Genomic DNA, 131075 nt, shown 5'->3' with positions numbered 1-131075 from the left:
CACCAATTAAAAGGTGAATGCTGTATCATAACTAAGATTTCTTAAGGAAGTACACTGCTCAGCATATTAGCCAAGCGCCTTTTACAGTTTTGATTGTTCAGTCACATCAACAATTAGAAAGCAATGCCTAATAAAACTCCATTAGGCCATCACATTCTGCTTTGTATAGGAGTACAACTGAACCATTGTTGTTCTTTCAGCAGTTTCACTTCGCATTTAGAGACCAATGTTCTTTGTTTCTGCTCTTTTAATTTTCATTAAAATAGTCATACCTCAATAAATAGATACTGTACCTATTTAACTATTTTTAAATAAAATCCACAGGTGTATTTTCACTTACATTACTACATTGAGATAAGCTTGGATTTTAACTAGATCTTGAAGATGAAAAATAACTCCTTTGTCTTTACTAAGATCTCAGCTGAGACATCTTACTGTTTACCTGCCCTGAGGTGAGAAAATATGACTTCACTCCAGTGAGAAAAGGTCTGAGTGCTCCCTCTGATTTCTGTGCCTTTGAAGTAGGCCTGCAATGAGTCAAGGTATATACTGCTCAGAAGAATGAGGAAAGGTATATATTACTCAGAAGGAAGAAAGTCCAGTGTGTGGATTCCTATCTGCAAAGAGGAGTGAAGAAGCAAGCAACCAGCAACTTGCTTCCCTCTCTTCCCTGATTTTGGCAAAGTCTTTTTAACGAAGTGGAAAGTAGCTGGTTTCCCACCTAATCTTAATGCTCTTACTCTGCTGCTTCTGTGCTGGAGAGTGCGGAAGGTGATGGCCCACATGTCGGTTGAATGAATAGGTTGTCTCTGAAGGACGTGCACGTGCTTATGTCAGAACCTACTGTTAGGCATCACCCTGTGCATCTTACTCCACGGTACATTCCCTACTCTCTTCTCTCAGGAGATTCTTCATTACCTATTATTCTGCTTAGTCATAGCTTTACCCTGGAGTCTTTTCAAAGTTTATTCCAACATAATACACCCAAGAGATTAAACATGACAGATTCTGGATACATTTGGTAGAAACTGGTGGGTGCCCGCCTTTTTATTGTATCGTAATACTGTACCCAGGGTTTTCCACAGTATGGGTCTAATATTCAACATGGAAATCCTACGTGGGAAACTTGCAGAATGGAACTGTCTTTCAGAGAAGATGAGGTTTTGTTCACCTGAGGAGAAGTTGCAATTGCTCACCTGTTTTGGAAATCAGGCTAGTATCATGGGATCCCATGCAAATATAAACACTTAAAAGTTTTGAAACTTGTGGATTTTAGACATTACGCTGTTTTATTTACTAGTTAGAAGAAATACTGATAAGCATGGACTAAAACCTCAGCATATCCTTTCTTCTCTCCATGCCAATCCAAAACCTGTGCAGTACATTTTAAGCCCCAGCAAAAAACAAATTATAAGCACTTCAGGCAAGTGTGACACAACACACTATCAGCGGAAGTGCTGGTGGCACATCTGTGCTGAAGCTTTCCATGCAAAATATCAGTTTGGTTTCCAAGGTGTGATACCAACACAAAGAGAGCAAGGAGAAGAAAACAAGATGAAAGTAAGTTAAGGTAAAAATCAGCACATGATTTATGTGGCTTAGCAAAATCTGGCTCCTATCAGAGGCTGACTGGCTACAGTCTAAAATAACTTATTTAAGAATCAGCAGCAATTTATAATTTCTTAAAAAAACAAGTGCTAAGTTATCAGGAGTACACCAAACTAGGTTTACCCAGGGCTTTAATTCTATGTCTGTCCTGTTAGCAGGAAATTGTCCTATTCATGCAGTAATGTGCCAATGATTTTAAAATGTTGCAGGGCAAAACACAGTAAAATTTTAAAATGCATGTGAAAGAATTAAAAAACCACACTAAGATAGAAATATATCTACCATCCTTTAGGTGTTTCGGTTAACCTATACAATACAGTCAGGACACCAGCCTGGTCTCTGTCCCCCCCTGGGTATGATCCTTGCCCTCAGAAGCTCTCAGCCTGGCCCTTCATGCTGCGGGGTGCTGAAGGGAAGATGGAGCAGGAGGAGAAAGAGAGCAGAGCAGCGCAAGGCACACAGCACAACCTTCACTCTGTCAGCGTGTCAAGCACAGGCTGTTAAGAAGAGGAAATGTTCTCTATCAGAATATAAGGGCCCAATTTCTCTGTACAACAAGCACATCTATGTCATATAGAGTCTCAGTTATGGTGCTGCCTATATGCAAGACTGATCTTATTATTCTGGGATCTCTCATTTGTCATCATTACAGTTGGGTTCCTGCAGCTCCTTAAGCAACATACTCATATTTCTGATTAACAAATGCTTTGACTTTCCTATTTAATCTATTATTTTGCCTATCTAACCTATCTAATTTCAAGCTTGTCTCTCTATCAGCATTATTTATATAGCATAAAATTAGCTGTGGTAGCTCACATTCCTTTGGCAGAAGGAAGTAGATCTGCCTGGAAAACTGCAAGGTTGCAGCTGGAGCTTGGCTGCTGCAATATATTTACAAGCATCAAAGTTCACCCCAGCCCTTTAACACGACGTCATACTTCCTTGACAGACGAGCTCCCGTCACACCTGCCCTATGCAGAACGTGAACTCCGATGCCAATAGTCATTGGAAATTCTTGTAACTAACAGTTCCGGTTTATATGGCAGCGGTGGAATCAATAACGCAGGATCAAGTATTGCCTTTTCTCAAGCCGTGCACTTTTTATTTCATCTCAGCAAATCCCATACGGCTGAGGCGTTTTTATAAGAATGTGAGCAATTTTGAGCTCTGTGGAAAATGCTGAGTGCTGTCGGATGCAGGCAAAGAAGTACAGAAGAGAAAAAATACATTCCTTTGAACACACTAATATAGAAGGCAATTAAGGAATACAACAATAATGAGCAATCATTCTCTCTCGTTATATATGTTGTGCTTTAAAGAGCAGGTGACGACTCCCTGAAAACAATAACAAGTAACATAATGAAGTGCTGTCTACACAGGAATGTTACTTGAAATACTTCAGATGAGTTGGCTTGAGTGCATTCACAGAGATTGTTTGAAAGTGGCTGGGCTTTCTTTTTGTATGAATGAAACACAGGCTCACCAGCCCACAGCCTTCAGCTATGAGCTGCATCAAGCTCGTGACAGGATTCTGTCCATTTTTGAATGATTTTGCCTTACTGTATAACGAGATAAGATTTATTTGCTGTCTGGCCCCTGAGTGCCCTCTTCTGTTACAAGATCATCTGGATTAGGTATGTTGCCACTCTTGCTGAATGCTGATGACTTCCTTTGCAATTCCAGTATGTGTCTCCATCCCAGATTTACACTTTTTTTTTAGAGCAACGCCTCTTTTTCTCCCCTGATTGTCTCATGCGTTGTTTGTAGCACATCCAGCCCCAACTCTATAACACTGCCTCAACTATTAAGGTTTGTGAGCGTTGGCCAAACTGAATGTAAGGGAGAGGCACTCCTGAGAAATGGACCAGTGCCACCGTAAAGCAAAACAATGCTGGCTGGTCTACAGGAGCACAAGGGATGTGAACAGGATCTCCAGGACTTTTAGCTGTCCAGAATACGATGAGCTGTGAAAGATTTATCCATGGGAAGTCACTGCTGAACCCCAGTGTTGTAGAGTACTCAGGTGATTTACCGCAGCTGTCAAATGATGTCACTTCAAGTAGGGAGTTGTGGGTAGAGCTAATATTTTTTCAAACCACTAAACTGAAATGCAAAGACTGAGGTTACAAAAATGCTGTTTGAAATCTAGCTGGATGGTCAGTTTAAAAATGCTGCAGAGGGAAATATTCCTAGCGTGCCCTGTATTATATTGTAGCTCTGCATCTCTAAACCAGGTAGTACCTGGATGCCATCACTGGCGGTGGAAATGAGCTGTATGAACCATGAGCCTCCTTCCATCCGTTCGGCACTGCCTTCCCTAGTGTGGTTATTGTGGTGTTCCACAAACAAGGACTCAATCTTATGACCCACCTCGCGCTGCTTGACTACGCATCTGGGCTCGCCGCTACTCTTCCTGCCACTCCAATAACGTGGCAGCACCGCATGAATTACAGGGAATACAGATTGCAGGGCAGGCATATTTATTGCAACAGCGGATGCAGAAAAAAAGCAATAGCAAATATACTTTGGCTCATAGTTTGTTCAGCACTCTTTAGCTCCTTTCACATTTTATGAGATGAATTACCAAAATTAAACATTTCAAAACGCTGAGATTATAAGACACTTACCATCAAATCTTTAGCAATATAAAGTTCTTGGATTCAGGCCAATTGCTCTAAAGTCTGTTCCCTTCTAGAGCACATGATGCTGGCCTGTTTGTGTTATAGGAGATCTTAAGGCAAAGACTGCGCTCCATTTACTATGCACAGAGCAAAGCAATGCAGCCTTCTTGGTTGCTTATCTGCATGGTGCCTCTCTCTCACTTCTGCAATGGAATATATTTCAGTACCTTTCTATGCAATGCTGCGTATCTTTCTGATTTATCCATTGCCTTTTTCGGTAAGACTTTTTCTCATCTCTTGGAAACACACTTCAGGGTAACATTGCTACAGAGGTGCACGTAGAACTGCAAGCCTGAATCGTGTTACTATTCACCTCTCTATTGCCCAGCATCTTCTTCCCTCCTTCCCATTCCAACACCAGCACAGGATTTCTACGGAAAGGATATGTAGAGTGGGAGGCATCTTATTTTATTACACACTACTGGGTTCCCTGGGAACATCCATTTTCTAGGGAAGCCCAGACAGGAAAAACAGATGGGAATGACATTACAAAATCGAGGAAAAAAAAAAAAAACCTGTTATCATTGGTGCTGAGTTCAGTGTAGAAATGACAAATATTTGCAATTTGACTCTGGCAACTGAGGCACCTTTATGATGAGGAACATGAGCCTTGCAAGCTGCTTGATGCATAAAAAATATCTCAAAAAAAGAAAAGGAGGATAGGAAGGAAAAGTCCAAGGATTCTGTGAATGGATTTCAACACAGGAGCTGGAAGGCAAATAAAAGAGCTGGAAAGATGCTTGAGACAATTTCTGTTAAGTTTCACACAATGTCTAAATTCAGAGGAGTTTGGGACAAGGAAAACAACATTCAGGAAGATTTGCTGTAAATTGTGCAGAAGGAAACAGACCTCTGAAGAATACTAGGACGTTATACTCATACCGCTACCTCAAGTGCACCCTGAGGTTAAAAAAAAAGTAGTGGTAGCTTCCTGGAGGTCCCTACTGCATCCTTTCCAGAAAACAGGAGTGATTTCTGCTTTCATTTGCAAAGATTGGTGCACTTAGCAGATAAGATGTGCTGTGCCGGAGTTATGCTGAGTAAGTAAAGATTGTCGTGAAAAAATTGGCTAAGGCATCCCACTAAAGTTCTCATTTTCCCTCAACAACACAAAAGCATTAACAGAGATGCATCTATTTCATATCTTTGGCTATAACACATTCATTTTTCACCACTGTATTCTGTCATTTAAGAAAGAGCAGGACAAATCCCTCATCCTCTTCCCCTGAGCAGCATGGACACCTCCTCCTTCTCTCATGGATTTCGAATAAGACATGGTCAACATCTGCCACTTGCAGCAAATATTGATCAGAGTGTTTGTAAGGCTCCTCCACCTGCCCTTGAATTTCCCAACAAAGCCCTTCATTATTATTCTACGGTTACTCAGAACAGTCAAACAGTTCCTTTCTCCAAGATATTTTCCCAGTAAAAGGAAGGCATCATTAGCCAGAGAAGCAGAAAGATGTCTGGATCTCCCACAGCGACAAAAGGAATGGACACATCATTAACATCCATTGCAGTCCGGGGAGGAATTCTGATTTTTATTGCAGTAAATAAGGCTGAATTTCTAAAAAACCTGTCATCAACCATTGTGTATCATTCTGCATTAAGATCTGTGAACTTCCCATAGTAAACAGAAGCTTGAAAAAATATTTTTTTTTTCTATTTATGAAGCCTGAATTTCAGTCTCAAATATAGGCAAGTCCAGCCTTTGCTTCCAGCAGAACTCAGAATTGTGAAGTCTCCAAATCTTGGAGTATTTTCTCAGTACCAGCGCACGGAAACACACACGTAATATATATTTCCAGCACACACTGGTAGACCAGCATCAATCCACTGAGCAGCAAGTCAGCTGGATTGCTGGCAAGCAGTGAGACACTAATGGTTATGTATGTGCACATGCAGAGGTGCTGCTGTATGGGGTTTTGTTGCTGAATATTTGGACTGCAGCCCATACAGATGCTTTGCAAACTTTACCATCCTGAAGTCCCAGCATGATTACTCTTCAACCGAGCCAGACATGGGAATTACTCAATTTCCACCTCCTCCTTTTCTGCCAGTGTCAGTACATCACCATTGTGTCTCTTTCTAATCCCTTCTCAGGACACTCAACTGTCGATCTCCGCTGTGCTTCCCTCATACAGTTTGGCAGCTGTTTGAAATGGCGGTGGCTAAACACTGGAGGAGTCCTGAAAATAGCTATGTTTCCCCCCAAACGGCAGAATCCCAGTAGGTTCCTGTATTTGTTCCACAAGACAGCGACTGTGGAGCATTGCCATGCAGAACACCTTCCCAGCACGTGGTGTGAATCAGCGCACAACGGTGCGTGTGCAACGAATCACAGGGAAATAAGGGATGAACCACAATAAATAAATCATATGGATACACATTTTCATGATGGCTAGTACATATTTGGTTATTTCCAAGAAAAAGTATTCTGAAAGCCTTGCCTTGTAGATATGGAAACAATTTCTTAGAAACAGTCCTGCTCAGTTATCCGACCTATTCAAAACAAATGAAAACCAAACATTTCCAAAAGCAAATAAGGTATAAAAATGTGGCTATGTAAAACTAATCTAATGAAAATGATTGCAATTACTTAAAAGCAAGAAAATAGTTAATTTAAGGACATCTTAAATCTTAACAATGGCATTGTGAATTTTTCTTAACAGATTAAAGCCGAGGTAAAAGCAGGGCTATGGGTAACCTTCGGTAACATCAGCCAAAGTAATCTTCAGCCATGCAGATTTTTTTCTACATTATTATTGGATGCTGCTGAAATTTGTGCAGGGCTCAGCAAAGGGATATGAACAGGCTCTTACTAAGGGAAAGACTCCTCAATACTAGATTAAAAGAAATCACAGAATTCACTCAATAAACAGCCTCAACTCTGACCAAGAATTGGAGCTTTTAGATATATTATTTTTAATCTTTTTCGCTGAGTCACACTACTTGTTTTTATTCAACAGGAAATGTTGCCAGGTATTAGGTGTGTCAACAATTATTTTACTTATATAAGTTACTTACATAATGGGTGGTTCTGGAACATAATGGTTTATATGAAAATGTGAAAAATATAAACTTTTTGAGAAATATATTTTTTAATATATATTCACCTAAATGATTAATATGGAGCTATATATATGAAGCATATGTTACTGTTGAAAATATATGCAGAGAAACGTGAAATGTCTCACATATATAGGTGTTTATTTTCCATTGTATGTTTCGTTTTCAAAAGAACATTGCATTTGTGTTCACATGTCAAGACTGCTACTGAAAACAGCATTTATTTTTATGCAGACCTGGGTCTTGCCTACAGCCAGAAGCAGTAAAGTTAATTCGTAGAGCTTTCCTGTTGTGGATATACTTATATCAATATAAAACACAAGCACAGGGTGATGTTAACTCGTTTCCAGAAGGAAAATAAGCTATGCCAACACAAGGCACTTTACTGTTAGTAGAACGGGCATATTGTATGAGGCTGGACTAGTATAACACTTCAGTCTAAGACACAAAATTGAAGGAAAACGTCATGCCATAAAACAAAATAGTTATGCCAGTTCATTCTGTGATGAACACCTCTCTTTCCTATCAATTGCTGAAATAAGTAAAATTCTCAGGTGGATATTGTCATGGCCAAAGTAGTAATGGCTTGTGCACTGGAGATAACTGGTATTTAAACACCCGTGATGAGGCTGCCTGAGCTAAGGATGCCGGTGCAGGAGAGCCAATGGAGAGCTGTAAAGGCGGTGAGTAAAAGTGCTCTTTTTGTCTGGTAGCTGAGATGATGAAGTCCTTTATGTGGCACGGGGATTACAGGAAAAAGGAGGGGAGTGTTATGCGTTCAGTTTTAACAGGCCCATGGCCCAGGGTGTCTGTGGTCGAAAGAGGAGAGACAAGCAATGTGGTTTTTGTGAGTTTCTGATAATAGAGAAACCAAAAACCTGAGTCTTTTTGGCAAGGGAGAGATTCTCTCCTTGAGAATTTGCAGGAAGTTGCTTCTGTCAAAATTACTTATAGCCCCTGTGCATGAAAGCAGAATTTACCTGGATTTTGTAAGTGAAAAGCGAAAACCAAGAAAACATCTTTTTCTGTGCCTTTGGCTTCTGTTCCAGATGGGGAACAGACCAGAAAAATCCTAAAATAATAATAACAAGAATATGAAAGGGGCAGCACCATGTGAGTGCCTGCTGCCACGGGAAAGCCGTGCCTGGGCACAGAGAGGCGGCGGGACGGGATCTTCAAAAATCGTGCCTGGTGGGACAGCAGCACCGAAGTGCAGAAACTGGGGGGCATGGGTCTCCAAATTTTGCAACTTCGGAAACAGTTGTCCTTGTTAGTGAAGCAAACTTGTCACACCGGGTCGTCGTGGTCAGTCTATGAGGATGGAAAAAACAAAACAAAACAAAACAAAAAAACCCACAAAAAAAAAAAAAAAAAAACAAAAGGAAAAGAATGCGGGGGGGGGAGGGGAAGGGTAAAAAGGGAAGTGGGGAGGTGGCGGGGGGTCCCATCCCGGAGGACGGGGCTGGCAGGCTGAGGCAGCGGCGGGAGCGGGGACCGGGGCAGCGCAGGGGCAGAGTCCCGCTCTCCCGGCGTGTGAAGGGAAACCTATGAGAAACCTGTGTGTTGAATTTAGTGGGAGCCGCGTCCAGTCCCGACCTGAACGGCGTGAGAGGCGCCCTGGCTGACAGCCGCTCTCCGGGAGGACATCCCCTCCCCGGGCGCTACAGCCCACAACCGGCAAAGCCCGGGAGGCAGGTAGACGGGGTCGCTTCGACCTGGCGGGGGAAAAAACCCCAAAGCAACATCAGTGAGGGAGGGGGAGGAATAAAATAAAAAGCAACCCGGTATTTTAAAAGCGCGCAGGTTTAATGGCCAGCAACAGGTGGCTGAAATCGCAGCGGGTTTACGTCTCCCAGGAGCGGGGCGCCGGGCGGCCCTGCCCGGGGAGAGGGGTGAGGGATCCCGGCGTTATGCAGGCAGCAGCGGTGGCGGACGGGGACAGGTACCGGCCCTCCCGGCTCGGGACTGCACAGCGGCCGCCTCCTCCCGCCCTGCCCGGGCCGGGCCGGCGGGCCCGCCGCCTACAAGTCCCGTCTTGCCCAGCGCCGTCGCGGCCGTTGCGTCGCGCCCCGCCCCTCCCCTCACTCCCGCCGTTGCTCCCCGCCTACTGTCGGCGGCGCAAGCGCAGGGGAGGCGGCGTCCAGGGCAAGTCTCCCTAATGTAAGATGGTGGCCGGGCTGGCAGCGGAGCGCCCCGAGCTCGGAGATTACCCGTCTCTCGCGTAAAGGTCGTCGGAGCAGCCGCCCAAGCGCCCGGCCGGCCGCCGCCGCAGGTCCCGCCTCAGGAGCGTCGCTGCGGTTTTCTCCCCCCCGCTTCTCTTCTCTTTCCTCGCCGCCTCTCTCCGTCCCTCCCCACCCTTCTCCTTCTCCCCTCGCCTCCTTCCCCGCAAGCTCGCTCACCCACCCACCCACCCGCCCGCCCCCGCCGGCACGGCCGCCGCGCCGGGCAGCGTGAGGGAGAGCCGCGCACACGCACCGCGGGCCGGGCAGGGAGGAGGAAGGCGGGTGAGTGCGAGCTGAAGGCCGGGCCGGGGAAGGAAGGAGGGAGGGAAGGAGAGGCGAGGAGGAGGCGGGGGGAGCCGGGCCGCTCTGACTACGAGAGCGCCGAGGCTTCGCTGGGACGGCGCAGGCCTCAGCCCACCCCCCGGTGCCAGCCCCGGCGGCGGGGGGGACGCGCCGGGCCGCTGCCGTGCGCGGAGGGCACCGGGCCGTGTGGGGAGGGCGAGGGGGGCGAGCGCACGGCTCCTCCCCGGGGGGCGCTGGGGAAGGGGGCTCCCTTCTTGCTGCTGCCCGGGGGAGGCTTTATTTATTTCCTCCTTGACGCCCCGGCGCGGCGCCGGGCAGCCTCTGGGCCGGGCCGGGCCGCCGGCCGGGGCCGCGGGGGGGGACGGTACCCCCGGAGCCTCTCGCCGCTGCCGGGGGAGGCCGGCGCGGGGATCGCGGCGTGATTCACTTAGGATTTGCGTGGAAATTTCCTCTCTCCCCTTCTTCCTCCTCCCCGGAGCCAGGCTCCATTTGTTCTTGTGATCTGCACTTTTTTTCCCTGAGAGAGAGGCAAACAGATGGTAAATGGCAGCCTCTTATTTTTTGTGTTATTTTGGCCGGTCCGTGTAACCTCCCGAGATTTGTCTGTCAGTAAAATAACCAGTACGTAACTTTCCGTCTCCTACTTGCAAAACACTAGAAGCTCTTTCTATTTTGTGCGTTAGCAGAAGCAGATGACAAGGCTGTGTACGGGCTCCCATCCTACTTCCAGTGACGGTCGTACAGCTCTACCTGCCAGTCTGAAAGTGAGCTGCCAGTGCCTTCGTCTGTACAGTAAAAGGGGAGGGAAAATACGCTAGATAATTATCTTAAAATGCTTCGTTACCATACCTGAAAGGAGTTAATTGTCCATGGCTTATATATTTGTGTCGGTATGGTAATATCAAGTACGTAGTTCATAGGAGAAGTAGTTTTCTCTAGAGCATGTGTTAATGTAAGCAAACCCCATCAGCTAGTTAAAGCTGTGAAAACTCTAGGCCTGCAGATGTTAGCTTGCTCCTGCCCAAAAGTTTTAGAAGTTAATGTTGGCCGATCGCATGTTTACTGAGCCTGTACAGATTTCTAACTTGATGTGTTTTAACTGTCTGTATTTTGTTTTAGTTTTAAAATGTCTTGACATGAGCATCCCTGTACTTTGACTTCATATTCCTCTAAATGTGATGACTGGCACTAACAGAAGAGAAACTCATACCAAAAGATGAATATATAGAATGAAATTCCTTCTAGCCCCTTTCTCTCTCTCTGCTTTAAAAAAAAAAAGAGAGAGAGAAAAAGAAAAAAAAAGATACAGGCTTATGAAGAGCAGAGAGTAAAATAGCTGTTTGGATTGAGAGGGTGAATTAGTTTCAGATGGCCTACAGATACTCAAATATACTTTTAGTTGCTTAGCATCTGTCTAGTAATGTAGTGAAGTAGTGCATGGTCTAGGATTCAGATGTATTGTACCTTAGGGTTTTGGGATTCTGTAATAGAGTTTCTTTTTCATAAACAAGACTAACACATGCAAGCATTTAGAAACGCTTGGTGGTTGAACTTGGCTGAATTGCGAAGAAAGTTCATTTTAGGAGAAAGGGTTGTTTTTGAAAGGGGGAATACAGTGATAAAATGATCTCTGCTTTTAACTTCTGTGTTTCTTGAGATGCCTCTTTATTAGCTCTATAAAATGATCCTAACAGCTTTGTCTTTACAGAGAAAGGTGGTGAGCCCCTGTCAGGAATAGGGCTCTATTAATTTCTTGGCACCTTTTCTTCAGAAAGTTTAAGAACAGCTGTACAGTGCCCACTAAGTGAAAGTCTTGGGTTAAAGAAGCTGGTGAAAGAATATACACATGTATGTGGCTTTTTTGTTTAATTAAAAATATTAATTATAAACAGATACGTGTCCTTCATGGCTGTTGTTCAGGGAAGTTAGGGTAGTCTTTGCTAGTGAAATGTTTTGAAATTACTCTGACCAAGATCTTAAGTACGAGCCCTGAAGGCTTAACTCTGGCAACTATTCCTCAAAATTTTGCCTAACTCTTTGGAATAAATGTGGTTATTTCTAGCAGGCAGTGTTTTGTAAGCACAGGTAACTGCTAAGTGGCTGATCATAGATTGCATCTTAGGCCTTGGACAACTAAATTTGTTGTTCTGCTAAGATGAGGCTGATCTATAGGCCTTACCACATGTTGGAAGGAAACTACTGGCTCAGCAAGACCGCTAGGATCAAGGGTTCTTAAACTTTCACATGGTGAATGGTGTCTTAGGTTGTACAAACCACCTTTTGTCCCACTTGCAGTTGTGTATTATTGCTGAGATAACTCAAGTAAGTGCATATGAGAGACTGCATAGCTTTACCTTGCTTTAATGTCCTGAATGTTTCAGCTCTTTAAAGATGTTGATGCTTCCTTTCCTTTACAGTGTGTATCCTTCTACTTGCTTTGCCACTTTATTGGATGGAAACAGCATGGGGAGTCGGAGCTCTATGAATAGATAGAACCCCCATCTCTGTGGGCCCCCTCTTCTAGTTCTTGGAGAATAGTCCAGGAATTTATTCCTTTCAGGAGACTGGTTAACATTTGTTAACATTTTAACAACTGTAAACACTTACTAGACTTGGAGAATGAAGTATAGCAGCAAATGGTTTGGCATGGCTTGAGATGCTGCTCAGACCTTCTGGTTCTTCCTGTAAGTTAATTGGGAGGGCAATATAAGTATCTAGCAGGAAATATGAATATAACCTCTGTAAGTAAAAGCATGTATGCAATTTTGCATTAAACTATTTGGGTAAGTTAGTCACATGTTTTCATCAAGCTGGGTTTTGTTAGGTCGTACTAGGAACTTTTATATCCTTGGTTTTTGTCAGATGGCATTTTTCTTGTGCAAGCTTGTAGGGAATCCTCATTGTTTCTTGCTTCAAAATTGTGTCAAAGATTGTGCTAATTTAGTGAAAATTCAGAATACATGTTCTTGACTAGCTGTTATTAGACTGGCTACACCAGCTTAAAGGAAAGAATGTTTAAACTAGTGATTTCCACATAGTACTATGATCAAGTAGGTTTTGCAGTATTGTGTGGGTTTTTTCTTTTCTTGCCTTCGCTTTGGCTGTTCTGGGAACATCACAACTCCAAGGTGTTTCTTGTAGGAATCTATCATTTAAATGGAGCTTCCAGGTGTTTTCTAAACATGTATGTACAAAATAATGAATTCATAAACTATCTTAATGCACATGCTTTAACAATTTGAGGAAGCCTGCATCCAGAACCACCAGGAGAGTACAGGCTGAGAGAATAACACTCCTTCTCATCCGTTTCCGTGCACCCTGAAGGTTACGTACTATGTTTTTATTCTGGAGGAGAATATGTTAGTGTTAGTTTCATAATGATCAAGCGATCATTTGTATATTTTTATTAGGTACTTCATCTGTTGGCTGGCTTTTAAACTGGGGAAAGGTGGGTTGGGGTCAGCACAAGGAGGCTTTTTTATCTTTTAGTCACAGAGTTAAAAATACAAGTGGGTGTAGAGATCAAGCAAACTTGCTACTGAACTTGGTGGAAAGGGAGCTTAGCTTTTGGCTGAGGCTTGTGCCCTGAGCAGTGCTGTCTGCTTTTGATCAGGTTGTTTTCTTGCAAGGGAAAAAGGGGAAACTTCATCTGTCTGTGAGTGGCTTTCTAACATACTGTGATCCCAGCATCAGTTTCTTCTATCTTGCTACTATCTTGAGAAGAATATATGCCTAATATGAAGTGGGTTCCAGTTGACTGCAATATCTAATATAAAGTAACTGTACTTCTATATGTCTTGGATGTGAGATGGAGGGTTCCCTGTTGTAGCGTGGATCCTTGGACTGTCCCCTTCTAGGCTTTGGGTGTTTTACTCGTTACAGCTTAGCAGTCCTTGATTGCTGGAAGGTAACATTGCAATATCTTCTATTTGATTGCAAGTATTAATTATTCAGCACTAGGAATTCAGGGTGGTGTTTTTGTTTCCTTTTGTTTTTCAAAAGAGATGAAGTGAACCGAGTGAGCAACTGTAAAAATGACAGTGTGCTTCCTTTTCTTGACTTTGCACGCTTTCTAGTGAATTCTTCAAATTCTGAACAGAATCACAGGCACTTTGTAGGAATAACCAAAAAAATGATAGAAGTAAGTGAGAGTGTACTATGGTTCAAGTAGCGCTTCATCTGTGGTTTTATGTTGGCATGTTTTTAGGCCGCCTTTGTGGTGGACTGCAACCTAATCTTATGTTTCGGACTACTGAGCTCTAATCTCTTCCTTGCTTAACAGAAGGGGCATTTACTTTTCCCAGTGTGGGTTCTTAAATTGTTTCTTCCATGTAAGACTTGATGCAGAAAAGCAGTAACTAAAAGGGTAGCAATCTTGCTCGTTGTAGGACAAAATACGCTGCATAGGAAGACTCGTTACCAGTTTCCCAGCTTAATGCAGTGGAAAAGTGAGAAGCTGGGCAATTTGTTTCAGGAACACTGAATTCAACAGATGAGATTTGTTTGAAAGTAGGCTGCATGTTGTGTTTTGATTTTTATAGTTTCTATCACCAGTGTAGATTTAAAGTGAATCCTGTTTGATTGATGTATATTAACTTTAAATTGCAAGATCCATGGGCTAAGACACTTAGGGTGTGAAATAATGTACTTGCAGGTGGAATATTTTTACTATTTCTAAACCCATCCCCTGTTACTATAACCTACTATTGAACCCCCCCCCCCCAAACGGCAACATAATTTAATAGGAGGAATGGGAGGAAGTAATTAAATTATATTTGTGTGCTTTGGAACTGCATATCTGAGGGAGCTTAAGTGAGAGAAGTATTGATGAAGGTAATGTCCCGGATACGTAAGCATGTAGCGGCTGTTGTTCAGAGTTTCTGTTTTGCAATACAGCCTAGAAATTTAGAAAAATGGGATGGGGAAAGAAGTACATAGCAGTAATCACTGGATGTATGAGAAAGTGTTCAGCAACTATTTTTTTTTTCCTTTCTCTACCTTCTCTCCAAATATAACGAATGCAGATAGGCAGATGTAACTATAGCTGTGCCTGTGAACTAAAAGCTTCTCTGTGACCTGTAGAAGTTACCTTGGGCTGTTGGACGTTGCAAAAATTGAAACTATTCCCTTTTTTGAATAGCTACTGCTTCATTACATGTGACTTCTTCCTGTTTTATTGAATGAAATCTAGAGTTAGTCTTCAATATCTCATTCATAAAAAGTGTCCTCTGAGAGCTCCTAAACTAGCATAAAATGAAAGGCCAAAACTTGCTAGGTCAGAATTAGTGTTTATAGGTCAACTTGCCTGATAGTTAATTTGAATGCATTTCCTCCAATCAGTGTGAACTGTAGGGGCCCCTAAACTGCTGGAGTTATGTTAAAAGCACTGGTCTGAATGAGAGAGGCCCAGCAGCATTAATCCAATTTGTCTAGTGACTTAATCTTACTGCCATTTATCATATAACTGCTGCTTCTCTGAAGGAGCCTGCTTGCATGTGCTTATGTTGGTTGTTTGGCAAGTCGAGTCCCTTTTCCTAAGAAGGTAAGCTTTCCTTTTATGAAACTTCATCCTAAGTTAAGGGTCAAGCAAGTTATAACTGAGGAACCACATTTGAGAAATTATAGCTTCTTCCCGTCTTTGAAAGCTTCTTTACTAATCCTTTCATTTAGTCAAGCATATATTTAACGTATTAATGTTGTGGTTTCACAGTTAGTGGCAGACTGGTTCTAGAACATCGGGTGGTAAGTCTGAAACTAGAGGATGATCACTGGTTTTCTTTCACATAACTGTTAGTGTACGTTGAATATATAGAAGAACAGCTGGAGAGTTTAAGGAAGTATGAGCTCCTATATTCATCAAGCTGTCTTCCGCACATGGATAGCGTCGTCTTCTGGCTGGATTACAGTTTTATTTTTGTCTTGAATAGTAGTTACAATTGTAAGCATGCTTCAAGATAGGTCCGTTCTCATGTTTTCACCAGTGTAGTGGCTTCCTGCTCTAATTGAGCCCTTTCAGAGCCATTAATTTCTTAAGTCTTTTGCTCATGGTCTCATTCCAATTTAACTTTGAGACTCGTGATTCTCTGGGGGTGGGACAGTGTCATACCTTGTATGAGAACTATTGCTCTGGTTACTCCTGTGTAAATACATAGCACAGTGAAACTTGGTAAGAACCAGCTGCGTTCTGTGGCCATATGACTCTGACAGTGTTAAGAAAACACCATACCTCGGGCAGAAAGTGCTTAGAATTGGTTCTGTAGACAGCGATATCTTTTTCCGGGAAGCCAGCTAACTGCTTTCAAGTTTGATGACTGAAAAGAGAACACCATACAGCCATCTTTATCAGGAAGCCTGCAGTGGCATCGCTTTTATATTTTGAGCTTAGTTATATAAAGTATAATTGAAGTGAAGTATCAGAAAACAGGCACTTAGAAATAAAATGCTTATTCTGTCCCTACTGATAATTAATACCAGTTACCATAAGTCTTTTTAAATTCTCTGCGCGTATATGTATAGATTTATCTCAAACTATTGAGTAGAGGTGAAACAATTTTTTTTTTTCAAACACATCTAATTTGGTAGGGCTAGGTGAGAGAGGCGTGTTCCTTTTAGCACCTGCAGTGCTGTAGTCATCCGTGCTTAATAAATGAGACACTTATTGGTTGAGAGGAGCAACCAGCTGCTGTTTCTGCTGTGTCCAGTGTGTGTCAACTCTGAAGGCGTGGTGAAGGTAACTTCCATAGAGGTGCAGTGCAGCATCTTTTGACAGTACCATTTTTTTCTGAGACTTATTACGCACTCTGGAAAGACCCTAGTATGTGGAAGTACAAGAAAGGTAATGGACTCAGTGTCACTCTCTGGTTTTTGTTTTGTGGGTTTTTTTTTTTTACTTAATATTAAGGCAGATATTAGAGAGCATCCCCTTAGACAGAGCTGACATCAGCATAAATGTTTCTGAGGCCTCCTTAATATTTTCTTCATTTTTTTTTTCTTCTGTATTTTTAAATAAACTTAAATCTAATAGCCAGTTCTTCATTCTCTTAAGGCAGTTATTTGAATTTCATATGGCTTCTGGTTAGTTTACATCTCACACAGGCTTAGGCTTCTCCAAAGGAACTGCATGCAGCTGCTCTTGATCAGTAAAAACTCAGAACCGACTCTGTTAGTATTAAAAAGTTACAGCATTTAAAGCATATGCTGGGCAAGTGCATTCACAGTCAACTTGAACTTCTGTGCTTTTTATAGCATGTATTTGTCATAGTCTGACAGATTATTTGCTCGGGATTTAATTCAGCGCTTTGTACATATCAAATGACTCCTTAACTTCACCTGCCTGAGTTAATGCAGCTCCATGTAGTTGAGGTAGCAGTAGAAGGAATTTCTCTAACACCAGTGCTACACATCCTACTTAATTTTGTGGAAGCTGATGCTCTGCTTTAGAGTTTTTTACTAGATTGCTTCTTTTTAGAATACTAAATTAGTTTTCCCTTTCTGCCCAGCCTTTTTAGAAAATGACCTGGAAAACGATTTCCCCAGGATACTTCTTAATGCTTTCCCTTTCCTTTTTTCTTTAAGACAATTGCTTTATATGTGACTGTCTCTAGAATTTCCTTACTACAGCGTATAGGTTATCTTCAAGCAGTTATATGTTCTGTTCCCCATTGAGATAAAGGTACTTCCCTGAATGCAGGTCCTGATCTTTCTCAACTTTGTTCTTTAGTAACAAAAACGTATTTCCCTGAAAAGTAGAAGCAGAAGATTGTAGCTTGTGTACCAGATACATGGGAATTGGGATTTACGATGTGAGTGAATATCGCACAGAACAACTACCTTTCTGGATTTCTACCAGGTCAGTGGAGTGATATAAACATTCTTCCATCCTCTGAAGATTTCCTGTGCTTCTAGGTTAAACGTTTGAACTCTGGTTTGCTTTTTGAAATAAAACTCAATTTTTTGCAGATACAAAATCAATGTCCGTAGTAGTGCAGCAACTTATTTTGATCAGTTTTTAGATTTGGATATGTGTAAGTGGTTATACCTTGTTGTTGTTAATTTGTGAATCCTTGAAACTTTCTAGTTTTTATTCCATTGGGGGACACAACCTTCACTTCATGGCGGTGATGCAAGATTCTTATCTGGAGTTTTAAACTCCTGTGTTTAGGTACAATAAATACTGACTTCTGAACAATTTAAGGTCATGCCTAATTTCTGCCCCGAGGGAATGAAGTTTAATTCCTTGTAATGTAATTTTTAGCCTTGAGACAGTCTTGTGACTGTAGTTTCCACCTTTATCTTCATTTGTGTAGATTTTAGAACTTCTTAGCCTTTTTTCTGTCTGATAAAAGTGAACCATAATCAATAATTTCTGAGAATTGTTGCCTAAAATACTTAGGCTTGTATACCTGAGTTCTGCTTTGTACTAAATTTTTTTTAATGATGGCAATCTTGTTGGCCAAAGAATGCTGAATTAAATGTAATCTTCCACCTTCTGAAAGGTATATTTTATAGAAAACTACAGTGTATGCTGAAGTAGCAGAATGGCTGATTCTGTGAATGGAGTGGCTACTTCTGAAGTGAATTTCACCTTGCAATTCCTAATATTTCACCTTCTTGTCCCAGCAGTGTCTTCAGGGTGTGTTAAGGTAGAAAAGAAGTGAGTGTGGGGCAGAAATTTGAGGTTGTTTTTTGTTGTTCTGTTTTCTAGTTCTACATCTGTGGAGTGGTGGATTTTTTTTAGTTGGGTATTTTTGTTCTTTTTCCCCACAAAGTAAAATTCTAAGTATTCTCTTTAGAAGCCAACAATAATCCCAAAGTGTGATTGAGTGTGACTGTGACATGGTAGACATTTGTACTGTTTTCTGTTGACTCGGATGTCAAGGAATCTTTTTGAAGCAGCAGCCTGCTCTTGTCTGTCCCAAGCAGACTATGTTCTAAGCACACTATTTTTATTTTCTGTATTTAAACGGAATTCCAAGTCAATGTTTTTCTTCAGCCAATAGAACCAGTAGATCATTTGGTTTATTTGATACTGCATTTTAATTTGATGTGCTTGGTGTTCTCTAAATTGCTCAAAGAGATACTTTGTCTTGATTTATGTGTGTTACAGAATTACAGATTTTTAGAGAAGCTTCACCCTTTTCCATGTTCAGCATAAAACAAGAAATAAGCCAGAGGCCCAATTTCCACCTACTTCCTGATAGTGCCACGGATTTGGACACAGGATGTGTGCTACGTTTGCAATCAGCTTTGCCTTCGAGATGTATTTATACATCAAGAAAGCTGAAATGCTTCACTTGTGTTTTTTCCATCAGGCGCAGTTACAAGCACAGGGGCTAATGCTTTAGTTGCCTGTGCACTCTTGAAAAATTCTAAGTACCACAGTGTAGATGTTATGTCTCTTTATAGTAGAAATGGACTTGTATATATTAAACTTCTATTGTAACTTTACAGTTCCACTGTACTACATAAATTTACATGCTAAGACTGTTATATTGTGCAATGGCAGTCTTTATGCTAGGGAATTATTTTAATAAATCTTAAAGTTTTTATCTAATATTGCAAATGTGTAGGCTTGGTGCTCTGGATCAAGCACATCCTGTAATTCACTAGAGTCCACAGATCTATTCCATTGGGTAAAGATTACTACTTAAATGTTTGTGGGATCAAGGCCTTAATTTCTAGTCTTTGTTTTTTTGCCTTGAGCACTGCCTAAATGCAATTAAGTTCTAATGCATTGCTTTGTTGCCTTATCTTTAAAAGGGAAAGTATAGGCAAGTTCATAGAATCATAGAATGGTTTGGGCTGGAAGGGACCTTAAAGCTCATCTAGTTCCAACCCCCCTGCCATGGGCAGGGACACCTCCCACTAGACCAGGTTGCTCAAAGCCCCATCCAACCTGGCCTTGAACACTGCCAGGGAGGGGGCAGCCACAGTGCCAGTGCCTCACCACCCTCACAGTGAAGAATTTGTTCCTAATCTAATCTAAATCTCCCCTCTTTCAGTTTGAAAAACAGTTACCCCTCCTTCTATCACTACACTCCCTGATAAAGAGTCTCTGCCCACCTTTCCTGCAGGCCCCCTTTAAGCACTGGAAGGCCTCTGTAAGGTCTCCCCGGCACCTTCTCTTCTCCAGGCTGAACAACCCCAGCTGTCTCAGCCTGGCTTCATAGGAGTGATGCTCCAGCCCCTGATCATCATGGCCCTCCTCTGGACCCGCTCAAGCAGGTCCATGTCTGTCTTATGCTGGGCACCCCAGTTATTTAGAGATGAGTATTAATTGAATAACTTAAGTGTTCATTCGCCTGTGGCTTAAACAGACTTGGCTGCTCCTGTGCGGTGGGAGGCACGCGTTGTCGCTTCTTACAAAGGTCAGATTTGCTTGCTTTCTCTGTCTTGTGGCTGTAAAGGTACTAAGAGTGTGAATGGCTGAGAATGAATCTGGGGGACAGCTACTGTGCTGTTTCCCAAGTTTTAGGATGAAGTTGAAGAGACAAACGAATCCTCCTCCTGCCATGTGGTTCTTGGTAGCTTCTCAAGGATTCTGAAGAATTATTTTAAGCAAGTGCAGGGATTTTTTTTTTTTTAAAGAGGCTGGATGAGGAGTACAGACCTTTCTCTGATATATTTGCTATGCTTCAGCTAGGCATGAAAGAAAGGACATGGGTTTTCCAGAGATCTATGGAGATCTGTAGAGAAGATTCCTTTTTTTCTGTTAAGGAAGCGTCACTGCTTCTTCCAGTATCTCTAGGCCACCCCCCCCCTGCCCCCCCGCTACCTTTTGAGAGGAAGGGGCTGGCACACCTCTTAATTACTGCTAGGAGGTCTGAAGTAAATTATTGGATACATTGGTTCTCCTTCACTCATTCCTCTTCTGTCTCTGGGATTAATTGACTGACTAGTCATGACATGGATTTTCCAGTAGTTAGCAATTCCTGATGTTACTTGCTTCACTGAAGAGTGTCTGTATCTGAAGAGCTGATACTGTCCTGAAATACCTTGCCATTAGCTTGATGGACTGGATGGAGGATTGGGAAAACTGTTACAGGAACTTTTGCTTATAGTTGTCAGTAGGGCAGTATACCTTGTCAGAAATTCTGCTTCAGATGGTGGAGTGCTTGTGGCTTCTTTGTTAATGTCTTTCACTTTTTTTACAACAACTTAATGGTTTAGACAGCAGCCCTAGTAATGTACTCTTCTTCCTGATATATTTCTGATCTACATAGCTTGAGTTTGGGTGGGTTTTTTTTTCCCCATTCAGTTCTGAGCATCATTGCTTCTTCCTATGTATCCGTGTGTGTGTGTGTGTGTATATGTCTGTAAAACTTCTGCTATACTCAGAACTGTCATTCTAAAAAACTGTGGGTTTTTTAGAGGTCCTTCCATAACTCTAGTTCTAGTTTAGAAATAGAGCTACAGGCTGAACAGGAGATGAAACAGCAGTGGAGGTATGTCCTAGACAGGAATTTTAGTGAGCCTAGAAAGGCAGTCTACAACTCTGAATCAAAACTTTACATTGTAATGGAAGACTTTAAGTCTAGCAGATGCGTGTGAGAAGTAAGAATTTGCTAAAATTCTGTCAGTTGTTAGGGAAATGAGTCTTCAGCCTGAACAAGAGAAGGCTTTGGGAAGCAGAGGAAACTAATAGTAACCTTCTGGTACCTATGGGCAGGCTATTGAGACTAGTGAGCCAGGCTGTTCATAGCAGTGTATGGAAGGCAGGCAAGAGATGGCAAGCATGCATTCAAATAACTGCATTTACGAAGAATGTGTTTCACCATGGAGCTGGACAGTCATTGGGACAGGTGAAGGAAGTTCTGCGGTGTCCATCCTTGGATATTTTGATACCCAACTGGATAAAGCCCTGAGTAATCTAGACTGATCTTGCTGACTGCGCTTTGAATGGGAGGTTGAGTAGAGAACCCTAGAGAGCCTTTCCAACCAGAATTATTCTATGATTTTATAGCAAAAAATGCAAAAATTATCAACTTCATGAATATAAAGCGTCCATGTTAGAGGTTGAAATTAAGGATCAGTAATGGACCTATATTAAAAGCCTTAATGTAGATAGTGTGGCCTTCAATGGAGATGCAAGAAGGCTTTTAAACTTAAAAGTGTTCCTTGATGTAAACACTGAAGCTTATGGATGTAATAAAGAAGATCACTGAATCTCTTGCACTGTCAAAGGGTGTGTGTTTGTTTTCTTAAAATTTGAGCTGGTGCCTTAAATATTTCGTGATGAAATTCTCAGAAGCGAAAGACCTTTTCCATACCCTGTCCATGGTACTGCAGGTGCAGGCGTTGCCCTGCCACAGGGGTAGTCAATCTCAGAATGTCTTGGAGTAAAAGTGGTGTAGTATTGAAGCTCGGGTAGGTTGTGTGTGTGGTAGGTTTTTTGTGGGCATTTTTCTTCCCCTCCCTCTCTCTCTCTCCTGTAAGGTTTTTATTTTCGCTTGTCCTTTGGGCTAGATACTTCTGTTCAAAGCCTCAGGAATAGTAACAGCGCTGTATGTTGCTAAATGCTTGCTCCTGTAGTTGTGTCTGCAAAAAGCAGGAGAAACAGATTTCGTTTCTGTTGGCTTAAAAACACAATTTTATAGTAGATCATCCAGAATAACTTCTGCAACCTGTAACTGCAAATATGCTATAATTTGTCTTACGGCAGAATTTAGTCTCAGTTTTTGCTTAAACTAAGACCTTTAGGTAGCTTTCTAGCTTATGAATAGAGTGCTGAATGAAAGATAAAATTAGGTGTTGAACATTGGTTCTTAGCTTCTGCAGTGTTCCCTGGGAGAATACAGGCAATGAAGGAAATGTGGTCCTAGGACCCAAAACGTATTTTCTTCATCTTTGCACTGTATCTATGGATAGTGTTCTTTACAGTTTTCTAGTTATTCTAGATTTTACAGGTATTCTTTCTCAAGCTTGGGAATTTTGTTTGGGTAACTAGAAAGGTTTTTAAACTAACCTTTTGTTGTATTTATATTGCTGTTAGATGAAAGCTGAAGGGCGCATAATTTTTCAATATCTTAGTACTTGTATTTCCTTTAAAAACAAAACACTGGAGAATAATTCTTGCTCTTTTAACTCTTACATACTAAGACTTGTGATGGTTTAATGGCACTTGCAAGCTAAAAATAATTAGGGATTGATGAACTAATATAGGTGTTTTTAAACTATCCAACACCTTTATAGAATGCTGTGAAGAGAGGTGTTTGAGAGAGCTTTTTGTGTGTCCAGTAATATTTGCCTGACAGAGAGCTGAAGAATAAGTTTAGCAGGAGTAATATAAATAATCATGAAAGTATACCTTAATTCTGGCCCAGAGGAATTCTTCAGATTGATATTTTTTTGTCTTCTCCCCACAACTGGTAACTTAGTGTGGTAAGAGCAAACCTGGGGTACTGTGGGTACTGGAGACCTGGACTCTAACCAACAGGTATAATAAGTAGTTTACACGTTGTGGTCACCACTAACCCTGAACTAGATTTAGGTGCCAGCTAAAAGGTCAGAGTTCTAAAATACTCAGTGACTATTGGAGTAGTAGTGCTCTGCAAACAACATAATTTTGGCATTCTGTTCTAAGAAAAGCAGAGGTGATCAAGGACAGTTTCTTCACCTAAATGTATGATTTTTTAATTTTTTTTTTTTCTTGGAAATGTTGAATGTAACAGTATATTTTCTGTTGTGGGCTGTTGCAGTTTGCCTCCTATATAATTTATCAGTGAATTACATTTATTACTTTGACTGTTGCTAGATATATCGAAAATAAAATGTAAATAATACTGCCTTTCTCCATCTAAAAAATTCAAGTGTAACGTTTATCTTGAGTAAAATTTTTTGAAGGGTGGAGGTATACTAATTATTTTATAAAAGGACTATGACGCAGAATTGCTTATATGCTGTAAGAGAACCATTCTGAAAGACAAAATGCTTTTTAAAGGTTAAAAAAAGTTGAGAAGCAGACCCTGTATATTTTGTGGAGAGCAGTAGACTCCTAAGCTTTTTTCAGTTTAAGCTTGTGTCAGTTAATACATTTTTTTTTTTCTGTGCAAAGTGTGTTGTGATGATAAATTCTAGCAGTACATGATTGCGGTTTCACCTAAAATACATATGTACTGGATTTTGCCACCTATATCCCAAATCTGTGTTGAACTGAGAAAAGACTAAATGCAAGGTTTGTGAACACAGTTAAATAGGAGGCAAATGTATTTGGGGTGTTCAGCAACCATAATGCTGTCTGTTACGGACACTGTGCCGTGACTGTATAATAGATACTTCAGGGATTTTTTTTGAGCCCTTTTAAACTGATGCAAGATGCTCATTTTACTACTTAGAGGTAGTATGCTGAAGGCTCTATTTTTCTCCTTCTATATTGTCCGGAAAGAGTTTGGTATAGTGGGTAACTTATGTGTTTTGTTCTAAGGTCTCTTCTACCACTCCCACCCCCCAAGAGTAGCTATTTGTTTCCTCTACTATGCCATAGTTGATTGTAATCAATTTACTTTCAAAATGACCACACTTCTCCTCTTGCTGTTCGCTGAGAATAGAAAGGTAAATGACTATTAATTTTAATTCTTATGTGCACCCTAAGAACAATTTTTAAAATAACTTCACAAACTCCTCTTTAATTCTGATGAAAATTTGGGACCTCAGAACTTGGGATCGAGTGCTGAACAGATTAAAGAGTCTATTTATAACTTAGTCAATAATTGATGAATTTTGGAAGTGTCAGATTTTGTCATCCTGTGCAAGGTGGGGGATGCAGAGGTAGTATCTTGTGTTAGACCAGTATACCGTAGTATCTTGTGTTAGACCAGTATACCAGTTCATTGTACATGTTGGTCTGATAGGATATAATCTCAGCCTACAAACCTTGTGGCTGCTTTGGAGTAGGATGAGTGCAGGAGTGTATGTAAGGCACAAGGATGTGGCTTTTCCATCTTTGGCAGCCTCAGGACTCTGCAGAGGTGTGCAGTGGTAGAAGAGGACAAGTTTTCTTTCCCTCCGTGCTTGCTCTTGGCTTCTCTTGTGGCCATCCTTGATTTGTGTCCTGCTGTTTAAGAAAAGCTGCTGTGGGCACGTGCTTTGTCTTTGGTACTGATGCCTGTGCGTTCAGGAATAATAAAGCAACTTGTGACTTCAGGTCGGAAACCTTAATTCTGTGTAGTGATATCATACTCTATTTTTTATACTGTCTATGATCTTAATCTAGAGAGAATATTCTGTGTGCTCTAGCATTCTTAGTCTTATGCATAGCCATGTATCCCAAGGAATTAAAAACCCCTGTAGCTATAAATGTCCCTTTAAAAGTGTTTAGAACAGTTTTAAGGTTTTCATGGAAAATATTTTCGTATGAAAGTTGGAAAAACTAAACTGGAGGTTTCATTGAAAGATAATTTCTGGGAAGTAGTACTTTACCCTGGGACTCCTTGCAAGGGAGAAATAATGTGAATTCTACATGTGGTCAGTTTGGAGTTCTTGCCTGCAGAGAAGGCAACTAACTTGCCAGCTGCTGTAATCTGTAACCTTAAGGAATAGGGCAGTGAGAAGCACGTCCCTGCCGCTGACGTTGCCAGGCTTTCTTCCTCCTGGGAGGGGATGTTACTTTTCTGTTACTCTCTGACTTGTGATTTCTTCTTCACTACCTGCTCCACCCAACAAGCATTTCCTTCCAGAGGGTCTGGGAATTGAGTTGCTGACGTAGCAGCAGCAGCAGAAATACTTCATCCCTTTCCAAAGGTTTGCTGTTTGTATGAGAGCTGGGAGTTTATCCGACTGACGTTCTTGTGTAAATTTGGGAACAATGATGTAGTTGAGACGTACGTACATAAGCGCATTTTAATAAATGGAATGGGGAAAAAAAAAGGGGGGGGACCCCCCTAAAACCAAAGGTGCCATTTATTCACCCTATCGTTAGCTAACTATTGGCATATTAATGCTTTATGTGCAATCCGAACTACCTGTCTTTCTATGTGCATTATGTTATCAACTAAACCGCTTGATAACATCTGATTTACCTATCTGTATGCACAATACTTACCACAAGCCTTTTCTGTTACCATAGCTAAGGGGAAAACACTAACCTGCTTTTCTTAAAAAGCAGATAAAATCTGTCTGTTATTTTGAGTCAGAGGAGCAAAGGTACTTACTGTATGTGGTGGTGTGGTCTGTGCAGATTTTTTTACACCCTCTTCATTACTATATGGATCTGACCCTTACGCAGATGGATGTTAAAAGAAATTGGAATGTGTAGCCTATTCCCTGTGAAGTGGCTACAGCACTTGTCAGGAAAGAGATAACCTTGGTGCCACATCCATAATATGATACCCCCCTCCCTCTCCAAAGGGAATCATCCATGGAAGATGCTTCTCTAATTATGATGTTTACTAGATAAACGTTGAGAAATATCTTTTTAAAACCCAGGGAGTAAGTCTTTGGTGTGGTGACTTAGCATTATTTTGAAAGTGAACATTTCTATTAGAGACGATAAAACCACTCTGCTCTGATGTAGGAACAGTAATAAGTGTTTTCTGGTTGCTCGTTAACACTTAATCTGCAAGGTGCTGAATAGTAATTAAGACTAAACCACACTGTAAAGTTGCTGTTATAGGTTTGTAATCATGCGCTAGCCGACACAAAAGCAGCAGTGCAATATGTCCCATTGTTTTATTTTCTTGTTTCTGCATGCAAATTTCAAATGGAGCCTCTGTCGTTTTAAGACTAACTTTGAAAGACTTTTTCTCATCAAATTAAGCTTTGTGTTTAACTGTTCTCTTAAAGCAGATATAGCATGTCAGATACCAGCTAGTGCTGTCTGTCCTGTAGTTAATACACACAGTAAGCATAAATGTAAAAAGCATACATTTGTATTTCATTCTGGTTCATTATTACTTCTGATGCCAAGACCCTAGAAATTCTGAACACTAAAACAATAGACTGAGTGGATTATTTTTCATGTTGAGTGCAACTGCTGAGCTGATTTAGGTTTATTTGCATATTAATATTTCAAATACCTTGATTAGTGGGGGTGTGTGGTTGTTTATAATAGCCATGGATGCTAGCTGTTTTCCCTTTTAAAATTGGATTTGCAAATGATTTTTTTTCTGGACTAGAAGTGTCAATTGTTTTTTTGAGACTCAGTTTTAGGATATGTGCGAGTAATGCTGTAGTTATGACCAAGACTCAAATATCATAAAGCTTACTAAGTGGAATGTTGTCATGAGAAGAGAATAACATTGTCAGAAGAGGAGTCATAAATGGTTGAGCTTTGAAAACTGAAGGACAAGAGTCAGTAGCAATGCATCTCAAATACATGATTGTAGCAAGGGAAAGGGGTGGTGTTCTGATGCTTGCTGGATTCTGTTCTCGGGTCTTGTATGTGAGTCTGGACGTGCTGAACAGCTCTGTCCTGCAGAGCTGCTGTAGTTGGCCTGGGCCGCTAAAAGAAGAAGGAAAAGTAAGGGTGCAGCTGCTTCTTGGTCTGTCTTGCCTGAATTCAGGAATGTGTGTGATAGAGTATATGGCTGCTCTTAGTGTGAGGCTTGTTTGGAATATATTGCTCATTCAGATTGCTGTTCAGTCTTAATGATTTTCAGAATAAAGCACCTGGTACTTTTTTTTTTTTTTAAGAAATCCCTGCTGCTTGTAACTTTATTTCTTGGTGGCCTGCTCTGGTACGTTTTTGTATGGGTTCAGCTTCTCTGGAAGGAATGCTAGAAGAGCCTCCCTGAGCCTACAGAGGCCTCTGTTCTGTGGCCAGCATCTTGAAAGAGAAAGGGGAGTTCTGCTTAAAGGCTTATGATGGTTTGCCATAGTGATCAAGAAACTAAGATGTTGTTCCTGCATTTAATCTTCCAGACCTATTACTTTGAGACTTCTCTTGAATCTCTGTTCCTGACTTTTTATCTAGAGACCACCATGATGCTTCTGGCACTGTCTCACACTGAGGACTTTGATTATCACTAAACTGGCCATGCAGAGTCTGGCACTGGAACAGATCACAATAAACAAAACTTTTTAGTTATCTCTGAGAGTGGAGAAACTTTGAGCCAGTATAAGGGTACAGTCTGAAAATTCCTTTCCTAATTTGAGACACTAACATCTCTGGCCCCAAACAAAAATCCCTCGCGCTGTTACTAGTGGAATACAGCTGTGTTTCTTCTTGTGCTTCTTCCTGTAGGCTGAAAAAGGGCAGTGATAATCAGTCCAAGGATTTCCAGAGGGAGCTATAGCTTTTTCAGAGAAGTCATGGTGGCATACTAGGTTTTTGGTTTGTGGGTGTGGTGTGTTTTGGGGGTGTTTGTTTTGTTTCTTTGTTTCCTTTTTCCTCCCTACTTGCTTTTTTGTGATTCTTCCACAATCTTTAATCATACTAGCTTGGATGGTGTGAAACATTAATGCAGTAAACTACCTTTTGCAAAGGCAATGATCTCAACTTCTAGGGAAGGCTACAAGGCAAACTCGTTCAGCTTAATTTGTAGAAAGGTAAGAAATATTTTACAAATGCATTTAAATTTTACTGAGATCTAAACATTCATCCTCCTAAGTCTATTTGCGTCAGTCTCTAATACAGTTAAGGAATGAATTTCAGATTTTCCAGCAATGGAGCGTATTTGCTTATATAGTCTGAAAATTGACTGTGAATATAAGGGTTGTGGCACCTGACATTGCTATGAGATTTCTGTTGTAGTTTCAAATACTAATTGCTTCAAGAGCAGCCTAGTCATTCAGTGACCATAGAGAATATGTTCTCCTTACAAGTAAATGTTTTTCCTCCCTTGCCTTTGAAATCTTGTGTAGCCCTGTCTCAGGGAAAACCCATGGTATTTTCTTGTGAGGTGGACTGTTATTATAGACCTCAGCTTTGCTGTTAGCACCAGCCCTCTGAATTCCCCTTCTGCAGGACAGGGTGTGTAGATGTATGTTTCGTTTACGTCTAGTGCAATGGTTGAGCACAGTGGACCTTGTTTAGAAGCGACTGATACTTCTGTAAAACAAACTGTGCAAACAGCCTGCACTCAGGGTAATAGCCTGACTTACAAGGTTTAATGTTGCTGTTTCACAGTATAGGTGCATTGTGGGAAGGCAAGGAAAAGACCAGAACTTGATGTAAGGTGCCATTTAGTTGGTGGGGCTAACTGCAGCCTCTTCAATGTTAAAACAATATTCTTGTATACTGACTTGAAGAAATTCTGTGATACTTCTCTACAGAATTTTCTTGTAAATGAGAAGGTTTGGAACACATTGAGTGAATACTTAGAGCTGTGGCTCTGGGCTGTGATTGATGATTTTTCTTCTGAAGGAACTGATTTAGGCTTTTCTCAAATTCTTGTGATATGACCAGATTTGTAAAGATAAGGTGCTTGTGTGCCAGCTGTATGAATGTCTTCCTAGAGACTTATGTCTAGTTCCTGGTTGTCATTGTATGTTTGATCATCACCAGAAAAAGTGAAGAATTTCTTCACACTTCTTTGTTGTGATACTGACCTCTGTGGGATGCTCGCCCTTGCTGAGATGATGTGGGCATTTTCTGAACCTGCTCAGGCTGCGTGTGGTGATTGTTTATACCTACTGATGCTGGCTGAGGGATGTACTCTATGCTTCTGCAATCCTTCCCGTTACAGCAGAACTCCGATGAAGTCTTTTCCATGGCTTTTTGGTCCATCATGGAGTCTTCCTTATGCCTTGGATCGTAAAGATTTGGATAGTCTATTTTAAACTGTAGGAGCCTGCTTCCTCTTATATACTTATGAGGGCAGAATACAATGAGGACAAGCTTACTCTGGCAGTTAACTGGAGGGATTGCTGGGATTCAGGCTTTTGTAACTTGGCTGTGATTTACTTTATTGTAAGTATAACATTACTGTGAAGCCCATCCCTAAATTATTGGCAGAAATGGGCTTGAACTCTTAATCTGAACAAATACGTGACTAACTGATTTTCTTCCCAGAAACCTTATCCAAGGCAAAGTGAAAATGTGTGGATTTGAACTCCTGATTATATTGTCTAGCTGAGAGGATACAAGCAGAAAATGTTTGAGGATGATCTTTCTCCACTAAGTTGGAGTCTTGATCTGATAAGGTTTGCTACTAGATGATAAACAGGGACCGCCCTGGAGGCTGCTCAGACTGGCCTTATGTAGCCTCTGTTGTTTCCCCTTCACGTTTCCCACACACCAGTACCTGTAATTCTTTGCAGCTCTGAGCTCTGTGTATGTTGATGCTACTCTTTTCCAGAATTGACGTCAGTCACTCTTTAGATTAAAACTGTACTCTCTGTTGTTGAAAGCCATTTGCAAATGAGAAGGGACAGCACCAGTGTGAAAAACATTAGAAGAGAGTCCATCCTAACCAGGCAATATGAGGCCATGAAATCTACTGATTGTAGATGTGTCGCTTCTTTTTTCTTCAGATGGTTAAGACTTCAGTTGTAGCTGTCACTACAGATTATGTATTAAGTTGTAGTACATTAGGAGGTCTGAGGTGCTTGGATGTGGTTATTTGCAATATTGCTGTGTCAAGAAACACAGTTTTGTTTATAAAAACAAGTAAACAAAACAAAACAGTATGGTTGCAAACAGCTTGTTCCAGGTGATATTAACAGGAGGCAAGTTGGTCTCTTCTGTGAATGCCGGAGCTGGGTTATAGCTTTTTTTTTTTTGTGTGTGTGTAGTGTTGTTCAAGTAATACTACAGAAACAGCTCTGTACTCCCCCTTTGAGTAGATTAATCCAGTCTTGATCTAGCTAATGTCTTCCTCAAATTTTTCTCAGTTGCAAGAGTCTAGAAAAGCCTGCTTATGCACAGTATCTCAGTGCTATGACTGTTTCTTCATCTTAATACCTGGTATCTCTGGACACAGAAATGCTTTTTGCCATAGATGTGCTCATGATGCCTTTTAAAGGCTTGTAACTGAAACAATCACTAGACAGCAGTGAGTTCTGGGAACTTCAGGTAGTACCTGTAGTGTGAAAATAAGTGGTTCAGCTGTGATTCTGCTCACATAGTATATGTGTAGTTACCTGGAAGATGCAAATATTTGTAACATTAAATTAGCTTCTTATAGGTTTTGTTGATTGAAATTGGGGAATATTTCTCAGCGGTTCAACATAATTTCCTGATGTACTTCTGCAAAGCGCTGTGAAATTTCACGATGTATGTATCTGTTGCCTGGCTAACTGCTGGTAACTGGCTTCAGGACTTGTAATGAAGGTATGGAGGGAGAACTTTTCTTGATTTAAGTTAAATATGGAAGTCTTTATAAATTGCAGTCTTTTCTGTATGGTGCATTTCTTCATGTTCTTGTGTGTAGCAGATGCAAAGTAAATAACTGCATATGCTCCTATTTGCTCTGTCAAGTTGTAGATGTTGTAACAGTGTGTTTATAAAAATGCTAAAGTCAGCTCTAGGGATAGGAAATAAAATGAAGATGTGGAAGGAATTCAGTGTCCAAAACCACTCAAACTCAGTGGTATGTATTAATGGTTGTTTTCCCCTTCCTCTTACGTTTCTAAAAGCGTGGAACTCTATAACAAATTATACCGTGTGCAAGAACTGCTGTGCTGGATCAGAATGAAATTATCTACCCCAGTATCTTGCTGTGGTTAGTGACTAGCAGCAGATGCTCTAGGGAAGACTGGAAGATCAGGGTGAACTTAGTGATGCTTCCTAGGGTGCTTTTTGGTAGCAGTCCTTAAGTCTATGGGCTTCCCCAGCCAAGGAAGTGTCTAATCCAGCCACTTCCTTGGCAGTGTATTTTCTGCTTAGTTGTATTTGAGCTCCTCCACACTGCATCTTCCACCCTGGTCAGCTTGTCTGATGATTTTAAACCATTTAAATTCTGTTGTCTGCAACCTTTGATAGCAAGGAGTTTCGTGGTTTAACCAGGCAGTGTGTTATATTTTTATATAACATATGTAAAAGTGAATACATACGTATTCCTTGTCTCTTCCATTCTACTTGTCTACCCACAGTACCCTTTTTCCAGTGGGTCAGTTCTGTTCCTTATACATTTGATGAGTCTTGTTATTCCTTCTGTACTGGCTAGTTCTTTCTGCATGTGGGGAGAGGAAAGCGGAGTTGTTCCGAGTACAGGACGCAGGTGCACTGTAGGCTTCTACAGTGATGCTGTTTGGTGTTTTTTTTCCTAATGATTCCTTATATTTAGTTTGGCTTTTGTGACTGATTACTGAGCTGATGTTATAGGAGATAGTTATGACAGCTCAGAGAGCTTGTTCCTTAAAATTACTAGGTAGATTGGTGCATCATTGTGCTCATTCAGAAGTCTTTTTTCCTGGGTTGCTTCATTTGGCATTTAGCAACAATGTATTTCATACTATTTTATCACTCTTGTCTTGTGAGACCCTTCAGATTTCTGTGCTGGTCTTAAATGGTAAGTCCTTTGGTGTAATAATGTTTGTCCACTTCCTTCTTGCTTTCTTTATCAGATTGCTAATTAACAGAATAACCTATGTCTGTGATGTCAGAGAAACGTGTGGAGCTCCTGTGGCTGACTTCTCTTGTTCCTTCTTTTGTTTCCAGGTTTTTAAAATCGATTCTTAATCCGTGAGAGGACAGACACTTCTGATGGCAGCTTAGTTTCTTTAGAGAGCTTAGCAGAACTCTATTGAAAGCCTTTTTGAAATTTAAGTAGAAAATAAAATTGTTCTGTTCCTCATGATCAGTGACTTTCCTCAAAAAATCATTTATGGGAGATGACTTCTCTATCCATGAACAGTTAGATATTTTTTTTTTCTTATTTTGACTGCCTACTAACTAGCTCTAACTAGCACGGTCATTGGACTTGATTACAGACGAAATCTTAAACTGCAGGCTTTGTGGTATTTGTTCACACCTGTGGAATCTGATGTGTTTCTATTTATGAATGGATGCTTCTTTGGATGGTTAATACCTGGCTGGAAGCTGAATTAATGTGCAGTACTGAAAGTATCAGTGTACCTATGATTATGTAAACTCAATGGGAGGAAAGGCGAAGAAATTCAATCTACTTATTTTCTCTGAAATATCTTAACACTTTTCTAAGGAGAACGTTTCCTTTCAGTAAAGGACAAGTATGCAGAGTCCCTTCTAAAACATTTTTACTACCAATTCTTGTTCTTAAGAATCTGCTACTGCAACTACCTGTTAAAAAGCATCTGTATAAACTCATTAGCTGAAGTGTTGAAGTACAGGCTCAGCAGGTAAGAACTGTGCTCCTCCCCAGCTGCCTGATCAACATATATGACTGACCAGACTCTGTGAAAGTAAACCTGCAAATAACTTCTAAACTAAGCTTGTAGAGACAAACCCAGCCAAACTCTTAAGCAAAGTGGCTTTAAAAATAAATATGGACTATAATTCATAACTCTTTTGCATAAAATATTTGTGAAGAGATTAATCCTTTACCCCACTGAAATTAAATTCAAAATTATCTGATCAAGCATTAATTACATTTGATTTTATAAATTTGCAGTCCTCATTTGTAGTAAGTAGAGCTTGTATTGAAAAATATTAGAATATTTAAATGACTATAAATATCAATTCACATGTCAGAGTTCTGTGAGTGGTTGCTGCTGTCTTTCCCAAACTGTGTGTTTTCCTTGAAAATGCAAAATGCAACTTCATTAACTTCAGCTCGATGCTTCTAAAGAGAAAATTCTAGCTTTGTTCTTCCTGTGCTGAGTCAGGAACACTTTGAACCAAGGAATCAGTTTAATTTTACACCCCGTCCCCCCCCCCCAGCCCCATTTAAAGAAATGAGTGGACAAAATGTAATGGATTATTTTCACATCAGACCTGAATTTGGAAGTGCCTGTTGTCAGGTATTGCAGTTGTCTGCATAATACCTGCTCTGAAGAAGTGAGATCTAGAACACAGCATATTCAACAAATGACATGCATGAAGACAAATTACTGCAGAGTTACCTGATTTTTTTTTTAAAAAAAAAGTTAAAAACCCCCATATTCATCTTGGTTTGACCATGTGTAACCAGAGTCATTAAAAGGTGAGGTACTTGATTCAGACTTGAAAATATTTTAAATGGTGTAATGCAAAAAAGCTGATAGAGTAAACCACAAACTCTGCCAGAAGCTGTTACTGCTCCAGCAGTTTTCCTTGCACTCTCTCCCATACAGAGGAATGGCAGCAGCTGTGCTGTTGCTCCTACACTGTGTCTTTGGGTCCAGAAATATGAAGTGATTTAACAGTTTTTAAATTTAACTTTTACTGTCTCTGTTCCATTCCTGACCTTTTTCAGGAATGGCTTGTGTGGTGATTAGCAGTCAGGTTTTGATCATATCATCACTTTCTTACTTTCTTGCTGTAATCTTCAGTTAAAGCCAAGAGGTCTGGTTAGTAGCCACCTGCTGAGGTTCCTGCTCATAGGACTGACCTCAGTGTGGAAACTTCTGCCTTGAAAAGAGACAGGTGAAGTGTGGTTCCTGCTACCTTTCCAGGGGAGCAGTTTCAGCTCTGGAGGAGAGGTATCTCTTGAGTTCTCGCCATCTTTTTCTGACTCTTTTTAAAGAATGTAGATTTTCTTGTATACACACTGGGCTGCTTTTCCCTTACTATTTTTTTTTTCTTTTGAGATCTATAGAAACTTTCAGGAGTGATGCATGCTTTCTGCTGGTACTGGATTTGTACCGTTCAGCCTATTCTGATATCGCAGTTCTTACTTAAGTCCTGTGAATGCTTCATTCCTCATGGCATCCAGTGGGACACTTTGAATTGTCAGGAATAAAGCTACAGCCTGGAGAATCAGAAGGTGATTTGAGATCTCTGTAAAGCATCCACATAATTCCAGAGTGAAATGAAGATCAAGAATTACTGTGGCTGCTTTTTTTTTTTTTTTTTGTAAGTTAATGTTAGGCTTAAAGTACAAGCTACTGGTAGAACTGATGGGATGCACTGATGTAAGTGCTTCACAGTTTCTGACCAGGAAAGCGATGAAGTAGTTTGCGTCTTACTTGTATAAGAAAAAGCAAGCATGTTCAATCTAGTGCCATATGGTGAAGGGTCTGAGAACAAGTCTTACGAGGAGCAGCTGAAGGAACTGGGATTGTTTAGTCTGGAGAAGAGGAGGCTGAGGGGAGACCTATCTCTTTCTATGACTACCTGAAAGGAGGTTGTAGTGAGGTGGGTGTTGGTCTCTTCTCCCAAGTAACAAGTGATAGGACAAGAGAAAATGTCCTCCAGTTGTGCCAGGGGAGGTTTAGATTGGACGTTAGGAAAAATTTCTTTACCGAAAGGGTGGCCAAGCGTTGGAACAGGCTGCCCAGGGAAGTGGTGGAGTCATGGTCCCTGGAGGCATTGAAAAAACATGTATATGTGGCACTTTGGGACATGGTTTAGTGGGCATGGTGGTATTAGGTCAACGGTTGGACTTGATGATCTCAGAGGTCTATTCCAACCTTAATGACTCTATGATTCTATATGTGGCTGTTGATTTGTTAATCAGTGTGTCATACAGCATACTTCATGCCAGTCCTCTAATCTTTGGCATCAGCTGCCAGTGAGTTTCAAGATAGAGTTGTGGGTGCTGATGGACTTTGACAAAGAGTTTTTATGCTTCTGAGCTCAATGCTTTGTGTTGTTGCTCGATTAGCAGAAGCACTCAAGCTGGAATCACTGCTCATCCAGAACCTATAGATGAGCTGTATAAGGCTTTCTCTGTTCAGAACTCTCAGTCTTAGACTTGTTTTGGTGATTCTCTTCCCTCCAACCCAACTGAAAAGTCTTTATTCTTTCACAGATTATGGAAAAACATAGGAGGCCTAATACTGTTGTTGCTAAGAAAGCAATAATTAGGCTGATATTATGTTCATGTTCGCTGTTTAAAATTACTTGAAAAGTGCATAATAGGTCTGTCACTCTGTAATACTTAAAGGTCAAGTTATCCTTTTGTTCTCTTTTGAAAATGTTGAACAACTGCAGGAGCTGAAGCCTAGAATAAATACATCTTGATTGAGAAGGTGGGGAGACAACAAATCAACATTAAGTAGTTTATCATCCATTTTCCAAAGGTTGTTTTAAACAAATAGTGAACACCTACGTAAAGAGCTTTCAGAATTACTTTAAATGTGTTCTCTCCCAGATTTTCTGGTGTCTTACTTTATCCTTACCTGATTTCAAGGATGCTATTGAAGGGAACTGTGCGGTTGTGGCTAACACTAGCTGGATCTCCCATTCCCTAGATCTGAAGTGTGTTCAGGTGCATTATTAAGCTTCAGAGTGAACAATTCTTAGTTTTATTCATGTCTTGGTAACATGGGAAAAAGTTACATAGTACATTCACTTATACTCTTTCTGTTCAAGAAAAGCATCTCAAACAGTCTGTGGAATTAAGAACAATGTTCAAGGGGGCTCTCTGCTAGAGGCAGGGCAGGTGGGATGCTCAATTCCCCCCACTTAGGCATAAACAAAATTTACTACTTGCCATGTATGTTGTGTGAGGGTTTTTAATAATACTAATGTGTGGCTGATACACTTCTCTAGTTTGTTATCGGTTAATATTGCTGTGACAACTCATGAATTCATAAGGGAGAGTTAAGGAATTTGGAAGGCTCCTGAGACTTAGACGGTAGAGACAAGAAACCATGGCCTGTGATTATCCAATCTTGCATTTTATACAAGTAATTTTGGGAATTCTTATGGGCTAAAGGAATATTTTTGTGTCTTTTATAGTGCATGGTGTTACAAATAGGAATGCATATCTCTTTTGGGTGATCAGCTTTTATCCTCCTTTCCTGTGCTTCCCCCCACCCCAGCAGCTCTAACTTTTAGTGTTATTCCCAGGATAATTTCAGAAGTGTGTGTGTGTGTTAAATACTGGATACTGTTCCCCCAAGAGTGAAAGACAGTGCTACATTTTTAACAAATAAAAAAACCTTGCGTTTTTATAAAAATGCAAAGAGAAAAATTTCATGTGTAGTGTGCCTTAGCTCCAATGGCATTTTCCTTAGTTATGCTTTCTGTGGAAGATAGGGTTTCTGCAACTGCTTCTTCAGGGGCAAATAACATGTAATCTTTTGCTATAGAGGAAGGTTTTTATTTAATAGATAATTTAAAAAAATCTCTGGAGATCTGTTCTGCAGGAAGTTTAACTGAATATTCTTTTTCCTTCATTTGGGTAACATGACTATCCAGGAATTAATAAGAAAACTGGTTACAAGGTTTTTGCACTGCATAGTGCAACTGTCATAATTGCTGAGTACAGCTGGACAGGCAGTCTAGGACTTCTAAAGATGCTGCAGCAGTCTTGTTCGTGCTGCACTATGAAAATGCAAATGAAAGGGTGTTTGATGTAGAAGCTGAGCTGTCCTTTAACACAAGTTTTAAAAAAAAATTGCATATGCTTCTTAGCATACTGCATTGATGGTGCTCGGTGCTAGATTGTACTTCAGTGATGGTATGACTCTGTTCTTCAGGCATCCTTTCAGATTAGACCAGTTGTATATTAAGTGTATGTGAACTAATGCAGCTGGAGCAGCAGGTCAAAAATAAGTCCTTCTGGTAAATTATCCAGAAGGTGATGGCTGCCAGCAGCATGTTGCAAACTGGGTTATGTTCAAATACAGCCTTGGAACCTCAAGTGGGGTGATTTTTTTTTTTTTTTTTTTCTTGCGTGTGTGGGAATTTCTGGGTCGTCTCTCTTTAAAGGCTGTGGAGCTCTTCAGAGCTGAGCTGTTCTTTATAATTGGATCTGGGAATATTGGCCATTATTATTAAGTATACAATCTGATACAAGCTAGCACAAGTTTTCATTACAGAATGGCATGTTCTTGCTTCTCTTCTTCAGTGAAGAAAGAAACAGACTGATAAAAACTCCAGTAGCCGTAAATGTGGAGCAAACAGTGGTTTTCTCATATTTTGGATGAAGGCATCCTAGGAAAATGTGAATAGGCTGAATGGTACTGGAGAGATGAATGAAAAGTAAGAAATGGTGAGAAGGCTGCCTAGGAGACAGGCAGAGAGCTGAGCTGTGTCACAGGAGAGGGAGGAGAACAGCCTCAGCTGCTGTGCAAAGGGAAAGGGTAGCACTGGTGTTGTGACTCAGACAGTGTGTTATGTTTTTTGGGTTGTGGGTTTTGGGTGGGTTTTTTTAAGTTTTAAATTGGTCTGTAGATAATGTCTCTTAAAATAAGTTTGTTAGCTCAACTCCCCTATCAAAATCAGTTTGACAAGTGTTATAATAAAGTCTTCTACTTAGTGGTCTTTGTGATTTAAGTTAGCATTTCCTGTAGTAGTCACCATATTCAATGTATCGGTGTGTATTGATTATACTAGTACTGAGTTCTAGCATTAATTATATTAGTAGAGTTCACTAGCTAAAGAGCTGAAATCTGTTTACCTGCTGTGCCAACTTTTCTTAAAGGCACGGTCAGGCCATGTCACTTTAATTTACTGGTTCAATGATGTGTTCACTTTCACTGGAGGAACAAATTCACTTAAGGTGAAAAAGCTTCTTTCTTTTTTTACGCTCAGGAAAGGAGAATGAGGATATGCTATACTAGTTCTGAAATCTTGAAGGATTTGGAGATATAACCTACCATTAACATTGCTACTTTTAGATAACTTAATTGGTTTCAAGTTTTGCGAACATACCGTCTTACATCACAAGCACATCTGAAAGTTCATATGACTTTTCTACACTTTGCTAGTTTAAAAATTCCATGTAGGTTTTTTTTTTTAAAGAAGTGCACCAGTGATACTGGATTAAGAGACAAACCCTCAAAAATCAGAGGAGCATATTATATACTGAAACAGCAACAGCTTGAGTGTGGGTAATGCAAATTTTCTGCTGAGTGAGTTTAAAAAAAAAAAAAGCTTTGTTCAGTTGTAGAACAACATATACAGTAGTTAACAATAGGAAAAATACTTGAAATCTAAAAATCCGTTTAAATCGAGGGGAGAGTAACTTTTAGTTTGTCTTAAAATCAGTAATTTTAAGTCATAGTGAGTAAAAGGCAGCAGAAGGATAAGAAATTCATAGGTGAGATGCTTCAGTTGCGCAGTTGTCATGGTTCAGGGGGTTGCAACATGGGATAAGTTGAAGCTTAAAGGTTTTCCAGCCAGTGTCCTCAGATTTACTGAGGATGGTACCAATGAAACATCTGTGTCTAGGGTTTTTAATCTGCAAAGGTAAAAGCGCTGGAAAAACTGGGTGTTGGAAACTTCTGCGAAACAGATGGAAGTATGGGTCAGTGCAGTTGAGCTGCCATGACTCACCTGGCCTCTGTGCCTTGCTGTAGGGAGTTTGAGTGGCTAAACAGTGTTAGCCCATTATGTTATCGTTAAAAAACCTCAAGTCTGCTGGAGTAACTTGCACAGGTGCTGAATATGCTTTATTATGTTAGTGACTACCTTTATAATTAAATATTGTGATATCACAAACAAATTGCTGCATGCATATGCATTAACAAAGCTTTTAATCTGTTGTCACCTGTCTTTTACAAAGCACTTTGTCTTTCCAAAGTACTGTTCCAACTCTGATCGTGCTTCTGTGCTAGAATGTGAGTCGTCTACAGTGAAATCAATATGCTAGTCCAAATACAGAGAAAACTGGTATACTAGGACGTGGAAAGAACAGTTTTCCAATGCTAGTAGTGCTTTACAGATTTACAAGGAGGACAAGTGTGTGTTTGAGTATGTATCACCTTACTAAGGACTAAATAGAACACAGCATTATGGAAAAATTGAACTATGGTGCGCTGGTGTGTAGGTTCCCTGACTGCAGAATGAGTGTTTTGTGCTAGGGTGCTGCGTGAACAGAATAAAGACTCTCCATTCCCCAAATAGCCTGTTTAATAGCTGCCTGTGGTTGCTGCATGACTGGCAAGCTGATCTATCCAGATTCTCTTTCTGACAGTGACTGGTAGCAGATGCTCTGAAGAAAAAGTACAAGAAATGAAGTAGCACCCTTTTTTTCCAGTAATGAGAGATTTGGGGAATTTGGGATAGTTCATATGGAACATAGTTCATGTTTAACATGAGCTGATGAATCTATTTTTTTTGACAGATTTTTGTTTTGCATGATGTGTTATGGTCTCTGCAACATTCTTTGACAACAACTTGTGATATGTAATTTGCTGTATACAAATGTATATAGTTATGGCTATTTTGTTTCACCTGTTGCTTGAGCACTTCCTGCTTTTGTCCTGAGGAGTCTGAAATAATCATGCTGGAATATGTATACCGATATTAGATGGTCATTGTCTATGACACAGGGTTTTAAAATATTTAAACTAATAATTGTATAGCCCACTTCTAATTCATTATGCAAATGCCTTTGGCATATCGTGTCTATATATAGTGGTGCTGTAGGTACAAAAAAGAAATGGGGATATGCAGAAAGAGAAAATAAGGAATACTAGCATTCAAGTTTTAATGTGAATGAATGTGGGAAATTTAGACAATTACAGAGCAATATTACGCTTTAAATTTCATTGAATGGGTTGACCTAGATGCTAGGATAGTGTCACTTTCTTGGATAATTGTGTCCAAAGCTTCAGGTGCTTATGGGTGAATTTGTCAGAATCTTATTTGGCCTATTTTTTTTTAAATAAAAATTAACACCTTTATTCTGTTCATGAATTGTAAGAAAGTAATTTATTTGAGTAAATAATCTGTTACTTGATATTCATGTGCCACTGATAGCATGTAGCCCTTTATGCAGAAAAGCTCTGAGTGCTGTAACAGTAAGCCTACAGTGACCAATTCTCAGTTCAATTTAAATGAGAGAAAATCATCTTTTTGTGATACATAACTTTTTTCTTTTTTTTGCCATGTAACTGTCTCGAAATAGTTTGTGTTCACACTGGGTTTATAAAGAATGATTAGTTCTGCTTTCGTTTAGCAGGTGGCATCTGACTCTTCTATTTTTGTTATTGGGGTGCCTTGAGGGCATTAGGATGAAACTTATCTAGTGAATTCATTGGCTGATTTTTGCACTGTTGCTGAACGTGCTGCTTGAGCAGTTGCTACCCCTAGGTGCTCGTTTCTATGTCTTCACCGTGCTGGTGCAAGCTTCTGCATGGGTGTCTGATGAACTAGGTGGAGGATTGATTTAGGTAAAATATGGCCCTGTAAAAATAGTTATGTTTTGGTCTTGTTGGTTCAAGTGACAGTACAGCTGCTTATGCTGGCAGAATTCAAAGTCTGAGACCACGAGAGTAAGCTCACTAAGCACCTGCAGGGAGGTTTAAAGCAGAGGAGTCTCTAGAGACTTCAGTTTTGACCTCTTCGAGCTAAATAACTTGGGGATAATCCTAGGTAGTATTGTTTAGAAATACTGAGGTGGCTACCTGATTCATAGTCATACTTTCTAAACATTCAGACTACCTCTTACTTTTCTAACACGTTGCTTGCACGGTGATCAAAATGTAGCTGCAGACCACAGACGGAGTAATAAACATTATTCCAGAGAGAAGACATGAACGAAAACGGACTGTGCAGTTACTGGGCATGATTTTGCAATTAGTGGTACAGCTTGCTTTGAATGCTCAGCATGGTCAGGGAAAAGAAGTAGGAAGTGAACTTTCCCTCTGTCTCAAATGAAAATTAACTTGGATGAATTGAAGAGCCTGCATGCTTGACACTGAGGTGTCTTTGTTCTCTGTCAGTAACAGTGCCGTAAAACTTAGACAAGTATAGCCCTTTTCAGCAGTCCTGCCATCTCCTATATCAGTGTTGCTAACCAGGTGATCGCAAAATATCACTATATTTTGATGTGACTGAAGAGCTGGAAGGAGAAGGGGATCGCTGTCTTTGTGTAATGTTACAAAAAACGTCAGGCAAGTAGAGGGTAGCGTGTCAGAGGTGGACTGGGGAAGTTCTCCAGATTTCTTCTGAATTGTGTGGATGACTTAAGACACAAGACTAGTCGTTTTAATGACTAGACCATCCTTCTATGATTTGGGACATGCATATATGAACTCTATCCCATATGGGTTCTCTGGGGGGCCCTGACTGACTAACTCGGTGGATCTCGCTCGGTTTTGTGAGCTTAAAGTAAAAATGGGCTTTTCTCTGCAGCCTGCCTATGAAAGTTTTTGATGTAAACCTTCCAGTGGTGACTGCAGTGCAATGAAGTGATCACCTTTCATACCCTCAGAGACCGAAGGAGACGAAGGTTGCTGTCCTTTCCGCAGAGTCGGTAGTGGGAGGAGATAGTCCAGGTGTGGGCCTTGGGCTGCTGTGCCCCCGTGCTGGCCTGGGGGAGAGTACTGTGCTAACAGAACTGCTGCTGCCCCCCTCCTTCAAGGAAGGGATAACCCAGTATAGCTGCTGCTTGTAGTCTGCTTGCCTTTCTGCCTCCAGCATGTCTGTGGGATCCCCACAGAGGCGAAGTGTGGAAAGGGAACTGTTCCTTCAGCAGCATGGGAATGGGCATCTCGGGGTGGGGGGGGGTGGGGGGGGTGGAATGTGCCTTCCCTGTGGTGTTATGCAGGCAGCATCCACGGCGTGTTTTTGAGACCTCTCGGGGCTGATGAGTTTCAAAAGATACAAGGCCACGAAAAAAGTATGAGTTTCTGTTTGTGTAAGTTTAATGAGCCCTTACTAAAGGTTCATGCATAGACTCCGACCTGTTTCACTTCAAGTGTCAGGTATGTTTGAACTTTAAGTGAAACATTAGCTAACACATGTCTGGATTTTTTCCTCCAAGAGGCCCTAAGTCTACAAATATTTTCTGGGATGCAAGTCCTTTACTCAGTTTTTTCATGACTAGATTTTGACAACTTTTGGCTGTGACACTTTTAGTGTCTCAAGTAAGTAGCCAGGCTGGATTCAGCCCATCGTGTGAGGGGGAAGGTGTCTGCATCCCCTGGAGCTCTAGCTGCCTTCCTGGGGGAGGACTTAAGCTTTAAGGGGCATGTTTACTGAAATGAATTGCTAGCAAGTGGAGATGTTCTGGTGTCTGCTATGGGGAGTTGAGGGGGAGTGTGTGTCAAGTCTCAAATCGGTGCACTTGAAGAAAGAGAATGGATTAACAAGATAGTTGTTTTTCCCCTGCCCCCTTTTTTTATGACCCCTTTTAAAATTAAATAGGGAAGATGAACTGCTGGAAGGTAAACTTGCTCAAGCAAAAAAGGGAAAGGCAGTGTCTGCATCCTAAATAGACTGAAATCACTAGCTATAGTAGAAGTAAAATTGCGTTTAGGTGAGTATCCTCAAATAGTAGGATCTCTTTTTCACAATTGCAAAATTTGGAGGATTTCATCAAGAGGGACAATTGTACAGTGAAGCTGATTAGACACAGCTGTCAAATCCACTAAGTAAGCACTTTTAAAAGTTAATGAAAGATTATCTTTTTTTCGTTTTGCATATGTGTGTGGAAAAGAAAGGAACTTCTTACTTGGTATGGTGGAAGGGATAAGACACACAACTGTGTATTTCTATATTTTGATTATTACCTATTACAAATTGACTAAATCTAGAAGATACTGCTGGCCATTGTCCACCTCTGCTCCATCCCTGTGTGCATGAATGTTTTGGCAGAGTCTCCTGTAAACAGGATGTGGAGCTGTCGGAGCCCTGTTTGACTGCAGTTGTCGGCGTTTTGGAAAGTGTGTGGACAAATTCTAGCTGCTTGTATTGCGTGTGTACACGTGTGCAACCTTCCTCCTTTTCTTCTGCTGAGATGCTATTATTTTAATCTCTTTGAACCTGATCCCAAAGACCAAATACTCTGGATTAAACGCAGCATGTAATACTGCCTTTTGTTTTTTTGCCGTTACTTTTCCTGTGACGTTAATCTTGAATTGTTTGAAACAGCCTTAGAGCTGAGTAGTTACTCTGTGTTTCTTGGTAGCGCTATATGAACAATGCGTTAATGATGCCTTACTATGCGTGTTATTCTGGTTTTGAAAAAAACAAGCATTGTTCTGATGCAGAGTTGAGAGGCAGATCCTGGTATATAAATACTCCTGAAATGGAGACACACTTCAGTGGAGGGTCTCTAAATGGGATGCTTGAATGGTCTTTTCCCAAGTAAATAAATATTGCCTCTTACTTAGTTTCAAGAAACATGGCACACAGCTGCTCTTTACTCCTTGTTGTAAAATAATGGGCCATTTGCTGACTGAAGCAAGCTATTGCCGTTATTGTTAGCAGCTGCTGAACTCTTAGTGTTAACTTAAAAAGCTCATAAATGTTAATCGTGTTGCAGTTTTGTTAGAGCTTGCTGCATATCCCAGAGGCACTAGCTAATATGTCACACTTTTTTTTTTTTTTTCTTGAACTGATTACATTTCTTAACGGAGATTCCAAATAGTAACTTCATCATTCAGTAGTTTTACTGTAGTTTACTGTGATGGCTGAAGTTTCTTCACAACTGCACTTTTAACTACAGCTTCAGTAGTACTAGTATAGCTTTATTTAGACATGTTTCAGTAGGCTCAAAGCTGCTGAGCATGCGGTGGAATGAGTACACAGTCAAAGGGAATATGCTCTCTGCTTACTGACCTGTTATTTGGAGTTTGGTGACAGTCAAACCCAATTCTAAACCAAACAAAATCTGTTCAGTTTATCCTGTGCTTCAGTTTAAAGTCACTTTCATAATGTGATGGTTTTGCTGCTATAGTAGTGTGAAAAGTTTACAGGAAATGTAAGGATTGCTACAGAAATGTGTGCTAACTGCATAATAAGCAATTAAATAACGTGTTGTGGGCTTTTAATTGTCCCTCTAACTCTTCAGCCAGTGGGAATGTGTTCTTAAAAACAAGACAAAGCTCCCAAACAAATAAATCTGTTCCTTCCTTCAGGTCAGATTCTGATAGTATTTTCTCTGTAGAAAACACTGGTAGGGTTCCAGAACCTGGTTTTGGGCCTGTCAAAATGATTGCTTTCATTAGTGCTATATTTACATACATAATGAAGTAAAAGCTGCTGTATTGTTGCAGGAGTTTAACTTTTTGACTTTAATCATTGTGAAGGTCAGAAAGAGGACAGTGTTGTAGCTAATGCATGCCATATAGAGAAACTATGCTTACCGCATCTAAAATCCATTCTTTCATCCTTACTTTCACGTGAGCATCCAGTGGAACTTCTCTCTAGGGCAGTGGTATGTGTTTACCAGAACTGTACTTTGTGCCTAGAGGCTATATACCCTACCAGACTAGTTGAAATAGCAGTTAAGTCTGTGCTTCTGGTATCGGCCTGTGAACACAAGTTAACTACAGTGTCACCGTTCCTGTACAAAGCTCTATACTCTGAGTATGTGGATGGTGCTTTGGTCAGTGTGTGTATGTTGTTCCTCTTTAGGGTTCTCTCTTAGCTGTTTTCAGAGGAATTTCTGTCCCTGAAGAGATGTACAGGACAGGGACAAGCATTGTGGACTGATGCTGAACACATCCTGCCCTGTAAGGTGGGAGGTCGAACTTGAACTGGAACATCTTGGGCTTCATGCAAGGAAGTATGGTTTAGAGTGTGGAAGATCATGAACAGGGCTGAATTTTTTGTGGTTGTTAAAGTATCAAACTAAAGATATGTAAGGCTAACACAACAGCATACAGAAATCTGGGAGCAAGGGTTTGATCTCAGAACATTCAATCATCTTATTTCCAAGGACAGGAGTAAATGTCACTCTTCTTCGAGTAGGTGGATGTGAGAATTTTTCTGGACTTTTTCCTAAAAGCGCAGAGAAAGATTGGATGGTACATGATCTAGTAATTTTTGGGTAGAAATGAAACCAAAAACCTTCCGGGAAAGTAGAGGGGACTCCAGATTGTGTGTGTGTGGTTAAGTTATAATTACATGACTGATATTTTGGGAAAGGGATAACTGTAAAAAGATTTCTTGATTTTTTTTGAAAACTTCCGAGCTCCCTTATTTGTAAAGAAGCGGCGTAGTTTGTTACAGATAGGATGACCATCCAGTGTCAGGTCTGGTCACATCTTCTTCAGTGCTTTTCAGTGGTTGCTATGTTTGTTTTGTTTCATGGGGTGGGTTTTTTTGCCTTGCTGTCTGTTGTTTTTTTTTCTCCCCAAAAGGTCCACCTAAAAATTCTACTGTTGCCCTTTAATTCTGTCCAATCTACATGCATGTCTCATGCAGCAGATCTAGACGGCTTGCTGAGATTAGATACAACTTCAAATATCCAGAGTGGTACTTAAATGAAAAAAGAAAAACGCTACACTGATTGAATGTCTCTGTGACAACCGTATGTGCCTTGGTTTTGAGTCTGAAAGTATGTTCCTTGTGCTGCATTCTTAATAGAAGCATACTCAAATGACTGAGCTCAAGAAGTGAGTTAAGAAAATGGTGACCTGAATTTTGGTTCTCTTCAAGAAATACCTTATTGTGGCTGCACTCTGAGTTAAAACTCAGTGTTTTTTCAACCACATGCATGTATTTGGGCTTTGGTGTGAATTGGATGCTGATGAAAATAATAAATTACTTGATGAAAGTTGTCTGACACATGTAGAGAGCTGTGTACCTGGCGAATCTTGGCTAATGCTACAGTCCTAAAGCTGATCTCTGAGATCAGTCTCTGGACCAAAAAAATAAGATGCACAAAGAAACAAATCCTCCTTAGGAATAACCTTTCCTTGTTTTTTGTTTGATAATTCCGTGACCCTACTGAAAAGTCTGAATGGATGACCTAAATGTTGTTCCAAATATGTGATTGTTCCAAGTCTCTGAGCAAAGGAATAGATTGGTCTTAAACAAGAAGGCCTGCATTCAGAGCTTTGACTTTGGATTTGTAGAAGATTTGAAGAAAGTGGTAGTTAAAGGAACTGGCAGAACTTAGAAGCAATGTGTGGTGTACACTGTTAAGGATTTATTTGCAGCTGTACAGTTTGAAACCCAAAGAGGCTAGTGAAGTGCCAAAGAAGTGCTTGCCTACCCAGCTGGGGAGGTACATCACCAGTACCTTCATATTACTTGTGTGACTCTTAACTAGGAGGAGACGCTCGAGTTTATTATGGAATAACTTAGTAGATCACTTGTGTGGGGAGAAGGAAAGCAGTGAAGAACTGAAGTATTGAAAGGTGTAAAAGAAAGGTTGTCAAAAATACTAATCATTCTTTTCTGTGTTTGGGTTTTTTTCCTCTCTTGCAGACATTCAAGCGCGAACCACCTTGGTCTATTAAGTTATTATAAACTTTTGCTGCTCTGTGAACATATAAAGATGTCTCGCAGCCCTGATGCTAAGGAAGACCCTGTGGAATGCCCCCTTTGCATGGAGCCTCTGGAAATTGATGACATCAACTTCTTCCCTTGCACCTGTGGCTACCAAATCTGTCGTTTCTGTTGGCATCGTATCCGCACTGATGAGAACGGACTTTGTCCTGCTTGCAGAAAGGTAAATATCCTGGAACAGCGACTTGTCTTGCACATGTCTCAAGGCTCTTGCATTTGTTGGTACCAAAGACATCCTTTTCCTTCGGGGAAACGTTCATCTAGGCATGGCCTAGATCAAGGGTGAGGTGTTGGATCTTTCACATTCTGTCTGCATATGTGTCAAAGCTGTTGTGCAACGGCTAGTCTTGGTTTGTTAAATTCAGAACTGGATTAATAGGGGATGCTGTGGATCAGAACCAAGGCATGCTGATGCTGGGAGAACTGCCAAAAAAAAAATCCTTTGAGTTGGGGTGCTCATGCATTGACAAAGTCTTTTCAGGAAGGACAGTGAGAATTCCAGCATCAGGGGTTTGCTGAGGGCCAAGGTTCAGCTAAAGCTAGCAAAGCTGTCTGAGGCAAGCTTATAAAGCACCTGCTTGTTTTGTTTGTGGCACTGGAGCTTTTAATCCATATTTTTCTGGACGCTAAATGTGTAAAACCTTTGGAACATATATCCAATGGTGTTAAACTTTAAAGCTTTTAAAAATCGAGGCAAAATCTATTTGTCTAGTATTCTGATCTTGTTGCCAAATGCTTAAAGGTAGTACTTTGAGAGTCACACTTAATTTCTCCCTGTCTCTTAATTGATGTCTGGCTGATACTTTGGTTGGCCACAACTATGAACTTCAGCTTCACTAAGTTGCCTGCTCTTTACTTTGAATTATTTTCCTCCTCCTTTTAGTGTTTTGCTTAACCTCATTATTTCCTTATATTCAGTGTTTAATAAAACTCTTTCTTAGTATATTCTTCTCTTTAATGACTTCCCTCAATTATAACTTTCTTACCTGGCCTTCCTCTTTTTGTAATCGCTGCTACTTATGTCCCGTCTTTCTCCAGCTACTTAATCATGATCCTATCCTCAGTTTATGCCTTTGTTGGCTTCCTATATCATATTACAGCTCCCTTTTCAGACCTCAAGTAATCTTACTTGGTCTCACTATTCACTGCCACAGCTTTCTATAACCACTTCCAGTCATATTTTCTTGCTGCTCTTTTGGGCTTTGGCTACACTAGAGCTATCACTGCTAACCTGTGTTTGGATGCCTCTGCAAGCCTGAAGGCTATCCCACAGCAACATCTGTTTGTTAACAAATTGTGCAAATTTGCTGCGATATTTGAGCTGTACGTTCTACAAGGAGGATCCACCTGTCATCAGCCAAATCGGTCTCCACATGTGATACCTGCTGTAGATGACACGTTCTGTATACTAATTTTCATAGTACAAGCAAATTTTTACTCTTCTGGTACAACACGAGATTTCTGGAATTGCCTTGTCTGTAAGTTGCTTCATTTACCTGGATTTATTACACTACTTTTTGACAACAACTATTTGATTCATCTTTGCCGGTTCGTTGTTAGAAGTTTGTGGAATATATCTGAAAAATCACAGAAGCAGCATGCTATTCACTGCCTCCGGGTATCTGAATTTTGAAGTACGGATACTGCCACAGCCGAACTTTGTAATGAGGAACAATCTGGTGTGTGATTGGATGTGCAAATATTTTGCTGAATTGGATACAGTTTGCTCAGAAAAACAATTTCAGGAAAAAAGCTAGAATGAGTGCTACAATTGGAATGCAGCACACCAACCGTTCCAGGAGACCTTTTCTTTCACAACGGACGAGGATTATATTCTTGATACTTTCTTCATCCATGGACTGCAAGGTGTTCGTTAGTACCATAGGAGATTTGCATGGAGGAGGCTGAGGGGTACACTCCTTTTGTGGCATAGACAAAGACATTGTGGTGCAGACACCTCATCAGGATCTCTGGAATAGATAATTTTGAGCTATACAGTTGATGGCAGCATCAAATAAGTCTGAAAAAGCCACCTTTTGAAGTGTGCTGGACCTTCTGAACCAGGTATGTGTTCATGTGCTGTGTGTTTAAATAGTTCTTATCTGGGTGTAGTAAGGTTTCTGGGGAAAAGATCTAAGCAGTTTTCAAATTCATATCTACTATAGTGTGTATTGATTGCGACCACTTCGAATGCTGAAGTGCAGAAAGTGGCAAAGCAGCAAAGTTTTTGTGGGAAAGTTTATAGTAGGTACTGTGGTTTCAACAGGTATGTCGTTTTTACGATGTGTATACCAGTGCAGGATACTTACTGCAAAATGGACCATGAATAAACATTAAAGCAAGGCTACTGAGTATGTTATGGACAATTACATAATAGAAAACTGCTATTTGTGCCAGTGGTATCGAATGCGGTGCAAGTTCTCCAGTGATTTGCTCACTAGTCTGTGGAGAGGAGCAATGAAGAAGTTCCTTATCCAGGGATTTCGGTTGAAGGGTTTGGGGGAGTTTTTGGCAGAGTGTGATAAAATAGTTTGGCTATACGCTATAGTGGCGCCTATGCCATTTTAACCGTGCATTGCATATATACCATTATTTTTCTAAGCTTCTCTAATTTACTTCTAGCCAAAAAGATTTTATCTTGCAGTTTTTTCTACCAAGGAGAATATACTTGTACGTACTTGAACTGTTATATAGCTTAACGTTTGCACCTGCAGAATATGTTCATGTGGTTGTAGTCAATTGAGTTAGTGTGTCTTAAGATTCTTCCTGTAAGTAGCAGTAGTAGACAAACATTTGCTTTGTCTTGATTTGTGAAAGTAAGGTGCTAGTATGAATTTAACTTGAATGCTGCTTAGGAACTAGTCTTAACACGTTAAAAGCTTTCTAAACTTTGTCTGAATCTTCCAAAATAGACTGTGAAATTGTTTAATTCATTAACCACAAAAGTACTTCCTTAAAAAGTAGAGCTGACCTGCTTTGAGTTCCTGATGCCCTTCAGAATTGTAGGTGTAGTCAATTGTAAGATGCTAAGCAAGCCTTCCTGTTTTTTCCAGTCAATTGATTTCTTAACTGTGAGTGAAATAGCTGCTAACTAGTCAAATTAGAATGAAAATATGCTGTCCTCAAAAGTGTCTTCTGTAGCCAAAAGCTGGTTTACAGGTCACTAGACCTGGTTCTGGTTGTAAAGGCAGTGATATTTATCTTTGCAGTGATTTTTCTGTTGTTTTCTTTAAAATTCAGCAGCTTAGATTGTCGTATGAATAATACCTACCGTTGCAGTTGCTTGTGTTGCTTTAATAGAGCATAGCATTCTCAGGCCTTAGTGTCAGTCATTGCAATTTTTCAATCTGACAGTAAAAAAGTGTAGCTCTTTCACATTTCTTAATTGTTTTGCCCTTCAACCAAATAATATAACTTGATGCACAGCTGTTCCTGTGGTGTGGCTTTGCCGCCTTCTCCACTTCCTTGACTTGGCGGGCTTTATTCCTCCTAGCACCTCGTGTTAGAGATGGAGAGAAATAGTAAACTGCTACGTTTATGACCAAGAAACTAACATGCTTTAAGCATGTTTTTGTCTATGTTTCTCCTATTCCTGTTTTTGTATAAAAGGAACACCTGGTCTTAATGCACAGCCTCCAAATGTCAGTTGCTTCTGGTGCTTGTAATCCTGCAACGGAGTGTTTTGGTGCAACAATTAATATTTAGAAATAGATAGGAAAATGTTATTTTTTATAAGTAGTATGGTGTATACTATGCATAAACCTTATTGACTTTCTCTCTATTTCTCATTTCAGAACCTATTCGGTAGCAAGGCAACAACTGGGAAATGTTGGTACAGCCATTGTGTGGAAGGAATGTGACCCATCTGGGAATGACAAAAGCAAAGTGCTTGATAAATCCCAGCTCAGTTTTCAACAATTGGGAAAATGTGGGGGAAAAAGTCTGAAAGAAAACAAAACTTAAATGACAAGACAAACCTAGTCAGGAAGACTGAGAATTCATCAAGGGCCATCTCTGATTAAAGAAACGAGACTACAGAAGAGACACTTGCACTTTTGGTGAAGTTCTTGTAGGACTACCAGCAACTTGCAGTTAGTGTAAACAAAATCTGGTCATTGTCCCTGTTGGCACATCTTGTTCAGGTGGCTTCCATGGTTTTTGCTGAAGAGGATTTGTGTAACTCATGCAAAGGGTGTTAGCTAAACTTAGTGAATCAGTGATGTTGACGTCTCTTTATGTCTGCATCGGAAAATACATAAATGCTGTTAACACTTGATGTAGTTACTTTGCTTGGATCTTAAGTCCTCTACTTGCTAAGGAATTGGTGATAGTAGGTTAAATAAGTATCTTCTGCTTCTTGTAAAATGGTCACGTCAGTAGCATTGCAACTTTAGCTTTTCCAGGACCTGACAGCTTCTGGTACCTGTCATCCTTCTCATATCCTTATTTTGCAGGGTTGGACAGAGTAGACAGATGAAATGGTACTGTGAGATACACCAGCAGTCAATCCACCTTGCTTGGCCTTGAGCCATGTCCTGCCAGCCTTCGCTGTATGTGTTCTGTCTATAGTTGAACTGTCACCTGAGTGCGTGAACTTCAACACTGTGGGACGCAATCACTCTGAACATAAAATAATTTATTGTCTTAATTGTAGATTGAGTTTCTCCTTATTTGAAAGTGACAGGATTTCTAATACTTACTAATTTTTAGAATTAGCTTCTGAAATGATGCTGTGCTGCCTTGCCTGCCTTCCGCCTTAAACGTGCAGTGTCTCTTATCTGTCATCATGCTACACATTGCATATAGACAGGAAAATCACTAATCGGTTTTTAGGATTGTGTTTCTTTATTCTTGGGCTTCAAGAGGTGCATGCGGATTCATTTACAGGTCCTGTAAGTCAGGATATCCGACTGCTCATGTTCCTTAGCAGCATTAACCATGTCGTAAGAGTGATAAATATATATATGAAACATTTCATATATAATACACCTCTACAGTATCTAGTGAGAACTTTTTAATGATTCTGTTGCTTGAACAAGTGCTGCTATCCATGGTGGCAAATCAGCTGCTGCTGCTTCTTACTGACTGAAATCCTTATTCGGGTGGTCTCATACTTTCTGCTGAGATGAAGACATTTCTCTTCCATGATTCTGAAGCTGCACTTTAGTTGTGTGCCTCCCAGCAGTTCTTGTGCATTCCTGTACAAATACAAACTACTAGTTTTACTATGGACAAACAGATGTTCTGCTCAGGGTTATGCCTGAGCTACTCGGGTTGTTGCCTGACTAATGTTCAGGACCTCCAGTAGCAAATAGCTGTACAGAGAAGGAACATACTGTCTGACTTGCTTCTCATTTGAGAATATGCTCTGAATGTGGCTATACTTGGCAAGAGAGAAGCTGATGAGCTTTGGCGCTGTTTGCTGTAGTTTTCTTGAGGAGCCTTCAGGAGCCTTACTGAGCCTGCTGAAAACCATGAATTCATTTCTTGTGCAGTACTAGGGAGCAGCACACTTGCAGACCTTGTCTTGCATTGTATGGGATGTGGAGAAGGAATTAATTTGTGAAAGGATGGATTGTGGGTGTGATACCACATCACTTGATGTAAGGCGAACCATTTTGGTTTTGGAACTATATCTACCTTGTACTTGTGCACTTGTCTTTTTCCTATTCCTACCTTTACTCAGCTTGACTGTGATAACGGAATTAACTCTCTCTTTGCCAAGCAGTCTTTCTCTTCCCTAAACCGAAACAATAGCTATTCTTTGTTCTACATGATTGACTAACAGACTTTGAGAACTCTTTAAAGAAGTGCATTGCAGAGCTATTCTGTATCTCTGAAGTCCTCATGTGTACATGTGTTAAAACTAGAGATAATCATTGGCTATAGCTAATCTCAAATGACCTTACTAAAAGGCCATTGCTGTTCGTCAAGTACATTGTGAAATCTGGGTAAGATATTCAGTGTTACTTGTGAATAATATAACTTTTTAAGAAATGATATGGCTTTAACTGTTCTTCAAGGGTAACATGAGTCCTTATTTCTGTTTTCATGTTAAGGACTTGGTTATGTACCTTTGGCTACTCTAAAGTATCTCACAAGTTTAAATTCCTTTGTGATACTAAAAACATGTTCCAGAGAACTTGGTGTTTTACCGTGAGATGCCATCTGCTGAAGTCAACTGCAGCATATTTTCAGAAGTTATCTCAAGTGTAATGTAATGATGCTGAACTTTAAACTCTTCAAACTGTAAAATGGGTCTTGTTTTGTTTGGGGATGTACTTGGAAGAGTATCAGGTCTGAGCACTTGGTGGCAAGTATGAGGAATATATGCTGTTGACCTAAACCTTATTTTCATCTGCTCCTGCAGATTTTTCTCAGGTCACTTAGTATGACAACTAGTTTTGTATTAACGGAGAACAGTCAGGAAAAAGTTAAATTAATTTTTGTTGGACTTGCACACTGAAACCTTTGGTTATGGTAGTACAAGCAAAGAACTTGGTTCAACATATTGGTTAGCGTAGCTTCTTTAAGTCTTTACCTTAATGCACATCTCTGGTGCTGTTCTTATATTTTACTTCATCTCAGTGTTTAGAAACACTTTTTGTTTGAGAAGGTTTTTGAGAATATACTTGTTTCTGTACTTAGCATTGCTTTGTATATAGTGTGAAATCTAACTTTTCAGTCTGAGAAGACGGGGACAGGTAAAGAATATGGGACTGCTTTGAAGATTGATCTTGGGCTGAGGGCAGTGCACTGTGGTCTACAAGACCAGGCTAAAATAGTGCCTTTATAGCAATGCTGTGCATGAATAGAGCAATCTTTCTAGGTAGTTCTGAGGACACTTGTACTTCTGCTAGACACTTTTGAGATTAAAATCTAGTGTTATGTCTGTGTTTGAGGAGGTATCTGTAGGTGATAATCTCGAGGTTAAAAATGCACCTTTGTCCAGGGAAGACAAAGCCCAAGTTTCAAACTGGTACAAGGCATGGCAAGAATACTATTAAATCTGTATGCAGTAACTGTCTTGAAATCTGTCCCTTCACTAGAACTTAATCATATAAACATTGAGCTGTGTAATGGTTTTACTGTCTTGAACTTGGTATGCCACTGAAATTACACTTGTATTTTGATTTCTTATCCTGTAGTCTTTACTTTAACACACTTAAGTATCCAAATCTGTATCGGGCAACTAAATATAAAGTGAATATGCAAGGCATGCTTTCACCCTGCTTACTATGCTACGTTAGTGAAATCTCAACAGGATGTGTTGGCTGTCATGTTGCAGCTGCTTGTAGTGTTACCAAACTGACTAGGCAGCTAGGTTAGAATGTGTGTATTGCCCAAATCAGTACTATGTCTATAAATAGGAGACTTCCATTAAAATACACAAGATGCTCACCTTTCCCAAAGGACTGAATATGCTACTTCTGTAATGTGGCTGGCTGTAACCATCAGAACAGTGGAACAGAAGAAAGAAGTTTGTGTATTAAAACATTGGGATTAATGATTTTCAAATGTTGTTTCTTTATATGGGTTGTTTTTAATGGTATTTGTTATATTTAGCCATATCCAGAAGACCCAGCAGTGTACAAACCACTCTCCCAGGAAGAGCTGCAAAGGATAAAAAATGAAAAGAAACAGAAACAAAATGAGAGGAAACAGAAGATATCAGAGAATCGCAAACATTTGGCCAGTGTACGGGTTGTACAGAAGAACCTTGTCTTTGTGGTAGGGCTGTCTCAGCGCCTAGCAGATCCAGAGGTGAGTGGTTCACGCTTGCAGATCTTACTTTTAACTTACTGTCAGGGAAACATTGGAATACCCTTGTGCACACCTTTGTCTAACTCTGGTGGGTACAAAACGAAGCAGCATTGAAAAGATTCCATGCTGCTGAGGCACCATCTTCTTAAGGGAACCTACTTAGCTTCTTTCTCTGGAATAACCTCAATAAGTGTTTATGTCTTTGCTTTTGGGAGTACGGATGCTCTATGTTTTTGTTAAGGAAATGGTTGTTTGTATTTGTTTAAAAATGGCTTGTTGTTAAGCTAAAAATAAGCTTAAGGATTTTTTTTTTAGGTACTCGTTTTCCTAGGCTGGATCTGCTGGCACTATATGGCTGTCTTCTGCACCACCAATTCTAAATTGGGAGCTTGACTGGATTGTAAAGAACGAATAAAAAGCGTAGGACAAACCTGTAGGACAGAAGAAAAAAGCCAGCACTTGAAGTGTAACTAGGGAACATAAGGGTGATGTCAGTTGAGAGGAAAAAAAATTAGTAAGAGGAAGACCCAGGAAAGAGGTGGCTTGCTACTCTGCATCATCAAAAAGAAGCTTTTCATTTAAGAAAACTGATTGTGTTTAAAATGTAAAGAAAAAATAAAAAGAAATTTACTTCCATCAACAGTCAGTTGCAGGTGGCTAATGAAATTAGTACTAATGAGTAAAACTACCTTGAGTTAAGATATGGAGGGAATGTACTGCAGGATAAGATAGATGTCTTCAAAACTGTTGTGCCAAGTTAAAGTCACCTGATAGGACCAAATTGCCTGGAAAAATCTCAAATAGAAGTGGCTGTTTCTGAGGACTTACGCAGTATGGGCTGCATTTTGGTAGACGAGGAAGGAACAATTGTAAAAAGCTGCTTTTAGTGGAGGGGAAGAAAAGGAGGGATATGAAGGGAAGAGAAAAATCAAAGTTAAACTGATCTGGTGTATAACGCTTAGGTTTCTACAAGAATACAGCAACAAGTATTTGCAAGCAACTGTCAACTGGCTTGATACTATCTATTACCAAAAAATGTATTCGATTTCTTTGACTAGATAGAGGAGTTGTGAATAAGAGAAATAGTAGTATATACAGTTTAATTTTTTTTAACCTCAGATAATTCCACACTGAATACTTGAAGTAATTAGGAGTGGGTTTATTGGTGTAGTAGGGGGGAGGAGGGGTTGTACTAGGTTTGGTGGTAGCAGTATTCTCACTGACATACCAGAAGATAATGTGTACTTACTAAATATTGCATATAGCACCAAGATTACTTGATTTCCAAGAAACTTAGCCTGAAAGAGAGAGAAGAGCTAAAAAAAAAAAGTAGCACTCAATACATTCCACTTAAGTTTTCCATTTAAGTAAGCAAAAAAACTCCTGCACAAATAAAGATTATTTGGAAGGGGAGATTGGCTGCTGTTTGCTGTTTATGGAAATAGATCTGCGGCTCATAGTGGAGTACAGGTGGATCCACTTCTGTTGACATGCTCTTGTGAAAGTTGTGAAGGCCATGCTGCCATATCTTATCAGGAGTATAATCTGCAAGACACTTGGAAGCTCTTGCTTTGCTCGGGATTGTCAGTTTCCTCTGGAATAATGCCCAAGGATGGGGTGTAGGATCTTTCAAGAGGATGTAGATCAACTGAAGAGCAGTCAGAAGAGACCACTGAGTGACTGGTTGTCTATACAAAGCGCCCTGTAGTTCTACAGGAAGTTCCAAATGTGATTAATGCTGTTAGATCTTGAAAACACTGATGTTTCCTTGAGAAGGGAGAGGAGGTGGTTAGCTAAAGAAGTACTTGGATCAGTACAGTTGAACTGTACTATCTAGTGTTAGTATGAAGACGGAGCTGGGGAAAAAAAAAAATCTTCCTTTTTGACCTCTCGGGTTATTGTCTAGAACTAGAAATACCGTTAGCTTATCTAGCTTCAGGCTGAGTAGTCAGTACTTCTGCACCTCCTTCCATCACGGGGATAGAAAAAGAAAGGCTTTTGGTACCAAATGTGTCAGATATATTGCCAGTTCCATTGGCACACAGGTAACTGTTATTCAACAGAGTTGCTTAATATGCTAGAGATGTCCCTGCTTTGCACAGGATCCCTAAATGGTGTGTTATTAACTGATGCAGGGAAGGGCAAGACAGGAGTATTTCTTTTTTTTTCTTCAGGGATGTGATATTCACTCATTCATTTCAGCATGATGTTGATTTTGGAATGTGTTTTCTTGCCCCTGGGAAGTGTCATATATTGTCTTCCTCTACTTAGTCAGGTCTTCTGAAAACTTGAGGCTACTTTCAGCTTATTGGTTTACTGTCTTTGGAGTGGAGCAAGTGAGTCAGGATTCAGCATTTTGTTACTAGCAGTTAATATACCTGAACGCAAGTTTAAGGTGTTTTTTTTATCTTAAAACAGGAATGAATGTGATTTTTTTGATTTTTTTTAATTTTTTTTTTTTTTAAATTATAGAATAGATACAGGAGTATTCCATGCTGAATGGGATGTATCTTGCCAGGGTAGTGTTTGGGTAATCAGAGTACTGAAAGAAGCTTAAAAAATACCACATGAAATGTGGAATATCCCTCATTTAAGTTCTTTACTCAAGTGGTAGCATACTCTGTATTGCAAGTAACCATGTTTTACATTGGAAGACAAATCTGCATCTGTGTGCTCTTCTCATTGTAGAAGAGACATGTGTTTTAGTTAAAGGCTTTAGTTGCACAGTTACACAAAAGAATAAGTACAGCCTTGTATAAATTAACTTCCCAGTGCATCACTTTAACTTTCTTCTCTTGTAGGTTTTGAAACGACCAGAATATTTTGGGAAGTTCGGTAAAATACATAAAGTTGTCATTAATAACAGCACATCATATGCAGGCTCACAGGTAAGTCGGAGGCCCTTGTGATTTTTTTATTCCTTTAGAAAAAATGTGTGTTCAGAGTGAATCTGGGGCTCCCTATTTCTGATTAAGCAATAGGTTAAAGTGGTAAAACAAAACAACAAACAAACAAAACAACAGACCCACAACACTGCAAAAATCAAATTACTGTTATGTTTCTGAGGCATTATCCAACTAGACTCTCAAAGTTGGATGCAAGATGCAATGTTGAAGGATAAAGAACGGGGAGACAGGATGAGAACCTTCAAAGAAGCAGTAATGGGGCATTTATTCACTAATCTGCATTTCAGGGGTGAAATATCTTGAAGTATTTTTAGAACTTTCAAGCAACATTTTGTTGCATTTCTTCTTTTCCCCATTCTTTATGCATCACATCTAAATTTGTATGAATTCTACGATTCTTGGCACTTTTCCTGTTAAACTGGTATATTCATGGCTAGATGTTTTTATGAAGTGAGCTGCTAAAAAAGCAACTTAATGTTCAGATCTGTCTGGGGGAGAAAAAAATAAATAAAATACAGTATGTTGTGTTTTTTTTTTTTTTTCTTAGGGTCCAAGTGCCAGTGCATATGTAACCTACATCCGGTCAGAAGATGCTCTCAGAGCCATACAGTGCGTCAATAATGTGGTGGTAGACGGCAGAACACTTAAGGTGGTAATATTTTCACATTCTTAGGTATATGTGCTAGGATACTAGTATCAGTGCATGGTATTAAAATTTTATTCATATACATATGCTTGTGTTGATGAACAGAAATGTCCAGATTATTGGGTATTGGGTTTTGACTTGTTTTCCTAGCATTAATCACAACAAGGAAGTTCAGTGAGGTTCCAGCAGGCAATGCTTTAGGGGGTTAGCAGGTAACTTCTTAGAACAGAAGTTTGAGACAAAGAAAGAGATTATACCACCTCCCCCTTCCCACAGTGGCTTTTTTGCTGTATAGCTTAATAGCACAGTGTGAAAACCTGATTATTTGCTTTTACAGAGCATTTCTGTAGTCCAAACACCACACCTCTCAAAAGCTCCCTGGGAAATGCAAGTTTTTTCCTTTTGGTATCTGTGTGAACAGGTATTCAGGCTGACTTGGCCAAATTGGTGGCTATAGAAAATCATCTAGTTAATATTCATTTCCTGACCCTGCTACAAAACATTAACCAGTTTCATGTAATACAAACTCATAACTGCTTATTTGGCTTCTTATGATTATGAATGCAGATATTTACTGAGGCTCTTATTTTGGCATTTATTTAGATTAGATGAAAATAGGAATACATCCTAATTATCTAATCCTCAAGATTTCTTATAAATGGACTTTCTGGTCCATCTGCATCAAGAAATGCATTATGATGGAACTCTAAATCTTGGGAAGGAATTTTTTTTTTTCAAATACAACTTTTTTCAAATACTGCAAAAAGCATTCTTAATCTCCAGTACTTAAGTAATGATTTTTTTTTCTTCAGGCATCATTAGGTACAACAAAATATTGCAGTTATTTTCTAAAAAATATGCAGTGTCCAAAACCAGACTGCATGTATCTACATGAACTGGGAGATGAAGCAGCCAGTTTCACAAAAGAAGAAATGCAGGTAAGTGTAATGAATGGGAAACTCATGAAATGTGGCATGTATGTATTTTATTGTATATCATTTAGTCTAATGTGTGTATAATATAGCCTTTTGCTGAATGTTATGGCAGAGATTAATTTTGAAATCCAAAATGTGATTAACCAGTTGGATATTAGAAATGAGCAGTTAAATTTTTTCACTGCATGCTGATTTTAAAGGCTGAAAAGTGCACTGAGTGTTCATGAGTCAGAGAGAAACTCTTAGCCAAGAATTCAAGTAACTTTGAGTTAGTGACTTGCGTGTTGCTGATACCAGTGCAAGGTAATATGTTATTTTAAATCTCTGTGAAAGAAGTTAGTGCAGATCTGGGTTTTCCTGTAGGTTTTGTGTGTGTGGCCAGTTATGGCTTAACTATTGTACTGTGATTTGACCATGCTATCTGAATTCTGATATCCCTTTTAGCCTGGGAACTGTTTGGAAATAAAACATTGAGGGATAACTGTAGCAGAGCATAAATACTGATGCACGGATATTTTTATTTTTACTATCTCAACATTAAAATGCTTCTTTTCAAGGGCAGGGAAGCAAGTAAATAGATAGCTTTACTTTCTCAAAGGGAGTGCATTCGGACATGTTTTGTGTCTGGGTCTGTGCCTCTACGTGAGGTACGGTAAATCTTTTAAACTCAAATCTCAATTACATCAACTTTGCATCTATTCTGTAACTTCTGCATCTGGTCTGTCCATGAAGCAGGTGGTCCCCATCCCTAGTGCTAGCACAGATATTGTACAAGTAGATGTTATTTCATGTGTTAGGTTGCTTTAAGCCAGAGAATAAGGAAGAATATCTGTATCTATTAAACATTTCTTTCTGCAAATTAGCAGTTATTTCTGAGGATTTCAGCTACTTTCTCATAAGTTAAAAAAAAAATACCCTGCTGGTTCAGATGAATAGTCCCTGTAGTATATATTTTGTCGCAGATAATGGCAATAGGAGGTAAAATACAAGGAGAACCTGCAAACCAGGCCACCTTCCCTGTTCATTTCCCTATGTTCTCTCCCACCACCTAGATCTGTTATGTTATACATGTTTGAGGGTATGTTCCTGTCTAGGCTGCTTAGTTTTTTTTTTATAAAGCTGTCAGGCATTAATTTACTTAATCCATTTTGAACCTGCTGATACTGTCAACCCTATAGTCTCTTGTGGCAGCAAGCCCCAGAAGTTCACCAGCAGTTTTGTAAAGTGCTTTCTTTTGCCCGTGTTAAACTGATCTCCAGTTAGTTTTATCAAGTGTCCTCTAATCTTAGCGTTGTAGTACTTGCTGAAAGCAAAACCCTTATTCACCTTAATCAGTTGCTTTTGATGCTGTAAAACTTGATTTATCTCTCTCGGACATCTGTCCAAATCACATGGTTTCTGGGCCTTCAAACTTGTTGGTAAAGCAGTTCCTCCCCTTCTGTGATAATTTGTTGCCCTTTTCTGTACCTTCTAACTGTGTCCCCCTTGAGATGCGGAGGTCAGTCACATTACACTCATGATGTGGGGGAAGCGAAGTTTACTATAACAGTCCTCAGTGTTTTCTGTGTAGTGTGGTGTGTGGTTTGGTTTGGTTTTGTTAGACCTTTTTAAGTGCCCTTCTTAATGATGCCCAGCACATTTTTTGTTTGGTTGCCAGTGTCTAATCAACAATTTCAGAGATCTGTTGGCAGTAACCTCAGTATCCCTTCTTTGAGCTCTAACAGCCAGTTCACAGATCGATAGAGCATTAGTGCGGTTCAGGCTACTTTTCCCACAGCGCGTTAGCTGACATGTCTCTGGTGAAACTTACTTGCCACATTTACTACCCAGAGAGCTTGGAGTTGTCAGCAAAGAACTGGCTCTTCGCTTCTTTCTCATACATGATGATGGTGTTGCATAAAACTGGTGCCAGTCATCAGTCCTCATCGCTTGCTTCTGCACACTAAGAGTGACTAGTAAGTCCTACCTTTTGCCTTTCTTTCTTTGAGCCAGCTTCAATCCACACAAGAACCTTTCATCTATCCCAGGGCAGCTTTGTAGACTTCTAGTATGAAACCCTATCAAAGGCTTTTTTGAAAATTCTATGGATGGTCTTTATTTATGCTTATTGGCACTATTGAAAATAGTGTTAGTGAAGTAGGATTCCCCTTTGCAGAAGATGTTCAGATTCATTCCCAGCAGATTGTGTGTTTATCCATTAACTTCTTTTTCTTTTTTAAGATAGACTTTATAATCTTCGGAGGGATGGAGGTTGAATTTAGCATTCTGTAGTTCACAGGATCTTTTCCACAGCCCTTTTGGTAGAAGGCAATGGCAGTCTGTCAGTCCTCTGGCCTAACTGCCAGTTAAAATTGATAGGCTACATACCTTGGCCAGGAATTCAATTTCACATGTGAGTTCCTTCAGAAGCGTTGAGTGGATTATACTTGATCTTGGTGACTTAAAAGAATCTTCATTTCCTGTTCCTTGTTACATTCCTTGAACTTTCTTCTTGATTTCATGTTGCTTTCTTGGAAAATACACAACTATTGAAAAATGCATTGTGCTTTCAGTGCACCAACTTTCTGGAGTTTGGGTTAATGTCAATGATTTTACACGCTCATTTAATGAGACTGAGTGTTCATTGTCACAGATAGATTCCCTAGTTAAAAAACCAAAATTGTCAATAGATGAACTTACATTCTAGTTAAATAATTGTTAATAGAGCTAAACATTGTGACAAACTGAAAAGAACTGGTAGAACTGTAGGAGGTCTCTGAAAGTGAAGTTGGAAATTTAGGTAAGGTAGGTTGCTGAGTTTGGCCTCTGGATTGCTTAAATAAAGCACAGTTACTGGAAGCTCCCATATAGGATTTTAATCTTCTTTCCTACATTTATGTGACAAGTAAGCGAGCTGAGGACTGACCTGATATTCCTGTCCATGTTGTTCAGTCTTTTGCCACTGAAGGCTTAAACAAGATGAGATATCTGGGGAGATTTCTTCTTACTCAGCTGCTTAATGTTTGCAGTGCAGATCTGTGCATCTGAGCTAGTTGCTTATATTCTATTCATAGTGGATGGCAAAGAAAGCATTTCCAGGGTGCATTATATCTCATAAAGTTTGCATTTAGGTGAACGACCCTCTAGAATTATACTTTTTTCTACTGTAGGTAGTAGCTTGGGTGTAGACACTGACAAAGCTGTGTAAGATGATGCATACACCAGATGTTTCAATGTTGTCCTTCTTCGAGGGTTGTGTAGGTTGACTACGTAGAAAGACATGTTCAGAATTGACCATTAATGGAGAACTGGAGAATTAAGTAACAAAAAACTGGAGATATTTATAGTGTTTGACTGACTTAAGAGTATTCAAATGGATTATGCCGTTGCCCTTCTAAAGGAGCCCATAAGGGAATTTAGTTTCTCAGCAGTCCTGTTTTCTGAAACTTGTTAAATATTCCTGCTTAATTTTTTTTTAAAAAAAGCAAGTAATATTTTTCTTTTAGGTTGTAATATTTTTCTAGGAGGATGACCACATTGCCTGTGCATCAGTTCCATTCCTGTTCCAACAAAACATTTATAAAGGGAATGAATTAATTAATGTACAAATGTTAATTTTTAGGTGTACAAGTAGTGTGAGAGCTTTTATATCAATACTGAATATGTGATAGATAAAAACATATGTGTTCCAGACTTAAGGTTCAGAAGGCCTGACCATAAATCTTGGCACTTGTTTCCATTGCTAAAGGACATCTCTGAGTTATCTGGAAAGTCTAGATAAAAGCTATTGACAACTTCAAATTCACTGTTATATTTTGCATCTTGAGTCAACTCATTACAGTACTTAACTTGCAATTAGTAATTCTTAGGTTGGAGTGCTGTAACAACCTAACAAAAATGTGAATGTACGTCTTGAATTTGTTTCACATGTCACTTTAAATGTTGGAGTGGATCTTGCTTTGCTTTAAATATTTAGCCACAGAATGTTATAGATAAGCTAGGCTGAAAAATACTTTCTTCCTTCACTCTCCAGATTCAATATTCTGGAGTTGGATTGGGCCCCCTCAATTTGTGAAATCAAGATATTGTTCTCTATTAATTTAATTAGTTAAAAAAATATTACAATTTTTCAGTTATTAAAAAGGATGATTTATCAGTTATTGCTCAGAATATACTCCTTGTCACATGATACTTAACACTCAGACCACCGCATCTATTTTTATTAAGCTGATATAAAATGACTTCTGTTTTCAAACTTCTGGTTTAGAAGAGAGACTCTTTGCTCCTTCAATCTTCTGAAAATCTTAGTATGGTTGATGTATCAAATGCAGACTGCCTTGGAGATTTAGCAGTTTGTGATTTAGAAGGTATATTGTGAAACTGTTGATTAGAAATGAAGAGCGCAAGTTCTGGTGCGATTGTAACTATTTCTCTGCTTTAGAAGTCTCAAAAAAAATGGTAAATGTATCCAAGTGATTTCTAGGCAACCTTTAGATTTGTTGAGATCATGTCTGTGCTGTGACTGGGAAGCCCTGTTTTAAGTTTCAGTCAGGAGTGCCCTGTGAAGTTATTAAAGCTCAATTACTAAACTTTGGAAGGTACATATGTACATATATATACAGAAAAAATTTAGTATCTATAAAAATAACTATTAAACCAGTTTTCATTCATTGTGAGTTTCTCTTTCCTTAGGCGGGTAAGCACCAGGAATATGAACAGAAACTACTGCAAGAATTATACAAACTAAACCCCAACTTTCTCCAATTATCTACGGGTACAGTTGACAAGAACAAGAACAAAGTGACAGCACTGCAGAGGTACGATGCGTAAGTACTGATGCTGGACTGCCTGGCTATGCTTGCTTTCTTGTTATTTCAAAAAAAACCCTTTCTTATTGTTATTGCATCCCCTAAGTTGTCTGCTCTTTTTAGTGGCTATTATGTGATAAACTCTGCTGGTTTTGTCCATGCAGACACATATGCACCACATTGTTCTACTACAGAGTGAGTGTGAGTCTTGCTCAGTAACGAAATGTTTTTCTGCTGTGTGCATTTGGATCACTAGTTCAGAATGAAGTATTCTTTTTGTGAAAGAAGACCTTGTATTTTCTATTTGCGTAAACATGTTCATTGAAAAACAGATATCCATGTTCTTGGTATGTTGTCATGATGAACGCAGTCTGTACTCGCACAACTGAGACACCTTGTAGTCTTGATATGTGTGCTTTATTGTGGTTTTTTTAGATCATGATTTATAGTGCAGTCCTTACATTAGGTGTAAAGACCTTAGAAATTAAAAGTAAAATCAGTTTTTCTTTTGTGCGAGTAAAACTTCACGAGATGTGAATAAAGGATTTCTTGCTTTCATCTAGTAAACTTAAATGATGTATTTTTCACTATGTTGTAATTACAGCTATCACAACTGCTTGTAAAAATAGTACTATCTCGAAGTAGTTTGTTCAGCAAGTTATGGAAGGATTTCTGAACATATGAGTACGTAGTCATACAAAGATAAATGAAAGCCTAAGGTCATCAGTCCTTATGTGAATTAGCCACTCGAATGTCGTATTTAAGATAAAGAAAAAAAGCCTGTTAACAATTTCCTCCGTTCTTTTCATAATGAGATGGGCAGAGTGGAATGTAAAAATTAAATTGGACTTTGCAGACACTTGGCCTTGTACTCAGGGTTTGTGTTGTGTGCCAGCTTATCCACTACTGAATTTTTCAGACAATAATTTGTCACTGGCAGCATCAGTGCACAACAGTTTAAGCAAGAAAGTGGGTACTGTATCTAAAATATTGCCAATGGAGCTTGAATAAGCAGAGTTCTGAGAACTAGTATCCCAGCTGGTGTGCTGGGATTATTTTATTTGCCTTCTGGAGGAAGTGTTATATGCTCTTTGACTGCAAGAGGTCAGGACTTCCAGTTGGATCTTTTCTTAAGGACTGTGCCACATCTTAATTTCTTGGGCACTGGCTCGATATTGACTTGGAAGGTAGAGTGCAGACAGTAAAGCAAATAGACTGCTTCCTGCATTTGGGTATTGATTGGTTTATGTTCAAAGTCTGAACTAATCTTAATTTGAAACCTAATTAGATCACAGCAAATGATACCAGTGAGGGAAGAATGCTCTATCTGAAACTGCAGCAATGTTTTGAGCCTTCAGAAAGCAATTATGAATTGGAGCTTGGCCCCTCTGTGGTGCTAACGTTTTGGCAGTTGTGGAAAAAATGGCATGTTACTCTAAAGGCAACAAGTGGTCTGGAGTTAATGTCTCTTGTCAGCTGAACAGCATCTCACAACACAGACTCTGTTCTTTGATAATGGCTAGGCACCACCTTTTGGGTTGCAAAGTGAATTTCTTCTTGGAGCTGGGCTTTTGAAATGTTTCTTCAAGTCCTGTCTCCTCAGGTACAAAATGCAGCTTGTGAGCTGGTGAATGCATGTTGTTCTCCTTCACAGCTTTCTACCCAATTGAGTTCCCATTTTTGTCCGATTCATTGATATTAATATTTCTGTCAGTTTATCAGAGTCTCTGACAATTTTGTGGTGGTTTTTGTGTTTCTGGGCTGCAGGGTTTCTGTTTCTGGAATTGAACAGAAGTTAACTTCTAAACAGTAGATGTTTAATTATAAATATCCAGTAGAAACAGCTTCTTAAAGTGTGTGTAAATGCACTTTTTTTCGCAATTGTGTTCTAATTTGAAAGGTCTTACTTGCAGACCTTTTTTTCTTGCTGCTGAAGGCAAATGTTAAAATCCCCAAGTGCCACTTTGTGTATGTGGGTACTCCTCTCTTGGTATGTCACTTGGTAGTCATAGTGACTGCATTCACTTATAGTTAGAGGTATATTTCACATTTAAAACAGATCAAGCTCTTTGTTTGTTTTTTTTTCCCTGCTGACCTTTTCCTAAAGAGCTGAAACGAATGCTTTCTTATGCTACAAGTGGAAACATTTGTTAAGCACTTGCTGGTCTTTTAGAGAACAGCCCTTCAGAAGTATGCAGCTTTGAACTTCAAAAAAACCCCACATGCACAAAAACCCACCCCAAAATACAAACCAGTTTCTTTCTCTTTACCTTGGATGCAAAACTGACTTTTAACTGTGACACTTTAAATTAGTTTTGGTGTAGAGATGGCTTTGCACTGCAGCGGATGTAAATTTTGGCATTTAAAATAAATCTGTTAATGAATTGAAAGTCTTGTTATAGCTAGATTATAGCTCAGTTTGGTAAGGGTGAGAATATTAAATGACTGACATTGCTGTGTTGATGAGCAATGAGAAATAAAGACATCAATATCAGATCAACTCACTACATCTAACTTATTTCAAATGTGTGCAAAGCAAAGATGAGATCTCGAAGTTCAGATCAGGGCTCTCATCGGTACATATTGTATAGGTATGTGAGAAAGATGGAGGCAGAATAGCAAATCTTATAATATTAATTGTGATTTGAAGGTAGCTAGTAATACCAATTTTATCTGAATAGGAGCAGAAAACACTTGAGTTGCTATAAGCAGCTATAGAAAATTCCAGATTCTGACTGTGAACTTACTAAATTGACTGAACTAAAGATGTAGAGTAAATGTTGGACCAAGTAATAAGAACATACTAATGAAGGGGGGCATGAGGAGGATGTACGTAAAAAATTTTTTTGGAAAACTTGTTCGTTATGATGACAGCACTTGGACACTAAAAACAGCATCCTAATTGAAGCAAATGAAAAGCTAAAGTTAACGTAAAAGAACTGGAGAAATCTCTTATAGTAAGATTGTAGGGTTAGCAGATGACACACTGGATTTGAATGCATTCACTTATAGATGATATTGCAGCTCACTTCAATTTGTATAAAGTAACTATTTTCAGCAAAACTTGGGCTTTGAGTCTTCTTCTTGAACTTGTTTCAGATTTAATGTGCACTCTGAAGTGAAATTTAGTGTTACTGTATAAAAGGGATGTAATTATTACTTTGAACTAGAGATGAAGGGAGCAGTAACTTGAATGAACAGTGTGTTGGTCTGACTGGTCTCATGGACTGCTAGTAAAGCTATGGACTCTTGTGCAGGCTTAAAGCACAAACGTCATCTGTGGGGCCAGGCTTGATAGAGCCTGGAATACAAAACATTTATTTATGGAAAAAAAAGAAGTGGTTTAGATCCTGATTTACAGAACTTAAAAATACTTATGGGATAAAGCAAATAATTCTAAATGAGACGTGTGTAGGTCTGGATATTTGAAGCTGTCAATGGATTTTTTTTTTAAATTTTTTTCCTCTACCCCAAATGGGCAAGTTTGGACTTCAGCATTGGCAAAGCAGCTATCGAATCAGTGAAGAAAACTGATTTCCCCCCCCAGTTTTCTCTCTCCCTACCCCACTAATTCTTTTTTTAAGTCATCACCATTTAAAATCTGAGAAATAATATCCAGATAAATCTATTCTTATGGATTGTCTGGCACAAGGATTCGTTTCCCCTGTGATTACAATTTTTAAAAACACTTCTTCATAACTTGAACTCTTCTTTTTTTTTCCTTTTTTTTTTTTTTAACTCTTGCCTTTTTCCAGACCCAACAGTAGTAACAAAGATGCCTGGCCATCATTACAGAGTTCAAGTAAATCAGCCAACGGTTTAACAATGGAACACAGGAAAACGCCTCCTATATTAGAAAATGGCACAGACCCAGAACACATGACTCCAGATGGTGCAGACTCAGATTTCGGGTAATTGTGCTGCCTTTTATACTTCAGATAGCTTGCTTTCTCTCTCACTGGTTGGTGTGGAGGGAATAATTCTCCAGTCTCTCTCTCTGGTTGGAGAGCTGGATTCAAATCCTGATCAGGTCACAAAAAGCTGGGCTTAGCCTAGCCCATGTCAAAAAGACTGATTGGCAGATCGTACAGGAGAACCCTAATGCAAAGTTAGTAAGTGATGGTACAGGTAAGGGCTGAGGGGAACTGAGTAACAGGGACATCAACAGCTTATATAGCTGCGTGGTTCCAGCCAGAGCTGAGCCCTTTCTATACGGAAGCTTCCACAAAAGTTCCTATACATCAGGAGGCTTGTCAGTTTGAAAAGCATCAACAGAAGGAAGCTAAACGTTAGGGCTGAATATCTGTCATTGCTTTACAGTGGTGTGTTCCAGAAAACACAACTGCAGAGGTAAGGGTTCCCTGGCTATCACTCAGTAACACGAACAACAGGGCAGCGGACTCAACTGAGGCTTATTTGTGCAGAGAAAGTAATTCATCTGCTTGCAATAACGTTCTTACTGCCAACCAACATTTTTTCCTCTTTTGGTGCCCTTTTTGAACAGAACTGGTGTCCTCTTCCATCATAAGTGTCACTTGCAGTTCCAACGTAGTCTGTAGTCATGCTGTTTTGGTTTTTTATGGAATCCCTTAGGTAATACTGGTTGGGCTCTTTCAGAGCTTGGTTGAAAACAAGGTAAACACTCAAAAAGTGCTGTTGCCAATTAGGTAGCTGATATTCCCTTTAAATCAGTATTGAACCGATGCATTAACATTGAGTGCTGCTGAAAGTAGCGCTTTCTTGTTAGGCTTAATAGCAGTCCTGTTGAGGTGTGGTCAGAGATCCTATGGTTGAATCTCAGTAGTAACGTGCAGATTCCTTCTTACCCTTTCAGAAAAGAGTGTACTAAATGTAGGTAAAAATATTGTTGCCAGTAGATAATGAAACTTGTTCATTCCTGAGGGCTGAAAGCCTGTCTTACAATTAAAGGCTCCTTAGTCAAGTTCAAATATAATAAACATTTTCAGCACTTTTGTCATTAAAAGTTGTCTGACACATAGCTTTTTAAACCGCAGCATTGTGATGTTCTGTCAGCAGCTCTGGGAAAAGAATTTGGGTGGAATATCAGCTCTACAATCAGAATGATTGTGTAGTGGTCTACAGCAAAACTTTGTGCTGTAGGTATTCGGAAATTACTAACCCAAGGCAGTTTTTTTCCAAATGGAAGAACTTTTATTTATGCTGTTCAACCACTGAGTAAAGAACATTACTCCAGTGAAGGTTTACAAATACTTTTTTGCAAGTACATTCCTCTGATTTTTCTTTTGTAGTCATAAATACTTCGGCTTTAGTTATCTTTTTGAGATACTGACTCAATCAGTATTCTTTTGCACAAAAATTGTTTTTATTGATAGATTACTCTTTTTATACAGTTTCTTTAGAATGGGGGAGAATTAATTCTGCTGAGTTTTGACTCTAATTATTCTGCGATGGGGAGAACAAATTCTGGGCAAAGCAATCTTACAAATTTTTGACCTTGATTTGTGGTTTTATATAATATTTAAACTTCACAGCAGCAAGGGATATTTGAAAACAAGGTGTAGCTAGAATCTGAAGTCTGCACTCAGTTAAAATAATTACTATATATATATTTGTCTTGTGCAAGCACATTGTGCCTGTAATTTGACTTGTATCACGTTCTGGCCTCTATAGAACTGAAATTCTTGTTCTTACTTTTGGTCCTTGTTTGCAGGACTGGTGTTTTGGGCTGTGCGGCCTGGTGCTTGTGCAACTTCTCTTATGGGTAGATAAAAAAGAAAATACCTTGAAGTTGTAAAGCAGAGATTTTTAATCTGAACTTGAACTAATACTGTTTGATTAGTGTGGTATTTAGCATAATTAAGGCAACCTTCAGATGCTTGTAAGAATCTTGAATCCTGAGATGTGCCATTTCAGCCAAGTCATGTTAATTCCCAGTGAATAGCTTTCTGAGGTGACTTTCTGCTGTATGTGATCTTTTATTCTCTTCACGTTTGGCAAGTTTTTTATGCTATGTCTCTTCCTGCATTTTTCCCCTTCTGTCATCTCAAAACTCAGTTTTCTTACCTTGGAACTAATTTCTGCTAGTTAAAGCTTGAAGGCTGGTGGGAAGCTTAACTTGCCATCAGGACTAAATAGTTAATTTAATATTTTATCTCTCCCAGGATTTATTTAGGACTTATACGGGAACTGTCAGCTTAGATATTTGGAAATCAAATCTGTTCCCAAGCTTCTTTCAAGTAGTAGCATAGATGGAACTGATACTACGGAATACTGCTGTAGTACAAGAGTTCTGGTCTTTTTGAATGGCATAGAATTACTATGAACATGTTTAAAACTTTCCTTTTGTTCTTTAACAGGGCAGTCAGCAAGCAGAGTGGAGAGTGGTGGGAGGAAGTATTACAGTATACGGCAAATGACTGGAACAATATAATTTAAAAAAAAGTCTCATAAATAAGTGGACTTTCTCCCTTCTTAATTCCTCCTAATTAATTTCATTTTGTCTTTATTTCAAGGCTTTTCTACCACTGCAAAAGCAAATGTTGATTTTCGTGTTAAATACTTGAATGTCTTACTGTCTTTTTTTTCCCCTCCCACTTTTGCAGCCCTATCGACAAACCTTCAGATTCCCTCAGTATAGGAAATGGTGACAGCTCCCAGCAGGTAAGACATAAAGATAAATGGTGTGAGAGTAAGAACTGAGTTTGAGGGCTTGGTGCAACTTGTAGTTGGAGAAGCAAGCACTTTCTGAAGTGTATCATAATTTTAAACAAAATTAAAAAATGCTACTGCTAAGTTGATTTTTATGTTTGACTTTGTACTGAGCTAAGTACTAACTAATGTAATTGCAGCCAAAAGTTTTGAGGGGATTTTTCAACTGTATTAGTGAAGAATATTTTATATATAAATACTTATGTCCTAATTGTTTCTCTTACTCTCTTGCCTGTAGATAACAAACAGTGACACACCTTCACCGCCGCCTGGTTTAACAAAACCCAATCCAGTCATACCCATCAGTTCATCTAATCACAGTGCACGGTCACCCTTTGAAGGGGCTGTAACAGAATCACAGTCGCTCTTCTCTGACAACTTTCGACACCCTAACCCCATCCCTAGTGGGCTTCCTCCGTTCCCCAGTTCTCCACAGACTTCAAATGACTGGCCCACAGCACCAGAACCACAGAGCCTCTTCACATCAGGTGTGTACACAGCTTATGTGGCTGGGTATTGCTTGCTTTTGCAACTGATGTCTAAAACTGTGTAGAACAAGAAACTCTGGGACTTGCTCTATACTGTTTTTTCTCCCTTCATGAATGATTAAAATTTGTCACTTAACTACAAACAAATTGCACTGACGTAAGCGTTTCTTCTAAAAGAAAGTTTACAGAGTTTTCTAGCTGCATGGCTAAATTATCAGAGTGCTTATTTTAGTTTTTCTTAGCTATGTGCCTGTCTAAATAATAGGATGTGACATGTATGCTTAGTATTTAATGTTAGAGGTGTTTGAGAGTGAAGAAAATACATGGTGACAGTGTATGTTGGTGTAATAAGCTGTTATAGTCTATAATTCTAACATCAGAAGCTGTGCAGTGGATTCCAGAATTTTCTTTAGTATCCTGCATAGTTATCTGAATGTGCCTAATCTTTCTTTTCCTGAAGTGAGACTACATACATTCAGAAAAGATAAAAAATGTGGTTAATTGCAATAACTGAAAGATACCTGTACTTGCCTGTGAAATGGCACTTCATATGGATGAAACATCATTTTATGTTTACTTGTATAGTCTTGGGAATAGTTAACAGTATCTAAAAGCTCAAAAATTATAAATCTGAGGCAGTTGTTAGAAAATGAATATCAGTAACAAATAGAATGTAAACAGTACTTTAGGTCATTGTTGGTTTACTTAGTGATTAGTCTTCTTTTGTTGTTATCTGACTTCTGGATGTCATAATCGTGTTTGTAAACAGTATTTATTATCAAGGAAATCACCTGCTGCTAAGGTACTATACAAACCGATGTAAGGATTAAGTAGTAGTGAGAGACAGTTTCTAGGTAGCAGAGATCTTGTTTGTTTCATAATTAATGTTGCTATTTAAATAAGAATACAAAGTGCAGGGTTTTATCTGTCTAGCAACTCTTTATCGTTACAGATTTTAGAGAGATTTCTTTTGTGAGAGAGGATACTGAGCTTAGTTTTAACTACTTAAATCAGCAGACCGGGTTTCCTACCAGCAGAGGGAGTTGATGTTGTGAGTGATACTGCCTTTGTACTAAATCAGCTTGCATTAACACAGTTTTGAGAAAGCATACTGTGAAACTAGACCCAGCATTCTCTGAACCTGAATAAGAACTTTAAACAAGATAACGAAATGAAGTAGCAACTGAAAATGCAGGGAAATTCTGATAACCGTTTTTTGCAATGTTGCCTCAAAATGTTTAACAATATCTTGTAATGCAGTGCCTTATTTCCTTATATTTTATCAAGGTGTCTGCTGAAGAATTTGACTTGGTTTTCTTCATAATGGTAGACAGTGGTGGTGTTCTGGTGTGGTGGTTGATTTTTTTTTTTTGACCACTTCTCAGAAGTTCCCCCTTTGAGAGGGAACATCTCCTCCCCACCTTTCATGCACAGCAGAGCTGAAGCACAGCATTAATACTGAAAGCAAAATACTGAACTGAATAACAACCTTATTTAAACTCTGCTTGGTCACACTTCTGTCAAGTAATAATGGGTGTAAAGAAGGTTCTAATCAAGTGTTTATTGGTCTCTTTCTGCTTGGTGCTGTTACTGAAATTGCTTATTTGACAAGGCTTTTCTGTGGTTCAGGAACAGGGCAGTTCTGCAGTTTTAAAATGCTATTTGCTAGTTCTACCACTTCACCTGAAGTAGAAATCTATGTCAGTTTGATCTGAAAATGGCATTCTAAGCTGATGAAAAAGGTGTCTTTGTGGAATGTATAAGAAAGTATTATGCAAAAGATAACTGACAACATATATTCAGATACACTGAGGGTGAAATTTTTATATGGATAAATAGTTAATAATTCTTGTTCTAAATCTGTTCCTCCCCTCTCCGACAGAAACTATACCAGTATCCTCCTCCACAGACTGGCAAGCGGCTTTTGGGTTTGGTTCCTCCAAACAGCAAGAGGACGACTTAGGGTTTGACCCCTTTGACATCACCCGCAAAGCCTTAGCAGACCTGATTGAGAAGGAACTGTCAGTCCAAGACCAACCTTCCCTCTCGCCCACATCTCTTCAGAACCCTACCCCACACACTACAACTGCCAAAGGGCCAGGCTCTGGATTCCTGCATCCTGCTGCACCCACAAATGCCAACTCTCTCAGTAGCACCTTTCCAGTCATGCCACAGAGGTTCCCGCAGTTTCAACAGCATCGAGCAGTTTACAACTCCTTCAGTTTTCCAGGCCAAGCAGCTCGCTATCCTTGGATGGCCTTCCCACGCAATAGCATCATGCACTTGAACCACACAGCAAATCCCACCTCAAATAGTAATTTCTTGGACTTGAATCTCCCACCACAACACAGCACAGGTCTGGGAGGGATCCCTATATCAGGTAGGTGAATCGAGGCAGCTGTGAATATAACTTAATTCCTGCTTTCAGCTACTCTGAGCCAGGGCAGGAGAAGGGAATAGACAGCTACAAGGGGTAGAGTGGTGTCTTTTGACTGTCATACTAGGTTTATGAACAGAGGGAGGAATATTATTTTAAGTAGGCCCTTTCCATTTTTTAAAAAAATGTATCTGGATGTTTAGCCTTGTAATATTGAGCTTTATAAGGAAGGTGGAGTATTCTGTGCCCGCTTAATTTTGTGCCAAAGCAGATTGGTATTTTGGTTCTTCAGTCTTGCCAGACTGGCTTTCCTCAAGAGCAGGCCCTGGAAGCACATTGTGACTTCCACGTTGACGTGCAGGTGCTGACCAGAGTTCTTGAAACTGCAAAAAAAAATTGTAACGATGGTAATTTGTGCCAGATGTCTTGGCTGGGTTATTCCCCCTTGCACATAACTGAACGGCTGCACAATAAAACATTCGGTGTTGTTCATTTCTGTACTTCAGATGGTCTCAATATTATGCTAATCTTTCACTGAATAGATGCTTGCAATATGTGTAAGAGGATCCATCCTGATTGTGAGAGTTGTGATGCTGGAGGAAAATAAATGTGCAGTCAGGCCAGCTCAGGCTGCCCTGAATGGATTGATAGGCTCTTGCAGCAAATGTTACAGCTAAGGAGCTAATTGTAACAATTGCCTTGATTAAAAATTAAACTTCTGGAGTTTGAAGTCCTTCCATGCTTCCGATTTAGCTTGGCCCAAACAGGTTCTCTTTTTCCTAACGGGAAAAAAAATTGTATTAAGTGTATATAATGAACTGCAGGTAGAAACTCTCTGTAAGCTCTTTGTAGTCTTGAGATGGAGAAAACTGCTGCTTGAGATGTTGCCACTGTTACTTTCTTTTCATGGGTTTTGAGAAGTACTAGCTATACTATAAGAAAGTGACCTAAAAAGTCACAGTGTGTTTTTGATGCTGCAGTGCAACATCTAATTTTGGCTGTTACTTCCCTGTACTTTGTCCTCTTTGAAGGCTTGTTGAAGCTACAATGCTGCTGTAGGGTCCTGAGGCTGACTCATGGTATAAACACTTGGTCCAGACTACAAATGCAAGTAGTTCAAAACTCTTTATACTGGCAGCAGCAAAGTTTTTAGATTAAAATAAATGGCTGATACTGGTCACACTGAAGCATAAACCAAAAAAAGCCCACCAAATTATTTTTGATGTGGAGTCAAAAATGCAGCATCTATAGCACTACAAATTGTTGCTTACTTTCTTCTAAACTACATAGAACTTCCAGGAGCGTTACAAGACATCAAGTTTTGACTTTACCCCTCAGTTCTAAAAATTGCTAGGTTGAGGAGCCCGTAACATGACTATCTTCTGGACTAGGGGGACCAGAAAAATACTGTAGTGTTGAAAAAGATCTGTTTGTAGTACAGGCTGATTCCAAGTTTGTGAAAGTATTCTTTAAATTGCATTACTTTTATTGGCAGTTTGAAAGTGGACCTTTTTGTGTTTGTAGAAGACTTGTAGATCCTTGGTATGACTTCTGAAGAGCCAGTTGTGTTGTGTTGCTTGATGCCCAGCCCATGCCATGTACTTTCTCCATATGTTTTAAGGCAACAGAGTTGATACTTAAGTATATCTTTTTTTGTATGCAACTGCTAGAACCAATTAATCTCAAAATATTTTTGGCAGATACAGTGCTAAAAACAGAAAATAAACATCTGCTGTAGTCTCTATGGAAAGTTCCCTTTGAGTTGGTCTTAATCTCTTGGTACAGAAAACATTGTTAGTTGCCTGGCTGACAATTAGCAGCAGTTGCTTCAATGCAAACACTTCTCAGCTGATCTATATGTCAGCTTTGATATATCTTGAAAAAGTGTCATTTGCACAAACACAGATTACTACTTTTTCTTTTCCTGTTGTCAGAAATCAGCTGGTCTCAGATCTAGTTTTGTTTGCTGGGTTATGGATTTGTATTATTTGTATGTTATTTAGCGCCTAGGGTTTTCTTTAGTGATCTTCAAAAGTATGAATAATTTAAAAGTCAGGAGATGCCCTCATACCTCTTTTTTGCGTGTCTGCTAACTTAATGGTTTCCAATTTATTGGTTATTCTGTCTTTTCAAATCTGTATCTAGTGTAGAGGTGTCTCAATGAATTCCTTTTATATTCTTCTTGAAAGAATAGCTCCTGTTCTTTATGCTTGTCAGTAGCAGGTGTATAATTACAGATTTTTTTCCCAGTTTCCTCATTTGATTTACAGATGCAGCTGGCTGGTGGGGCTGGGGGAGGAAAGTGGTATACAAGTACAGTGAAATCATGTTGCCTGGACTTCATTACAGTGCTTTGTAACAGACTCTAGCTGACCTGCTAGGAAGGCGGTGTGTATCATAATAGCTGATGAGCAGTATGGGGAGATAGTATACCTGAATCTCCTTTTTGTTAGCTCTTTTGTTAGTCTGTTTTAGAGTGTGTTAGAAAATGTCATTAGCTCGGCTGTTTCAGATGTAACAGCAGAAGAAACCTAGTGCAGGTGAAACTGCACATTCTGTCTTCTAGCAGAGACCCTCAACTGCTGTTGAAGTTGCATGTTTCCTAAGGTCTTTAATGACAATTTTTTTACAGGACTATGAATTCCTAAAGCAGCTAGTACTGGACTAGTCATTTTAAAAAACAAACAAACAAAATAATTTACTCTGCGAGTTTGCTCTATTTAATCAACCCTTTTCAACTTTTCTATTTCATTTATGTGAAAACAAGCAGATCTAACAACTTTTATAACTTCATATGAAGACAGTATACTATTTTATAGGCTTTTAAAATCAATTTTAGTTGATTTCACTGAGTGTATTTGTGGTTTGGAAGCTTGTATGAAGAAAATGATATCTTTTAAACTGCTGCTTCTGCTTTAGGTAGGCATTAGTATTCACATGGATTTGAAATGCTCATGTGACATGTTAAATATAATGTTCTGAAGCTACCTTTTGTTCAGTCAAGAAACAGAGCTGTGCTGTATTCATAACCCCACAGCTCCAGGTAGGGCTGTCTTCTGATGTGCACCAGATTGAAATGGATGGCCATAGGCACTACCTACTTTTTTTTTTTTTTTTTGAGCTTGGATTTAAAAATAAGCTCTGTATGGAATTTGGTAACCTATCTTTCAGAGAAAGTAATATTTATTAAACTCATTCTGCAGTTTCCAGTGAAATGACACATGATTGAGTTCATAATTTTACTATGCATATATTTGAAATGTGTCATATTCATCAGGCATAGATTTGTCCCCAGCGCATACTTAAATGAACTTTTTGATTGACTGATTCCCAAACTAGCTTTTTTTTTCTCCCCCCACCTCATGATTTTGCAAACCGTAGCAGATGTTACATGTTCTCATTGTAAGGGACAATTTAGGCTTGTTGCATGGGATGGATTATATGATTTATTGTGTGATTATAACTGTGTAGCTGTGCTTCGGGGGAAAAGTTCAGTGACTTCTTATTCATGGACAGCATAATTGTTGCTAAAAGCAATCTTACCCTAGGTTGTGTGCAATTTATCCTAAGAATACAGGACAGCAGCTGTCCTTTATTCTGCAGGTAATGCCAGAGGAAAGATCCACTGACAGCAATGTGGGGGGTTGTGTGCCTTTGTTATTATGTTACTTTAGGATACCAGGAAACTCTTTTTGTAATTAGATAGCAAATACGCCGACATCTTTGCTACCCTACTGCCTGGTGGTGTGTTCTAAAATAATAGGTGTAGTGTTGGATTTGTGTCTCAGATTAACAGTGTTGTTTTGAGACAGATGCTTATAAAGTGAGATGCATGCATTTCTCATATAGAAATATTTAGTTTTATTTCTTGAGTGTACTGTGTGGTTGATAGTAATTTATTTCATTACATAGAAAAAACCATAAGAACAGATTCACAAGGCTAAAAGTATGAGGGGAAAAAATTGTAAATGATGAGTCCTCCTTTCCCATCAGTTCTGTGCAAGGTGAAGTACTTGATATGTTGAAGCACTGGATGTTACTTTATTAATTTTAATCATTATTCTGAATATAATTCCAAATGGGAAAAAACTTAATTATAAGAACTTTATCCATTCAATAATAATGAGATAGTTTGAAATTTGAACTCTTCCAAGGCTAATGCTACAGAATATTCTATGCATGTTCTTCACACATCGATCATTGAAACCCTTTGAGTTGGAAGGGACTCACAAGGATCATTGAGTCCAACTCCTGCCTCCACACAGGACAGCCTAAAAATTAAAGCATACATCTCAGAGCATTGTCCGAATGCTTCCTGAACACAGACAGGCAATTTATGTATATCATGTGTATATTAGAAATCTAGGAGCAAATAGTCAAGTGGACACAGACAGGTAGGGGATGAAAAACATTTTACTTGTTGTCCTTGAAGATAACAACTGTAAAATCCTTCAAGTTATTTCAGCCATAAGGCCTATTGATGTGGAGATTGCAGTAGGCTTCTGTGAGCTGTTCCTGAAACCAAAACAGAGGGCTCGAATGTCTTAAGTCTTTGTAGTTGAACATAATTGACAAATCAGAATTTTTGTTCTCTCAAAACCTTTTTGTTTTGATGTTGTGGCTTGTATCTCTTGAATATGCACGGCCTAATTGATGGAATTATGTGTATTTAAAAGTGACACAAAGACATTAAGTAGGTAGATGGCTCTATTGAGTTTGGGTGCCACCCAGCAGTCTTTGTGGTAGTGATGTTGCATTCCTCATCAAGACACTGATTAGCATACACATTTTTGAGTCTTGCCTGCATTTAGGTTTTTGTGAAGCAGTGGCTGGTAGCGGGACAAAGCAATGAAGGTTATAATAAGAAGGTCCAACTTCTTCCCACTTAGTTTAAGTCCTTAGCTCTTCCATATGTGAAGAACTTATGGTGTTGCATCTTCTTCTGCTTGAAATTTTCTGTTCTCTGTGCCCCAAGCTATTGAGCTCGTCTTGAAATTCAGATCCTGTCTTGCCTAATGCTGCCTTTTGGACATTTTAGTAAAACAAGGGAAGATTCCTGTATGTTGTCTATGATCATATTGTTCAAAAGACTTTAGACCACAGAGAAAGATGAGATATCAGAATTAGCATTGACATGCTCTGCCTTTAAAAGTCCTTGTCCGACTTCATATTTTCTCAAAATGTAACCTCATTTCCATTTGGGACACATTTCTTATTTGACCTTTGTCCTTTTGACTTTGTCTTCTCTGTGGGTTGTTTCTTAGTGTTTGATTGAACAAAAGAAAACGTGGCTTGTTTTATGCAGTCGAGGAACAAAAAAAAAAGAAATACGCAGCATAGCAGCCAATACTTTTCTGTGGTCTTGGGATAATAATTTGGTATGGGGTTTTGGGGGGTTCTGCTGCTACTACTGTGCCTTTTCAAAAGAGGGTCTGGCCCATGTGGTATTGCTGTTGAATTCAGCATCTTGCAAAACCTAAAATTCTCCAAATGCTGTATACAAAATGCATTTAATCCCATACCCTAGCGACAGGCACTATGACTTAAACAGTGCTGCCTCACATCCCTTTATTGGGATGCAGTGGTTGAAAGAGCATTTTGCTATGTTTCTCCTCTTGACCTGATAATATGTGAAAGTCTAATGCTGGTATTAAGTATTGATGGCCTTACTCTTAACAGTAAGAGATGCATTAGTCCGTTATTTTTTTTTGTCCTAATCCTCTAAAGAGCATGTTCACTTGATGGTCTTCCTTGATGTTTGCCTTTGACAGCAGCTGGACAGAAAGCATGGCAGCTGAATGTCATTTTCTCTGCCCTGGTTAAATCTATGGCTGCCTATAACTGTCTCTGATTAGGTATAAATATTGAAAAATAGGGCATCTGGTGAAAATCTTGGCTATACAACTATTAGTTGTAGATGCCACTTGTGGCACTTCTAAAGGCCTGTATCTTTCCAAAGTGCAGAGCAGGTCCTCTGAGGAGTGGATGTGTTACGTTGATACCAAGGTCCCTCCTCATTTGAAAGCAAAGGCCACTGCTTTGAAACTCTAAAATGAAAAATACTGTTTGTAAATGACCCTGAGCTGTTCCAGTATTGTTTTTACTGACCCTGCATAGACCCTATGTGTCCTGTTTTCCTCAACAAAGATGACTGTTCTTAGTGCAGCCTTTGCCACTGCATGTTTTGTTCTTCTCGTCAGTCCCTGTGCCCGCTGCATCCTTGTTCTTTCCGTGGAGAAAGTGGGCCTCTACCCAGCTTCTTTAGGAGGTGCTTTGTGTCTGTGTGTATTTCCCACCCCCAAAATTCATTCTTTTATTTCTCATTGTAACTAATTTTCTGTTTCACCAGTGAACTGTTCAGCACAATATGGAACAAATTCAATTTGAAGATCAATTTTTGGCTTGCTCACTTCTGTTGGTCTGGAGGTGTGGGTTGGTTTTGTTTTTTTGTTTTTTTTTAATGCACCCAGGGTGGTGCTCCTGGGTTTAAAATTAAGTAAATGGAAGCGGGATTTCAGATTAACTTCCAAAATATTATGTCAGTGTCAAGTTTGAAGTCACACTGTTTGAAATCTGCTATGGATATTCCTTATCCTACCTCTGGTGTCTTGTCCCTTAACCCCATAGACTTTCTACATTTACTACTAGGGCCTGTCGTCTTTAGCGTAATCTTGTCACAATCTCAGAGAGAAGTTCATCCACAGCACCTGTCCTTTAAGTCCTGCTCCTTCTCCATCTATTCCAAAATCTCATCTCACACACGCCCCCTTCCCTCCCAGTGCCTTTTCAGTGCTAATATTGAAACTGTTTTTAAAACCCTGTGGAATTTTTTCTTATGATTTTATAGGAGATATGTTCCAAATAAAGCTGAATATATAAATATCTGTCCTGATCTCTGGCTTAATTTTAAGCTCTTACAAATTTATTAAAATCTTTGATTGTAAGATTAGTAGAGATGGCAGTGAAAGACAGTCATCCTGCTTTTTTGAGTAGTAAGATGGCTATTTTTAAATGTGTATTTTTATTTTGGAAGAAGAAAATGTGAAAAAAAAAAAAGAAAAAAGTGTAAAAAAACCCCACAAAACACAAAAAACAACCAACAACAACAACAACAACAAAAAAAAAACAAACAAAAAACAACCCCACCACCACCCCAAAAACTCTCCAACTTCTCTTGGCTGAATACATTAGAGGAATGACAAATCTCATTAATGCTGCTAGACTTGAAATAAATGTGATGGTGTCTGAAACTGGTGGCCTGAGTGGCTGGCCCAATTTGCATTCTGGGCCATCAGTCCTGACAGCTTTTTGGGTAACTCTTCCCCAGAAATAGGGGGAAACAAGCACATGGAAGGTATTTCACATCAAATTTCCTGGCTGTTTGTGTCTGTAGTAGTGTCACCCAATGAGCTTCAGCTGCAGTAAATATTGGGGTTTTGCCTGTGTTTTAGAGATGGAAGACTGCATTTATTGCTTATAGAACAATAACTTCTCCCTTCCTCTTTAGGGCTGGTTCAGCTAAAGTTATAAAGGCTGGTTCCTTTCATAGGTAACCTGTGAGATCTTGGAATGGCTCTGCAGTAGTGCAAGAGGCAGCTTTGTTGGCTGATGTAGCATCTGTCTCCCTCTTCTAGTAGGCAGATGCTTAGCCTTGGGGTGCTGTGTTCTCTTGGATGCTTTGCTGAAATACGAACTGGCACTTTAAAATATACAGTAAACCACTAGCATGAGTTAAAAGATGTAATTATCTCAGTGCTGTTAAAAACCTGGGATTTTTTCCCTTTAAAGACTGGAAATTAGTACGCTTCACAGTGCCATCTGTTAGTAGCAATGTCTAACGAGAGGCCTTGGGCACGGACCTGGAAACTTTAGCTGCTTCTGAGTTGGGTCCAACTCACAAAATATTAGTTGTGACTGATGAATTTTAGCAAAAAGCACAGACAGTTCGTAGGCTTTCTGCATAAAGACGTTTTGAAATGCACCAACTTGAAGAACCATTGAGGGAAGGGCAAACATAATCTTTCTAAAAATTGTGTTGTGGGAGGAGCATAAATGAAATATCCTGAAGGGGTAGCAGCAATTGAAAGAGCAGCTTTACAAAAAAGTGTTTCTCCTCCCAGCGATACCAGATCACATTTGAGGAGAAAAAAAATAAATCTGATCCTTTCCATCCTTTGACATCTCTTGATTCCTTCTAAATCAGCCTCGTTTGAACTTCAGCTTGTTCCCAAAGGAATTATTTTAAAAGTGGGTCACCTCTCTTGGAAGACAGCATTTAGTAATCAGAATTAATTCTTGTCATGGAAGGTTCGTTTTCCTTCTCAGCTTTCTTGCAGTTTATCTAATCTTCCCACAGAATGATTGAAGTATCTACAAATATACATCAGCCTTGATTGTTACAGATGTGGAAAAATTAAAAATGAGTTTATAATTTCTCAGTCTGCATTCACTGTGCTAATGCTGGGCTCCCAGCCTTGGTCAAAGGATTGGTTGGGTACTCCTAGAATCCAGAACCTTCGTAACTAGATAGACTCTTGCTAATTATTGATGTAGCTTTGAAGGTCTGATTTTTCTTTGCTAATTCTAGTTGTTGCTTTGGCCATAGGTCAAAATCCATATATTTTGGGTTTATTTATGCATGTATCTGTGCATGTACCCGCAAGTACCCTTGTACACGCAGAATCTTCGTTTGAGGTCAAAGGTTGTTTTTTACTGACAGATGGGGGTAACCTGGTGAGATTGACCTCTGATGCAGGATCTAAGAGTAAGCAGCAGATATGCTTAGGTTAAAATGAACTTTGTTTTCTCAGATGAATGGAATTGCATGTCTTACTGAGCTCTTTAACCAAACTGTTCTGTATGTAGGATTTGGGTATCTATTTCCTTCATTTCAGTATCTGAAGTTTTTGTGCACTCAGTTTAGGTTTATGTTGATATTTAAGATTATCAGTGGCAAGAGCTGGCCATTTTCTTATGGGGTCCTTTTTTGGATTTGAAGCATCTTAGCTCACATGAAAGAGGTTATTTATTGACTAAGGTGGAAGCATTGCAGAATATATTGTGGGTTTGTATGCAAGACAATGGGCCGCAACTTGATTGAAGTCCTGCAGTTCACTACTATGCGTTTTTAGCAATAAACAATTAAAAAGTCAATAATAAAAAATGGTGGGATACTGTGGAAACATCTGATAGGAAGTTAAACATGTTTTCAAAGCAAGTTAGAATCTCAATTTGAAATTTGCTTATAGCTTAAAATTAGGTTGCTGGCTGTGTTAGATTTGGTCTCTTGAGCTATGGTAAGTATAAGGCAATCACAAGAACTCCCCAGAATACTTAATGTAAAATTGCTTTTCTCAAACTTAATAAAGTTCTGACACTGTACATACAAGCAAATATGAATCTTCCTACTGAATATCTAACATGAGCTGTCCTTTCACTGATGTTGTAGAAGGGATTTCCCCTGAAAATAAATTAAATTTTCTGACTCTTAACACTTTAGTCACAGAAAGCTTAAAAATTGTAGTGTCAGATCTTCATCAAAAAGGAAAATTATTTAGAAAAAGTTACTTTCCCCTTTGAAGTGTATACTTAGAGTTCAATCTGTTCCTTTTCTACTTGTGGAATTAATATAACCATGGAAATCAATGTGGAATCAAGATAAAAGTGGCTGTACTTGTGTTATTTTAAAGCTGAGGTCAGACTGATGTCTCTTTACTACCAAAGCCAATTTTGGGGGGGAGGGTTGAGTGGTATGTATGTATGTACATTTCCTTTGATTCCCCAACTCTTGGAGCTCATGACCATAGGACTTGAAATCCGCACTGTGGCATGACACTTAGAGCTGTTTCCATGAATTGGAAAGTTGCTTCCCATGTGTGGAGAACGTCAGTGAGGTTTTCAAATGTTTCCTTTAAATAGCTTTATCTTCTAGTGCTTCTGTCACTTGGTATCTCCCTAATATGAAGTGGCTACTTGTATTCTGGACGGGCAACGCTTCTGTTTAAATGTGGGCAGACCTGATGTTCTTGAATCTGCCAGTGATGTTCACGGGCCTCTGTGAATGAGTTGAAACTTCACTGTTTGGTTTAAGCATTGTGGGATTCCTAGAAATCATAGATGCACAGAATCACTGCAGCCTGAGAGCAAATCCTTAACTGTAGCATTTAATTGGGGTTTTACTCACATTTCTAAAAATTCCATGAGTGAACAAGTTTATTATTCATATTAAAGTGACACAGGTACAGTTTTTATTATAACTGTTCTGTTGATGGCTAAGTATATAAGCTTTGGATGAAAGGCTTTTGAATTTATCTAATGTGGTGGGCATAATTTCACTTTAGGATATGGCAAATCGAGGAGGGGAGAAGAGAGGACAGAGTGAAATATTGGACAGCTTTTTGCAAACTAGAAATACCAATAGTGGAAAGTCATTTTGAGATGAAAATAGAGAAGTCCCGGTTGCTTCTTGGAATAGGGTAATAGGCTGTTTCACGGCAAGCACAGATTATCTGTGGTATCTGTGCAAATGGTAGCACAAAGTGCAGGCAGGGACTAACAGGGATGTCGCTGCAAAGGGTGTGTTTTCTGGTGGCCCCATTTGTTTCCAATTGAGTTGAAAGATTCCTGATGAACTCCTTGTTAGTCTTTCCTGTTCCCTTTTTTCTTCTTTTTGTACCACCCCTGCCCCAAGCCCAACTTTGTACAGTGTCCTTGAAGATTTCAGAAGGGCCTTCTTCCAAGCAGGTGATTGCAATAGCCAGTCCATTGCTGAACACAGCTTGATAGTCTCTTCACTACTTTTGTTGCTATTCTCTGTGGTCAGGAATGTGACATTGCTAATAAGTTTATTTTTCTCTTGTATGATGGTTTTGTTCTGAATTTTGTGTGCTTATTTGAAACTTCTGTAGCACTGCTATGTGCCTTGGTCACACACATCGCATATTGATGGGCTCTTAAACAAGAAATAAATAATTGCAACCTAGATTTGCAGGACTGCTTGCTTTTCAGCAAATATTTAGGAATATTTAGTCCTAGAATATTTAGGGCTTAGGGCATAAACATACTTAATGGTTTTACACAATTAGTAAGAAATCAAGCTCTTGTAACAGCTTGGAATATAATTTTGGCAGAGCAAAGAAATACACTTGCTTTATACTTAATGTGATAGTCTTGTGATCTTTGCTGTTAGTTGTATTTATTTAAGCATGTACTGTGTGAGTTTTGATATGGATTTGACCATAGATTTGTATCGGAATTGGGGCAGTAATTTGAAATTATTTAGTCTCTGTAGGACATCCCTTTTTGTGGGCTTGTCTCCCACCAAGTAAACTGTAAGACATGCTATCCTGTTACCCTTGATATAAAAGATCAAGTGCATCAACATCACAAATGTGGTGCAACCAAATCTGAAACACCTTTGAGTCTACATGGTGGTGTCATTTGTGAGGATTTATGAAGTCACAGAACAGCCTGGGTCAATGCAGCTGATGCTTGTGCAAACATCTTCAAGGTATTGATTATGTACAACAGAACAGTGTTTCTCGCTTGACCATGATCCTTTTTGCTGTGTCTCTACCAGTACACGCTGCTTTGCCTCACTTGAAGGAATGATGTTAAGGCATTGCAGGTAGAGGATACAGAAGTAACACTACCAGACTGTCTGGTAGGATGTCATGATGGGGCAGTGATTTTATTTAGAAATTTGTTAAATGACCAGCTTTTATACAGATGAATGTTCAGGCTTCTCCATTATATTCTATTTTAAGCTAGCCTTTAAGTGTTTTTTTGTTTAAACTGAGTAGATGGGTAAAGTTTGTGGTGACGATTTTTTTTTTCCTTCCCTTTGCTCATTTTAAGCCAGGGGTTGACTTTGAAAATTTTACAAACAAGTGCTTTTATTTCATGTTGGCATACTGCCTCAGACACATGAAAAAGTTCAGTGCTAGAACTGTGGGAGCTGTTGACCTTTGTAAACACAAGTTTCCGCTAGACCAGATAGGGTTAGGAAATGGACATCAAGGGAAGACTTGAGTTCAGGATGTGTATTTGAGCCTGTTTTTCATGTGAATAGTGATGTTTTCAGTGCCGCTTCACCAGGTTATTCTCTCAGAGACAAAGCAAGGGCATGGTGGGAGGAATTTCCAATTTATCTTGGTGTGTAAAATCTTCTCATTGCAGTCACCTAGGTTTTAACTTGCTTTCTTTTATGTTCTCCCACTGTCCGTGGACATACTGCTTTAAATTAGGATGAGGCTATGGAAGGAGATGTTCCCACTCCTTCAGAGAGGGAAATAGTGGTGTATTGGCTCTCATGCCCCTAGGTTATGATGTCCAGCTGAGAAGCCTGCTAGCTAGTCAAAAAATTACTCCCTTCAAGTTCAGAAGTAGGGAAAGATAATAGGTAAATGCCCTTTTTAGTAGAACTGTTAACTGAGAGCTAACCTTTTCTCATTTTTAGCTATGGTACTAGCTTCATGGTGAAGCATGAACTTAATTAACAGAAAGGACAAACTAGCTGAGGGATGAGTAGTAATTTCTTCTGAAGATACTTTCTTCAGGTGGTGGAAGTAACTCCTGCCTCTGGGGTGGACTTGCATTTTCATTTAGGCTCTTACTTAAAACTTGTCAGACTCCGGCAAGGACATGCTCATTTAATTGTTTGGTTCGGGTATTGCTGTGTGGTGCCTGGAGATTGCTCATGTACTTGGGTCGCATCGGGAGTTTTTTCTAACTGGGTGTTTTACCTATCATAGCCAGTAACTGAGGCCTCGGGGCACAGTGCAGGGAGTATTGTAGAGCATTGCATTCTCTATTGATCTTTACTTTAATGCCTTGTTGCATCTTAATCCCTTACCAGATCCCAAGATCCCATGTTACAAGAATAATTTAATTGCAGCATTTCTCCTTAGAGGTTGGGAGTCCAACAAAGCTGTGAACCTTTGGTCACGTTTGGGGTTTTGTGGTTTTTTGGGGTTTGTTGTTTGGTTTTGTTTTTTGGGTTGTTTTTTTCACTCTATGCATTTATTAGCCAAGCTGGAAAACCTTGTTACAGACACCTGAGTAATATGTTGCTTGCTTTTTATGTGGTGTCAGAGGTCAATGTTTTTGTCATAGCTTGCCTTTCAGCCCCACAAACCTGGCTGGCTGGGAGAGACAATAAATCCTGGAATTCGCAGTTTTGTCACTTTTGTACCCAGGAGCACAAGATTTTAATAAACTTCCTTACTGCTAGCAAGTACTACTGTTTTTATAGATACTGGATCCTTTAGGCCTGCCTTCTCTTGACTTCTGTGATTGCAAGTGGATTTTGTACTGACATTTGAGATAAAGGACAGTCTTCCTCTGATTCTTCTTATTTTCTTTTGTTCTGTATTAGAGAGGGTACACAGCAATGGTGCGCTATGCCAGCCTCACAGATTGTCTCCTCACTAAACAGTGCCAGCCCTTTCCGTTCTATGAAAATTGTGAATCTCAACTGCTTGCTGTCTTTCTAGACTCTTAATGTGTGCTGTATTATGTCTTTTTAAAACAGAGTATAATGTGACAAAATTATGTATATTTTCTTGGCCCAAAGTGGCCTAATGCCTTACTACGTTTATTTTCCTATCCCATTCCTTGTAAGTATGACATCTTGCTGGTTTTAAGACTTACTCAGTGGCATGTTGCAGATGTGTAGTTTACTACACACACTTATTTTCTTGCACATAAGCTTTGAGGGCATGTTGAGGGTTAGTGATGTCTGTGATTAAGATCCTGTGAGCTGCGAATCCACAAGCTCGTGATGTATTGCGATGAGTATGTTCACTCATGTGTGGTCCTAGTGAGCATCTTGTGCGTGCTTTTTGCATTGTAGCGGAAGTGAGTAATTAAACTGAGCTGCATTTCTTTGTACAAGCTGTTGGAAGCAGTGGTGAGAAAATAAAGTGGAAACTAATGGTGTACCATGCAGAATCTGTTGCACAGTTATTTCTGTGATGGTGAGCTGGCTACTTTTCTTCCAAAAAATGAGTTCAGAACTGGTCTCAGCTAGGTTTATGGATGTTCAAGAGAGTTATGAGCAATTACCTATCAAGGATATTTCTGACTACTACTTTTTAAAATTTTGATTATTTTTTTAACCCCAGGATCATAGGTTTGAATGAAAAATGTATTGCACCAAACTCTGTAAAAGAGTTTGCGTGCATTAGTATTGCAAAGAAAAAAGTGGGAGCTCTGGAGGAAAGAGGAAATAGATTTGATTTACAGTAGGAGAAATGAAAGTAGAACTGAAAGCCAGTTGTGCACACTGTGGCTCGATGCTAAACAAACACAGAACAAATAGCTGATAAGCCTGTGTTTTTTCATGCAGAGTAAACCAAGCCCCACAGAGCACATTGCTGCACGCAGTGTGTGGATACAGTCACCCTTATGTCTGGAGGCTTGATTGCATCTGTGTGCTAAGGTGTAACTAAAAAAGCTGGTCTTGGGTTACTTGCTTCAGGCAGAGTTGCAGTTGTGTTACTGCTATTTTTTTCTCCTGTAACACTTAAAATTTGAATCTTTAGATGTAACGTAATGCATGTGGTAACGGGCAGCCTTTCGGATTTACTTCCACTGCCTGCTTTTTGGGCTGTCTTTTCTTTGTTTATGGGAGTGCTTATGAGTTGTCTGTCTTACCCAATGGAGGTACTTCACGCTTGTAACCTCTGAGGAAGAATGATTCCCCAGCCTCAGCCAGTGAGTGAGAATAACAGCAGTCGACTGTAAACCTTCCAGAGTCTGTGGTCAAATGTGTTCTGCACACTTGCATAGGCACAGAGGATGATTTTCGCAGTACGCTCTTTGCGCCTGTGCTGTTATTCCTGTCCAAGCTCCATGCGCTGCACCACTCTGTCTGGCCGCAGACGTTCTGGGTGTCAGCTGCCGTCCTGCTACGTCGGACATTTATGCATGCAGGTGGATGCTTGTGCTAGAACAGCTTCATTAGGCATGCAATTAATGAAATTAATGCATTGCTCCAACATTCGTCATAGGCAAAGTGGGTATAGCAGATTTGCATAGTCATTTGTTTCAAAGTTCAGTTGGTAACATGGACTCTGAGGTATGACTTGCTGTGATTTGTGATTGAAGCTGCTTGCTGTAATTCTGTACAGAAGCAGAATCTTATATGAAGTTTATTCTAAAAAAACTCTGGCCTGAGGAAGGACAGTTCTGCATGAAAGCACAGGATTTCAAGAACTTGCTTTTTTTTCTCCTCTCTGGTTACAAAAAGGTGATTGTTTGAGACATCAGTTCTTTCTGAGTGGTCAGCTTTACAAAAATTGCCAAGGCAGGTTTTGGTAGCAAGCGAGACTTTCTTCTCTTTCCAACACAGAGTTGCGAGTTAGTGATATCCTCTGATTTTCCATGAGGACTTAAATCTCTTCCGTTGTTGATGAAGTAGCAGTATTATGGAATTATCTTGCTGTAGCACTTCTGATTGACAAGTCGTATTCTAGGCTGTTGTCAAAAAAAGCCTACTGCCAACGTACCACCCAACACTTTCTTTTCAAATATACTTGACCACAAGTTAATTACGACTTTCTCTATTGGCTGATGAATACTAGGATGCTTGCATGAGGTTTGTTTTGCTTTGAGATACCTAAAGCAGGAGATGGACCGTAGAACCTGATTGTTCTAGATAGTATGATTTAACGTTTGTGTTCAGGGCCCATTTGCTGTAGTGCTAATAGCCACGTTGTCCTGTTGTCCTTTTTCAATACATGCCCTGAAACATTTAGGCAAACAGTTGAGACTTGACTGTTTTGGTGTCCAGCTGATTTGCCTCTAAACAAAGTTTTGAGGATGTTGCTGCATCGGGAATTATTCTGAAAGGTCTCTAAAGAATTTTCACTACTGTTCTTCAACTGCAAGAGGAAATTGCACTCTCTCCAACTTCATGAGAACCTAATTGCCATTTCCTTCGGAAGAACATCTGTAGGGCTGTGAATGAGCAAGCTGTAACAAAACAAACAACTTTTATGATATTCCTCCGCCTTCCTGGTTCCTCATGTTCGGTTTCTATTGCAAAGCCCTACCTAGCCTTTCTTCATTTTGATATACCTCAAAGAAAACAACCCTTTTGAGCCTGCTGCCTATTAATAAAGCAGCCGAATTGGGTTATCTAGCTTGCAACAGAGGTATTCTCATAAAGGATCTGGTGGGTTTTCCCCTATTAGAAATAGAGGGAGAGCCACTGTGCCCTTGATTATTTGAGTCTCTGAACTGAAAGAAAAAAAAAAGGGGGAAATATGAATTGGGGGAGGAGTTAAATCTTTCTCCCACTCCCTTACACTTGGTTTAAAACCTGCCAGCCCCTCTGAGTAATTAATCAATCATATAAACATTGACCCTAGTTTTTGGACAGCAAAAGTATTAAATGCTTAGTTTAAAAAGTAAAAACAAAATCCCATACCCCACCACAGAAGGACATCTGTTTCTAACTTCAGCTTTTTATTTTTTTATCTTTCATTTTTTTTGTTGGTAAATCTCCCAGACAACAGCAGTTCTGTAGAGAGTTTAAATATGAAGGAATGGCAGGACGGGCTAAGGGCACTTCTACCGAACATTAACATCAACTTTGGTGGACTGCCCAATGCTTCTTCCCCCTCCAACGCCAACCACAGTGTACCAACGTCCAACACTGCCACCACCGACAGCCTGAATTGGGACAGCCCTGGCAGCTGGATGGACCCCGCAATCATCACAGGTAACCGTTTCTCACTCCTTCGGCTCCGATGGCAAACCATCAAATGGGTATTTGGCACAAACTGATTTACATCTGGAAAAAAGAAAAAAGGCAGTATGCGGTGGTCTCTTCCAGCTTCCATCCACAAAACCTCAAGGGTCCAGGAATTTTTATGGAACTGCTAGGTATAACGAAGTGTCACTTTAGGCCTTTGCAATGCATGCCCAGGACCTTTGCAGGCAGTCAGGCGGATCAGTGCTTATCTGTAGGGTCAACGTAGGTGTCCCTTCTGCTGGATGGCATGTCCGGTATGTGCGCCGCCGGTCCTGAGGCACTGAAGGCATTCGCTGGACTTTGTTATTTAAAAAGGGACGTACTCCACTTGTTTATAAAGCTCTCTTTTATAAGGCTGTCTGGTTGTGTTTCCCTGTCAGAGAGGCTGAAGCATGATTCAAGCAGGCAGAGTAGGTGGTGAAGCATGCAGTGTACTGGTGGTTTGGTGTGGTGAGGTCACGTCAACAGGGATGCAGTCCTTGCGCAGGATGTTTGATAGAACAATGTGTGTTTTATGAAGTGCTCTGAGGGGGAACTTTCTGCTGTCTGGATTTTAATGTTAAGTGTTTTGCGGGCAGGGTAATTATATATAATAATGTAAATTGCACTCTCTGTACAAACTAATCATGTTTTCTCACTGTTGCTCTTTGTTAGGTTAAATTGACCTCCTTCGTGCTCAGCTTATTGCTTCTGCTCTGACTTGCCTGTATCCCTGTTTTTTTTTTTCTTCTCTTCATAGGTATCCCAGCCTCCACAGGAAACAGTTTAGACACCCTTCAAGATGACAATCCTCCACATTGGCTAAAATCTCTTCAGGCCCTCACAGAGGTGGACGGCCCCAGTGCAGCGCCATCACAGACGCACCACAGTAACCCCTTCGGCACACAGATCCCTCTGCACAGAGCCAGTTGGAATCCCTACTCTCCTCCTTCAAACCCCACCAGCTTCCATTCCCCACCTCCAGGCTTTCAGACAGCCTTCAGACCCCCCAGTAAAACCCCCACAGATCTACTACAGAGCTCAGCGCTGGATCGTCATTAGGAAAGGAGGAAAAAGAAAAAAAGAAAAATAAAACCCAAAACGTTAGAAATGCAGGAAGTGTCCCACCCTGACTCCTCCCCATGCCCACCTACTGTTCCCCATCATATCTTTCTTTCTGAAGAATCCAGTTCCTGATCAAACCTCCCCCCCAAATGCAATGCCATCACAGGGTCATGACCATATCTTTTCGTTAAGTTTTTGCTGAGCCAGTGTTTGAAATACACTGTTTGAAATATTTTCTAACCATTCTAAGGAAAAAAAAAAGAGAGAGAGAGAAATCAAAATCAAAATGCAGTCTCAATGCTTAAGGAGAATATTACTGTCTTACGTCTTTTGCACATGAGTATTTCTGCCTAGTGGAAAAGTGTCAAATCTACAGTAGGGGAAAAAATGCGATGCAGAATCAAATGCAGAAACATGAAAAAGGTATTTAATTTAAATGAAGTTACTGAACATGTGGGGCAAGCAGTGGCCTAGCATTTATTTTGCATTCAGTGTGGCACTACACAGAGAAATTGCTATGTTTTTTTTTCGAGAAGGGGATTTTATTGTGTCAGAGTTTGACATGAAGTGTGTTGAAAGACAAAACAGTTATAGCTATGAGTAACTGGCATGTTGCTAAAGAGTGGTTTAAAGAGGGGAGAATAAGATTTTTCTTTAATTTTGGCTTTAGATTTAAAGTAAACCTTAATGTTTTAAAAGTATTCACAGATTTAATACCTAGCCTATACGTAATATAATTATAAGCAGCTGAAACACGAGTGATATTTACTTCAGTCTTTGTCTCCTCTGTCAGTCTCTCTTTCTTTTTTTTAAAAAAACAAAGATTCACCTAATTAGGGCACTCTGGGATAGCACTGCATTGGGGCCACATGATCACCATCAGGAGCAACCTCTGACCTCCTCTGCCTGCAGCTTTTACTTAACCCTGTAGTTTCTGGACGTTTGTGCAGTATTGAAAAGACAGGAAAAAAGAAACAGATAAATAAACATGGTTATAACCTGATGCTAAAACTAAAACCAAGGAAATGTACCTCTTTCTTCAGAATTAAAACTAAAATCTTAAATAAAACAGAAAACTTGATGATGACTTCGTGATGCTTTTAGTTTTTTTTTTTAAACCTGGATTTTTAATTACTACATCTGGTAAAACTGTATATCGTTGCGTGTCTTTCTTTTTCCTGTTCATCTAAACTGGAGCTATGTTTTCGTGGAAATATTGCTTTGCACAGTGACCTCTGTGTTGAAGGGTGGAAAAAGCATACACAACATTTTTAAAGGGATTCTGTTGTCTTTTCTCGTGGCAACAGCTAGAGGCTGAGTGTCTGTAGCCTTTATTGGTGGTATCTTTTTAAATCTGAAGCATGAAAAACTTGTTTATATTTTCTGAATTAACTGCCGTGGCACTGGGAACAGATAGCATGCAATAATGTGTCTGAAAGTGTGGCCGAGAATTCTAGTTAAAACTCCGTTTCCATCAGCATCCTTGCTTAAAGCTGTAAAACATTGTCACTGCACAACAGGGGATGAAGAGCTCTTAAGGCACAGAAGGTCTCCAAAAAGCTCTTAGACTTCCAGCCAGAGAGATTTAAAACCAGCAACCTTGTGATTGGGATGCTGGATTGACAGAGCTCATGAGGATGGCAGGGAGCCTCAAATCCTAGAGGTGCCTGTGCGGAAGGATTTCTCGCCTGGTGTGAGCCATATGGTTGAGGCTGGCTGCCCTCCGAAGGTGTTTGCTGCTGGCAGGGGAAGGAATTCACACCGCTGGACTGTGGGCACCTAACCCCTGTTGCGGGGAGAGGGCGGCGGGGCCTCTCTTTGTCCAGGGAGTGGGAGCAAGTCCTGAAACGATTGCTGGACGGGGGAACCAGGCATTGAATCTACATAAAGCGGCTCTAAGTATCCTGCTTTGTAACACGGCGGTTGCCTGCTTTTGCCCTTCTCCTCCCTGCGTGGCGGCTTAGCGCTGTATTTACCGTCTGCGCTACGGAACCGCGGGTACCGCTTCTGGACGGGCATCGTTGCTGCAGATCAGGCGTGTGCCGTGGGTACTTGGGAGAACGGGAGGATGTGCGCACCCTTTGGTGCCTCCCTGCAAAGCAAGCGATGTTTTTTTGTCACCCGCTCAGCCCCTGCTCAGACCCCTGCTGTAACTGCTGGTGGTGGAAGGAGAAGCACTGCCCGCTGGGACTGCAGGCTGGGAACGTCCCCTCCTGCGGCAGTGCCTGCTGCTGCCCCTGGCGCTGGGGATGCAACCCAGCAGGAACAGTCTGTTGGAGGTGCTGGTGAAGATGGGCGTTGTTGTTGTTGTTGTCTCTCCTTCCCCGTTTTTGCGACAGACTTTTTTTTGATCTTTAAGGCTTCTCTTTTAGAAGGGTGCCCTTCCTGACCCTAAAAATAAGCAAGCCTCCAAAAGCAGCTGTAACTGGTTCTTCCTGTGTACCACAGCAATACCTGAACCTGCTGCCGCCTTCGATTCTTGATTTGTCTCTTTGTCGCGGTTTAGGCTGTGCTGAGGGAAACCTGTGCCCGTGGTCTGCTACCACTAGGGAACAGGCTGCGTCCGCTCCTGAGTGCTCTTAGTCCGTGCTGCCATACAACAGCTTGTGCGGTTGGCCTACGGACAAACTCTTAGCCTTCAGGAAAAAGTTTGCAAGTAGAACGATTGTTCTCTTCATAGTGCTCCACACCGTCCCAAAAGATTTCTTGATGGGAAACGTTGGTGGTGTTACATTAAAATATATTGGTGTTCAGGCTGATGTGTGGGGGTGCAGCTTCAGCCTCTTTTATCTGCTGTCTGATGCGGATTCCTGCATCCCCGGAGTTGGGAAGCAACCTGGCATTTTGCTCTGTTCAACCTTGTGGAGCTCAGTTAGTTTCTCCTGAGGTTTTTCTTGTTGATGTGACAAGAAATTCTGTACAGGAACCTTTATCGAAAGGAGAGCATCCATGTGTCTGTTTTGTCCACGTGATCATCTCAGTGCATGGTCTGTTGTTGTTTCATATATTGTACAGACACTTGCAGCTCTTCCTTGCATCATGTGAAGAACAGTGCTTGACTAGAAGGCTGGTGACGCAGGACTAGCAACGCATTTGGTAGATGGCGCCTGATGGAGATGAAATTGCAGAAGGAGGATGGACCAGACTCCTCCAAAATGGATATGCATGGGTGTAGAGGGAAGGAGCTGCTAGCTGTGAACGTGCTGGTACCAGAAGTTGTGTTGCACTTTCAAAGAATTCTCAGTTCAAGCGTAGTACTTTGAGGGTCAGTAGTGCTGGACTTAATATTAAGTGCTCCTGGCTGTTTTTTTTTTTTCTTCTTTAATAGGAGAATGATGTTTCTCTGAATTACAGCAAGGAGTCTAATGTCACCACCTTCTAGTTAAGGCGAAGAGCCATTACATAAATTCCTTGATCCCTTCCTTTGATAACTTCCATTTCCTACTTGCAAGTAAAGTGTGACCAAGTACGTGCCCTTGTAAATGCAGTGTCTTGACAGGGCTGCTCTAACCGTGCTTAAAGCACCATTGCCAATTTCCTTGGCAGTTTTTAATCATGAAAGTAAGTTTATATTGTAGTTCCTGAACTCCAAACTTTTGTTTTCCTTCCTCTTCGTAACAGACTGTTCAAAAAGGGTTTTTTCTGAGATGCTCGTTTAGTCATAGGCATTCAAGATGTTGGATTTTAGGGAAAATGCAGTGTGCTTGTGTTTTCTGGGAGGTGGTGATGGTGGCTTGATTTTGTTTGGGGTTTTTTTAGTGATGGTTTGGGGGTTTTTGGCTTTGTGGTTTTGTTCTGGTTTGGTTTGGGTTTTTTTACACGTTGGTAGAGCTTGCCGTGCTGCTGCGTGCATCTTTGGCTTGAACCACTTCTTTTTTTTTTTTTCTTTTGAGGGGAGAAGGGGTCATGCACCAATTTCCTCCCTCACCCTTGCAAGGGAGCTTAGAAGAATACACTTGAGGAGACTGTAGAATAGTTACCTGGGTGCTTCTTGTTCGTCCCTTTCCTCAGGGTGCATGGAAGTTGCCTGAAGTTGCAAAGGAGCTTAGGTTTGGTGCTGGTCTCCAGTGTATGTCAATCCACTGTGTGGCAGGTCCTGTATTGCCTGGGAATAATTCCCCCTGGGAAAACTATAGTGCTGGAATAAAAACTTACTGCTCAGAACTGAGGCGTGCCAAGAAGTGCTGAGAGGTGGCACAGTGCTCAAAGGGTTAGGGGACTGAAGTTGTCACGAGCCCTAGTTGAAGGGCTTGTGGGTACTCGTAACTTCTTGGGGGGAATGAACTCTTCTCCAGTCCAGCTGCCAGCGACATGAATTTTTAGCACACACAGAGCAAATAACATGAAGTGCTATTTGTTATGAATCCATGCGTTGAGTAGTTGTTGCTTTACGTCTTCCAGCAGTGTGTGGCTACATGACTGGCTATAGAAGTGCTTTCCACTTCACTACTTTATTATTATCATCTGTTCGAGCTGAATATGGATGTAGCAACTGTAAGAACTTGCGCTCCTTCCTCTTTGTCCGAATCCCAAGATCTCTTTTTTCCCTACTTTGAGACGTTCCACTGAGGGGAAACAGCTCTCAGATCCTCTTCTGTTTATGGCTGTGACTGTAAACAAAGCTCCTAAAGAGGAAAAAGGTGAAATATCTTCGTAGCTTTGGGTTACAGCATAAGAAATGAGGTAGCCTCAGTATGCTCTGATCTACACATGAGAGCACTATATGTGAGCAAGATCTTCATCTTCCCTTCTTTCTGGGCTTCGCCTGTGCCCTAGACTTCCTGCTGGTTCGTTTATGTGGCAAAGTGAAGGCTCCTCAGATGGAAATGGCCAAATGAAGTTCTTGGTGTACAAATACAGGGAGCTAAGCAACTTGCAGGGATGCAGGAGTCTGAACGGCTGTGTTATGGAGGCTTGAGGTGAGTTGGACGATCCTGTCAGCAACAGATTTGTTGCTGGCTTTGGTGAGAAGCACTGGTTTAGGGCGGTCTGATGCAGTGAGACAAGGTGTGGAAGTCATTTGAACAGAGGTGGTGTCACCATGGAGGAAAACAGTATAGAAAAGTCTAAGGTAGAGGGGAGAGTGATCTGCCTGACCTGTGGTGATCAGGAGGAGCCCGTTTCCTGCAACACTGCCAAGGCGGAGTCTTTCAGTGGGATACAGTCATGGCAGAGTTGCTGTTCTTTCTCCTGTGAAATCTTGCTAGGTTACTGTTTCTTCCTAGTCCTCAGGCTTACCAATTCCCTCCCCCAGTCCTCAGACTTAGAAATTTGACAAATACCTCTCCATTTCAGAGATTCTTGGAGAGAGGGTGGGACTTGGATCAGCTCTTCCGTCTTCCTACCAGCACAGTAACACTTAAAATGGTAGTCTAGAAAGCTTGTACTGGCAGAGGATGGCCATTCTTTTCAAGATCACAATAAATATGTTTTTGGAGTTTCATGGCTTTAGCGTTTGAATGTTACAGGTCCCAGCATTAACCTTGCCCAGATCTTTGGAGAGGGTCCGAAACCTCTTCTGTCACTGCCGACAGGCTTAAGAAGCTCATACACCAAGCTTCGCTGAAGAATTTAAAGCTGTGACCAAAACTTCTTTAGCTCTTTCTAGATGAGCATGCAGGCTGAGGTTTCCAGTGTGGAGTCTGAAGTTTAAATTCCTGTTTAAAAACAAACTGAGGGTGCTTTCTCTCTCTGCTCAGACACTGAGCAGAAAGTGACTGGTTGTGAGGTATGCCTGGGACAGAATCGGCAATGAGCTGGCCTTGCAGCTATCTGTCCCTCTTCAGATGGTTTCCTCCAGTTCCAGGGCTCACTTTTCTGTTGCGTACTGCATGTATATAATTTAAATAAATAAATAGAAATGTGATATATAATGTATTGCATAATTGGATATTGCATTTGATGTTGCATAAAACATTACAACTAAAGCTCTTGGAACTTCAGCTTCCCTGTAGGGAGGTGAGGATCTTTGACAGCTGGAAACCCCCTTCCCTAGCATGGAGAAAGCTGGAGTTTCTTTGGAAGTCTGGAGAGGGGAAATGGTGGGGAGGGCTGCTCTGGTAAAGAAAGGTTGGGTAGATGGTGGCTCCAGCAGGAATCACTAACATGGTGAGAATGTGTGGGTTTATAGACTTGTGAGTTTGGTTTCTTCCTGTTTACAAATTAGTTAAAGCTTCTACATAGTTACCTTCCTTCTCCTTCCTCTTTCGGCACATAAGTGCACGTAGTGCTGCCTTACTGATGGTGCTGTCCCAGGGTGAAGCTGAGTGCAGCTCTTTGCAGCCTTAGCTCAGCTCTTAGCCATGCTGGTCCACGGTGAGAAGGAACGGAGGCAAAGAATAAGGGGTCGGTAGGGAAACATGTGGTAGAGTTGGGCTTGTTACCCTTAACCCATCTTTCTTCTGTTGGTTTGTTTCCTGCAAGCTTGAGATGGCTTGTGAGGAAGATGTGGCTGTGCTCTTCCCCACTGGAGGAACTTGGCTAAGTCTGCCAAGGTTTTGGGATCAAATCTTTGTGGTAGAAAGCTTCACTTTGCGCACACACACACACACACACACAAAAAAGTCAGGAAAATGTTACCCCAAGGAAACTTTTCAATTTTGTCAAGTAAATCGTTTTTTAAATATCAGTTGTATAAAATGCATGTTTCAAGTTGACAGTTTTCTCTGTATGAAAAACTACCATGTCAGTTTTTTATTGAAAATGCTAACTTTTTGTTGTGACACTTCAAAATCAGCACCTTTCTGGACATGTTTGGCAAAAGATTTTTATATCTAAAATGTGCGTCATTTCAGTTTGCAGTGAAAGCAGGTGTCAATCTCCTCTGTAGCAAAAAATTCCAACTTCTGGTTTTAAAGCCTCACTCAGATCCAACAGCAAACTGTGTGTCCCAATTTTATTTTTTTTTTTAACAAAAATCTCCTTGGAGAGGGAGGAAATTGTAGTGAGGTTTTATTTATTCCTTAAAATATGACAAGGGAGAGGAACAGAGAAGGAAACAGGTAGGAAAAGTCTCATTCCCATCCTTTTTAGTTTCCCTTCTGTTTTTTTTCCTCCTGATTTCAACTCTTAACAAGACAACCCCTTCCTACATGAACAAGAAATTGGACAGTGCTATTCCCGGGGCAGATTCTGGGCTGAATTCCCAGCCATGAAACCTATGTCAGTGAGACAGGAGTGGAAGTGTAGTCCGTGGGTATGGCACTGATGTACTTGTGAGAGCCCGAAACACCTGTAGTGCTGTGTCCGAATTCATGGCTGGCACGTCGGCAGCCAGAGCACCTTTTCCACAGGCAGTCTGGGCAGTCTTGTGAGCGTCCGGGAGGGGACCGAAGAACAGGTTACCTTGAAACAGGATCATTCCCCTCCCTGTGCGTTAGACGTGGCTGGAAAAAGAGGGAGGAGAAAAAGGTACAGTTAGGATGGGAGCCGAAGGGAAGCGTGGAGCAGGTCCTGGTTTTCCTGTCCTTTCTACAGCTTCAGTTGTTTTAGGAGAGTTAAAGGATTTTTTTTTTCTTCTCGTGGTGCAGTTGCTGGTAAATGGCCACTGCGAGCATTGTCATCTTTTGCAAGGGATCTATAAAAGCTTTACCACCTGCTCCTTCCCCCGTCAAACCCAGCCTCCAAACCAGACTTTTCATAGCTTGGTGATGTGGAAAGAAGACATAGGAGGTGGAATGGGGAGAGATTCCTTTATTATTATGATTAATAGAAAAAACGGTGTCCCTAGCCCTCTTCCCAGGAAGAAGCGGCAGTGGTTCCCAGATGTCCACTGGTAGGTTTTGCCTTACCACAAATACGTGCTACCTTGCATTTTTTTAAGGCCTCTTTCCTTGAAATGTGATGCAAACGTTCATAGAAATGGAGTTGGCAGCCTAAAACTCCTAGCCTTTGTAGTGGGATTATTTGCATATTGTAGTTTGCAAGCTTGAGCACTGGATGACAGGTGATGCTGGGGGTTCCTATCCTGGGTGCTCGCTCTTATTCCCTGCCCCATGCATGCAGCAGCTCTTGGGGCTGCCAGCACCTCTTCCGACTAACACCATGATGCCTCCTGAGATGGAAACAGCGTCTCTGTGCGCACATGATGCCACGTTACTCAACAGCCCTGTGTGCCCAGATTGCATCGGGTATGCTACACAGGCATAGTTCCCACCTAGGAAATCCTGGGCAGAAATAGGAGTGTCATTGCATTCTGAATGCAAATGCTGGTGCTTAGGCTAGCTCTTCCAGTGCTGCTGTAGGTCCTGATAGACCTGATGTGAATTTCTAATGCAGGAGAGAAGGGATGAAAAACACCAAGTGTGGGTTTTTCAGGTGGGGTGGGTTGGTTGGTTGTTTTTTCAAATATTCTAGGTCCTTTGTATTAAAGACAAATTCATGTTTTCCTCTTGACTGGCTATCTTGTTGCTGCATCTTTCGTTTCTACACAGACAATCTTAGACCTGCGAGGACATGATGAGTTCTGAACAACAACAACAAAAAACTCCTTTAAATCTCAGCCTACATTCAAGTGCAATGAATTGTAAATGCTTCCAATTATCTAATGACATAGATTCCTTGTTCCTGGTAACTGGCTGTCTTCACTTTCAGCCCTAAACAGAAAATCAGAGTCTTGTGTTTAAATCCTCAAAGTCTGCACATGCTCAGCCTGTAGGTTAAGCTGGAGCTGCTCAGACTTGGCTTTATGCGTCTCACCAAAATGATCAATTAAGAAGCTTGTAACCCAGGAACTCTTTGTATGAAATGTGCTCTTCGAGGGGGGGGGGGGGGGGGGTGGTGGAGAGAGGAATGAAAGGTTTATATCAAAAAAGCCTTTCACCAAGAACTGTCAAACTTTCTCCATTTGAAAACCCAGGTGCTCTGGTGAAATTTTCCTGAGCGCTGCAGAGTTTCAAGGAATTGATGATGGTAAGAAAAAAAAAAGTTGAACAGCAGTTTAAATTTTCAAACCAGCCTTCCAAACTTGTTGAAGAGCTTATGTTCCTCGTAGCTTCTGTAGTAGAGGGGGAGCAGGTCCCTGGGCAGGTCGGCGCAGCAGGGCATGGCAGGCAGCAGTACGTTGCGGGGCGGCTGGCTGGGCAGGGTGGTGGTGGGTGGTGTGCCGGGCTGTAACACCAGCTGGGACAAGACATGTGCTTCAGGGTGCCAGCTCTGCAGGGGCAGCTTTGAGAGGTTTTCAGGGCTCCTGGTAAAGGCAAGAGGGAGAGGGGCTAATAAGAGGGGGCTACAGCGCTGATGGGAGCCCGCAGCCCACCCAGGCGATGCTGAGGCAGAGTGAAGGCGAGCCCTGGTCTCCTGGCTCACCTCCCCCTTGGAAAAGAGTGGGTGCAAGGCTTACATGCTCCCCACCTAGCAGCAGTGAAAGAGGGTGAGGCAGGGGATCGAATGCCTGAGTGATGTGGGCTTTTACATCTGGTTGCTCCTGCCTCCAGGTGGTCTGGGAGTGGCTCTTGCCCCTGTGTGAGGAGCTGGGGGGGCAGCACCAGTGTGGGGGCTGACTGTTACCTTTGGAAAGCCATGTTATTGCAGCCTGCGAATGCCCCTGGGAACACGGAGCTGGAGAGGGCTGAGAGGTGGTAATCCCGCCGGTGGTAGTGTTTCAGTCTCCCAAAAGCGTTCCTCCCTCTCTCGGGGGTGGATGGGTCATGTTTCCATCTTCCTCTGGCTTTCCTCCTATGCTGCTGCCTGCAAAGTGGAGAGAAAGAGGCCCGTGCAGGTGCTTCTTTGCACTTTGTGGGCTGGCTCATTTCGTTTACCCCCCGCCCCCTGGAAAGATTTGGCATGTTTGTATCCTAAACCGAGGTTGTTACCCAGTGGTTTTGACCCCCTCCCTCCACCCCTAGAGGAAAGCACCGAAGCTGTTTCAGCCCTGCAGAAAAGGGGTGCTGGTGAGGCTGGACCAGCGAGGCACCAGCCAGGGTGGGGGAAGAGCGGGTTGGTGGGGAGAGGTGGGGATGATGCCTGCAAAAAGCCTGAGGTGTCAACTCTTAGAGGTGTTTGGGTTTTTTACTCCTTGTACTTGTGGACTTCTCATAATAAAAAAGTTGACTCTTGGTTAAGGCTGCATCCTAGGTGGGCTCCTGATGGTCCCAGTCACTGTAAACTCTTGTCCAGGGTACCATTGCTGGCAAAACCAGAGAGGTCCGGGCTGGGGAAAACAGGGCAGTGCTGCTGCAGATGGTGCTCTGTGAGCGTGGCCCTGGCTGGTGCCACCTCTGCTTGCCCAGCCCTGCTTCCCACAGCGGCTTCTCTCCCAGTCACTCCTAAAGGAGGATGCTCCTCTTTTCCCCGTGCTGCGCTGTGCACACGCAGTTGTGCTGAACTTAGCCTCAGAAAAGGGATGTTCTCCCTGGCCGTTGTCTGTCCCCTTCTTCCTCCCTTAGGGAGAGCTTTTTGTAAATCACCACGCTGACAGCTTCACGTGTGCTTGCGCCTCTTCTCGCAGGAGCCTCCTCTGCAAGCCCCAGCAGCATCCCCACAGCCGGGACCCCTTGCAAAACCCCGGGATTAAACACACCTTCGCTTCGGAGCAGCGATTTAACTTTTTTTTTTTTTTTCTTTAACACACAATCGTGCCAAGCTGCAGGTGGTTTCAGAGGCGTCAACGTGAGGGTGGTGCTGGTGTCCTAAGCGGTGCCTCACCAGGTGGCAGCAGCGACTCTCCTTCAGCTCCACCAGCTGCTCCTCAACCCCCCCCCACCCAAAACCTACCTCACATCCCCCCCCTCCGACCACCACCATACTCACCCCCCTCGCCTCTTCCTCGCCTTATCCCGCCAGCAGCAGACGGCGAAAGAAACGGACAGGGCCAGGATGACGGCTCCGCTCAGCAGCGAGGCGGCCACCGCAGCGCGGGAGCCGCTGCTCGGGGGATGCGGGGCGGCTGCGGGGCAGAGGGGGGCGGCGGTGAGCGGGGCCGGGGGGGGGGGGGGGGGCCGCAGCGCCCGAGGGCGTTGCGGCTCCCCCCCCCCCCCGGCCCCGCTCCCCCGTAACCTCAAGTGATGCTCCAGGGTGTAGTTTTTATCAATAACCATTTTAAAAATTAATTTTGGTGGGGGACCGGGTCGATAAAGCAGAAGGTTAATGGGGGGAAAGAAAGAAAAATTTAAAAAATCGTATTAAAAGTTAATATTTTCGTCAGATAATTGAAGTAAAATCATCACACGGGACGAAAAACGTAGCACGTTCGGTGTGTCGAAGCGCAAAGGTAGCAGGAATTAAGCCTCCGAATAAAAAAAAAGAAGAAACGGTGGCAGCTTGGTTGTTTTGGTTTGGGGTTGTTTTTTTTTTAGCGGTGGATAAAAGAAAAAGGAATGGTGGCAGCTTGGGTTTTTTTGGTTTGGTTTTGTTAGTTAGTTTGTTTGTTTGTTTTACCTGGAACATATATTTTTGCTTAACTGCTCCTTGGGGAAGAAAAAAAAAGGAAAAAAAAGTTGAAGAAGGCGAAAAGGAAAGTTGAAAAGGCAAACCAAAGATTTAAAAGGACAAAAAGTCAAAAATGCAAAAAGAAAAGTTAAAAAGGCAAAAAGGAAAAAAGTTGAAAACGCAAAGCAAAAATTTAAAAAGATGAAAAGTTAAAAAGGCAAAAAGAAGTTAAAAAGCAAAAATAAAAGTTAAAAAGGCAAAAAGTTAAAATAGCAAAAAAATTAAAAAACAAAAAAGAAAAGTTAGAAAGGCAAAAAGAAGTTAAAAAGCAAAAAAAAAGAAAAGTTGCAAAGGCAAAAAGAAAAGTTAAAAAGGCAAAAAGAAGTTGAAAAGGCAAAAAGGAAAGTTAAGAAGGCAAAAAAGAAAAAAATTGAAAAAGACAAAAGGAAAAAAGTTTGAAAGGAAACAAGTTTAAGAGGAAAGAAGTTTAAAAGGATTAAGGAAGCATGAGTATGTGAAAGAACAAAGGGCTTGTGAAATCTAAAAAAGATAAATTAAAAATTAATTGGAAACTTTGGTGGATGTAATCATAGATTCATAGACCCTTAAAAGTCATCTAGTCCAAGCCCCCTGCAGTGAGCAGGGACATCTTTAGCTCGATCAGGTTGCTCAGAGCCCCATCCAACCTGACCTTGAGTGTTTCCAGGGATGGGGCTTCTACCACCTCTCTGGGCAGCCTATTCCGGTGTTTCACCACCCTCAGTGTAAAAAATATCCACTTCTTTCAGAATTTTCTTGGATGGGTGTACAGTCCATCCAAGTGTGTGATCCCTACCTGCTATAAGACCAATGTCTGGAAAGAGAAGATGAATTACATCCTGATCAAACCATAAAGGGAACCTAAATGATGTTTGCATTGTGAATGTCTAAAGTTAGAGAATTGGCTCTCATCCCAAGGGCAAAATAGCATGAAAGAATTTGTTAGCGTCTGCAAAAATGGTATGTTTAGGTTTTCAAAGTAATAAAATACACAGGTTCAAAAATCCCAACTTTATGACACTTGCAAAATAATCAAACTAAGACTTCTGAAAGTAGAGAGATTTGCTTTTTTGTTTCAAAGAGAACAAGTGCATGGGGATTTTTTTCCCTAAAAGTGTCTTAAAACCTCTTTATTTTGGGGAACCCAAGGTGTGATTTAAAGTTTGGAGGGGTTTTTTTTGGTTCACCCATGTTGTTTCTGCATTAAGCAGTGCACAAACCACAGTTTCTGTTTAGGGCTGAGAAGATAAGGTTTGCTAATGAGCTTTATGAGTGTTTTACTACAGGAGTACGTGTAACCTATTGCAGCAAAGTTCAGTGCTTTTGTTTAGCTGCATTTACTTTTATGAACCACACACTGACTGTGTATCACCAGATTTTATGGCTCTGAATTGCTTTATTTCTGTTTTCGTTTTTAAAGGGCAAGCTGCCTGGGGTGCTTCTGAACTGAAGCACCTGCAGGGATGTCCTATCATTGAAGCCCTTTGGTTTCCAATTTGACCTTCGTGAGATGCTACCTTTTTAAAATGGATTTGCTTGTCTTAAGCAAGCAAAAGTGAGGTGGCAGGCCTTTTCCATTTCAAACCTTTTTTTAGCCAGCTGCTGCACCACAGATTTGCCCATAGACTGCTTCTGAAAGGGCCCTGGGTCTTTGATTCTCAGTGTCTAGCATGAGCAATAATTCACACATAACCTAGACAGGGTTTACAGCTTCTGTGGTTTTGCTTGCTGCTGCAAAAATATCTAACTTTCTTCAGGGCAATTTTCCTGAAATTATTTTATGTACACGCACAGTAGGCAGTGCGTGAGAGAAAGCTTTTAAAGCAATAAACTTTGTTCCTTCGACGTTAAGCCATTTGTTCTCGATGAGCTTGTACCACAAAAAATGTGAGGGCCGTTCGCAACTGGCACATGCTCTGCATGTGTTTTCGTAAACAGCACGTGCTGGGTTATTACAAAGTTCAGCTTTCCTCCTGCTGAAAGCTTTTGGCTGTGCCCTGGAGTCCCTGTGCCTGGCACCCAGAGTCGGCCATCAGCGGGTACCAGGTTTTGACCCAGCTTGGTGACTTCTCTGCCAGTTACTGGGAGCGAGAGAAGGCCTGGTAACCTGCTGAGCCGATGCCAGGTGAATTCACACTTTGGCAACCCCCCCACCTTATGCAGCTCATGAAACGCTGCTGCAGGGCCCCTGCTGAGGCATGGCATTTCACCCACGCTGACGACCACCAACTGGGTCAAGCCGGACCTCTGCTGTCCCCTTTTGGGGTGGCTGAGGCAGCCCACCTCCTCCTCCTGCCCTCACTGACTTGGCCGGAGTGAGAAAACCCCTGTGCAAGGGCTGGAGGCTGTGCCTCCCCTCCCGAGTTAGCAATCGGGTGGCCATCACCTGCACCCCATGGAGACCCTATAAGTGGGCGCAGGGGTTGGGTCACTCCAGCGGGCTCCTTACCCTGGCAGTGGGGTGGGGGGTGGCTCCAGGATGAAGCGCTGTCCTGGCGGAGGCAGGAGAGCCTCTCGCTGCCCACCAGCTGGTACCCCTCCTGGCACCAGTACACAAGGACCGAGCCCAGGGAGATGCCCGAGCCTCTGTCCACGTAGTAGTATCCATAGCGCGGCGGGGGGAGAGCTGTGCACGGCGCTGGGGGAGAAGAAGAGACATTAAGTGCGGGTGGTGACAAAGCTGGTGATACTTTTGAAAAGGCTGCCTGGCCCCTGCGTCACTCCTGTGGGTCCTGCAAGTCTCTGGATTTTTTTTTTTTTTTGGTGTAATCCTAAAGGAGAGACATAGGGAAGTCTAGTGGCTTTATCTGGAAAATAAGTCTTCTAGTTGCAAACTCCACAGTGTAAGCAGCCTCTGAACAGCAGAAGTGGGACTGGAAAGGTACAGGATGGGGACAGTGCAGTGGGGACAGTGCACAGAGAGCAACCCTTAGGAGGGAAAGGAAGAGGACAGGTATTTTTTAATACCCCAATATTCTGGGAGAATGTTGTTGGCTAGAACTCAAAGCAATAAAAATACTACTCTATGCTATAGAGAGATACTTTTTCCATCCCAGCCTTTAATTTTTTTTCTGATTTGTTACCCACAACTATTCAGAGTACTCAGTTACCCTGCTTAGATCATCCTTTCTGCATTGCACCCTTAGCATCTTTAGTGCTGTCCTTCTTCCAGCTTGCTAGTACCTGGCGAGAGCCAGGAGTGAGGCAGGCTCCAAAAGGGATGCCAGCCTGACTGTGTGCTTGCAAAAAACCCTGGCTATACTAGCACAAGGCCAAGAAAATGTGGATGGGTAGATTCTTGTGTAACAGGTATCACAGGTACCAATATCCTGAATTAAAGGAAAATACTCTGATCGACTCTAGTTAAACCAAGCTTAAAACCTGCAGGTAGAAATGCGCTTTATCTAGTTTAGGGGGAACTTCTGAGGGAAATTCCGAGTGTAGCAGTAAAGCTAATGTGAGAGACAGGTTTGGTTTGCCTCTGCTTTTGTTGAGATGATGTAGGCTTCTCCTCCAGAGGGGCTGACAAGGAACAAATCAGGCTGAGTAAGATCAGACTTTCTCCAGGCCCAGCAATACTGTTAACAGGTAATGGAGGTGTCTGTATGAGTAAATTCAGCGGTGCCAGGGAGGCTGCTTGGATGCCTGGACTGGATCTGTCACACAGTTTAATTGTCCAGCACTGGCTATCACCTTCCCCAACAATTCCTCACCGTGATTTGGAGATAAGGTGGTCCAGGGACTGTTCCCAACAAGCATTTTGCAAACAACATGTAGTTCCTAAAAGTTTGGGAAGGTGAAGGGTTCAATAGTATAGCATAGGCTGCTCTGTGCCGCTGCGTGCACACAGAAGCGAGCAGACTGCATGCACTGGGTGGGCGGTCACCCCATGGCAGCCTCAACACCGTGTCCCACTTGTTGGGGAACAGCGTGTGCTCTGCTCTAGGAAGTGGATTAAAAAAATAATAACGACCCTCAGCATTTGGAGATTATTTATGCTTTTAAAAAATCTCCGTCCTCATTTCTTCCCAAGTGTCCCAGTTCAGCCCTTGGGGACAGGGAGGTGTTCAGTGCGCCCATCCCCTGGGCAGGGAGCTGATCCATCATGATATGCGTAGAGATTAACATGGAGGAGGACTTTACTCTCAAAGGAAGACAGTCAAGCGTTAAATTTCCTCCCTGTGCCTAGCGACTTTGCCTCTGATGGGACACCTCTCCCAGATCACAGAAGCTGCTCTGGCTGTGAGGAGCACACAAAGCCCTGCAGCCCCTACTTGTGCCCTAGGTGTGCCTCTGCACCCGCCAGGAGAAGCACCATCATGCCATCATTGACAAGTCCCCGAGCGCTTCACCCTGTATGCCTGCACGGTGGGGCCCCAAGCAGCCCCACAGAGGCAGGCGATCACTCGCACAAGTACCTGAGATGTTGCTGTGCACGTAGGTCCCGTTGGCAACGTCTCTGGGCAGCCCCTTTCTGACGTGTCCTGCCCTGGGTGAGGCGGTTCCGGGCCCAGTAACATCACTCCAGGCGAAGCTCAGGCAGCTCCAGGACAGTAGGCAAAAGGCAATGCATTTCCTGAAACTTTGTCCTGTCATGGTTTGAGGAAACACAACATCGTCGGGTGCCCGGCCGTCCCGAGTGCCTGCAGTTTCCCTTTGCTTCTGAGCAGGAGTCAGCTGGGCTCTTAGGGCATTAAGCCTTGAGCAGCAAAGCTAGCAGCTGCTCTCCCCCCAGGGCTCACCTCTCCTCCGCGTCGGCACAAACCCCACGTCCCTGTTCCTAGCACTGCCAGCCCTGCTCTGGCCGCTCTGCTCAGCAGCTCTGAAGCCCCACAGAAAAAACAGGTGTGGGAAAGGGAGCCAGAAGCAGCAAGCACTTGGGATCCATCTTTTGCAGCTCCCTCCTGCAGGCACTGGCTGTCACCATCTCCCTGGGTGCTGGAGCTGCACATTTGGGCACCCTCCTCCTCCTCCTCCTCGACCTACTGAAATCTATGCTCGAGCTTGCTGCTGAGACACCTGAGCTGCAGACCCTCCCGTGCTCATCTCTTCCCTCCTGCCAGAGCCTAGGGCTGATTTTCTGTAAACAGCAGCAGAGCAGGGGATGAGCCACGAGAATCAAAAGGGTTTCATAGCAGCAATTCTGCCGGCTTTTCATATGCCTGAACCATTGAGAAGTCTATTTTTGCTTTTCCTTGGGGTTCCCTCTGTGTGGCGTCTCTGCCTGTCACTCCAGGCCCTGATGTTTTATAGCTGTAGTAGTGACCAGCTCTTGCCTACTGGCACGTACGTTGATCTTACCTGCCCCTATCTGCCTGGTCCCTTGTGTGCACCCAGGAAGAGGCGAGGTGCCCGACATTGCCCAAGCACTTGAGACCAAGATGTTTTGGAGCAGGCAATGCCTCTGTGCCGAGACTTTCACCAGCAGCCAGTACACCAGCTGTGTGACCTGCGAGGCTTTGCAGCAGTTTTTGGAGCATCCCCTGCTGTGGCCATCTTGTCCTCTCCTTGCACTTTCTGGAGCATGTGTCACCCTGCAGGTCTCCTTTACCTCTTCCATCCTGCATTCTTGCCTGTCCTGGGGCAAACCGGGACTTTCTGCAGGTGTAAGGGTTAAAGCCCAGGCTGTTATTCATTAATAGCATTGGCACAAATACAGCGGCCTCAGCAGCTGGGTGTGAGCCATTTGCAAGTGCTCACAGCTCTGTGAGATGCTCTGGCTCTGTGGGTTGGCTTTTGTTCACCTCTTATATCTGTGGCCTGTAGCTGCAGCCAATGTACTTGGCTGAGCATGGCATTGTGTGGGTCTGGGGGGCTAAAATGTTGCCTTGGATGTGTGGGCAGCTCCTGTTTGTAAAACCAAACAGTGGTCTTATGGTCTTAGTGTGATTTACTGCAGTGCATAAAGGGAAATAAAAATGTCAGACAGAATCAAACCCCTGTCCCATCCCATCCCGGGGATGCAGCCGAGGGGGCCTGTGGCAAGGAGGGCAGCTGCAGGGCCAGGCAGTGGCTGGACTTTGCTTGTGGTCCCTCCCTGGCACTGACCCCTGCTCTCGCTCAAATCCAGGGCGGCTCAGCAGTGATTTGGCCCTCCTTGCACTTGCAGAGAGGTTTGTTGTCACCTCCATGGGCCTTTAGACTGGGAATGCCCTAATCCTACTCTGTCTGTCTGTCCATCCATCTCTCAGACACTCCTTTTTGGTTTTGGTTGTGCTGGTACCTCTCTGGGCTTCTCTCCAGGGGATTTATTTGCTTTCTTAGGAAAACTTATTTCAACCTCCCATGACTCATAATGATCTTGCTCAGAAACTACTTTAATTTCTTCTTTTTCCTGGTTAATCCTTCTTAAACAGTGAGCTTTCCTTGGCTCCTCTTGGAGAACAGGCTGAGGAAGGGGGGTCCTCCCCAACTCAGTGAATATTGCTGATTTCTTGTTTTGGCTTTGTTTTTTTTTTTTTCCTTTCCCCTTCTGACTACAGGGATTTTGCTGTTTGTTTGTGCAGCAAAGTTAAGCTTTGAGGCAGGCTGGGCTATGTGTAACCTGACAGAAGAGGAGCTGGCCTCAGGGCATACCCTGGTGCAGAGTCATCTCCTGGCAGCTGGGAGATGGGGTGCAGGCAACCCAGTGGGTGCTGGGGATGCACACGTCTGGCTGGACAGGACCAACCCTGAACTGTCCCCTCTGCTGAGCCTGACCCTGGTGCCCATGTATCTTCTTCTGCGGGGCCATACAAGCTGGCCCCACCACTGCCGATGGCTGGAGAATGGAGGGAAGAGACAAAGGCAGTGCCTTTTGCCTCCCTCCCTGCTGCTGGATGTGTCCTGATGCTAAATAGCTGGGGACCAAGCACGTGCCACAAGCGTGGCCTTCGGCACGGGGCCGGTGGCAGTAAGTCTCATCACATGTGCCGGGGAATGAACAGGCTCAGCAAAACCCTGGGGACACAATAACCACGCTTGAGCTTGTGCTCAAAATGCTGAGTAGATGACATGGATTATTCCTTTGCTAATGCTCTTAAGAGCTATTCCTGGGGCTGAGGGAGATAAAGAGGCTTATTATTGCAAAATCAATATCCTGCTGAGGATTTCGATGCCATTCTCCCTGCTTTCCGGTCGTGGCTGTCTGGGCATACTGGGGAGCCAGGCACTGGGCTGTGCATGCAGGGAGTGACCCTGGGCTCAGGAGAGGAGCATGTCCCAGATCAGCGAGCCCTGTCCTTGTGGAGAAGTCAAGAAGGAAGGTGGAGCTAGTGGGGGACCTGGCATGGCCAAGGGGCTGCTGCTTTCCCAGCTTCAGGGTCTTGTCTCGGGACTTCTACCTTCCTGGCAGATCACCTGTGGGTGATCTCCTTCAAGGACTGCTCCTCTACCACAGTAGCCTGCAAGGCAAAGCTCAGCTGACAGCTCTCAAAGCTGGCTCAAAGGTCTCTCGCACCTGCACTCAGATCTCCCTGCTGGCTGATAGGGATCCACTAAGGGATAAAGTTTTGCTGAGCCATGGTGGCATTTCCCCTTACCTTCTCCTGGGCCCCTTTGAACCTTTTAAATACCCCCTCTGCAAAAGTGCATCTCTCACATGCTCCCACCGGCCTAAGTGTCACCCTGCCCTGGATAATTTTCTTCTCCAGCCCCTGCTCTACAACTTCCAAGCTGGCACCCCCGCTTTCCTGTCTCTAATCCCACAACCTCACCAGGCCAGGATGCCCCTGGCCCTGGGGATGGTGCATGGCTGCCCTCCACCTTGTCCCATTCCTGTGCCCTGCCTCCCCTTGTGCTGGTGTGCCCAGCCAGAGAAAGCAGCCTCCCTCTTCCCATGGCACAGGCAGCCAAGCAGATATGTGTTGGCATCAACGTGGCACCATGAGACTTAGGAGACTCCTCCTTTAATCTCCTGTAGGTGTTTTTTCCATCCTGGTACGGCCCACACCCTCATACCATTCTCCCGGTTTCATCATAGCCCCTGTCATCTCTGCAGTTTGTTATTGTGCTGCTTTGACACCAAAAAGCACCAGCCCCAGAGAAGAACAAGCACTTTTCTTCCTCCTCATGATGTGAGGATGTCTGGAGGCGGGTCCCTGAAGGACTACAGGTAGATGAACTGCAAGGGTAACCAGAAAAGGCTATGTGGTGCTCTGTCTTGTGGGGCTTTGATTGCAGTGCACCCTATGGCTTGGCCCGCCCAAGGCCTGGGCATGGTTTGCAGGAGCAGCCCGACATGGAGGAGCACTCATCCCCTGGGACTGGCACGCTCCGCTGGCAGCAGTGGGATCCCGTACCCAGGGCAGTGCTGTGGCACGGCTGGATGAACGCTGACAGGAGGAAAGAAGAAGAAGGGACTGGGTCAGGGTAGACTTGCTGGGAGAGCTGGGCAACTGCAGGGGTCTTGCCAGAAAAGAGCCGGGGAAGCTTACGCCTTGCACCCAGTTGGGTGGGTGTTGCTGTCTGACTGCAGCCTGTGCAGTTTTCCTTGGACACTTGCTTTTGTTTACATGGGGAACTGGCAATGGGAATGTAGGTGTGTGCCTCAGTGCCTCAGTTGTCTTTGTATGTCACATCCTTTGGAGGAGAAATGGCAACCAATAGACGTGGGAGGGGGGAAGGTGAAGCACACAGGTAATTCTCTGTCTAGGACTCTGCATTCGGTTTCTTGCTGTGCCATAGAGATCCTGGTGCAAAAATAGAAAGCAACAATCCCTGACTATTTAAGGGAATTTACTTTGGTTGTGTTTATTCCCTTGTGTTTTAATCAAACGTTCTTACAGGTAAAATTTGTTGTATACCCCAAGTACTTGCAGTGTGTTGCACTGCTTGCACTTAAGCGATGAGATCCTGTTCCTCATGGGAAATAGTGTTTGCACACTTCAGCAGGCCACGACTAAAAGCACTGGGCTGACCCAGGTCCACCAGTGAGCAGTGCAGAAGCCGAATTTCCCCTATTGAAGTACTAATTTCACGTCAGTGACCATGGATGATCCTCTTTGTTTGCAGAAGGTTCTGCAGACAGAAGGACATGGAGGTATTTTGTGACTAAATTACTCATTGCAAGTCACTTGCTTAGCCCTCTTGCTAGTCCATCCTTCATGCAAACCAACCGGGGCTAGCTCTGTGGAAGAACAAACTGTTCTCCAGAAAGATGATTCCCGGATTTTTGGTGCAAGGTCTCTACATCACACCTCTTCTATACCACACTGCTTTTATTTCATAGCCCTGAGTTCCCTCTAAACTCACCTTTTCCCAGCTCCGGTAGTGGGGGCTTAGTGCCACAGGTTTGTGAGAACACTGTGGATGAACCTGCCCTCCCAGCAAGGGGCTTGATCTGTACCTCCCTGGGTTATGTGTGCGCAGCCCACATGGAGGGACTCCTCTCACTCAACTTTAGATATTTTCATCTGTGCCAGTCTTAGTTGTTTCACAGTTTGGGAAACAATAAGGACTTGCTTTATCTATCTATTTGGGACTCATATTTTAAGATGCTCTGGAATTTTTAGAGGCAGCCACTGAATGCAAAGGAAGCTCATGTATCGGTGCCTGCATTGCAGATGGGTAATACCGGTGGTAGGACTCTCAGCCACCAAACCTGCCTGTAACCACTGGCAGTGGATGGATCTGCCAGCATGTTCATATTTGTCACTACCCAGTTTTTTTGGGGGTTGCATGTGGCAGCCACTTCCACATCTATATGAACCCTTACGGCCTTGGATGTTGCCACTCTGGTGTCACTTCAACTGCAGTTAGGTGGGGACACCTAAGGAGGGCAGGAAGCTCCTTGGTCATGGAAGCATAATGAGGGACAGTTCAGGTTTTCATCTCAGAGTGGCATTAGAAATTGATCCATTAAGAAACATGCCCTGGGAAAGACTTCAAGTTTCAGGGAGGAATGTAGGGTAAGAGAGAAAATGACCCTGTCAGGAGAGTCAGCATACAGATGGTCCAGGCTCTCCTTGTGGGTACAGGAGTCCTGGGTTTCAGCCTGAAGATTTGAACTTGGTCTCCCATGTCCCCAGGGTTTTCCTTCATTAGCTGCTTTTAACAGTCAGTTGTCTGCTTCTGCCCCCAGGGGCATAAACCAAGACAACCTTTACTGGCATGAGTAGCTGGCCAGGTAACTTGGCTGGTGCAGGAGATATGCCAGACACACAAGTCTAAAGGGAATCCTTATTATATTTTTAAAATTTTCTTTCCTAATACATCATGAATAACTCGAACAGGTGGATACCTGCCCATTTATTCCTAAAAGCCATTCATACAATGCTTAGGCTGTCATCAATAACCAGTAATTGACATTACCGCTTAAGCATGTATCTTTGCTAATTGAATAATTCCTTGTTCTGAAAACCCTCACAGATTAGTAATTTATTACACAAACATACACATGTACATATACATATGATGTACACAGACACTTGCGTGCACACAGATTTCCTACTTGCTTTGCTTATTTCTGAGGGCAGGATATTGCAGGCCAGGGCATTTCACATGAACTCCATAAATTTCTGCTTTGGCATGTACATTGTGCTATTTTGTAACCACCTTCTAGATTCCATATTACAGCATTAACCTTCCATTGGCCAGAGGCTGATACTATTAAACTCTTCATTCCTAACAGCCCTATTCTGATGTCCAGGCTTTTGGCTACGTAGGACTTATTTCCTGTGTTTTCATTAAAACCTGCAATCTCTTGGAACTTTTCAAGTTTTCAAATTTTTTGCACTGCAGAGTTTCCCAGAATGGCAAAATTGTTTTCTGCCCAGCTCTTTTGAGAAAAGGGGTTGCTGTTGTTACTGATGAGTTTTTGTTATTTTTTTGTTCTTCTCATCCTTTTCACTTAATACTCTTTACATGAGTAGTTTCACATGCTGGTCTAGGTGACACAGGCATTGTTATGCACCTGCACCTTTGGGTTGTTACAGAAGTTCATAGAACCAAAGGGAAGAAGAAACCCTGGCTACTGAATGCCTATGTCGAGGTTTAACACCAGACAGCAACTAAGCCCCACAGAGCTGCTCACTCACTCCCCCCCTGGTGGGATGAGGGAGAGAATCAGAAGAGTAAAAGTGAGAAAACTCGTGGGTTGAGGTAAAGACGGTTTAATAAGTAAAGTGAAAGCAGTACGTGCAAGCAAAGCAGAATAAGGAATTCATTCGCCACTTCCCATTGGCAGGCAGATGTTCAACCATCTCCAGGAAAGCAGGGCTCTGTCATGCATAACCATTACTTGGGATAACAAACACCATCAAATGTCCCCCACTTCCTTCTTCTTCCCCTAGTTTTTATATTGCTGAGCATGACATCATATGTTACGGAATATCCTTTTGGTCAGTTGGGGTCAGCTGTCACAGCTGTGTCCCCTCCCAAGTTCTTGTTCACCCCCAGCCTCCTTGCTTGCAGGGCAGTGTGAGAAGCAGAAAAGCCCTTGACTCTGTGTAAGCACTGCTCAGTAATAGCTACAACATCCCTCAGTTATCAACACTGTTACCAGCACAAATCCGAAACATAGCCTCCTACTAGCTACTATGAAGAAAATTAACTCTATCCCAGCCAAACCCAGCACATTCTCCATCCCTTATTCCATGCCATTTACGTTATGCTCAGGTCTTACACTATTCAATGCAACCGCATTAACTACCACCCATCTTCCCATCCTTTGACAAAATACACAGGTATCATTCCCTTAGTCTATGGACCACCCCTGTGAAATGTCTATAAGTGTCCACAAATGTCCACAAAATGTCTATTGGATTCATTTATTCTGTGACTTTGGGCTCTATCTGTTGTGGTGGTCACTCAGGACAGGAGAGGTGGTGTGTTACACGGAGTTTTTGGGTGCCAAAGCCAGCTCAGGTCGGGTCACTGCTGTATTTGCACTGCATCTTGTAAGGCTTGTCCTCCACTGGTTCAGGTGGTTCATGCTATAGTAATTCCTGTAACATGCAACTCAAATTGTGGGTTACAATAATTTAAAGGTATTTCCATTACAGTCTCTACCCCTGGTCCCTTTGGACCAGACCATAGGGTTTAACATTGCGATGAACTCCTCCCTTTGCCCCTGCTCTTGCTTGAACTTATCCGCAGACTGCAGTCCCTTAGGGGTGTACCTGCTTCAAGAGGAGCCTTATCTATGAGCCACAGTCTCTTCAGGGGTCTACCTGCTGCAGCATAGACTTGTCCACAGCCACAGTCGCTTGGAGATGCATCTGCTCCAGCGTGGCCTTCCCCATGGCCAGAGTCCATTCAGAAGTAAACCTGCTCCAACATGGCCTTACCCATGGCTGCAGTCCCTCCAGGGGCGTACCTGCTCTGTCGTGGGTTTATCCATGGCCACAGGCTTTGAGGTGCTCCAGCATGACCCCATGCACAGCCACTGATGCTTCAAGGTGTACTTGCTGCAGCACAGACTTATCCTTGGGCCACAGTCCCTTCAGAGGTATACCTGCTGTGGCACAGACATAACCACGGCCACAGACGCTTTGAGATGTACCTGCTCTTCTGTGGACTCATCCATGGCCACAGACACTTCGGGCTGTCCTGCTCCCACATGGACTCATCTGCAGGTCACAGTCCCTTTGACTCAAGTTCACACTGGAGTTCCAGCCTGTCCGGTACAGCAGCACAGAAGTAGCAGTGATGCCCTGGCCGTCTGCCAGCCCAGGTACACGGCCATTGCTGTTATCAAAATGTTCCTGGGCACAGCAGAGTAAGATGATAAGCAGTACAGCAGCACAGCAAGCAGCGTAAGCAAAAAGCAGCCACTAACAAGCACTGGACTCCAAGATACAGTAAGGCAAGCAAGCCCCATGGCAAGCACAGGAGCCTGCCAATTAATAGCTAAACAGCAATAACAGATATAAATTCCATCTGGCATATTCCAGTCATTATCTCGAAGCCTTCGAGCCCCATGTTGAGTGCCAAAAAGGACTGTCACAGTTTAACCCCAGCTGGCAACTAAGACCCACAGCTGCTTGCTCACTTCCCAACCCTCCCCCTGCCCTGGTGAGATGGGAGAGAGAATCAGATGTGTAAAAGTGAGAAAACTCGTGGGTTGAGATGCAGACTGTGTCTCCTCTCAGGTTCTTGTGCACCCCCAGTGTACTTGCTGGTGGGGTGGTGTGAGGAGCAGAAAAGTCCTTGACTCTGTGCAAGCACTGCTCAGTGATAACTAAAACATCCCTGAACTATCAACAGTTTCCAGCACAAATCTGAAATATAGCCCCATACTAGCTACTATAAAGAAAATTAACTCTTCCCAGCCAAAAACAGCACACTAGGTCTCATCTGAAAACAAGGTTACGGCAGGACTGAGGAGTCATTGAACAGATGCTGGGCTGAAATTAAGAGGTGGAGAACTAATGAGGCGTCTCATAAAAGTCTACTGGGGAGACAGGCTAGCCCCAGAGGAATATTTTGGCATGGCTTGACACAGAAGTTCACAACAAGAGGGATTGTGAGGCACAGAGAGCGGCTGATTAATGAGGGTTAATGGAGGATACCAGAATGGACAGATTTAGATGGCTGCTTGGAGAACCGCACTGTATCCACTGAAAAATGCATGCAGGAATGTACCTTCCAAAAAGGAATAGAAAAATCCAATGATCCTTTTCTTAGAGCCTTGCAATGATGCATCCTCACTGCTATTGCATCCTCACTGCTGCTGCTTAATGGACACTGCCGATATATACAGTGAAACAGTAACTATGCAATGAGCCACAACCATACAGTCCACTGGATAACAAGAGATGAGTAAGTCTGTACAACAGGGCGGGGGTTGTGCTGCTCCTTCTGAGCTGGGAATTGATAGACTTGAGGGTGAAAGCATCCAGGTTAGTTTGATCAAGAAAAGAGTTTTTGTTTAGAGCTTGCAGAAAAAAAGTAGCCTCATGTCAGTATCTGTGGGGCTGGAAATGCATCCCCTGCAGTTAAAAATACGGGGAGATTCCTATATAATAGGACTTCAGAGACGAGATCTGGCAAAGCCATGACCATCTGATGATTTTGATACCTTGAGATTTATCTGTCCAGCAGCTCACTGGGTTCACTGATGGTGTTTAGGGTGAGGTTTTCTCATCCTGTAATGCAGTTCTGGTCTGAAGAGAAGGTCTGAGAATACCACAGCTCTACAGGAGAAATAGGGACCAGAGTTTATTTCAGTTGCTCCACTTTCTGTGTGGAAACCAGGAGATACTCCCAATGGGTGGTCACTGAGTGTAGGCGATAGCATGCCCCTCTCCACAGGAGCTCTCTGCAGCTGGTCTGGGAAGCCATTAAATTAGATATTTAATCTGAGGAGGGCTGGGATGGGGTGGCTAGAATGTCTTGATGGAGCATTAACACCATTTGCTACTTATGAAGAGAAGAGTAACTATGCTTTGGGCCATCTGATGATCACCTAGGATCCTTAGCTAAACTGAGATAATCAGGTAACTTGAAGTAGTCCTTTTTCAATGTTTTGTCTTTTATACCTCCCTGGTGTCATGTTCTGACAACTTGATTATTGGTTGCTGCCTTAAATAGGTTCCCAGTAAAATCCTCATTCTTTTCATGTTGTGATAGGTTTATCATGCAAGATGGTGGTTTGCACCTAAGCTAAAATACACAGTAGTTTACATGAGGAATAAGTGAAACCATCTAGAAACTGAATTTTCTAAAGTTCAGCACAAAGGTCTTTAAACAGGCCCAACCCACAAAGAAAAGGCAAGTTGCTGCTGAATCAATAATAAAGCAAGTTTCAAGGCTGTGCCAGGAAAACAGGGAAATGTCTCACCTCTCCCTTGCATCCTTACCTAGAGAGGAAGTTTTTTCTGCCATCAGTTACTGATTCACTCAGTCCAGGGAAGGGCTGCTTTCCAGTTTGGTTTGAATGCCGGTCCTCTAATCAGCTGGAGAAAAGGAGTCACTTATATAAGCCAAGGGAAAGGAAATGCTTCTGCGATACAGCTCACATGAATAGCTAGGGCTGAGCGCTGGTTGATTCCTGAAGTCCAGCTTCTGCATCTTCTCACCGTTTCTTTCGGGCTGTGTTGACTGGGAGAAGTGGCAATTTGGGAGGCTTTCCACTTCTTACTGGTCTTTCTTTTTCAAGGCAGTCGGTGAAGACGAGTGGAAGTCATGACCCCCTCCTCAGACAAAGAGCTCAACGGGATAGATAACCCCAGCTTCGTGGTGAGTCTGCTGTCCCTGAAGGGTAATTCTTGCATAAATGTGTGTGAGCTCTGCAAAAGGAGGAGAAAGGGAAAGGCAGGGGCTCGGACTGACTGCAAGGATGCTGGTGTGCTAAACGTCTGTCTCGGCTGCTTTATCGACAGGAATCTGAGGAATGATTTCCCCACTACAGCCTGCTGCTGCTGCTGAAGACTCAGCATGCTTTCTACTCTCTGGCACCCTTTTAACTTCTTTTCTCTCAATTATTTCTAAAAGGATAGTGTAGATGAATGGCAGTGCAAGTGTATCTGTACTGAAAAGCAAGCGAGCTCGTGGCTCCTTTTGTCTGCGTCCCTGGGTAGAGCATTTTATGTATTAATTTGTAAAATTACAATAGAAATTTAGCCTAGTGAAGAATGTATTTCTTTGTCTTCTGGATCTGTTTCTAGTGGGATGAATTGTCAGAGAGGTGGGTGAAAAAGGGATTTGGGAATCAGCGGAGGAGGTCACCCTGTGGAGTTATAGCAGGGTAGTGAAAGCTGCAAATGATGTGTCAGTTCAGGGGTGTGCAGTGCACTGGAAATGCTTCGGGCTATAACAGCCATAGGAAAGGGCCTGGGGCACAGCAGCCACCTTCCTATCTCACAGCAGGGGTCACCCCATTAGAAACTAAAAGAGCTGCTTATGTTCTGACAGCAGGTGTGAAGGGGTGGGGTCCTGCAACCATTTTGCTACCTTGGTACAGCCTACGCGCCTGGGGGACCTTGGAGGAGGCATTTAACCTCCCGGTGTACAAGTCTCCCATTTCTTGGACGACTCTTGGTGAGCTCGCTGTGAGCAGTGGAAGTGGGGGTGCTGTGCCAGCTGTGGGCAGAGCCTCAGGGTGGTGGGCAGAGCCTCAGGGTGGTGCTCTGAGCAAGTTAGAGGTTTTCTTGTGTTATTGTTAACAGGGTCTCCGTTCCTACCTGTTCTGCCAAAATGCAGATCAGGCTTGTGACTTCCTCTGTTTTGAATCACCCCAAAAAAAGGTAAAAGACAGAGGTCTTTTGCCTGTGGTTCAAGCAGTTCAGTTTCTGACTGCCTTCCTGATGTGCTTATTTAAGATGCTGTTGAGGGCCCTGATGTTGTGCCTGGAGCCTGAGGCACTCGAAGGGAGTCCTGGTCCCCTGACAGCAGCTGGGCTGAGAACCACCAGTAGTGGTTCCCCATCCCTGTTCCAGACTGATCCTGCCTTGTGCCCCTGCCAGCATCTCAACATCACAGGCTGGCTGTGGTAGGAAGGCACCTCTGGAGGTCAACTTCTCCAACCCCCGTGCTCAATCAGGGTCACCTAGAGCCAGTTGCCCAGGACTGTCTAGAGATATTTTTTTGTATCTCTAAGGATGGAGACTCCACAGCCTCTCTGGGCAACCTGTGCAGTACTTGATCACCCTCACAATGAAAAAGTGTTTCCTGATGTTAAGACAGGAGCTCCTGGTTTTCAGTTTGAGCCCATTGCCTCTGGTCCTGTCTCATGTTGTTATCTCCACTCCATCCTTCTCCTGCTGAGCCCTGCTTGCTCGCTCCCCTCCAGCTCCTGGGGAGGATCAGGCCTTCATGTGACGATCATGTGGGGCTGTTACTGGCACAGGCTCTGCCCGGCTGCGATATGCCTCCTGGTTAGCACGGGAAAAGTTGCAATGCAAGGAAAGGAGCTTACTGCTGTCTGCCTAGCTTAGGATTCATCTACCCGTGGTGTTATTCAGGAGTAGCTGTCCCCAAATAACTCTGTGCATGGGCAGTCTTAGGTACTGCGCTGTACGTTTGTTAATCCATGGCTCAGGCTCTCTTATTCTGAAATTAAAATGTCTCCACAGGGAGTTATTCAGGAATGCCTTTTGCTCTTGAAGTTCATGACCGAGTTCAGTTTGAATTAACTCTGCCTTCACATGTCTATTTTGAAGTATGTGTAACGCTCCCAGCCTGCCTAGGCTGGGTAAATATGCTATGTTTAAAAGGTATTACATAGCATATTTTCAACAGCATGACCAAAATGGGACTTTGGAGACTCAGCCATGAAAATGGAAGCCTGGAGGTTTCAGGCAAATGATGAAGTCCTTCAGGATTAATCTGCCACACCTGCAAAATTTACAAGTGAACGTAACATTAATTTTACATCCCTATACCCTGACCGCAGCATTAGCTGTTTGCCTCCATCAGTGCATAGGCCATGAGCGTTACTGCAGCCACCTCACTTTGAGGGCATTTTGATGTCTTCAGGTTCCAGCAGGACTTGGAGGATTAAAAAAAAAACAAAGAAGTTTAGTGATGATAAACTTGTTGAACTTCTCCTGACAGCAGGTTTCTGGCCCTGCCTGACACAGCAGGGCATCCCAGCCCAGAAAAACCCCCTGCTGCTGGTGTGCCAAGGACTCGCTGGCTGGAGAAATGTCGATGAAACAAATGGTTTGGGATCTTAATTAGCATTTGCATTTGGCTCAAAACGTGGCTTCCCAGGCAGCCTCCCTCTACCATAAGTGTGTGTGCAGGGGGTTGTGTGTACACACAGGCAGGATGTGCATGTGTGTGTGTGTGTGTGTGTGTGTGCATGCACGTGGGGTGTGTCTGTGTGCCCAGGCAATGTGTGTGTGTGTACGTGTATGCACGTGTGTGCACAGGGATCAGGGTGGATTGGAAGGAGGGGCGGACAATTGGGAGCATTTGCTTCCTTAAAAGCTGTGGCAACAGAAGCAAAGCAGTGTTTTGCTTTCCTTCGCAAAACACGTCTTTGTGTAAACGAACTCTGCAAGGCGTACAGCTCCCTGGGGAGCCCTGGGGCTTCTGGCTGTCTGGGAGGGGATCTGAGCCTTCCTGGGGAGCTATTTCAGACCTTTCCACTCCTCTGAGGCCCTGGGTCCCCAGGCTGTTTCCCGCTCCCGGGTGCTGCCCCTACCCCGGCATCCCATTCCCCACGGCAGGTGGCCAAGCTGGGGCAGCACCCTGGTAGCCCTGCTTTGAGCTGGCTCCTTTGAAATGGACACTGTGACTCCCAGTCTGCTGGTGTTGCTGCGTTTCATCCAGTTCCTCTGTAGGAGTGAGGTTTTCCGGTAAGACAAAGTGCAGGCACACTTATCAAGGCAGAACATTTGTAAGGGTTGTTGTCCTAAAAGCCGATTTTTTACCCGATGTGCGATAAACCACTTCCAAGCACTCAGGAGAGATATTACTTTTATTTAGGCCTGGGTGATCAGTGGAATCAATCCACAAATCAAGCACACCTGGACACATCTGCTGGTCACATTTATGTTCCAAAACATACATGATTCTTTAAAATATACATTATTCATCATCTAGCTAAGACATAGTCAAAACTAATTTGGATTATGCTGACTTACGGTTGAGGCTCGATGTGCGCATGCTTGGGGGTCTCATACAGTCTCTGGTGGTCGTTCGAGGGTCCCGACCCCTCCTCAAACTGACCATGTATGGTCAAGAGTCTTTTAAGGACACCGTGGGTATGGTCCAGCCTACTGTGTTCCTAACAGTTTGCCCTCTATCTTGGGATATCTTCCAGAATTTCACCAACTCCATTTTTTCTTCTCTTTTTTTTCTTGCTTCAGTCCTTGATCAGGGGGCTATGGTTCAATGGACGCAATAAACTGTACCCACTTTTAAGGTATAGTCAGCCAAGCCTCTGTCACCTGTGCAGTAGCAGTACGTCATTTAAATGTTCAAGCTAAATTCCTGTCACCAAGCTAAATCCGTTTAACCATATCCCTGCATACAAACTAGATTTCCAACACAACAGGGTGAGTGTAAGGAGATACAAAAGAGAAAGTTTAAGAAAACGCTTCTACTCTGTAATAGTGGCAGCCAAGTTTTAGGATATTTTATCAAAAGCACTATTTGGATGAGACAGCTAGGAGAGATAGAGACCAGGGGACAGTGCAGCTTTCATGGATTATCCCACTGTATACTCCTTCTTGCTTCTGGTTGCAGTTTCTCCATCCTTAACTAACACATTTTGTCCAGATGTCCCTTTGAGGTTGAGATATCATTTAATGTTTGTTCTGGTCTAGACACATACATGCATATAAAAAATTTCCATAGGTGTTTTTACCTCTATTTTAATTTCCCCCCTTGTTCTTCTTTTTAATCCTGGCCTTGTTGAAAGCTACATATGAGGTGTTCCCACAAGACAATGAGCACGGCCACAAGCGAGATGGCTGCTAGGTGCCTGTGGGGCTGGGCTGTGGCTAACAAAGAGTCTCTCCTGTTTGCCAGGGTGAAGATGGGAGCCACTACTGCTCCTCTATGGACTGCGGTGCTCGGGGCCCAGAGGAAGGCGGGGAAAAGGACCATGGCAGCATCAAGCTTGCCTACACTGTCACAGAGGTGCCCCCCTGGTACCTGTGCATCCTGCTGGGCATTCAGGTATGATGGGGGAGCAGGTGGAGGCTGGAGCTGGGTGGAAGTTTAATGGCTATTCAGGTGGTTAATGGGGTTGAAACCTGAATTTGGGAGTGCTTTACCTTCACTAGGCATGACTGGAGCTGTGGGGCTTGATCTCGGTGACCTCAAGTCCTTCCCACCACCTTCTAAGTACAGACTGTTATCCTTGTGCCCACAGATATGCCGTGCCCCTTGAAGTGAAAATAGGAAGGCAGAGTCCCAGGGCTGGGGCTAGATGTTTAATAAGAACGGGTCGGACACCTTGGCTGAAGTTAGACAAATGTCTAAGGGCTTCTGAACTTCTGCCTTCCCATGGCAATAAAAACTAAGCAGAAGGGTCCGTGCTGCTTTGGCTGGTGTCTATATCTAGATGTGTTAAATGACCCAATGCCACCAATGCCACACTGGGTACAGAGCCTCAGGGAAGAGAGACCTCGGAGTGATGAAGGTAGCAATGGACTGTGCATGGAGCTTGGTGGGCATTTTGTACTGTGTTTCCTTAAATGATCATCTTAGATGTAGAGTGTATTAAGACAAGATTTTCTGAACACATCTGCATCATAATTCTAATAAAACATGCCTCTAATGAGCACAGTGAGTTTCTGAGTGATACCAGTTCTACCACTGCAGTCCTGTGCTCCAAGGTGAGAACAGGGAAGTGATACAGACTGAAACAACCTTGCCTTGCTCCTTACTTACCACAATTAAGGTTAATACTTGAAACAAAAAATAAGTTTGAAAAATAATTTTCACGTTTAGTAATTAACTGAAGGTCATTGTAGTGACTTCAGAAAAATGCAATGCCTGATTTATCTCATATTTATGGTTATCCATAATTGCACTATATGAGAAAAACTACTGATAGCAAAGAATGAGTAGCTCAGATTTGCCAACTTTTCATGTTATCCTTTGTGGTCCAAATGAAACAGATTGAAACATTTGCATTTGCTTTGCCTGATCACTCTCTCCCCCTGCCTTGGGATGTCTCTGCCTTCCTGGAAGAGTAGCCCCAGCAGTTTTATCTGCAAGTGCTGGGGATAAACTTGTTGCATCTGACAGCAATCTGGGAAGCCCAGAGCACTACAAAAGGTCTTTGGGCATGGAGAGAGAGAGAAGTTTGTGGGGGGTGCATTGCAGTTCTTGTAGGTGCTTTGGAACAGCCCCTAACAGAGCATTAAAGTTGCTGAAAAAGAGAATGGGTAATACTAGCATCACCCAAACACAGATCTGTGAGTTACTTTTAGATTTCCCTCAACAACACGGGAATAATAGATAGCCAGTTCTGTGTCCTTCACCTAGTCTTTCTCTGTGGCTCCTAGCATTTCCTGACAGCCATGGGAGGTCTCGTAGCCATCCCGCTGATCCTCTCCAAAGAGCTTTGCCTCCAGCATGACCTCCTCACCCAGAGCCACCTGATCAGCACGATCTTCTTTGTCTCAGGGATTTGCACCCTGCTGCAAGTCCTCTTTGGAGTCAGGTAGGCCAAATGCAAGAAATGGGATACATGACAAAGCAGTTTGTAGATGCAATCACTATGTGCTCGGCCACCAGTCTGCTGTAGAGTTTATCTATCAGTGAGGGTCATTTGCTGCCCTTGGCCAACAGGGCACATGGCAAAGCATCCTGAAATCGCTGCACATGAAAGCTTTGCAGGGCCACCTCACTGTTCTGACTTTTGCATCTCCTGGTACTTGATGCACCTTTGCTTGGGCCTATAAAGAAACTGGCCTACAAAATAATAAAGCATTGAATCATGCCGTAAGCAGTATCTGCTTGCCCCTTACCGCGGGGATCCTCCAGCTGAGGCGGGACCCTTCTGATCTGGGCCTAGGATCAAGGGAGCACAGAGCCTGTAGGAAACTCTGGGGCAGGGGATAATTGGGAGAAATCAGAGCCTATCTGCCACCCGTGAGGGACTCAAGGAGGAGCTCTGCAGCACTTTCTATTAAGTGGCACCACTTCCTATGCTCAAGGATTCATGGCACAATCTGAATGTAAGCAAGGTAAATCCTCTTTGCTACTGAGCTGTTGAATAGCGGGTGGTGAGGAGATGGTCATGGAGTTGCCATTCACTACCCAGAAAATGGAGTGCTTAATAAGAGACATGACTGCAAGCACTTTCCCTTGCTGCAAAGACCCTGTATCGTTGCTGGCCTTGCAAAATTTATTTTATTTCCCTTGTCATAATTCCGAGCTGCCTCTCTCTTTCCATAGGCTGTTTTTTTCCTCCAATATGGTGGGAACCTGTGTTTCTTGCTTCAAAGGCAAAAATCATGAGTTCTTTGGCTTCCAAATCCGATGGAACTGGTTAAAATTCTTCTACCATCAAATCACTGGTCAATTGCCAGCTCCCCAAAATGTTTTCACTCCTCCTGTTTCTTTCCCCAGTGCAACTTTTCAATCTCTGCCTCTCTTAAGAAGTGGCTGTAGGCAAACCTCTCCCCAGAGGGGGCTCCCCTTCTCCTACATTGCTGCAGGATTAGTGTAGGAGGGGGCCACCCTGGCCATGAAAAACAGAGAATCTGGTTCTTCTTATTTTGGTTAAATTCAGGCTGGGGTGCATGACTGTGGCTGCTGGTGCGATTCAGGCTGGAGTCCTCCCAGGCACCCCCAAATGCCTCAGTAAATACCTGAGAGCTGTTGACGTCTCCTGCTTACTGTTAGCTGAGGATGAAAGAGTAGCAGGGAGTCTGTCCCGTGGCTAAATAGCTAAATGAGGAACAACAGATCAAATTAAGTAGTAAGGAGTTGTTCCCGTAGGATAAGCTTGAATGGCTTTTGCTGCTGAGAACGCAATTGCCTTGTTGCTGGCCCCAACAATAATTCGTGAGGACATTCCTGCTGGAAAGGTGGGACAGCCTGCAGTGTGGCTGGAGGCAAACCAAGCCTGATGAGGCAGTTGTAAGCAGATTTTTTTTTTCTCTTTGCTGTCTTCCGAAACCCTGTAGTAGTTGATAAATATAAGTCACCAAGCAGACAGCCAGGAAAGTGGTAAATACAAGTTGGAGGGGATGCTTTTTCCTAGGGAGCCCCTAGCTAAGTGCTCTGCACAGTTTCCAGAGTCTGTATTTAAGAAAGCCTAATTCAGAGAAGAAGAGGTGTAGAGATGATCCATTAATGTGGCACAGGGAAGGGACACTGTTCATCCTACAGAGGTTGGCCTGGTTAGCCTGGCAAAGTGGTGGCTCAGAGGGGCACGGCTGCAGCCTGCAAATAGTCTGGAAGTGGAATGGGGGGGATCAGACAGGGAGAAACCATTTTGGCTAAAAGACAATGTTGGCACATGAATGAACAGATGGGAACTGGTCACGGAGACGGGGAGGTCCCCACCAAGAGTGAGTGCAGTTCGGAAGCAGCCCTCCAGAAGCAGTAGCCAAGGGAAAAGCCTGACCCACTGCAACCTGCAGCTTGGTTGTGTTACACAGCATGAAAAAGCAATGACAGGTCCCAGACGGTCACTGGAGAGACTATCTGAGAAGCTCCTGAGGGGAGACACAGGTTGCTTGCCATTATGGTGAGCCCCCCTTAGCAGATGCTTGGACAGTGGACATGGTTGGACATGATCAGAGCATAATTTTTCCTTCTTTAAACCTGCAACTTTCCCTGGAAAGAGCTCAGCATGCCCATATGCATCACCTCAGCGCTCCGGTTTCCTCTGAGCCCACCCATGCCAGCACCAGCTGTGAAATAGCTCGAGAGCAACGCAGCAGGAGCTATAAATTAATTGTTAATTCAACAATGGTGGCACTGGGCCTTCTCTGTTTCTTTTTGTTTGTTTTTTGCCATGCCCAGCCAAATCTGTTGAAGGCTGCAACGTGTTTGGCTGAATGCCGTAAGTAAGTGACTCCACAGATGACTGATACTCAAATATAACCTACTGGCAAAGCACTGACAGTGCTTTGGTTGCGCATGTCGTGAGTAATTGCAGTGGTATAAATATCTGGTTTAGGTGATGGAGATGTGGTGCTGTTACAGCTATGCCATCTCTTATTTTCCAGTGCTTTCCAGAGAATGGTGGAAATACCTCTAGTTCCAGCGAAATCCATGCCCTGCCAAAGCACTCACCCGGCTCACTGCTCTGCTGCTTTTCTAAGCAGGCACGATGAGAGCTCCTGGTGCAAGGAGAGGTTGCTCTGGGAGCTGGTCTCAGCGGCGATTTCTAAACAGAGGAAGCCAAGGCACCTTGGAGGTTTCCCTCAGCTTGCTCTGTGCCAGCCTGCGCCCTCGGGCAGCTTTGGGTTTTGCGGCCAAAACAACTTGCACTGCAATGGGGGCTTAATTCCCGCAGTGGCTCCTCTGTCTCCATTTCTCCGTGCATGGAAGGAGAAGAGGCTGACGTAGCTCACAGGAGGACCAGCTCTGTTGTGCAAAGCTCTGTATGAAGCCAGTGCTGAGCACCTCTGGAGATGCAAGCTTCTTGCTGGCCTGAGTAGTTTCCAGAGTGAGTTACTCTAAGCCAGGAGACATGCAGTGTGAGGGGAGAGCAAGGTCTTGCCCAGCCAGCACGCTCAGCCCTGCCCATGCAGGTCTCCTTTCCAGTATCAGTGGAAACTGGGAAGAGTCATTAGCTTTAAAATTGTACCAAAAGCCAAGTCATGTTTTCCACTGCCCTTAGTCTGAGGATGGCTGTGATGTGGGGAGTAGCCAGTGCATGTTCTTGTGTTCATGAGCCGGTTGTGAAGAAAACTGTGACAGCTAAAGGGGACAGAAGAAGCAACTGGATATTGGCAAGATTTGGGCCTAGGTGAATGCTGAGCTTTTCTTCAGTCTCCCTACCTTTCCTCCTTGGTCTTCTCCCCTCCTCCAGCTTTTTCCTTTGATTGTTGTTTTAGTCTGTGCAGCTCTGGCGTCTAGTCTCACCTTAGGAGGAATACTCTTTCCTTAACACAGGGTAGCAGAGTTTGACTCCAGCATGGATATTCCCCTCCATTGCTGATGTTTGAATTTGAGCTCTCCCCTGCCCAGGTCATTGCTCTTGAGTGCAATGGGCAGCGATTCCCACCTGTGGTCAGTGATGGAGACCTGCCAGAACATTTCAAAAGATACTGCTAGAGGCCATGGGCCAATTTCAAAATTTATTTTGCTTTCCTTTCTCTCACCCCTAAGGAGCTGGGTCTCTAGCATTCTCACTTGTTTTTCTCTCTGCTCTCCTTCCAGGTTGCCTATTATTCAAGGGGGGACTTTTGCATTCCTGACTCCCACCCTGGCCATGCTGTCTCTCCCCAAGTGGAAATGCCCTGCGTGGACACAGAATGCCACCCTGGTGAATGCCTCTTCACCAGAGTTCATCGAAGTCTGGCAGACGCGAATGCGAGAGGTACATTACATTTTCAGTAGCACCCACTCTGTATCAGGGCTGTTTGCTTTTGGAAGAGCACCTGACCATGGCAGGGCCATCAGTGCTGGAGAACCCACCATCCCCAATGGACCTTGGTGCTCACTCTGTTGCAGCTTCCTAAGCATCTAGTCTCTGGCAGAAAAGCAGGTGCTTTACTGCTACTGAACAGGGGACATGCAGTCCCTTGGGTGACTTATGGTACCTGCAAAATTCCAACTGGTCCAGCCAGATCCCTTCTTCATGAAGCATGGTAAGCCTTGAGGAAGGAAGGGAGAGAAGATGTTTCCAAGGAAGGGAACCTTTCTAAGCACTGGAAACCTAGTAAAAAGAAATGCAAGGACAGAATTTACTATAAATATTAAGGAAAAGTGCATTCTTAGGTAGTCAAAAGACAGGAGGAAGGGTCAGGGATCTCACTGCCTTGTCCTACATCTATTGCCATATCAGAATAAGTGGCTAAATTTGTCTCTGTCAATCCATATATTGAGGTGATTTGCAAAGCACTGGGGAAGTGTTGTGAGCTCATGAAGGATTTGCTGTGCAGCACAAGCTGCCCTCCCTATTGATACATGTAAATCTACAACAAGGGCACTGCAGCCTTCTCCTTTCAGGCTGGATGCTGTGTTTCTCTGCCCTTTGGAGCTGAGGGTGGGAAAGTGCTAAGCACCCACAGAGGACCCATCCTGCCTTTATCACCAAATCTGCGAAGGCAGAGAGCAGCCTCACCCTTGAGTCCCCTGCCTGGAGCTGACATGAGCAACTAACAGCATTTCAGGATGTAATTGCTGGCTATTTAGCAGTGATTGTCAAATACAGGGTAGATTCAGACTAGATATAAAGAAGATATTTTTTACAATGAGGGTGTTGAAACACAGGAACAGGCTGCCCAGAGAGGTGGTAGAAGCCCCATCCCTGGAAACCTTCAAGGTCAGGTTGGACAGGGCTCTGAGCAACCTGATTGAGCTAAAGATGTCCCTGCTCACTGCAGGGGGCTTGGACTAGATGACCTTTAAAAATCCCTTCCAACCCAAACTATTCTGTGATTCTATGAAAGTTCAGGGTGATAAATATGTCCCTGGATGGAAACCAATACTTAGAAAAAAACAGAGGCTGTAATGACTCACCTGCCCCACCAGTGTGCTGAAGTGCCCCAAGACGTTCCCAGATGGGAGATGAGTGGAGACCATAGCCCTGCTCCCATTTTTGAGGCAAGAGCTTTCCCTGTGCATTTTGGGGAAGCAGGAAGAGAGCGTACAGGGAAGATGATGCAAGCTTGGGTTGCCCAAGAGGCCAAGGAGAATGGGGTCTCTAGAACAAAATTAGCTCTGTTGACGACTAAATCCAGCACCCAAGGGGGGAGTTGGTGTGTTGGTACTTTGTGGTCCTTCCCCAAACATGATACTCAGCCAGGCTTTGCTGTAGTCAGTGGGAAGCCTCTGTGCTGGTCTGTCACTGGAGGCTGAGCTTGGCTCTCACACTGGTTTTGCACTGACTTATGAAGAAAAGGCTCAACAACTGGAGCTCCTTTCAACCTCTGCTGTCTTCCTCCATTTTTCCAGGTGCAAGGAGCTATCCTTGTAGCTTCCTGCTTTCAAATCTTCGTTGGATTTTCTGGCCTGATTGGATTTCTGATGAGGTTCATCGGCCCCCTGACAATTGCCCCCACCATCACCTTGGTTGCCCTACCTCTCTTTGACTCAGCTGGGGACGACGCTGGGCAGCACTGGGGCATAGCATTCATGTAAGCCTCGCTTCCCCGTGGGAAAGCTGAGCGTACACAAACTGCCTACCTCTAATATGAAACCACTTATTGCAGTCTGCAGCAGGGTTCCCCTGGGTTCGAGGTTATTTGTTGAGCACTAACATGCAGTGGGCTTGTGCGAGACAGCATCATGTCATAGTTTCCCCCCTAGGATCTTAGAGCCCTCAGCAACAAAGCGAAAGCACAAACTAAGTTAAAAAATATGATTTTGTGAAAATCTGAAGTTCATAGGTCAATAGAGAAAGAAGTTTTTTCTGTGTGTGGCTCCTGGGAGCAATCTCCATCACAGTTGTCTACTCACACTGTCTTACACACCCATTACTTAAGTTAAAAAGACATTCCTAAAATGACAAGGTTGAGCACTCAGAGTTAGGTATACCTTGAGTTAAAATAGCTGGTGCTTTATGTATTGTTTTCACATGACAAGGAGGAATTGTTTTCTCCAAAGAGGGCCTGAGGGGGGGGCTCTGGAATGTGGCTTTGCAGCATTGAGTGTTCTTTCAGGGATATTTGTGTGCGTGTCCTTGTGCATGAATGTATGAGTGTGCTTGGTGGCAGGATTTCCTTGATATTTCAGAAATGAATTAAAAAAGTAAAAATGCCACTGCATGGTTCTGCTGCAGATTTGGCAATTTTAGATCCCTAATGCAGGCTTCAGCTTGGGATAACATGCAGCAGGAGTAGGTTGTTATCCTTGCCAGGGGCTCCCATCAGTTTGCTAGTGCTATCAGAGCTGCCTTTGGAGACTCAGGGGCCAGGCTTGACTGCAGTCCCAGGAAGGCAACATGCTCTTGTGGCGACATGCTCAAGTCCACCTCTCTCTCATTCTCTTCTCGTCCCTGCACCTGCCCTCCTAGGGCCCAAATGCCACTTTTCTTCTCCACCTCTCCAGTTCCTCACCTGACATCTTCCTGATAACTGATATCTTCCACCAGCATCCACTAAGAACCCAAACCCTGCCTTCCCCCCAGCTTTCCTTTCATCATTGTTTCTCCCACCACATCTCCGGCTCGTTGTCCTGTTCTCCAGCTCTGATGATTTGTCCCAGCCGCTTTGCTTAGCCAGTCTGAATTTTCCCCTCGAACTGTACATCCTTGTCTGGACTATTTCCTTCTTCTGCCTCCGTTCTACAGACACTGGCTCCTAACCTCAGTCCCTTGCTTGACCTCTTTGGCCAACTGTGCTGCTCCATTAGTGCTGTCCCAGCCCTGCAGCCTGTGTCCCTATTCTCAACCCTGGTCACCCTTCCTGTCCTGTTAATTTCTGTCCCATCTTCTACCCCTGCTAATCCCAGTCCTTTCTTTCATGACTCAGACAATTTAGCCCCAACCTGAGAAATGTGCTCTGAGCTGTCTGACTTTGTGTCCTCTTTTGCTGCCTCCTCCATGCTCTGTGTGGGTGCCATTAAGGAAAGGGAGAGAGAGGTGATGGAGAAGGCGTAAGACATGAGATGCGCAGTCCAGCCCCATCAAATCCCAGCACATCTCGAGCCCCCATGATGGGTAATACCCGCTGTTGCCTCAAGAAACTGGTCTAGTGTGTGATCATTTGCTCCCTGGTGCTGGTGCATCGCAGGTCATCAC

General features: G+C 42.2%; 2 protein-coding genes across 4 annotated transcripts in view; both read left to right on the top strand.

Annotated features, from left to right (window-relative positions):
- Positions 1–9828: 9828 nt before the first annotated feature.
- On the top strand, positions 9829–92508 carry CNOT4 (CCR4-NOT transcription complex subunit 4). 2 transcript variants are annotated; one of them, XM_086470535.1, is made up of 13 exons: positions 9829–9862; positions 46941–47184; positions 54588–54785; positions 57587–57673; positions 58239–58340; positions 59150–59275; positions 63944–64077; positions 67815–67970; positions 70644–70701; positions 70988–71237; positions 73120–73617; positions 90128–90340; positions 91113–92508. In XM_086470535.1, the coding sequence occupies exons 2-13, from the start codon at positions 47011–47013 to the stop codon at positions 91412–91414; spliced, it is 2298 nt and encodes a 765-aa protein (XP_086326661.1). In that variant the 5' UTR covers positions 9829–9862; positions 46941–47010; the 3' UTR covers positions 91415–92508. The 2 variants fall into 2 exon arrangements, with proteins under 2 accessions (XP_086326661.1, XP_086326669.1); XM_086470543.1 differs by lacking the exons at positions 67815–67970; positions 90128–90340.
- A 25420-nt stretch (positions 92509–117928) lies between these two features.
- LOC104354771 (solute carrier family 23 member 1) overlaps positions 117929–131075 on the top strand; it is a 23464-nt gene continuing 10317 nt past the window's right edge. Inside the window, exons 1-5 of one of the 2 annotated variants that reach the window (XM_086470513.1) lie at positions 117929–117982; positions 122225–122374; positions 123712–123869; positions 127550–127709; positions 129290–129471. In XM_086470513.1, coding sequence (XP_086326639.1) covers positions 117929–117982; positions 122225–122374; positions 123712–123869; positions 127550–127709; positions 129290–129471 — 704 coding nt within the window. The remainder of the gene's footprint in view (positions 117983–122224; positions 122375–123711; positions 123870–127549; positions 127710–129289; positions 129472–131075) is intronic. The other variant, XM_086470522.1, reaches the window with a different exon arrangement.

Source organism: Leptosomus discolor, chromosome 1, assembly GCF_034619465.1.
Source record: "Leptosomus discolor isolate bLepDis1 chromosome 1, bLepDis1.hap2, whole genome shotgun sequence".
Classification (NCBI taxonomy): Eukaryota; Metazoa; Chordata; class Aves; order Leptosomiformes; family Leptosomidae; genus Leptosomus; species Leptosomus discolor.
The sequence above is the reverse complement of the archived record's forward strand: the minus strand, read 5'-3'. Positions and strand labels throughout refer to the sequence as shown.

Coding starts and splice junctions, on each gene's coding strand:
- CNOT4 (XM_086470535.1), top strand. CDS start 47,011: ATGTCTCGCAGCCCTGATGCTAAGGAAGACCCTGTGGAATGCCCCCTT. Junction 71,238..73,119: donor ACAGAGCCTCTTCACATCAG/GTGTGTACACAG, acceptor CCTCTCCGACAG/AAACTATACCAGTATCCTCC. Junction 73,618..90,127: donor GGGAGGGATCCCTATATCAG/GTAGGTGAATCG, acceptor TAAATCTCCCAG/ACAACAGCAGTTCTGTAGAG.